We start from the raw sequence: 140,067 nt of genomic DNA on the forward strand, positions 1-140,067 counted from the left end.
AAATATCCCTCCCATCTTCCTCAGTTTTTAGTTTTTCTCCCTCAATGCAAACTTTGTTGCTAGATTGGGGTTTTCTTCCAGGAATATTCTGTGCACGTATACAAGCAAATCCGTGGAGATATTTACTAAACAAACGGCAGCACCTTCCAGACGCTACCAGCCCTTTGCTTTCCTTACCTATCAGTGCAAACAGGCACACCTCAGAATTTCACGGGTGAACGGGCTGCCATTAGCTGGGGTCTGCTGCTGGACATTCAGGCAGTTTCCATCCTCTGTGAGTCCAAGCAACAGTGTGGTAAATATCTGCCTACATACGTCCTCGCTCGTGGGCACAAATGTAGCTGTAGGATCTAGCTCCAGAATTGCTGGACCAGAGGGTGTAGCATTTTATATTTTAAAGTGTACTTCTTGTTTTGAGAAGGCAATGTATTCACATGACTCAAAATCCAAAAGGCAAAAAAAGAAGTGAAAAATCCTACTCCTCAATCCTCTTCCCAAAGGAATGCAGTGTTACCTTCCAAAGAGACTCAAAGAGGGGCGCCTGGGTGGCTCAGTTGGTTAAGCGTCTGACTTCAGCCTGGGTCACGACCTATTGGGCCGTGGGTTCGCGCCCCGCCTCGGGCTCTGTGCTGACAGCTAGGAGTCTGGACCCTGCTTCAGATTCTGTGTCTCCCTCTCTATCTCTGCTCCTCCCCTGCTCACACTCTGTCTCTTAAAAATGAGTAAACGTTAAAAAAAATTTTTTTTAAGAAATAAGAGAAACTCAAAGATGTCAAATACAGCCCCCGCCCCCCGCTTTTTTTACACAATGGGTAGCATGGAGTACACCCCAGTCTGCACCATACTTAGATTTTGGAGACTTTTCCATTATCAGCCCATTACAGAGAGGGTCCTCAAGCCTTTTTCTGAGGGCTGTATGCATTTCCATTGAACGGAGGTACCATCCTGAACCAATAGCCCAGCAATGCCCATTGAATTGTTTCTAGGGTATTGCTAATACAAGTGATACTGCAAAGGATATTGACTTTTACACATGGATAAATTCCTCAGGCACGAGTTTCTGGGTCAGAGGTAGGTGCGCTCATAATTTTGGTAGCTGTTGCCAAAAATTCTCCAACTTCCACTCCTGCCAGCCAGGAGTGACATGCCTGCGTCCCCCACCCCTGCACAAATGACCCCAACACTGATGGTGAAAAGTGCTCCCTTACTGTGTTTTCAATGTGCCTCTGTCTGTGTGCTTTCAAGCCATTTGTATGTCCTCTTCTGTGAGCTGCTTCATCCTATTTCTTGCCCATCTTTTTCTGTAGAGTTGTCCTCTTACTGATATGTCATTATTTCTTCCCATCTTGTTATTGCCTTTTTACTTTTCCATTCCAAAATGGTTTTCCTATGCTATCTTCCTTTAATTTCTTCTATACTTGCTTGATCTACTATTCGTCTGATCTTCGTTTTGTGTATTTCAATCTTGCTCCATCTGGGCTTTATGTTTGGGACGAGGTAGGGATCCAACTCTCTTTTCCCAGATGGTTACCCAGTTGCCTGTATGCCATTCACTGAGCAATTCATCTTTTCCCCACAGAGCTGAAATGTCATTTGTAACACGGACTACATTTCCATATGTATATGAGTGCTTTTCTGGACTCTGTTCTCTACCAGAGAATTTGTCTATTCATTGGCTACTGTGTTTTTTTTGTTTTTTTGTTAAAGTATCGTAACTTTGGGTCGCCTGGTTGGCTCAGTTGGTTAAGCGTCCGACTTCGGCTCAGGTCATGAACTCGTGGTTCATGGGTTCGAGTCCCCTGTTGGGCTCTGTGCTGACAGCTCAGAGCCTGGAGCCTGCTTCAGATTTTGTGTCTCCCTCTCTCTCTGCCCCTCCTCTGCTCATGTGCTGTCTCTCTCTCTCAAAAAAACAAACAAACAAACAAAACCCCAAAAACATTAAAATAACTAAATAAAGTATCATACCTTTGTATTTCCATAATTCACAGTACCATTTTATATTCCCCCTCTTTGTCCCAATTGAACTTTAGAACTAGTTTGTCTTTAAAAAAATCAATGGTGGGGCGCCTGGGTGGCTCAGTCGGTTGAGCGTCCGACTTCGGCTCAGGTCACGATCTCGCGGTCCGTGAGTTCGAGCCCCGCGTCGGGCTCTGGGCTGACGGCTCAGAGCCTGGAGCCTGCTTCCGATTCTGTGTCTCCCTCTCTCTCTGCCCCTCCCCCGTTCATGCTCTGTCTCTCTCTGTCTCAAAAATAAATAAACGTTAAAAAAAATAAAATAAAAAATAAAAATAAAAAAAAAAAATCAATGGTATTGGGGCGCCTGGGTGGCTCCGTCGGTTGAGCATCCAACTTTGGCTCAGGTTCGTGAGTTCAAGCTCATGGTTTGGCTCATGGTTCATGAGTTCGAGCCCTGCATCGGGTTCTGTGCTGAAAGCTCAGCCTGGAGCCTGCTCTGGATTCTGTGTCTCCCTCTCTCTCTGCCCCTCCCATGTTCATGCTCTGTCTCTCTTTGTCTCAAAAATAAATACACATTATTAAAAAAATTGGTGGTATTATTTTTATTTGGATCACACCAAATGTTTACATTACCTAAGAGAACAAAGAACTGATGTTCTTATAATGATGTCAATAATAACATTAATCTTTATATTCAAATAGAGAAGTTGATGCTTCTCCATCAGTTCATGCTTTATGTCTCTGTAATATTTTGTTTAATATTTTTATTTTTAAAGACTTTTAAAAATGTATTTTGAGAACGAGAGAGCACAAGTGGGGAAGAAACAGAGAGAGAGAGAGAGAGAATCCCAAGCAGGCTCCACATTGTCAGCACAGAGAACATTTTTATTTTTTACTAAAAATTTTTTTTCAATGTTTATTTCTGAGAGAGAGAGAGACAGAGAGAACACAAGTGGGGGAGGGGCAGAGAGAGAGGGAGACACAGAATCCAAAGCAGGCTCTAGGCCTTGAGCTGTGAGCACAGAGCCCGACACAGGCTTGAACTCATGAACCGTGAGATCATGACCTAAGCCAAAGTCAGACGCTTAACCAACTGAGCCACTCAGGTGCCCCGGAATATTTTTATTTTTAAGTAATCTCTATACCCAGTGTGGGTCCTGAACCCACAATCCCGAGATCAAGTGTTGCACGTTCCACTGACTGAGCCAGCCAGGGGCCCCATCTCTAATATTTTAAGTTTTATTCATTTTAAAAGTTCTTGTATGTACATTTATTTTATTCTTACAAAGATTCATGAGTATTTTTTTTTGGTTCCTTTTTGTAAATGGGCTCTTTTCCATTCCTTTTTTTTTTTTTTTTTTAAGTTTATTTATTTTGAGAGAGAGCGCAAGCGGTGAAGGATCCCAAGCAGGCTCCACACCTGCCAGCACAGAGCCCAACACGGGGCTTGATCCCATGAACTGTGGATATGACCTGAGCTGAAGTCAGGCACTCAACTGACTGAGCCACCCAGGCACCCCATCCATTCTCTCTCTTTCTTTCTGTGTGTGTGTGTGTGTGTGTGTGTGTGTGTGTGTGATGTGAAGATACAATTTTTAAGCTAAACTCCAGACTTTATTCAGATTTGACCAGCTTCCCCACTCATGTTCCTTGTTCTGATCCTGGGTCCCACATTCCATGTGATTGCTGTGTCTCCTCAGGCTCCTCTGGTCTGTGACAGTTTCTCAGACTTTGTTTTTTATCACCTTGACAATTTCAAGGAGTACTAGTTGGGTATAGTGTAGACTACCCCTCAGTTTGGGTTTGTTTGATGTCTGTCTTGTGGTTAGATTGGGGTTGTGGGTTTTTAGGAAGAAGGCCAGAGAGTTGGCCTTCTCATCACATCGGATCAAGGGCACACACCATTGATAAGACTCTATCACTGTCACATTAGGCTGGATCACTTGGCCAAGGTGGTATTTCCAGCTTTCTCCATTGTGGAGTTACTCTCATCCTCTTTCCCTATTCTGTTCTTTAGAAGCAAAGTCACCAAGTGCAGCCTACACTCTGGAAGGATCGTGGGGGCAGGGAGTAGTACATCATTATTTGAAATTCTTCTGTAGGAAAGAATTTGTTTCTTCTCTTGTATTTATGTATTAATTCAGTCATTTATGTCAGTTTGGATTCGTGGATATTTATTTTCCAATTTGGAATTAATCTAAAAGTACATTATTTATTTTGTTGTTTAAATTGGTCCAATTTGGCCACTGGGAGCTCTTTTGGGTACCCTCTGTTCTTTTGATATGCACCCATCCCTTTGTTTCTTTGCAACTTCCTTACTTTCCAGCATTACGTGATGCTCCAGGCTCATCTCGTATCAGTCCTGTCCCAACCCTAGCATCAGCCACTTCTCCAAGGAGCATGGTTCCTTTCATTGGTGAGTGGCCTTAGAAACCAAGATCTAGGTGCTGGGTGTGCTTATTTCTCCTGGGGTGACACTTCTAGGCCCTGTCAGCAGCGGAGCTAGGAAATATCTGTGCGTACTTACCCGTGTAGACACCCATGTCCCTCCACCGTGTTGTAACTAATAGCTATTTTCATATAAAAATGAAATTGTTTTATATTTACAAGTCTTGTCCCTCCCCAACCTTACTAAAATTGTCTTGCTTTTAGACAAATTAAAATTGTCCGTTTTATCTCCTCTCATCCCACAACAACTTGTGTGAAGTCATGACCGTTGTTATCCCATTACAGAGAGGGAAACTGAGGCTTAGAGAGTTTAAGTAACTTGCACAGATAACACACTCCTGGAAAGAAGCCTCGAACTCAAGAGGCCCGGAAGCCCTGCTCTGTGCTGCCCCCTTGTGTCCTGATGGCCTTCAAGAGGCTGACCGCTACACTCAATGGGTGGCATTATAATGATGACCAAGGACCCACTACACACCAAGCATCTGAGAGACAGGGGTACTCCCTCCCACCCCCCCGCCATCCAGGGCTCCGGAAGTGAGTCACTGTTGGGACAAATGGAATCGTGCTGTCATTAACAAGACAGACCACATTCGTGGTCAGGGGCATGGTCCAGAGCAAATGCCCCTGGGAGCTGGATGCAGTCCAGGGTGCTCGACCCCAGGGAAGGGCTGGTATCAGGCCAGTTGGGAAGAAGCCATGTGGGCACAGGTGGTAGGGAAGGGGGTTGCCCAGCGGGCTGGCACTGGGAGGCTGTGGGCTCAGAATTCTCCATCTGGTGCTTGCCCCTGCCCAGGGCCTCTCAACAGCCTCCCAGCCCACCCAACTTTCTGCAGCTTACCCTTCAGGGCTCAGCTCAGGTGTGGCATGAGGCCCTTCCTGAGCCCCCAACCTCCATAGGGCCAGTGTCTCCCCTCGGTCCTCTCAGCCCCCAGGCCTGAACCAGCACAGTGCTCCTGTTTCTACCTGTCAGTACCTGGCTGCATGTGTGGCTCTTTCACAAGCCACAGAGGGCAGGCAGGAACCAGCTCGGCCACCTCGGGCCCAGCACCAAGTCCTGAAGGAAAAGATGTATGGATGCTTGGTGACTGCTCTCTGGAGCACCACATGGAAGACTGGGAGGAGCCTGGGAGACGTGGTACAGCAGACAGCTCCCTGGCTGCCTCTCCTTCGGGGAAGGAGTGAAGGGACCGATGATGGAAACTTTGACATTCACACCCCAGCCAGAGTTCTCTGGCTTGCTAGTCTTTGGGAAGCCTGGCACCTGGGCTACCCACTCCCGTCATAGCTCAGTGACCACCGATGACAGCTGATCGTCTCCTGAAGGCCCTCTGGTCCCTGGGCCCAGATAAAATTGGGCTGCTCAGAAAGTCTGGTTCAACGGCCCAAACGTCCTTGGTTCCAGTGGCTGTGCTGTCACTTTCCTGCCAGGCAGTCCCAGACAAACCACTGCATCCCATTGCTGGGCCTCAGTGAGCACATGGCTCTGGGGCAGGTGTGGCATATCACAGGCCTGTGCTAAATGGGGACTCCTGCTTAGGGGTGCTGATGCAGGAGTTTCCTAGGGAATGGGTCACCCCTGTGCAGTCTGCAGGGCTTTGTAGGAGCTTTAGGACATGCTCATCATTCCCAAACCATGCACTGAAAAACCACACTGGGACCCAGAAATCCACCCCCACAAAACACACACACACACACACACACAGAGCCCTGTTTGCTGGTCCTGAAGAAGCCTTGCCCAGGAAGGCACTCTGACAGAGAGTGAAGCAATGAAGATTTTCTAGAGGAAGGATACCCAGAACTGGCTCCCAAGAGTGGGCTTGCTCCCAAAGAGCAAGAAGAGAGGGTGCTCCAGTCAGAGGTGTGGGTCCCACCAGGGCTTTAAGGAAGACCATCCTGATGTCAGCCGCACACCCTGCTGAATGCGAAAAGGGAAGTGGGGCTTAGTTTATTAATGCTCAGCCTTGTTCCCCACAAGGAATTGAGGCAGCTCACAAAACCCAGAAGCTTGAAATGTCAGAAAATGAGTGGGATAGTTGGGTGAAGGGAAAGAATCATGGCAGGAAAGGAAGATGAAGCCAGGAGTCCCACTCACTGGGCTTGAAGACCTAGAACACCTGCCAGAGGTAGCCACAAGTCACTCTGAGCTCCCTAGAGGCTGAGGAGAAGAGTGAAAGCAGACCCAGTTTCCCTATCTGACGTGGGAGGATGAAAACACAACCAGTGCTCTGGAGAAACATCTTCTGTTGCCATCACCTGCTTCCTGGAGGATGCACCCTCTCCTCATTTCAGGGCTGAGCTCCTCTCTCCTCCAGTTCCTTCAGGCTGGAGTGGGCTTATTGTCTCTGCTCCTACAATTCCTGAATCCCATGTGTTCTAGAACCTACTCTACTAAGGTAGGATTTTCCCCTTCCCTCTTCCTCTCCTCCCCCCCTCCAGTGCCAGCAAGCAGTAAGACTGGGAATATTTGTTGAAAAGATGGGTAAGTGAAAACTCTTGGCCAGTGCAGAAACACTGATGTCTGTACATTTCACCCAGTGCCTGGGCATCTATCTGGTCAGAGAAGTGGGAGCCCCTCCTCTGCAGGGAGGAGGCAAGCAGAGGCAGAGGATGGGGGGCTGGACCAACCCAAACTTTCCAGGCTGTGTTGGTTAAGGAGCTTCTCACCAGCTCCAGGGAGGTGGGAATTTGGGTTTTGAGTGAAGCTACAGGTGGAGGCTCAGGCAGAAAACTTGGCCTTAGCAGTGACAGAGGTGGTGTTGACCAATTTCTGGATCTTTCAGCCTTGTTGGGACAGGGATTTGGGGCTGAGCTGCTGTGACCCAGTGTGTACTGAGCTCAGCACACTCTGTTCAGCCCCACCTGGATGATGGCCATTTGATACATTGTTTAATGCTGGCCATTTACCCTTGTGTGTAGGACAAAGGCGGGAGGGTTCCCTAGAGGAGACCACAAGGCTGTGGGTCAGGGGCCACCCACTGTCCCCCAACCTTGAAGAGTCCCCTCTCCAGCCTGTTTTCTTCTCTTAAACGGAGATAAGCAGAATAAGGCTGTAGATTCAGTGATCACTAAGCAACAGCTTAGTAAAGGGCCCCCGCATGTAGTAGGTTCTCAAGAAAGATGTTTGCCTGTGATGAATATGGAGCAGAGAGCCAGCGCAGTGCGCTGACTTGCCCAAGGTCACGCAGCTGGGGCCAGATCCGACCCCTGGAGGCCTGACTCCAGCGGGCTGGGTTTGTCTGGAGCCAGCTTGGGGGAGCGGTGCTTGGAGGAGCGGACGCGGACGTGGGCGGGAAGGGACTTCTATTTTGGAGCTGGTGAGAGGAGCGCGGGACGCGGAGGGGGCTGGGTCCCTCCCCGGGCTCCCTGCGCCCCAGTCACCTTCCCGCGACCCTTCCCGGGAGGGGCGTCCCGGGTGGGTAGAGGGGGAGGTAGGAGGGGCGGGCAGACGGTTACCTCATCTCCGCCTCCGGGAGGCTCCGCGCGCCCGCTCGCTCGCGCCGCTGGCTGGGGAGGCGATTCAGGGCGCCGGAGCGACAGAAGGACAGAGGGACGGAGGCTCCGAGAGGCAGCGCTGTCCTCGCGCCCCGCTCCGCTGCAGGACCCGCGCGGCCAGGAGGTCGGACCTCGGTGCTCCGACTGCGGGCGGAGCCCCCAGTCTCGCTGCGGATCGGAGGCGGCGGTGTCTGCGCGGTGCACGGCGGGGTCTGTTCTCTTCCGAGCTCCGGCACCTGCCGGAGCTGCTCGTGCGTCCTCCGTCGGCCTGCTCGACTATCTGTCTGCCCTCCCGCCGCCTGCTCCGTCCTCTGGCCTGGCCTCTCCGGGTCCCGGGTGTTCCAGGGGGCGATGAGGAGCGTGGGGTCGGGGCGCACGGGGCTGGGCACGCGGAGCGCACGGCGCGGCGCTGGCCCATGAGGCTTTCCAGCGCAGGGCGCCGCAGCGCGCGCGGGCCATGGGGGGCAGCCTGCGGGTGGCCGTGCTGGGCGCCCCTGGCGTGGGCAAGACGGCCATCATTCGCCAGTTCCTGTTCGGTGACTACCCGGAGCGCCACCGGCCCACGGACGGGCCACGCCTCTACCGGCCCGCGGTGCTGCTCGACGGCGCGGTCTACGACCTGAGCATCCGGGACGGCGACGGCGCTCCCCCGAGTCAGAACCCCGGGGGTCCAGAGGTAGCGGCTCGAAGGGCGGGCAGGGGCGTGTGACAGCGTGTGGGGGGTGGGGATGTGCTTGGTGCACACGTGCATGTCCGCCTGGACAGCCCGGGAGTGCCCAACTGTGTTCATGGATTGAACGATGAATGTGTCCTGGTGGTTTGTGTGTCTCTCCTTCTTGCCGGCCTGGAGTTGCCCCAGATCAGGCCAGGGGATTTTGAAACACACGTAAGTGCCTGTATATTTGTCTGCCTCCACTGGTGGGTCTGGATCAGTGCATGGCGGAGCATGGTTGTGCCTTCCTGAGGGTGAGCATTGTATGTTTGGGACCTTAAGCAGAGCCTCGGTGGGGGAGAAAGGGGCCAGACACAGGGGTGCACTGTCAGGGGTGGGGGGAGTTGTCATTCTCTGCTCCCTTATTCCTGTGACTTGGTTGGAGCAAAGCCTCATTTCCTTAATTTATGCAAAGTCCAGGACAGACTTTGAATTCTTGGAGCTGGATGCCTGGGAGAGGTGAAGAGGAAAGAGCAAGTGGGATTAAGCAGGGCTTCCTGGGGGGGGGGGGGGGGGGGGGAGAGGGGGGTGACAATTGGGCTGACCCTGGAATGATGAGTGAAGTTTTTTGGGTTTTTTGTTTGTTTGTTTTGTTTTTAAATTATCTTTGAGAGAGGGAGAGGGAGAATCCGAACCAGGCTCTAGGCTCTGAGCTGTCAGCACAGAGCCCGATGTGGGGCTTGAACCCACGAACCATGAGATCATGACCTGAGCCAAAGTGAGAGGCCTAACCAACAGAGCCACCCAGGCGCCCCTAATGAGTGAAGTCTCGATTAAAGGAAGTGGCAGAAGCCTTCCACGTGCAAAGAACAGCATGTGTTTAGGCGGGGAGGCCTGAATGTGCACAGCTGCCCATCATCAGTGATCTCTGAGGGCCTGGGGAACACGGAGCCTGGTGCTTTGGAATTAGTCCTAGAGGCAGTTGTAGTAACCAGGGAGGGAGTGAAGGGGCGTGACCCACGTTGAGCTTCGGAAAGCTGGTAGGAGGATGAGGGGTGGGCTGAGAGGAGGCCGAGAGTGAAGGAGGGCTGGTAGCTGAGGGGCTTCAGGCACGGGTAGGCATTTTTACCCTGGCGACTGTGAGGACAGTGGGGCCTAGAGAGTTCGGGGGAGATGGCGACGGCTGAGGCCTGAGGATGAACTGTGGGTTTAGTGTCAAGTCCCTTCAGAGGGTCTGGGCGTGGGACAGTGAGAATAGGTCTCTGGCAAACTCCGGCCTCCCGCCCCAGGAGTGGCCGGACCCCAAGGACTGGAGCTTGCAGGACACGGACGCCTTCGTGCTGGTCTATGACATCTGCAGCCCGGACAGTTTCGACTACGTGAAGGCGCTGCGGCAGCGCATCTCAGAGACCAGGTAGGGACGCGGCCACAGGTGTCTGTGGGCGGAGGAGGGGAGTTTTTGCCAGTCTTGTTGGGCCTTTGCCAGAGGGTAGTGGGTAGGTTCTTCCCCAGTCCTGGCCGCGTGTCGGGCCTGCCAGCTGTGCGGTCTTTGGGCCACATGGGTCTCGTGTTTCCCGGGGCGGCTCTCCGGCCACAGGAGTGTACATATACCCCCCTGGGGTGGGGGTGGGGCGTTCTCCGGCCGTGGGCTGTCCGTGTCCGGCACCGCAGCCCTCATTCCCATCTGGCCCCCAGGCCGGCGGGCGCACCCGAGGCGCCCATCCTCGTAGTAGGCAACAAGCGGGACCGGCAGCGGCTGCGTTTCGGGCCCCGGCGCGCGCTGGCCGCCCTGGTGCGCAGGGGCTGGCGCTGCGGCTACCTCGAGTGTTCCGCCAAGTACAACTGGCACGTGCTCCGTCTCTTCCGCGAACTGCTGCGTTGCGCTCTGGTACGCGCGCGTCCCGCGCACCCGGCCTTGCGCCTGCAGGGGGCGCTGCACCCGGCGCGCTGCAGCCTCATGTGACCGAATTGGACGACAACGCCGATGGTGGGGGGAGGGTCCCAGTTTGATGAACCGGGTACCTGGATTGGACGCAATTGCCCAACTTCTCTCGGATTGGACTAGGCAAAGTCTCCTCCTTGATTGGATTTGGAAACCTCCCACCCAGTCTCCTGGGCGACAGGACTCTTTGTGCCTCATTGGACCCAACCAGGCCCCAAGCTACATTGGGCAAGATAAATCCTTTCTGGGACCTCATTGGGTTACAATCCCACTGGATGAAAGGGACTTGCTATGAACCTGATTGGAAGTTCTCAGGTAGCTTCTGGGGTTTCAGTGGACAATCTTAAATCACACCTCTCAGGAGGTAATAAAGGGGGAACCAATGCAAGCATACAAGTGTACCTAGCATTTCTTGGGTGGGTAGCATGATCTTAACCTTAGAGGCCAGAGTTGCCAGGCATTGCTCCCTGGCAGTTAATGCCAGAATCCCGACATGGATTAAGGGGCCCCCAAAGGTACCCCAGGAAGCAGACACAAGCGGCTGGAACAAATACTTTACTGTCAGGCTCTGCAGGCCAGAGGACCTCAGGAAGGGTCCTCACTGGCCTCCTCTAAGGCATTCAGTAATATTAGTAATTAAATAGCAACGCTCATCCCCCAACCGGAATGTACAACAGAGGTCCCATTGTGCCATGTGGTCCCAAGGGGTCTGGTCCCATGAGGTCTGGTACCCAAGAGGCAGGGGTGGGGGGGGGGCTCCCTGATGCAGAGGGGTTAAGGCCACAAAGGAAAAGGAAAAAAAGGAATGGGGTCCAGGGGCAGCTGGGCTGGTTCATCACATCCAGGAATCCGGCTCTCCCCTTGGGCTCACTGAGTGCAGGGCATGCCAGGACCCAGGCTCTGTGGATCCAGATGGGCGACGAGGGCCCCGTGGCGTTGGGATGCGTGAAGGTTTTCGGTCTGGCTGTGTGTCCACCCGGCCCCGTGCCCAGGTCCTCGGGAGCTCCAGGCCAGCCAAGGGGCTCCCAGGTGCATCTGGTGGGCCCCCTACACCAGGGCAGGGGCTGCCTTCATCAGAAGAGCTGGACAGGACTGGGCCTCGGGGTCCGGGCAGCCCATTGGCCATCCGACTAGAGTCCCCAGGTTGGCCACACTTGCTACCCAGGACACTGAGGGATGAAGAGGAGGAGCTGGAGGAACAGTAGGCCGAGTCAGAAGCTGGAGGGTCTGGGGGCCGAGCTGGGTCAGAGGCTGGTCCAGGGGGGGTCCCGCCAGCAGCAGCCTCAAGGGCTCGGGCATTGGCCAGGAACTCCTCTTCCAAGCGCCGGAACAGTTGCTGCTCCTGCTTCGGGTCAAGTTGCAGGGGGGTGCGGAAGACACTGGCCGGTGTGGTGCCCAGCTCTGGACTGGGGCTGGAGACCCGCAGAGGCCGGGGGGCTGCAGGGCTGCGAGCCCGGGGAGTCTGGGGGCTGCTCCTGCCTGAGCCCCCGCTGACCCTGCCCCGGGGCACCCATGAGTGCTGCCCATCTCGGTCCCTGCGCACGAGCAGCGTGGTCTGCTCCTCACGGCTCTGGCTCCGGGCCCGTCGGGCAGGGCTGGGGGCCAACAGCTGGGTTCCCCTGCCTCCTGGGGCCCCACGCGGCCTCCCTCGATCCAGCCGGTCTCGGGACTGGCTGCGCGGAGCTGGAGGCCGTCTTGGAGAGGCCGGGGTGCCTGTGGTCAGCCTCCGGCTGGGTCGTTCCCTCCGGGAGCCAGTGCCTGATTCTTCACTGCGGGCACCAAGGGGGCCGCTCTGGGCTGAGGAGGCTGAGGAGTCACTGTCCCCAGAGCAGCGGCGGGAGCGGGGATGGGGGGGCAGCTGGTCCCGGACCCTGGGGCAGGGGAACAAGAGAGAGATGGGGCATCTCAAGAGAGGACTGGCGTGTAGGAAGAGCAGGCAGAGGAAGGAACAAGCAGCTGAGGGGTTGGGGCTGGGGAAGACACCTGGGGTGGGGGTGGGGGCAATCAAGGGCTTCTGTCCTGGGGACTTCCAGAGAGAAGTGAGCCACTGGGCAGCAGCTTCCGGCAGCCACCACCCCCCACCACCCCCCACCCCCACCCCCACCCCCAGGCAGCAGAAAAAGCCAGGCTCTGAGCTCCCCCTCCCCAGGCCTCCAGCTTCCTGGGTAGGCCAGAGGGAAGCGGTAGGACTGGCCGACGCCCAGCCCCCAGGGCCCGCCCCAGCTGTGTTGTTGGGTTGCTTGGGTTGCCATGGAGATAGGAAGCCAGGCCTGCCCCCACCCACGGGAACTTTTCCCAGGGTGAGTCACTCTGGAGCACAGGCTCCTTCGTCATCCAGGCCAGGGCGGATGCCCGCCCCCTCTGGACCCCTCACCCCTTTGTCCTAGTGCCTCTCACCTGAGTGGGGTCTCAGTTCCCTCCTTTGAGCTGCGTAAGCTAATGGGCGTCACCTCTGGCCGGGAGCTCCGCCGCTCAGCCCCAGGGGCTGGGCTGCCAGCACGGGGACTGGGGGTGGGAGACACCCTCTGTGGGGAGAAGGTGCGGGCCCGGGACTGGGGCGGGCGGTGGGCTGCAAGGTGAGAGGACAGGTGGCATTTGAAGGGTGGAGCCACAGAGACAAGCCCTCTGCTGGCCCGCTCCCCCATCCCCCCATCCCTGCCAGGGGCACTGACCCGAGGAGGAGCAGCGGCAAGGGTCATGCTTGTCCAGATAGTGCTCCAGAGTGTCCCAGCCGCCACCCACGCGCACCATCACGTGGCTCCTCAGCACCTGTGGGAGTCCAGCGTGGACAGGTCACGGCCTGTCTGGTGGGCCTGGCAGCCCACTGTGGACTGCCATCTGCCGGGCAGTCCCAAACTCTTACCCGCACGAAGATGAGGAGACTGGAGTCTCCCACGCGGTACTTCCCCTCTGAGACCTTGATCATGGGAAACTGGTCTGGGCAGGTGCAGTAGCCTAAGATCTCCCTCACCTGAGGCCAGAGAGGAGAGGCTGGAGGTCAGGGATCAAGTCCCTCCTCCTGGGCCTGATGTCAGCAGCTCCAGGGTCAGGAGGAAGCAGGTCCTTCCGGGGAAAGGGGACATAGATCGTGTTGCCCCAGACTTGGTTGCAGCCTCTACATTTGACCTTTCACCAGCTCTCCTTCCCCTCTGGCTATCGGAGGTCAGGGTCTGTGGTCAGGCCAGGGCTTGGGACCCCAGTGAGGCACAACCCTGTGGCCCCTGAGCCTGGGGAAGCCCTGGAACCCATCCTCACTCCCTGCCCCCTTCACCTACTTCACAGACATGTAGGCTGAGGCCCACAGGGAGGCCAGGTTCTGGGAGGACGCAGGCCATGGGACACGAGTGCAGGGAACCCACACCACATCAGTGTCAAAGACACGTAGAGTACACCACCCAGCATGCACACACAGGCACACATCTGCCCACATGCCCCACCCCCGCCCCTAAGCCAGGAGCTGCCAGGCTGGCTATGTGGGCGGCCCTGCCCGCCTCCCAGCCCACAGTGGAGCCAGAGGAAATGAGCAGGTGGAGCCTCGGGTGACCCTGTCCCCAAGACAGGGGAGGGGTGACAGCCTCTGCCCACGGATTCCGGCTACCCACTCTGGGACAGGCACATCATAGTCCTGCCCTTCTGATAAGAAGGCAACTCTTGGCCAGGGTGCGGGGGTGTCAGGGATACCTAGGTCCTGGGAAAAGGAGGAGGGAGCTGGGGGCGGGGTCCAGCACCTCCTGTGCTTACAGTAGAGCTAATCCTGTCCTCCTAAGAGGACCTCTGGCTCCTAGCAGCAGTGGCAGCTCTGGGCCTGGCTTCCCAGATAAGCCCCTGGAGAGTGGGTGGGCCTGTAGAGCCCCCCCCCCCCCGGGACCTGCCCTAGGCACTCACTGAGAGCCTACTGTGTGCCAGGCACCTTGCTCAGGGCCAAGCATGACAGGTACCCACTCAACCTCAAGCTCTGTGATGTTGTGGATGCAACTGTCCACTCAAGTGCATACAGAGGGGTTCAAATCATGAGGCCCCCCGGATGAAGGAACTGATCTGGCACACAGGAAGCGCATAAGGTGGGGAGCTCACATTTTATCCCAGGCCCTACTGGGTCTCGTGACCTCAACCAGCACCTCTCTGGGTCTGCTTATCTCCTTGGGGCCAGGTATACACTTGGTGCTCAATATGTGCACCCACTCCATGGGGCAGGCTGTCCCATCGCTGGCGCACGGTGGGGGCACAAGCAGGGCCATGAGCACACACACTCACTGGTGGACTCACCAGCTCGTCCAGGTTGCGCAGGTCGCTGGGAGTCATGCGGGGCCCACGGGCAGGAGCCCCTGCCACGGTGGCAGTTTCGGTGGCATCCTCCTCAGCAGCAGGTGCACTGGGGGCCGGGGGCGCGGCGCGGAGCTCCCGCTCAATCTCCTGCTCAAACTGCACAAGGCGAGGGGCGAGCAGGCCGAGGCGGGCCCCACGCCGCGCCACCTCCAGCAGGCACAGCACCACGCTTTTCTCGTTCTTCCGCAGCACCAGGTCCTCAGTCTCAAACATGAGCACTTCAGGCACACCCAACTCTGTTCGGCACCAGCCGATGAAAGTGGCCACGTTGTCTCGGGCCATGAAAGAGCCGGGCACCACGCTGTGTGCCTGGAAGGCCACGCCGCGGGCCGGGCGGGCAGCGGCCAAAGCGCGGGCGGCCTCAGTGACGGCGTTGGCATGTTGGCACAGGGTGGTGCCTGTGGCCAGCCCCGTCAGGAAGCCCTCGCCACCACTGGGCAGACCCAGGCCATACAAGGCGTTGAGCCACTCAGCCAGGTCCTCTTTCATGGCCTCCACGTAGGCCTCACTTGAGCGGAATGGCCGCACACTCTTGGCTGCCGAGCCCGCGATGCCCGCCACCGGGTCCGCCATGGCCGGGCCGGCCGAGTCACTGTGGGTGGGCAGGGACACAGGAATGCTGTAAGGACTCAGCACAGACTAAGCCCCAGACCATCCGCACTAGCCTGTCATCTCAGACCAAATGCCTGGTTGCGTGTGCTGGCTGTGAGAAAGTTCACTGTACCTCAGTTTCCTCGTCTATGAAATGGGTACAATATTACCTTCCTTGCAAGACCTAATGGGATAATTTGTGTGAAAGATTTAGTATCTATAAATGTTTGCTATTTTGCTCTTTGGGGGTGGGGGCAATGGGGGAATTGGCTGTGTCCTCCCTCCCACAAAGGGACACATTTGTGGGATCCTTATTGCCCTTATTGCAATGCATCCTTGTTGCCCAATACGGTGGGTGAAAAGCGGAGCCCTAGAGAGATGAAGCCCACAGCCCTGCACTCAATGGACAGGCAGGACAGGAATCCGGGTCCCAACCGCAGCAATGGTTAGCTCCATCGCTCAAGGCTGATGCCCCTCCCACCTCCTCTGGGAAGGTGCAGGGTCCTCCCTCAGCTCCCCTTCCGTGAGGACTGTGCCATTATAACAACGACGTAACAGCAGTAATAGTAACAGTAAACTCAATGTCCCTGCCCAGGGCTGAGTGCCAGTGATATTATCTCCATTTTACAGATGAGGAAACTGAGGTGCAGAGAGGGTAAGAGCTCACTCAAGGTCGCAGAGCAGAGGATGGCAAAGCCAGGCCGACCTGAGCCGCGCTGCTGATCCCCAGCGCCGCGGGCTGCCCGGTGGCCGGAGCGAGGCCCCGCCTCCTCCGAGGAGCCTCCCTAGCGCCGCAGGCCGGGTGCGTGCGGGTCGGGACTCAGAATGGCCTCCGACAGCCCCGGCTGTCCTCCGGGCTTCGGCCCAGAGAGGGTGCGGGGCTGCCCAAGGTCACACAGCTCGGGGGAACAGAGGCCGCAGCCTCCAGGTCCCCGGGAGTGTGCGCCAGGCAGGGGGTGCTGGGGGTCCCCGCGCTCACCTGGCTCATCCTGCGGCCTCGGGGAGCATCGCCCCGGCGGGGCCGAGCGGGCCGGGCCGCCGCAGGGAGGCGCCGCCCGAGCCACAGCAATCCGGTCCCGCGGCTGAGGCCTCCGCACCCGCCCGCTGTCTCCGCCCCGCCTCCCTGGAATTCGGCTCCGGCCCGAGGGGGCGGGCGGGGCCGCGCGCTCTTAAAGGGGCAGCGCAGTTCCCGGGTGGACGGAGAGAGGGAGGAGCTGGAGTCTCCTGACTGGGGGGTGGGAGGAGCGGGACCAGGGCCCTACCAGCCCAGACTCGCCATCCCTGCCCAAGCTAGTCCCTAGAGTCCCTTCCAACCCTCCTTGGTGTCTTGGAGAGAGGTTTGGGCTGCCTCCTCCCCAGATAGCGGCCTCCTTGGGCGGGCTGCACGGCCTGTTCCCAAGAGGAGCTCAGGAAGCGATAGGGACCAGGGCTGCAAAGTCACCTCCGTCTGGAGTGAACCTCCCTATGTCAGATAAATGAGGCCTGAGCGACTGGGGTGTGAGCTTCCTACCGGCAGTGGGGGCCTCGTGGAGGGGAAGATGGCCTGTTGTGCCCACCCGGCGTTCCACTCTCACCAAATCCTCATCTTTTATGTGGAGGTTAGGGAAACCTGTTTCCCCGATGAGAACCCTGAGGCTCAGAGGGGTAGGCTGGTGGCTAAAGCCTGTGGGTCTGACACCTTGGCCCCTGCCCTTCCCTGGGAGGCCAGTCCCCTACCACGTCTGGTTGCCCAGGTCAGGCACAGAATTAAGGGGATGGGAGGTTAAGAAGGAGCCTGGGTAGGTTTGGCTTGGGAGGGTTAATTGCTGCTAGTTTCTTTTCAAACTGCAGAGGAGGGACCTGGCTGGGATCTGCGGGAAATCCTGCCCCCCCCCGCCCCCCCCACCCCCCCCGCCCCCCCCCGCTCCCCCCCCCCCCCCCCCCCCCCCGCTGCTGGCTGGGCGGGGACAGCTGGCCTGGCTGGGCTGCAGCCTTGCTGGCCAGGCGGGGCCATCCTTGGGGGAAGTGCCACCAACAATAGCCAAGTCTCAGAGCTTTAATAAAGTGCCTACTGTGTGCCAGGGCTGCTCTGTGCCCTTGACCTGGACTGGTCAGGTCCCCTCTATGAGGGACTCTCTTTTCCCCAGACTAGGTCTCAGGAGAGTAGCTCAGGGTTTGAACATGGCTATTATGGGAATACTCTCATGCAAGGATCAGGGGCATTTGTTGAGTACTTACTGTGTGCCAGACCTTCTGGTGCTAGGCTGCTCACATGCATCATCTCACTGAGTCCTCATGACTGAGTGGGCTCACACCCCAGTGTCCCAGATACCCAGGTGGTTCCAATCAACCCTCTCCTCCAGCACCCCCACCTACAAAGAATGAGGAAGGCGGGTAACTAGTAATAGTAATAGCTAACACTTACTTGGCACCTACTGTGTGATGGGTCTCATCTGGCACTGGGAACTGAGAGCAAAAAGTGGGGAAGGAAACAGCCAGTTCTCAGGGTTCCCAGTGTGGTAGGAAGGGAGCCCCTGGGCTGAAACAGGGATGAGGCACTAGGGAGGACAGAGCACAGGGACCAGGTGAGGGGACTGGGAGTGTGGGGTGGGATGAGCCTGAAGTTTTAAATCAGTGGTCAGGGAAGGAGCTAAGAGAAGGAGCTGTGGGGATGGCTGGAAGGAGAGTGTTTCAGACAGAGGGAATGGCCAGTGTAAAGGTCCTGAGGTGGGCGTGTGATTGGTGTGTTCAAGAAAGAGTTAGGAGGCCTGTGAGGCTAGGGTGAAGGTAGGGATGAAGATAAAGAGATTGGGGGTAGATTGATTGGGGCTTTGTGGGCCATGCCTCTCGGCAAGGACATGGGAGCCATGGAGGGATTTAGAGCAGGGGAGGGGTGTGACCTGACTTAGGTCTTAACAGGTACTCTGTGGTTGCTGTAGTGGGCAGGCAGGAACCCCAGAGGAGACCAGGTGGTGCCAGTGAGGGTGGTGGAGTATGGTGCCTCCTGGCTGTATTTGAGGGGAAAGCTGGTGGGATGTGCTGGTGAGTTGGGTGTGAATGTGAGGACAAAGTCAGGAATAGCTCCTCGGTCTGGGACTGCTGATACCTGGGGAGGAGAGGCTGCTGGAGATGGGGCAGGGGAACTCAGGGATCAGGGTGGAAGATCAAGATATGGAAACTAAGTAATTTGGTCCTCAAAATCATCCTATGTGGTATGATGCTTTTATGTGTTCTCATCTTATAATTTGAGGAAACTGAGGCCCAGAGAGGACAAGGGATGTGTGTGGTCAGTAGGTAGCTGTGTAGGAATTTGATTCCTGCTTATTATCTACCTTGCTGAACTACAGGGATCTGGACATAAGAGAGGTTAGATTGAACCTGGGCCCTGCTCTTGGTCACTGGGTGAGATAGTTAAGCTCTCTGAGCCTCAGTGATACTATCTGTAAAATGGGACAACAGTAGTAGTCAGATCATAGAGTTGTGAAAATGGTATCATTAGTTAGCAGTCAGGGCATATGTCTGCTACTCCTCTGAGGAGGAGGGGATGGGGGCGGGGGCTTGCTTCTCCCTGTCTCCCATACCCTGAGCCCAGAGGCCCACTCCAGACCACAGGCTCCAACAGTCTGATTACAGGACAGGCAGCAAGTGTAGGGCTGACTGGCATGGCCAGACTCCTGGCCCAGGCCATGGAGGACCTTGGCTTTAACCCTCTCTGTTGTGTGGTGGCCTCTCCTGTTCCTTGCAGGACCAAGGGAAGTCACAGGAACTGCTGGAGGGACAGGAGGTTTGGGCTATGGTTTGGGCTATGTCCTGGACCCATTCCCACAGACCCCGGAAGCCACTCTGGGGTATAGATTGCTGTGCCCCCAGTGCAGGCATGGTCTTGCCTGTGGCCAGTGGGCACATGGCCAGATTTCTTGCCTTCACTGCTGGGTGCCAGGGGATAGTGCTCTTGGCCTTGGTTGCAGATGGAGGTCAGATGATGGCCAGGGAGTATTCAAGCAAAACCCTCACTGGCGGGACTCAGCCCTGGTACCAGGCAGCTCAGGGGCTGGTTGGGTCTACTCAAAACTCTGCAGGCTAGATTGAGCCTGTGAGCACAGCCTGGCTGAGTGAGTGACCCTCAGGGGTCCTGAGGCTGCTCTGTCCTGATGTGGATCCAACCATGATTGACTGCTTGCTCCTGTCCCGGCTGTGGGACAAGTGACCCTGAGCTGCCTCCCGTGCCCTCCATGAGAGAAACCAGAAAGCCCCAGAGGGCCTGCTTTCCAACCTTGCCTCCATTATGCTGCTCATTGCCTGCCCTGTGCCCGGCAGCTCTGTCTCAGTGAGCCAGCTCTTGGCCCCGGTGTCTGGGGGCTTGGCTCCGGTCACTGCACTGTCCTTGGCCCCACAGCAGCTGTAGCCCTGGAGCCCGACGTTCCCTCCCGTAGAGCAGGTGAGCCACTGCCTGCAGCCTGTTCACGTGCGGGGCATAGACGGGTCTCCCCACTGACTCCTCAACCTTTGCCCAGGACTGTGGAGTGTGGCCTAGTGGAACCATGAGGCTGCAATGGAAATTTTTGTTCCAAGTGTGACTGACCAAGAGCTCTTGGAGAGTTTGGGGCAGGGTGTGGAACCTGACCAGGACCTTTTTCTGAGACTTCTTCCTCCCATCTCCCCTGCTCCTGGCTACCACTGCCCCTGCTTTCCATCCTCTTCCACTTCCAAGGGCACTGAGCAGCTTTGTACAGCCCTTTGAGACAGGGCTTGGAACTCATGCTGTCTGAGGTCCTCTGGGGCCGGTGCAGTCCAGACGTTTCTTTTGGCTAAGAGAAATCTCGGCCCTTCTGACATGAACACTTCCGCTCCAAGGCCTAGGCACCTGGGACGTCAATACCTCTTACAGGGCTATTTAGTGCTAGTGACAAGCCCCTCTCTAGGCAGGGACACGAGTGATTCCTGGGGCAGCTTCAAGCTCCAGGCAGGAGCTGGTCGCATGTGATGGGCTTCTGTGCAGCAGGTCCCCGTGAGGACTGCTTGTTGTGCCTTAGCTCCGGCTGCAGGCCACGGGGGTGGCTAACCCACATCCGTTGCTGCCGGAGCACCCGGCCTTTCGGACACGAGACGCCTGTGTGTGGGGCTCTGTAGACCGCCGCTGGCAAGTCCCATCTCCTCACCCGGGAGACTCCTACCCCAGACTTCTTAGGAAGTAAACATGGTGAGGTGGTGCTTGGCACGATGCCCAAGGCCGGGCATGTCATGGTTGTTTGGGCCTCAGGGTGTGCACCCTGGCTCTGATGCTTCAGACACCTGCCAAGGCTGAGGCGGGAGCCTCCTGAGCCCCTTGGAGGAGGAGCACTGGTCTGTGTGGCTGGACCGCAGCGAGCAAGCCTGAGCGGGGCCGCTGAGGTCACAGGGGCCTCTGGGGCCAGATGGAGTAGGGCCTTGTGGGTCACGGCAAGTGCAGTGGAAGCCCTTGGAGAGTTTCTAGAATTGCAGGGACTTAAAGTGTCAGGAAGTCACTCTGGCCTCTGTGGGGCAAGGGCTGGAGGGGCCGAGGGAAGCGGGGAGCTCAGTGAGAGGCAACAAACTCGAGGTGGGAGGCCTGGGTGGTTTATACTGCCCTGTACTTGGAAGAGAGCCTGCTGGGCTGGGTCGCGGCTGGGGCTGGGGCAACATGAGACAACTTAAGAGGCAAGGAGGACCGTGAGGTTCCGGATGAGCTGAGGCGGAGGGAGCAGCTGGTTCCCGCCCTGCTGTATAAGCCCGTCAGACACCCAGGAGCTGGCGCCTGGGAGATCAGCCAGGCGGTGAGAAGGCCTTCCTTGGTTGAGGTTGAGAGGTCAGAAGAGGAGGAGGGGCAGCAGCCATCAGAGGACTGACAGAGAAGCATTGACTTGGAACTACTGTGGTCATTGGGGACTTTGAGAACTATGGTATCCGTAGAAACAGACGACTGATTGGAAGTGGGTTCTAGAAAGGGAGAGGAGGTAGGCACTAGGGGAATAGAAAAGTGGCTTGGTATCTAGAGGGGCTGATGAGAGGTTTCCCAAAGATGGGAAAAGCAATGCCTATTCATGAGAAATGACCAGGTAACGTTAAAAGACAAAGCCATAGAGATGTTGAATGTATGCCCAGGTGGGCTGGGAAAGTGCAGAGGACCTGTCCCCGTCTGCCCCCGAGGAGCACAGGCGAGTCCTGTGAGCAGTGAGGGGCGTATGAGGTCCTCAAAGGTTTCCCAAGGTCTTGCTCTCATTGGGCAGGGGATGGAGGGGAAATAATTTATTCCAAATTCTTATGCCTGCCCCTAGCAAAGGTGGCAATCTCTCCTTGATGCTTCAGACACTAGCTGGTTTTTTAAATATTTTTTTAAAGTTTATCCAAAATCAAGTCAGGCACTTAATTGACCAAGCCACCCAGGGGCCAAACACCCCCCCCCCCCTTTTTTTTAGCTCCAAAAAACCAGAGTAAAAAATTCATACATGTTAACTTTTGAAATACGGAATAACATAAATGCTAAGAGAAAAGCTGGCGATGTTATTCTTGGGAGTAAGTAGGAGTTACACAGGACTCGAGCTCACTGAGCATATTATATGCAGGGTACTTCAGAGCTAGGAGTCCTAGTTTTCAACATCCCATTTCCAGAAGGCCTCCCCACACAGAGGTCAATCAGGACTATGTGCGCAGCCCTGTCCTAGCTGGTCTTTTTTTTTTTTTAATGTTTATTTTAGAGCACAAGGAGGAAGGCAGGGGCAGAGAAAGAGGGACAGAATCCAAAGCAGGCTCCACTCTGTCAGCGCAAAGCCCGATGCAAGGCTCAAACCCACAAATTTTGAGATCAGGACCTGAGCCGAAGTTGGACACTCAGCCGACTGAGCCATCCAGGCGCCCCTAGTTGGTCTTTTTTGACTTGGTATGTTAAGGCCTGCATTTCTTTCCAGCGCATCTGGTGATTAACTTATTCGTAGACTGGATTACACACAGTTGCTTACTTGGAAAACCTCATCCCAGGTAGGCACATCAGAGCCTCAATCTCCGAATGCCTGAAATCACCCACACGCAGGAAGGAATCCAGACTTAAATCTGGCCTGGACCTTTCTCTTCATGTAAGTCCAAGAAGAGACAAGGCTGACCAAAAAGACATGGAGGCGAAGGGTCTGGGGCTCTTCTCCCTAACAATTTCAGAAGCACGCCCACAGGAAAAAGGCCTGGCCTCTGATGTTGCACAACCAACCGGGGAGAGCTGAACAGTGGCCTCTATTTACCAAGTTCTCGAACCCCGACCCTGTAACATCAAGGAAGTGTCCCATCATGGAGGAGGAAGTAAAAATAAAATGGTTCCCCTGTTAGCAGTCACTGAAACAGACCTTCATTCTGAAGCATGTGGAGCCTGACTCAGAATGCCACTAAGCCAGGACACAGCCTGGAAGCGGCAGTCACCCGTGTCCGTGTGACCAAAGGGGACACGCCTAGCCATAGCACCGGGCCCTGACACAGCGCTCCTCCCTACAAATCAGACGGACCCGGGCTAGATGTCCCCATCTGCAGATACGGTTCAGGGTCAGAGTGACACCTTGGCTCCGTGCTGGCGGCACCATGACTGACACGGCACCGTTCTTTGTTTTCACGTCCTGACCAGGTTTTCCCTCACAGGACACTTGAAGGAGCAGTTATCTGGCGGGTCGGGGCGCACTCCAAGGAGACAAAGCAGCGACTGTGGAACAGAGGCCGAGAAGGATGACTGTTTATAAACATTTGGAATTTTATTTAAAAAAAAAAAAAAAAACAAAAAACAAAAACATCACAACCATGAACATTGTTACAGTTAGAGGCCCTCTTGGTTCTCCACAATGATACTGAGCATGCTCACAAGGGGTTCCCATTGTTTAGTCTTAGTTAAACAACCATCTTTAAAAGAAGGAAAAAAAACTCGGCACACTACCATTTAACTTGTTTTAATGTTTCTTCACAAATGGTGAAAAATACTAAAGTACAGACAAGGAATAATCATAATGTTGTGGCCAACATTATAAATATGGAATTATAAATTTAAAACATTTTCTGGTTTAAAAAATAAATCTGGTAGTCAATGCAGCTCTGCGGGGTCTCTGCGTCTAGTAGGGCCGGTCTCTGCGTTCCTGACGGTGCTCGCCTCTGCAAGGTGGAAAGGGGTGATGAGTTAAAGGAGGGGGAATGAGAGGGAGCTTCCCACCCCCTCCCACTGGAGCTGGACCCACTCTAGTCGGACAGGAAGGGGCTGTGGCCCCGACGCGCCCGGTAGCCGCAGCTGGTTTTCACCATCACATACTTATCCATTTTCCCGGGGCCTCCACGCCCGCCTCTTCTGCCTCCCATCTGTTCCATCAAAGGCCCAGGGGGCCCACCGGGGCCACCTCGTCTTCCTCCACCAAAGCCACCTCGGTCCATGCCCCGGCCACCACGGAAGCCACCTCTGTCTCCACCACGGCCACCTCTGAACATTCCACCAGGACCACCGCGGTCCATGAGGCCACCTCTTCCTCCTCGCATGCCACCAGGGCCACCTCTGCCACGGTCACCACCTAAAATAAGGAAAAGGACAGATCAGCAGCAAGACAGGATGGAGGCTGCTATGGACATGCCTCAGAGGCTGCTCAGGATCTGCGACCTCCTCCCAGAACAGAAACAAAGCAGATACTTTACTTGATCTGAATATCTGGGCCATACTTTATTTAGGACTCGAGGACCCCACTGCCAAGACTGCACTTACTGCAACCATCAGCTTGGCTGTCAGCAGCAGGACTTTACCAAGTCCACCAAGTTAACAAGAGAGGTTTATAGTACGAAGAAGCTGAGGGGATGCTCCCAAAACCTATACCTACCTGGGGGTGGAAAGGGTGGTGGAAGGAAGCCTTCAGGCTTCGGGGCCTTACACTGGTTGCATTCTGTTCTCCAGGCGAAGTTCTGGTTTCCACACCCCCTGCATAAAATTATATCACAACAGAAATCACCAACTGAACTAAGGAAGTTAAGCAAAGGCACTCACTGTATTTCCACCAGCATAAATATACTGGGGTCTGGGTCAAACACCATTAAGAGGGTCTGTCGGCAGAAACTGGCTTTAGAGCCACCACCTCAGGCAGCAAGGCACCCAAAGGACTGAGGTATGATCCAGAAAATGTCTGCAAAACCACACACACGTGGACCCCAGGAGTCCACTGGAACCATGACTTCCTTCAGAAGGCCCCCCATCCACCCCACCACAGAGCAATCTGGGTCCTCATTACAAAACCACCTAGACAAAAACCATCCAGTGGCCCTCCTCTCCACAGTGGGAATGGGTAAGATGTGACTTCACTAGTGAAGACTGTTAGTTTGTCAAGAGAAGTACATACGGATTGGGGCACTGCCAGTCTCCAGCTCGGTGCTGGACGTTTCCTCCTCCGGATGGGTTCCCCCGGGAACCCCGGGGCCCTCTTGGGGGAAAGCCACCTCTGTCTCCTCCACGGCCTCCCATGCGACCCATGGGGCCCCCAGGACCTCCTGGGCCCCCTGGACCTGCAATAAGAAAAGAGCCAGTCACCTCTCCACAGCACTAGATTTGCTGCAGGGAACACCCTAGCATTAAAGGCATTCGCAGAGAGCACAGCTGTCAACTGTCCCATCATCGGCCCCAGATATGAGGGCCCAGCCCTGTGCCTTCCACGCACATTATTTCAGTTAGCTCCCACAAACTGTACAAGAACAGGCATTTCATGCAGATGAAGAGACCCAAGCAAAATAAATATAAATAAATGGCAGCCCTGGGCTGATAGCCAGGCAGTGGTTCCCAGGCACGCCAGCACCCCCCCACCCATCCGGCCAAGAAACCCGTTCTTCTCTTCCTTTCATTCCTGCAAACTTTTGCTGTTGGCATTTAGTGGTTCAGTATTAATCCTACACACCTTCTTACTATTTCTAACGGGCTTGTTTACATTCTAGAAATCAAGTTTCTCAAAGACAAGTGTGCCATAAAATGCCCAAAGCAACACAGAAGCAGCTCAGGGAAGGTGTCCGGTAAATACCTCCACGGAGCGGTGGCGGCATCCCTCGGCCCTCACGGGGAGGCATACCACCCCGCATGCTGTTCATTGGAGGCTTCTTCCGAGCAAGAGAAACCTTAAGTTTGCTCCCTTGAAAATCTTTCCCTGGAATAAGAGAACAGAATACCAGTTATTCCCAACTCTTCCCTCCTTGGGGGATTAGGCAAGGCTAAAGCACTCCTTGCTCACAATCCACCACCACCACACTCATCCCCTCAACCCCAGCACAGCACACGTGCTCCACCCACACTCTGCCCTAAGATCGTCACTGGCAAGGCCATAAACACCTTCAAAAGCGACCTCATAAACCTCTGTACCCTAAGCCAGGGGAAAACGAAGTGCACTGGCACCTGTGCCCAGAAAAGGGTGAGAAGTAGGGACAAGTGCATGAAAGTGGCGAAGAGAGAAGACCCAGGAGCTGTCCTCTGGCACTTTCAAGTTGTTTTTGTCTGCAGTGAAAACTCCAGAACCAATGCCAAAGGCCAAATGTATATATTGAAATGTATACTGGATTTCTGTGTGGTTGTCTGTACCTCCTGATACCCGTGCTTAGAGAAGCATCTACAACTTTAAGCAAGGTGGATTTGTAGTAATGACGACTCAAAATAAAGAATCTCCTAATCCAGGGCCAGCAACTGGGCCCTCCCATGGCAGAAGGGAGCCAGGCATGTAGCTTCCCAACAGCCATCCAGTGCTCCTCTAGCACAGGCAGAGGGTCTTCTGGCTCCTACGGCTCTCTAGTTCCTCCTTCCCACCATGCCTTCTAGTCACGCAGAGGGAGAACGGATCCTTGTCCCTAAAATTACTTCAGAGAACAATATTCTAACATACATCAGCAAGACCCTTGCTTCACCTGCAGGCTGATACACACATCTACTCTAAGACCTTCAGTGTGCCCCAGGGCAGGTGGAGTTAAGAATGCCAGTGAGCACCCCCTGTTGACTCTAGGGCTCCTACCATCAAACCACTCGACGGCCGCCTTGGCAGTTGGTGGGTCTTCATAGGACACTGTAGCATCGCCTTTGGGCTTTCCTGTTTCCTTGTCCAAGTAGATATGGATCATGGGTTGTCCGGTTCTCTTGTTCATCTAGGCACAAAATAGCACAGTTAGGCTTCTTTTGGGGGAAATAAAGCCCATGCAAAATTTAGATAAGCCCTTGGATCGCCCAAAGCAGTAATTTTTCCACACACATGCACATTTAGTAGGATGTTAGTTTATCTCCTGAGTAGTGCAATTATGGGTGACTGATCTAAATTGCCGTAACATATACACTTAGGTGATTTTTTTCCCCTTAGGTGTAGGGATCATGAAAACCAAAACATGCCTTAAGTTCTGAAGTGTGTCAGTGAATAATATAGGTTCCGTTCCTTCCCTAGTTGTCATTCTGCTGGTGTCCTTGCACCTGCCCGACATTTTGTGTGTCCATACTAACAGGCACCTGGTCAGAGCAGCCACCTCTTATAATGTGACAGTCAGGCTTTGATGCCATCACATAAGCCATGTCTCACTTAAGGAAAAATCATCCTTAAATCAGTACAGGACTGAGTGTGCTAGAAGCATTCTTGATTACGTCTAACACAGCCAATTTTTCCTCCAGAGCTAGAACACATCACTAGCTTTTCAGGTGAACACCAGATGCAACGAGATTGTATTCGGGAGCCACACTGTACAAGAATATGGCTTCATGTGTTTTCCACATTAAATGTGCGTATGATCAAAGTCTAATCTATACATGTTTGTTTACACACCTAGTGATACCTAAGAGTATTGACATAGAAGGCTTTCTTTTTTTTAAAAGAAAGATAACTTTTTTAAGATTATGTACGGATACCTATATTTTTATAAATAACATATACAGATTGAAAAGAAACATGGAAATAGCGGTATGAATGATGGGCTATGTGTGGTTTTTTTAAAAGGGTTATTTATTTTGAGAGAGACAGCACGGGTGTACAAGTGGGGGAGGGGCAAAGAGAGAGGGAGAGAGAATCCCAAGCAAGCTCACACTCAGCATGGAGCCAGCCGACGTGAGGCTCAATCTCATGAAGGCAAGATCACCTGAGCTGACATCAAGAGTCAGATGCTCAAGTGACTGAGCCACCCAGACGCCCCTTGGGCTATGTATTTTTAAAATCTCCTTTATTTTACAAAATCCACAGTATACACTACTTTCTAAACTAGGAAAAAACCCCATGTACCCAAATAAACAACATGCCAAATGCATCACAAGTAGAGAGAAATCTTCATTATGTGTTAAGATCTACCAGAATCAACCCTATTTCTATGCAGTTACAACCACCATAAAATATCATTTGAAAATGACCATTAACTAAAAAAAAATCTAAAAATAAAACTAACAAAGACTTGCAAAAACCTTATTAAGGAGACAGTCTTTATTAAAGACCTAAATAAATGGGCATAGGATATTCATGGAAAAAACTACTCAGTATTATAAAAATGTCAATTCTCCTCAAACTGTCTTACAGGTTCAATAAATACCCAACTGGGGTTTTCAAAGAACTTCCTAAATGGAAATGTACACAGAAGAGCAAGCAGTAAACAGCAAAGCATTCCTGAGGAAAAAGAACAAAACTGAAGAATTTGCTCGATATTTGCAGATCTCAAGACTTGGCATAAAAATAATGAGCTCTGCTATCATTAGCACAGGCGCATACAAATGAACCCAAAGTATACAAGATATGTTATGTGACTGATACAGTCTATACCACCCAGGAAAGGACAGATCTTTCAATAAATGTTGCCAGAACACAAGGTCTTACGAAAAGAAAGACACAAACCAGTAAGGACAAGACTGGTAAGTTCAACTACACAAAGAGCTTCCATTCATCCCAAGAAAAGGAGTTAAAGGCTGGGAGAATACATCTGCAGTATTAGACAAGGATCAGCCTTCAGAGAATATAAAGAACCATATGCAGAACAAATAACAATCCAATGAAAAATGAGCATAAGACTAACAGGCATTTCACAAAAGATAGCATGCAATTAGAACATGATTAGCAACCAGGGCAAGTCAAATTAAAACCACGTTTCCATTTTCTTAAAGTAGATTGGCTTAAACTAAAGATTCGGGAGATTCCCAGTAGCAGTGAGGATGTGGTGAATGTGGTATCAGGAATGCTGGCGGAATCGAAGTTGCTCAGCTGTACTATTATCTTGTGAAGTTAAACATGCACACCTTAAGAACCAGCAATTCTATGCCTGGGTACAGTCGATCCTCATTATTCATGGATTCAATATTTGCAGATTTGCCTACTTGCTAAAATTTAGAACTCCAAACCCGATACTTGTAGCACTTTTGTGGTTACCTGTACACATGCACAGAGGGACAAAAATTTATGCTGCCTGATGCACGTGTTCCAGCTGAGCTCCAGAGACACACTGCCTCCTCATTCCAGCTCTCTCTAGATAAGACCAGGGGATGGAGACTGTAGGGGACAGGGCAGTGTAGTGCAAGAAGTTCTGGCCCTGGGGCCTGTTAGATGAATTTGAATGTCAACTCAGGCAAGTCATTTTAACACTTCAGAACCTCACTTTCTCTTTGTAAGAGTAAACAGAATCTCAGGGTGAATTGTTTTTAGAATTTATGATTATAATCTATGTGAGATGTGTGTATACAGCTGTGTACATACTTTCCCTAGGAGCAGTGGTTCAGCATTCATTAATTCAGCATTTTGTAGTGACTTTACAGAACTTAACTACTGCAAGTAAGTGCACTGTGCCCCAGTAGTGTACAAGAATGTTCACTGCATCATGGGCTGTAGACTAAAAACTTAGAAATAACCCAACTGTCTATCCGAGAATATATGAATAACTTGTGAAGTATTTACAAACGAACAAGACTCCCCCCCAAAGTTTTTTAAATCTTAGATTAGTATTTTTTTTTAAGTTTATTTATTTTGAGAGAGAGAGAGAGAGAAAGGGAGGGAGGAAGGGAGGGAGAGGGAGAGGGGGAGGGAGAGGGAGAGAGGAAGAGAGGGAGAGAGGGAGGGAGGGAGGGAGGGAGGGAGGGAGGGAGAGAGAGAGAGAGAGAGAGAGAGAGAGAGAGAGAATGAGAATATGAATCCCAAGCAGGCTCCACCCCCAGCAGAGCCTGATGTGGGGCTTGATCCCATGAACTCGGAGATTGTGACGTGAGCTGAAATCAAGCATCTGATGCTTAACTGACTGAGCAAACCACATGCCCCTTCCCAAACTTTGGGATTTCTGACCTGGGGACCCCCAGTCCCTTCTCAAAACCCTAGTGTCTCTTAGTTTTGCCCATGTAAGGAATAATCCAACCACCACTGCAATAGCTCAGATCAAAACTTTCTGGTCACACCAGTTTTGTTGAGCTCCTCGGACCTTCTGCCTTGCTACTCCCTCCATTTTTCTGAAAAGCCTTCCCAACTCTGAACTATACAGCTCTATTCGTTTTACCCCAGCCCTCCTTGCTGTATTTACTTTTCCTCCATAACATCATCTAACATACTGTATTTCTTTTTACTATGTTCCCCACTATACATGAACTCCAAGGGTTTCTATCTGCCCATTCCTGCTGTATTCCCAGAATACCGCTGCCTTACAGTACCATCTAATAAACATTCTCCAATACTAAGCATACGTCTACGAAAAAAAAGGGAGAGGTAAGATTTGGGATGGGAGTGCTGACAAGGGATAAAAGTGGAAAAGAAACATGCCACATACACTTAAAGCTCTACTACTTATACCGGGAAGAAGAAATATAAATGTTCGCTATTTTAAAACTGTTATGTTATATTCTGTATTTCACAAACAGTAGTGTCCATGTAAGTATTCTTACAAGTAACTGACAATAATAAACAAAGGACTGAGTTGTTGCGGCGCCTGGGTGGTTCAGTCAGTTAAGCGTCCGACTTCGGCTCAGGTCACCATCTCTCAGTTCAAGGGTTTGAGCCTGCTTCGGATTCTGGGTCTCCCTCCCTCCCTCTCTCTGCCCCTCCTCTGCTCACACTCTCTCTCTCTCAAAAATAAGTAAATATTAAAAACAAATTAAAGAAAGGACTGAGTTGTTAAGTATACCCAAACCATGTTTAGCATTTCTTTTCCACATAAAGTTTTTTTTGTTTGTATTTTAAGGAGCAAACTACAACACACTAAGAAAAGCCAGGCAACTTCAGAAGCAGTCAGATCTTCAGAAACATTCAACATCAACTATGTCTCTATGAAGTAAATGCCTAGTGACTGGAAGATCTGTCAGCTCACATGGTTATGCTTCCACTCACCTTAACAACTCCACACTGCTTAAAGAAGTCTGCCAGATCATCCAGAGTCACATTGTCATTTAAGCCTTGCACATAAATTGCACTGTTGTCAGAGTCTTCATCTGGATCTACAGGTGGGCCTTCCAGAAAAAAGACAGAAGGGAGTTATTGTCCTGTATCTACATGGACTAATTAAGCCACTAGTTACTACTACTCACTGGTAATTATCACAAAGCTAAGAGAACTACCAGCCACACTAACAAGAATGCCTTGGAACTTGTGGTTTCCTTTGTCTAAGGCTATTATGAGCAGACGCTCATGAGAAAGGGAGCCCAAACTGCTCCCGACAGCAAAAATACCACACCGATCCGTCAGGCTGCTGAGCTCCAGCACACACTTAACTTCTGTGCTGTTTGTTTATAAAGCAAGAAACAAAATTCAAGAGTTCAAAATTACCTAGATCAAGATCTGGTCCTTCGTCCATGGGTCCTGCCAACCAGGAAAGATCACATAAGATACTATTAGTGCACGTCTTGCAAGCTACAAACCTTACAAACACACATAGCTATCTACTGTACCACCATTTGATGGGGCTTCATTAAATTCAAAAAGACCCGCACTGCTAAAATGGAGCAGTGCCCCTTTAAACATTTGTGAAAGATTTGCTAGGGTTTTGCTTTTTCTTTGCTGGTTTGCTTTTAAACCATTAACCAAATACACTCTCAATGCTTATGTGCCAAATTAGTGTTAAATTTAAGTCAAAAATTTTCCTCCAAACAAACCAAATTTAAAAAATGGATTCTCCCCCATATTACAGAAGCAGTTGCTCAATACTTCAAGTTACCCTTTGTTTTGTAACCATAGGTTAACCTTATTACCCCTAAGACAATGCCGGCAGTACCCATTAGTCTCTTTGTATAGATCATTTTTAAACCGCTTATGAAACTAATAAAAAATTATAGTTTTCTAAAAACTGACTGTATTTTTTTTTTTAAACACTATCCATGGTAATACTCAAAAACTTACCACCAGGCTTATTGAAGCCACCTCGCTCTCCAGCGCTGCTGGGGGGATAAACGAAGAAATGAAGGCCTTTCCCTTTAAAAGCCAGTACCGCTCTGAGCCTTGGGGGGGCTCGTGGGGAAGAAGGGCACTGGCTAAACACATCTCCAAACAATGCATCTCTCTCATCTCGTCACTATGCCTTTCTTCAGGGCAGCTTGCTCAAATTTTCTTTATATACAACCTTGCTTGTCTGATTGTACACACCAGTGTGGTTGGTTCCTTTCATTTCGGGGGCTGGTATTAATAGTGCAATACTTGGCAAATTAGGGGAAGAAAACAGATCCCAACACCCACCCCATCGGCTGAAAAACAGGGAGAGCTTGGTCGGAGAGTGGAGCAGCAAAGCTGGGGCAACTGCTTTCCATGTTCATAAAGGTGCACCCTCAACCTCTCCTAGGGGAGAGCCCAGGGAGGCTTCCTAACAAGTCACAGTATAATCAAGCAGGAGACAACCACATTAAACGCCTACAACACACATCAGAGGACGCATCCAGCCAATCTTCAGCATAAAGCCATACATTTCAGGGCACTAATGGGTTTAACAATTGCTGTGAAAGGAGAATTTACAACAAATACCAAGGCTCAACAGACTGGGGGTGCAACTTTATAGACATATCAGTTGAGAACAGAGATGACAGCAGTATAATATTACTGCCTCACATACTGTAAACAGGGGGAGGGAATATGCTGGGCCTTTTGTTTTTTCTTTAAAATTAAATAAAGGCAGCTCCCCAGTGGGAGGCCTTGAGCTTTTCCTAACCAGTATTGCACCTTTAATACCTGAATATACAATTTCAAGCTGTTGCATGCAGCTTTCTTTCCTTTTTAAAAGTACACACCATAAAATGTTCTCTCTCTTTAAACACAAAAGTTTACACTTTAATGTTACACAATTCTAGAGTATTATACCTCCTCTGGTTCATTACCAAATAACAAGTATGCAGTTACCAAAGTTACAGAAGGATTCCATTTATACAATGAATACATTTTGTTAAAAATATTCTATGTATATTTTTCCTCTCCATATGGACACCGTGTCTAGTCCCACTTTTCATTATGCTGCCGGCTGAGTACTGAGTACGGGTACTTTTTAAGTATTGAAGTGTATACAAGGCTCTCACTTTGTAACCTGTAGCATATAAATGCGACAAAGCATGTTAAAAAGTTTCCACGTTTAACAGCCAATGAAAATATCAAAATACTGAGGCAATGAAAAAGGGCATGTTAACAACATTGAGTGCCTTACCTGCTGAAGACACTGAAAACCATCACCACACCACAGTAAAAAAGAGGGGAGGGGAGAATGCCCCTGTCCTGTCCCCAAGGAATCCAACTGACTGCTTCACAGTCAGTTGAAAAACCTGTGGGAAAGCCACGATTTTTTCTATGGCTCCAGGAGAGACTTCTCATCCAGAAAGAGGGGATCCCTCTATTAGCAAAGTCTAGCAAAATTAGTAGAATTATTACTTCTGGAGTATTAAAATGAGCGAACTTGAAATTGGTTTTGCAATTGAAAAATTCTAAGAATTCTAGGTGATTGGAGACGTGATGATAGTAATTTCAAGTGTCTACATCTATTTTAAAACATCCATATAAAGAAGTGAAACCTTTATAATGGAATGATTTTCTCCAAATCAGACTGATTTTACTTTTTACCAAATTGTTATAAATTTTTGTATTTTGTCAAGTAACGGTTTCTTCCAATAAAGATTTCACCAAAGACTTTAAGTTATGCAGAATATGCAAAGTGGTATTTTCAATCAGTATCTTTCAACAGTAAACAGATTTGCTAATATAAAAATTAGAGATCAACTTTTATTCTAATTTTGAAGTCCACTTCTATATATATATATAAAAATCCTATCCAATTTTTCCTTGAACCAACAGTGGCACCGATTCCAATATACATAATATGTAACATTCTGCATAACTTTTTTTTTTACTAATTTATATAGGGACAGAACACACACAGAACTAAACCTTCTGGATTATGTTAACCACCAACATTATACCTCACCTTCATCAAAGTACAGACACCAGGAAGGGGAGAAGGGACGGGAGAAGGGAGGGGAGGGGCAGGCACAGGTAGCAGGGTTATATTATTGATCTAAACAAAGTTTTCTAAACCAGATTGTGCCATTAATCAAAATGGTCAAACCGATTTAGACTTCTTGAGATCTCCAATGGGGAGTGATCCTGTAATTATATACATTACTCTGCAAAAAGCTATTGGACTTTTCTGTGTACCAGGTGCACCTCAGGGTTACAGGACCAATATCTTCATCATTATGTTCAACAGTTGCGAGTACAAACAGAAGTTGGGGACAAACACTGGAAAACAGCTGCTCTCCTTTTCTGCAGTATATATATATATATATATACCAGGTGTTTCAAGACAACCATTCAGAGGCCATTAGTTAAAAACCTAGGGGTGTTAGAAGGTTGTGTGTGTTCCATCCCGAGTCTATTACCCACAGAGGCTTTTGACCTCTGGAAACCATGAAGGGAACTGAAAGCTCTAGTTTCAAAACCATTCTTTATTCTCCCCAACCCAACTAAGTAGATTGGCAGGGAAAAAAGCAAACTGCCACTTAATCTATGCCACAAAGATGACATTTCCATGTTTTAGAAGATGGCCTGGGCTCAACAGATTGTCCATGGAAATGTAGAAATAAATTTCTTATGTCTTTCAGTCCCTTCTTTCCATTGAAAATCCTATGGATGAAACAAAATTAAGTAAAAGGATAAAAGGTTTGCTCTTACCCCATTCCACCGCGTCCTCCTCCCCGCCCACCTCTGCTCATGCCTCCACGATCAAATCCCCCTCTTCCCCTGCCCCGGTTATCAGGGCCACTCATGCTCCGGTTCTCTCCTGGTCCGGAAAATCCTCCAGACTCCTGCCCATAAACACCCATGCTACTGGGGTGGTCCTGTCGGAATGAACCTGAGGAAAGAGTCACATCTGTAAGCCATGGACCAGCATTTGAACCACTGCCTGTTGTACTTTCTCCTGGAATCACAGAATTCTCAATTGCAAGGCACTAACCAAGGCACTATCTTCTTCACACCTGACAAGGCACCTCTATCAGTAGGCTCTTATAAGTTTAACCAAAACTGCTAATTCATCAAGTGAAATAACCTTACATAGTTACCCTAGAATAAACCACCCAAACAAACAAAAGCCCCCTGGCCAACAGTTTGTAAGGTTTTGTATCCTAAGATATCTCCAAAAGCTGCTGCTTTAAACTACTCTCAAAAACAAAAACAGAGCTAGGTTTCTTAGGGCTTTAGAATAATCCCCATCAAGCAGCACTACTCATTTCATAGCCATAATGAAACATGCCCATGGATAGAGTTTAGTTAAAAAAACACTTAAAACAAAACAAAACAAAACAACAACAACAAAACACCCCAAAACCTCCAAACAAAAATCCCCCAACAATCCGGGTAAAAATTAAATTGTGAAACAGCAGTTTTGAATTTTTGGTTACTTCTCCACGTCAAACTAAGTGTTCTGTGAGAAGGACTTTTTTTTTCTTTACAGATGTAAACAAAAACCAAAAACAAAACCTAGCATTTTTTAGACTATCAAAATTGCAGTAGTCTTCAACAGCTACCTGCTCATGTCCTTCTAATGAGTTGTGGTGGGCAGGCCACAGGAATGCCAGCTTCACTCACTATGTGTAACCTCCTCAAAGAGAGCAAAGCTGGCAGTCTTAACATGTGTGCTCTGGTCAGTTACAAACTCTCTTTTCTCTCTCTTTTGCAAGGCATACTAACAACAACTAAACTGGAGAAAAGCACTCATGTCTTTAGTGGGACATCCAAGTGGTTAGCCAGGATGCTACGTCCTAAAGATGCATCCTGGAGTCTGAAAGTAAACAACTGTAAAGAGCATTTCCCCACGTTCAGCAACTCCAAACATAATCATTCTTATTTGGTTTTCTCTCTTAGCAACTCACTCTGCTGCCCGTAGCTGCTGCTCTGTTGGCTATATTGACTTGGAGCCTGGCTGTAGGATCCAGTTTGGGGGGGATAACTAGTGGGCGGCTGCTGCCCATAGCTGCTTTGTTGACCATAGCTACTCTGCTGTCCATAGCTGCTCGGCTGCCCATAGGTGTTCTGCTGAGAGTAACTGCTCTGATCATAACTAGTCGGCTGTGTAGAGGAATAGCTGAAAGAAAAAAAAAAGCTTTTTAGAGAGGCTTGTTATTTCTTCAAGCCCCCTTTAATCAAGAGACATTCAAAACATGTGACATAGAAACACTCAAAAATGCACTTACTTTCTACATATCAACAGTTTGAATTCAAAATAAGCAAATATTTTTGTATTCGGAACAATAAAGCTTTCAATGCGTAAGGGGAAAATACCGAAAACCTATCTAGTATACAACATACGACCCTAAGAGTCTCCTCTTCTACTTTGCATCCCATTAAAACCAGAGTTATTTTTAATTAAATTCAAGGCCAATTTGTGAGTTTAGGTGCTTCCTGGATTAAGGGAAGAATACATAGGGCACGCTGACCCAGTGAAAAAGCCACCAAGGAAAAGGAGGTAGTTAAGTATGGCAGCTCTAAGCCTGGCTCCAACAATTCCCTTCAGTCATGACTGATTTTTCAGAAGGTACAAGACTGCTCGGTGTGTGTGTGTGGTCACACAAATATGGCAATTTTCTCTTGACAATTTGTCCCAAGTTTCAAACTATTTTTCTATGTACGGTATATAGTTTTAAACTTTTAGACATGTCTGATCGATCATCTATGAAATCTGGGCATTAATGGAGGAAAGATGGAGAAGGAAACTTCAGAATTAAGACACTATACAAGAAGCATCAGAAGTTCTTCATCTGCTGACATGGCAACCACATGTCAGGGAAACTAAACCAAGATACCTTCTTGCATAGAAATAAACCTTGAAAAGAACTATTAAACTTCAGATGAACTATGATAATGAAGAAAACAAAACAACCCCATCATATTAGAAGTACAGTTAAACTAAGCCTCTACCACCACACCCAACAGCATGGCTATACAGACCCAACAGCCTCTCTTCACTAGGTGCACCTATTCAATGGGCCACATTAACTACTCGCAGCAGAATAGGCGCACTGGGCTCTGTGAAGAACTCTGCTGTAAGCCTGCCCATTGCTGCTCCAAGTTGTGCACTTACCGGGTCAGCTGTATCTGCTTCTAAACCTGTTCACATCTGCTGTGCTCTACTGTGTAAACCAATGAAATTGAGTACAAAACAGGGAACTGCCACCTCTAGCAGAACTAAGTCAACATTTCAGGACACAATTGAGACAATTCATTTGAAAATTTGCTTCTAATTAAACCGTGAGCGAGAAAACTTGCAGTTCTTTCCTCTACTATTAAAAGAAACCCAAACTAGACATTATAGCTGCTGGTGTGGTTAACCGAAGACAAAAAATGTTGAATAAGCCTGAAGACAAAAGTAAAGGCCCTGGCCCGATCATTAAAAGACTTGTGCATGAACGGACCTCTGAATTAAGTCAAATATGAAATGATTACATTTTTATGTCCTGCACTTTATCCATCCAAACTGCATTGGAGAAGGTGGCTCCCATGGTTGGGTTTACCTGTTTTCATATACCTGTTTTTCATGCATCTGAATTAGCTAAGAGAGCAAAATTAAAAGGAAGAACGTGGAGTGGTAACAATGTTTTCATCTGTATTCAAGAGAAAAGAGTTACTGGCTGCCAGGTACTACTACAGGGACCTAAGACTGATTAATGTAACACTGCATGGCCAGGCTTAAACACTGAGAGAGTCAGATAACCCATTTCACCTAAGGAAGAAGCACGTCAACAGCCTGACAAAAACGATTTTGTTATTCTACTAGCTCACTGGCCAGGAGGATACTGACCTGGTAGGAGGATAAGATGGTGGTGCCGTGACTGGCTGCATGGGGTAGCTCCCAGGTACCTGGGGATAACTGTAGTTACTCTGTCCATATCCTAGGCTGGGCTGGTTGTAACCCCCTGTGCTAGATTGAGGTTGACTAGTCTCAGCGGGTTTGTTACCATCCTGCGGTCTAAAAGGAGAAATAAAAAAGTAAGACTTTTTCCCTCAACCATAAAACTCCCGGGAATAAGAACTCTACAACCTCGGAGCAATGTGCAATGGTAGGACTGAGCTCGGAAGTAAATACAATTGTGAAGTGACCTACATCAAAACCCAGTGTTGGTCCAACTGTATTTGCTGGAAGAGGACATGAAAAAAGAGGGAGAATTCATCACACCCACCGAAGAGATACCAACATGTTCCACTTGTTCCACATTAACAGCTATGAAAGGCAGTTACAAGATTTTCTGCTGCCAATTTAAGTGATCTGGGAGGGGAGGTGGTTTGTTAGGTAAGAAAATGGCTTTCTCTCTAAAAGGATGTTGCAGACAGACAAGAAACTTTTAACAGTAACGCAGAAGTTTTAGTACTGTTTAGTAACTGTGGGTTACTTTATGTTTCTCACTTGTTAGGACCAAACCTGAAAACACATTTTCCTAACTCCGACTGCCACTAATAACTCTAACTTTGCTTGAAAATCTCCATAATGGAAATACCAGAGTAGGGGAGGGACATGCCTCTCACCAATGCTCGGATGAACTGGGAAATATTCTTAAGTGATAAAAACCAATCCCAATCCCGAAGGAAAACAAACAAAAAAATCCAGGGTTTTCTATTACCTCTCAGTCCTAACTGTGCAACAAGACAGTAGCAAAGTGAGCTTGAGTTATTTTAAGCAAACCCCCAAGAATCGGTAGGCAGACCAGACAGGATGTGGAAGTACTGCTTTCTCCAGAGCTGAAATAGGTCACAAGCCCCCTCTTTCCAGTGGAAAAGAGGAGTAGCTGTCACTGGTCACGAGACAGTTTTAAAGTGGTAAGGATTGAAACTCGAGGGAAAAAAAGGAACCAAAAAGAGTAATTTATAAAAACCAATTAATAGATCTGCCCCCCACCCCCACCCCACGGCTTGGATATACTGTCGCAACGGATCATCTAACGGGCCTTTTAACATTTGATAACACTCTGCAATGCCTAGGTCAACTGAAATGGAGCCCTATAGGAATCAGTGAGTTTCACCTAACTACTGCACAGGCCGTCTAGCAGATGGAGACTACCAAGTAGCTCTGATTACTCACTGTGCACATTAGAAGTAATTTCATGAGTGTTTGCCAGAGCTAATTTCTTACCTCTACAGTAGGCAAAAAGTCTAGGTTACAAGTTGATCTTGTTTATTCCCTAAAGTCTTCTTTCAAATCAGAATTCAATGTTCCTTCAAGACTGTATGCAGATGCCACCTATGTGCATTGCCTAAAGCAAAGACCTGAAATCTTCTGTTAAGTAATAATATTGTTTACCTGCTAATTAGTCATGGAGTATGAAATGTGTTTGCCCAAATATTCACCCCATAACAGGATATCCAGTTAAGAATGTATACTTGCCTGTGGTATTTAGATAACCAAACTACATAATACAGAAAAAATCATGTCAATTCCGTCAGCTAAGACACCACTGTAAGACTTCCCACCTCCCCTTTACTGTGAACTGCCATGTTTTTCCCAAAGAGAAAGGTGTTACCCATTTACAAGGCCAATAAAACCAAAGATAAAAGCACCAATAGTACAACTCTATCAGCTTTGTTGTGAGGGAAAACACACACCCGATTTTTTTCTGGGTTTGGTAATAGCCTCCTATCCTAAAAGATCACTCTTCTGAAACTAGACCATCTGGCCAGTGACATTCCTCATCTTGGCCCCTGGATGGCACCACTTCTCTACTAAATGGAGAACAATGTATTTGTGGTGTGTCCTAGCACATTAGCGTGATGACTGTAAGCACACAGTCAACACTTAAAAGTATGTTAAGAGTAACCATCAAAAAGGAATGAAATCCTGGACACTCTTAAGTGTGCATAGTTGCTCTCTTTCCCGAAAATAGGTTGATGCCCTGCAGAATCAGAACTAGGTGAGCATGGCCTTACCTTGCAGGTGCGGTGGCTGCTGGCTGCTGCCCATAGGCTGGGTAAGCAGGCTGAGTGCCATATGCAGACTGGGCTGCATAGGAGGCCTGGGTGGTAGTGACCGTAGCAGTGGTGGTATCATAAGCACCAGAGCCGTACCCCTGGACAGGCTGGCTGTATGCCTGGGGGGCAGTTGGAGTAGTATAACCTAGAACAAAGGACAGCTATATCAGATTCCTGGCTCTTCAGAGATCTGCCTATACACTCATTAACAGAACATTTTGTAAACAAACCACCTACTTTCAACCACAACAGTTAGCCCCTTAAATATTTCCCGTTCAGCGACAAACCAGTATTTAAAGCCTAAGTTCTCTGAAAGTCGCCCACTTTTCAGCAAAGCACTCTCCTTTGCTCTACAACCACACCTAACAGAAAGGAGGAAATAGGGTATGTTACAGAAAACAAGGTTCCTGCTGCAGCACCCCCCCCCCCCGAATGAATAGGAGAAAAGTCGGCTTTTGCTACATCTACTCTGGTTTTGCTAGCAGGCCTTCTTAACAATTTTATTGACTAACTAGTTAAGTACCCCAAAAAACTCTCAAGCAAGAATAAAACATCCCAGAAAGGGAAAAGCCAATAGACACATTGCTAAAATAGCTAAAAGTAATGATCCAGGTACTAGTTTCAGCAAGTAAAACCTGTAATTTGGAATTACTTTACTTTCAATCCCAATTACTCCAAAACGGACAGTTCGGGTTTAAGGAAACTGAATCACAGAGAACACGTGTTTAATCTTCAGTGGGAGATATTAAGAACAAATGAACACTCCAACAATTGCTACTTGTTTCAGGTAACAACTAATAAGATGTTTGTTACCAGCACCAAGTTTTGAAATGGCACTCAAGTAATAAGACACTACAAATTATATTACTTAAGTATAACCAACGAAGGTTATCCTATTTGACCTTTCTGATAAATGATTTTAACTAAACTTAATACTCCCCAAATAAACCTTTAAAAGATACATATTTTTCACATAATAAAACCATCTGAGATTCTAGGCTTGTCATCAAACTACCCATACATCCCTTCCTTTCTTCACCCACCACAAGCAAAAAGGTCTTTTTCCCATTTGGCAATATTGGAAGTAGACCCTAGAGTTAGCATCACAAAGACCTGCTCTCACTGGGAGAAGGCAGACCAAGGTAGGCTCTCTCCCTAGTTTGTGTCTCTACCAGACCAGGCAGGATGCAAACCCTTTCATCTGCAACTTGGGCTTGCAGTGTGACAAAAGGCCCCCAAATCTGCAGCTTCTAACTTGAATCCTCCTCCTGTGAGACGTCTTATAAACTTCCCTGGTGCTGGGCTCTTCTCTGACTCCTCATGGTCAATGAGCACAAGTAAGCCACGCAACAAAAAGTTGGGTCTAGTTCTCAGCATTTATATCCACCAAAATATAGTCTATATCTCAACTAAAGTAAAAAAAAAGTTTCAGCACTTAAAAACAAATCTTGAATTAAGACTGCTCATTTTAGTTAGGGTTTAGGGCCTTAACCTTTAGTAAAGTGTCCTCACTATACACACAACTTATTAGCCAATACCAACTTCCCTCTGTACAATCTAAAGTTATCACCTCTTGTTGGACAGACTGTAATACTTTCTTCTCCATCCCAAACATTTTAGGTAAATTCTAAAGTTAATTATACACAAAGACAGTTATTTCCTTCTCAAAACTGCTGGGCTGAAATGTATATGAAAGCATAATGCACAAAACAGAAAGCCCCAAGCAAAGGAAGTTTTTTGAGCTGGCATGTCGTTCGTCTGCTTATTTAATTTAAAAGTTCTCTGCAGAGTCCTAATGTCAAACATATAAAGCACTCATTTATTTAAATTTAACTGGAATCTAATTCCACCTACCCTATTACTCCTACACAGATTTTTTCCCCCTACAGATGACAGGGCCATCTATAAGATTCACAAGGGCAAGTAAAAACAACAAACTATGACTGATCAGGCCAACAACTGATGTCATAAAACTACGCAGTAACTGTAAGAGCCTTGTAGTGCTAAAGATTAAGGTAATAGACACTGGGTTAATTAATAATCTTTAAAATAATCTGTAGTACCCACACAAACAGCCAGGCAAATGAGCAAAAATTAACAGAGCAAAATGATTTAATGACAATAAAAACAACTGACAGCAAAAAGACAACACATCTCCTCTGTGCTGATGACTTTAAGGAAAAAGGAAACATTACACAAATCAACCAAAATTTTTATTCGATTTGAATGGTAAAAATTGAAGTTTCGGATTTTTATTCTAAGTAATGAGACGAGATTTATATGGCCACTTTCTCTTAAAGTTTAATACAGAAAAACTCTATTGAGAGAGAAGGGTCTTTTCAGACATTCCTTCCAGTAACTATCTGATGACTTTTATGTGTAAACACAGCACGATGTAAGGACAAAAGTGTGTCTGAACCCATTCACTGCCTGTGAAGGGTCCTAACTTAGTTTGGTTTGGCCTCAGTTTTGCCCATCAGGTTTAATTTTGATGTCTACACTTCAAAGATCAATGGGAGCACTAAGGGAGGTATAAATGGTTCTCCATAAACTATAAAATCCATATAAACAGTCCTTATTAAGTGCAATCTCTTGCTCATTAAAGCCACTGGTTTCTGTATCAGAATGTCCTATGTTTTTGTACTCATGATAGAACTTGTCCATTTAATGACAATGAGAACACAGGACTCTAAAGAACCTAGAAGACTCCTGCATTTCCTATAAATGACTTTATCATGCCCCTATAAAATAATCTAGACTCCAAAGGCTAGATCTAAGCTGTATTATTTATTTTCAAATGATACTTGCTTTTAAAATCAAGTGAAGGTAGTCAAAAGCTTCTGTTTACAAAATAAATAAATCCCAAGGATGTAATGTACAGCACCTTGACTATAGTTAATAAACTGTCTTGTATATTTTAAAGTTGGTAAGACACTGTATCTTAAATGTTCTCAACGCAAAAAAAAAAAAATTTGTTAACCATGTGTACCAACAGATGTTAACTAGAATTACTGTGGCAATCATTTCACGACATATACAAATATGGAATCATTATGTTGTATACCTGAAACTAATATTGTATGCTCATTATGATCAATAAAAAACTCTAGTAGCTTGATATGTAAAGTTCACCTCACGATTTCAAAATTGAATCTCACAATTCAAATTGCATGGTTCTAATTCCAGCTTTTCTTCCAGTACTAACACCAACAGGAAGTGCAAACATTTCTCATGCTATATGAGATATGCATTAATTACACGGATTAGGGAATTCTTCCCATCAAATCCAGGACATTGTCACTCAATGACATAAATTACATATATAGGTTTCCCCCTACTAAAGACTCTTGATTAATAGAACAGGGAACTAAAAATAGTTGGAAAATTAGAGTTTTTATATCTTTAAGACTACTGTATATTCAATATTCTCTTATAATAATAAAGACGGGAGTGGGTGGGTGAGGAGAAGGTAGGGATTCTAAAATGTTATGCAGAAGCACTAAACATAAAATTCTTATAAATTTTTCACATATTCCACTCAATCCTAGTATTAGGGTATACTTTGTTCTAATTCTCAGAGTAGTTTATTTTTTTAGCTCCTTGGAATGCTGGTACGACATACTATGAATTAAAATAATTAACATTTAAAACAGAAAATAAAATGTGTCTGGACTGGAAACCAACCAAGAGACAAACATTACATGCAGGGTGGCAGTCTGTTCCTCTAAATAAATCTACTCATGCAATCTATTCTTCAGGGAATAGGAGGAAGTCAGCTGGGGAATAGTTATCTGAAATACCTTTGGGAAAGTAAACTATTATTAGGGCCTGACAGAAAATAATGTAAAATAAAGCATAACCTTTCCCAAAATCACAAAAAGAAAAGGACATGGATCTGTGAATGGCACCTGAAGCAATTTCCCATTAGCACCTTGTTGTGTGTGATGTTAGAAAGTTTGAGGGTTAAACAGATGGAAACACCTAAAGGGTCAACATTACAGGGTTAGACAAGATGGAAAGCATTTCCCATGCAAGAATGAGCAGGATAGTCAAACCTGTACTGGTCCCTTCTACTGTGGAAAGCACAAAACAAAAAGTAGAGGGTACACTATCAGATGAAGCAAACAGATGTGAAAATCAGTTTGATTTTAAGCAGCTCATTTTAAGAAGGCTCATTCTTACCCAGTATTACCATTAGCACAATCTTTTATATATTCTCCATTTTGTTATGAAATTATTCAATACACTGTATGAAATAATTAATAGAAAATTATCCCACCCACATTCTATTACAGATCCTTTAGGAGAACTAAGGAAAGAAAAAAGAGACCAAAAAAAGTGCTCCTCCTAAAAATAAAGGATCCCCAGATGCCAAAGTATGGACCAGAATATACAGCATAAATAACAAGATTCTTAGCAAACTCCCAGTGGCTGTGACCCAAAAGTCTCTCCAAGGCAGGCCTTACCAGCAGGAGGCTGTCCATAAGAAGTTGCATAGGCAGTCTGCCCATAGGTCGCAGTGGTCTGAGCCTGGGTATAGCTGACATCAGTGGGCTGTCCATAGGTTCCATAACTTTGCTGCCCATATGCCTGCTCAAAGAAAACGCATGCAGGAAGTTCATACGTAAACCTTGTATTGTAGCAATAAAATAGATCGACTTATTTCTGAGTTTCCAAATTGGGAGACCAAAGCCAAAAATATTGCTTTCTAGTAAAAAGACTGGAAAAAACAGACAAGTGATTACATTATCACAAATGCTTGTTTTCCCTTATCTAATTCACTCATATTTTCGTAAACTTAACTACAAAAAAGTTCCTGAGATAATTAGGCGAAATCTCAGTTAACATACAAGAGATTAACAAGAGACTCTCAAGGGATGGGCAATAAGGGAACAGGTGCATAATTGCCAACACTTAGTGTAGCAGTTTTAGCAGCTGGAAACAAATGTTAGGCAGGCAAAATGAGCCAAAGGAAAGAAAAGGAAAATGGGATTAAAATCTGTTGATTTGATAACCAGATTTTCAGCCTGACATACAGATTTAAAAACTATTACATCACTTCAAAAACAAAAAAACAAAAACCAAACCAGAACACCAAGTGTCTCCTTAAGGTTAACATATCAAGGGCAGTCTTTTGAACCTGGACTTTAGTTAATACTTAAAACCTGGCAAGGAATGAGGTATTCTTCCAGGTTATTAGCAAGATTACATTTGAGATTTGAATGACCAATTATGTAAGATCTGCCAGACACTTCACAATCTGTCTTTCCTAGGATGTTTCCATGGAAGAATTATTAGCATCCGTTTAATGTATGGATCATTTCAGAATCTGAAGTGATCTTAAGAATTCTAGGATGATAGTTTTCTAACACCTGTTGGCCTAGGCTTTTTCTTTTTTTTAACTTTATACTCACTTGAGTTTTTATTTATCATTAAAAAAATTTTTTTAAATATTTATTTTTGAGAGAGAGAGAGAGAGAGACCGTGCTCAAGTGGGGGAGGGGCAGAGAGAGGGGAAACACAGAATCTGAAGCAGACTCCAGGCTTTGAACTGTCAGCACAGAGCCCAACGTGGGGCTCAAACCAACAAACCGTGAGATCATGACCTGAGCTGAAGTCGGACGCTTAACCGAGTGAGCCCCCCAGGTGCCCCCACTTGGGTTTTTTTTTTTAATTTTTATTTATTTTTGAGAGAAAGAGAATACAAGTGGTGGGGGGGGAAGGGGGGGGGGTAGAGAGAAAGGGAGACACAGAATCTAAAGCGGGCTCCAAGCTGTCAGTGCAGAGCTTGAGTTGGGGCTCAAACTCACAAACCATGAGATCATGACCTGAGGCAAAGTCAGGCACTTAAATGACCAACTGAGCCATCCAGGTACCCTGGCCTAGGCTTTTAAACACAAGCTCCTGTACTGGAAAGGGCTCAGAGGCTCTGTAGCTAAGCAGCCATACTTAGCAGAGCTGATCCTGCCATTTACTGTGTGAACACTGGCAAATGACATATCTATGCACTGCAATTTTTTTTATTGGCAGAATTGCTGTATAATAAAGTTAAATAAATTTAAACAGAATATAGTATGTAGATAGACCTAGCACAAAACAAGGCACTTAACTTGAGAAATGATACCAGAAAGGTATGGGGAGCTAGCAATTCCCAGTTTGAGAATGGTGTCATTTTACTCCCACTGTGAAAGTTTAAAACACCTGGGTATTTTTATGATTACAAGCACATTATACTTTCCTATTACTGAATTTTTAAAAAATATCTGTATCTGTTATTGTTTTAATGGCTGACAGAAACATTTTGCTTGGGGATGCAATCACATACAATTATCTTAAAAATTACCTGGGTGGTCTGTGCATATCCTTGAGTGGGCTGGGCGGTGTAAGCACTATAGCTGTAAGAAAAATTAAATTCAAGAACTGAATACAGAACATTCAGATTCCATCACAAAATTCTCTATAACTCTAGGAGACTTGGTACTCTAAAAACATTATAATCAATCACACCCAAAGTCCTGTTATAAAAGACTGACTTACCCCTGCTGGGCTGCAGCTTGGCTGTAGGTACTGTAATCTAGAGGAAACAAGGAGAGAAAATAGTGTCAAGTCAGCAGAGGCAAGGAAAAAGAAAAAAAGGGGTGAAGGAATTCAGGTGGCAGAGATAAATTCTTTAAATTGTTGAGAGGAAGTACAGGCCAATACAGGTTCCAATAAGTACCTCTTTCCTCTCAACATCAAACCAAAAAATAAGTCTAAGCCAGTTAAATTCAAAGTCTGAATACAGTGCCAGCTAATGAGGTCAAGATCAGCTGATTTGGCAGAGCTACTTTGAAGGTTCCCATGACCACAAACCCCCCTTAACTGCAGGCTGTCATTTCAAATACATGGATCATCATCCTAAGACTAACAAAAAAAAAACCAAGATGAACCAACAGGATCAGAAGTTTTACCTTCATATAAAAATGAAGCATGCCACAATATCACAATGTTTAACATCAGACTGGTTACATCAGTCACTAATCTCCTCAAAAACTAGTTTTTCTATCACTCCCTCACTTTAGCAAGTTAGACCAACCAAAATTCCCTAGCAGGACTGTGACATGGAATGGCGAAAAGGAGAGCCATCTCAATCCAGTGTTTTAAAGGCCTTCCTAAGTATATCAGGGTTACAAGTGTACAGTTAAGTCAGAAGCTAGACACGACATAAATCCCAGCAGTTAAAAGTTTCAGAATCTGAAATGTGGCAGAGAAGAAAGCACAGGAGTAATTTGGTTTTAGGTAATATCTTTTAAAAACTCAAAATGATTTCAATTCTAAAGAAAACAAACGAACCCACAACTTTTCTTCCTTTCTCTTTCTACATAATCCTTCCCATAATTTTCCTTTTCATATGAAATTTACAACATGCACAGAAAGGAACTCTGGTTCACTGAGGTGTCTACAAGTAGTGAAAATAGAAAATAAAATGATTAAGAAGTTTTCACAGCACTACTGAACTTGACATATATTTTTAAAGTTAATTATTTTTGAAAATTCTGCCCAATGCTTTACTTTCCACAAGAAATACTTATCTTCTTCTATGCCAGAAGACAGTACTGCCGTTAGTGCTAAACAAAAGGGTCCTTTATTTTCCAATCAGAAAGTAGCCCCTCATTTGAAAGCAACAGTGGACATCTATCTCAGCTCTTCACGGATGAGTTTCTATCTACCCCCACTCCATCCAAAGCCTGCCTTACAGTCCACCTGACCCCAAAGCATTTTGCTGAATCTCTCTTTAAGTAGAGTCACCTTTCTACCTCTCTACCTGTAACCACTTTCCTTCCTCTGTACAGCCTTAACACAGAATCCCAAATAATCAACATGATCAAATCAAATGCCCAAAGGCTTTGTATAATGAACAAATTGATTTGTTCAAGACAATCTTAAGGCATTTTCAAAAGCACAAGTCATGCTTCCTATGTAGTGCATAAAAAATAAATGCAAATCACTTCTTCCATGTGGTATTCACAAAACAAACGAAGCATCAAAATTGAAATATTTCAGTCTACGTTTTGTTGAGGTGTCTTGTATGAGAAATTATTCTAAATTGCTGACATATAAGTTCAACTTTGCAAGAGGACTTTTACACAAGAACAGTTATGTAAAAAACAGAAAACTGTCAAAGCTGATATGCAACAACGAATGATCCCAGATCAGCGTGAAACCAGCCCATTTAGTCCCACACGGGTGGGCTAAGGGAGGTAGCAAATTTGTTTCCTGAGAACTTATTTTATTTACCTACAGCACACAAACATTTTATGGACTCAAAAATGTTAGTTACACAATGGTCAGATTTTTTTTAGCAGTCAGTTATACTTTGTTTTTAACCCTCACATGCGCAGCTGAAGACTCCACTAAAAATACAGGACAAGTTGAGGAGAAGGGGGCCTCCGGAGTGCTGGCAATGTTCTATTTCTTGGTCTGAATGGTGGTTACCTGGGAGTTTGCACTGTAATTCTTTGTTAAAGTGGACATCGACTTCACTTTTCTACCTATAACATACATGAGGGAAAAAACCCACATCTTACTTTACCCGAAGTAGTGACTTTCAGATACTTTAGGGTACTCACTATGCAAACAGTAGAGATTTAGAGCTTCAGACTACATAATGAGTTAAAGTCAATAGGGAGTAATTTGTGGGAACCAAATATTCTTCTATAAGGTCAAGAAATTCAGGGCTCAAAAAGCACTGAAAAGATCTAGCCTCACTCCTTCATTTTGAACGTAAGGAAACCAAAGTCCACGATTTAAGATCCTCCAGCTAGCCTAATACTGTGTGTCTAACATAAAACGCAATTGTAATTCTAATACAGTACATGGAGGTTCCCAAAAAACATTTTCAGCAAAGTAGACCAAGAAACTGGCATGTCCAGCCTCGCAAAAATTTGACCATACACATTTTGACTGCCCATGCTTAAAGAGGGAAGGGAGAATAGCACTCTCCCCTCACAAAATTCAAACACCGCCAAGGAAGAGGAAGGTGGAAAGGGCTCTGCAGAAACCACTTTCCACCAGGATGTGCCTTGGGCTGTGGTATTTCAGAGTCCTCTCATCTATGGGCACTCTGAACCCATAGCCAGCATTTACCTGCCTGTTTACTGATCACACAGCAGGGGAAGACTTAAAATTGTCCTTAAGCTGCTGGATTCTGGACCCCTTTCAAATTAAATCTCGGAAGGAACCAGAGCTTTTCCGGTCTTCCCTCGACTTCCACCACTGCTTCTAAGGCCTGGTGTTAGATGGCTTAAGAATACCCCCCAGAGGCAAAAATGCCCCGCCCTACCAAAAACCGCAGGTTAGTGCACAAACAGGCTGCAAACTGCCGGTGATGTTTAGGCTACAAGGTTAAACAACTCACGCATCAAAGACCACCCTAGATTTTCACATTCGAGCTCCCCACCCCCACCCCGGGCTTTCTTTCAAAGTCCAGCCTGCGTCTCCCTTCCCTCTCTCGTATCAGTCCAAGAGATAAACAAGCCCGCCAGCTTAACCTAGTCGAATAAACGTGCGAGGCAACTGCTTAAGAATAATTCAAATGCCGACTTGGGCCTTTTGTTTCTCCTAGGTCAAAGAGGCCAGAATTTCCTTTCGGTAGGGATTTCTGGCCTCGCGATCCAGGCTGGTCTTATTATACAACGGATCTCCCCTCGGCATTTGCTGAAAAATGGCCCCAAGCCACTGAATTGCTTTTTGACGAGAAAAGATAGTGGGATTAATAACAGTAAGAACGAAGCGGGGGGGGGGGTGCTCTGGAGGGGGAAGCACATTCCGCCCAAAGCCCAGTCGGGCAGAAGTTCGGTTTGGGGCTAGAACCCGCCGAGAGGGCAGCTCGGCCACACCGGACGCCCCTGCCGACCAGGCCATGACGGGGCGCCCGCTCATAGGTCGGCACCCCTCGGCTCACAAACCCGCGATGCCTTTTTTGTTTGTTTATTTGCTTTTCCCCCCGGGCTCCTCGGCGAAGCAGAGTCGCCCTCAAGCTTGGGCCGCCTCCCTAAAAATGGGGGTGGGGTGAGGAATCACAGAAGCGGCAGTGCTGCGACTTCTTGAGCAGCCGTCGAGACCTCCCCCCCGCCCGCGCTCCGGTTTAAGGGCGCCGGACTCGAGGCCTTGCCGAGCCCTACCCCCATCCCCACGCGGGGGCCCGGAGGCCTAAGGCCCCGCCCACGTGGCGAGCAGCCCGGAGCGCGGGACCCGACGGCCGCCATACAATGGAGCCCACGGCAGGCCCCGCGCGCCCCCGCCGCCGCATGCACCCCGCGCGCCGGGGGCGCCGGAAGATTCCAGAACCGGCCTTCCCTGTGGGGGGAGGGGAGGAGAACTCGGGCCCTCGAGCTCGTCGGGCCCCGGAAGGTACCTCACACCCTTCTCCGCAACTCTATTTAGTCGTCTCGGCCACTCCCTGAGACAAGCGGCCTCACATTTGGGTGTCCCGACCGTCGCCGGCGCGACCGTGGTTTCACCACACTCACCCGTGGACGCCATTTTCTCTCCTTCCTTCTCGTTCTCTCAACGTCCGTCTCCCTCTCGCTTTCCCTCTAGGCGCCGCACTGCGCAGGCGCGAAACCCGCAACCTCGGGCGCTACCATCGGGCCAGGCCGCAGGGGTGAGGGAAGGAGGGATGAACCACAGCCTTCTCGTCCTTCTCGCCTGCAGCTCTTGTCCTAATGTTCTCTCAAAGGCGCTGGGCGTGACATGCGGGCCAAACTAGCGCCGAAGGGTCCGAAGCGGAGGGTGAGCGGGTCTTGGTATCAACCCGGAGTGATTCTCCGTGCAAAGCTAAGCTGTTCGGAATGGTTACGTCCGCTGGCTCTAGGGACCGTCTCTGAAGAGTCTGCCTTGGAGGGACACGGAGGCCGGCGGGAGGGCTGGGGGAAGGGACCCGGGCCTAGAACAACTGCTGACTAATCGGCGGACGGCGGGGGACGGGAGGGCGGGGGAAGAGGTGGCGAGCCAGCCCGGCCGGGGTCACGCGCCCGAGCGCAAGCAGAATGGGCTCGGGGCTCTCAGACCTCTCCGGGAAGCTAGAGTCCCGACTCCCAGCCGGGGCCCCACCTGGCATTCCGGGGGCGGGGGAGGGGGGGAACGCGCTCTGCAGTGAGTACCCCGGACACGTGGCCTGGGCCGGAGGGGGGAGGGGGCCGAGGCGGGTGGGCTAGATGGGACGCCCCCCGAACGTAGCGCGCCAGATCCTAAGAGCCCCCCCCCCCCCAGTAACGGTCAACGTTGAGAGTGCCCTTTTAGTACCCCCCCCATCCAATACCCTTGTTTTTACAGAAGGGGAAACTGAGGCCCAAGGAATTTGTGTGCTTTTCCTAAGTCACAAAGCTGAGTCCGACCCACGCTCTGGGACTCCCACTTTATCGCTCGGAAGAATCTTCCCGGTTCTTGTCTTCTCATTGTGTCCTCCAGTCTTCCTAGTAAGGTAGGCAGGGTCTGATGGTGCACAGCCCCATTTTATCGATGAAGAGACTGAGGCCCAGAGGGTTCCAGTCCCAGTTCTGTTTGTCCGTGTGCAAGTCTTTCACCCTTGTAAGGTGCCCATGGGTACAATGGTTGTGAAGGTGCAGAAGGAGGGAGGCTTGCAGTGGTTGTCTTGGCTCTGGGCAAGGCTGGCACCTGTCTGCCTTTCTGGACTCAGTCTAGTCTCCTCAAAAGTGCTCAGGCCCAAGGAAGCGCAGGGCTCACCCAAATCTTTCAGCCGGACCTGGAACCAAGCCAGTGTCTCTCTTTCAGTGAACACATATGGGAAACTTGGGGATGAGTAAGAGGAGGGCACTCCCACCTGCTCCCTGTCCAGACCATCTGCTCAGGAAAAAAGACAGGCCAAGCTGTACTCACTAGATAGGATAAGATCTATGACCCATGACATGGCGGGCCAGGGCAAGAGACAGGGACATTTGAACTGGGCTTCAAGGGGTGTATAGGAGTTTGCCTATTGGAGAGCTGAAGGGAGGGACATTGCAGGCAGAGGAACTTTCTACATTCTTCCTGCAGGAAACTGGCAGGTGGGTTTTGATGCTGAGGTTGCCCTTGGGAAAGGAGCAGATGAAGCAGTCTTCTTGTCTCTGGGCTTTTGCTTTCTGCCTCATGAGATCAGCTCACTGGGAGTCTTGACACAGGCCTGGCTGGGGTGAGAAGGTTTCAGCAAGGCCTGTGCCTTGTGGGCTGGGAGTTGGCTTTTTTGAGGGCCAGACTGAACCAGCCAGGCTGGAGCAGCTGCTTCCATGTTGAGGAGCCACCCCCCCCCCCCCGCTCCTGCCCCCCACCTCACTGGTGGCTAGTTATCTCTGCCTCCTCCCACTATTAGCTGGGATGGCTACAGTTTATTGAGCAGGAGCTGTGGGCTGGGCCCTGCCTTAGTCCATTTCTTTTTCTTACTGTATGAGGAAAGGATTTTTCTTAACCCCCATTTTACAGATGAGGAAGGAGAGGCTCAGAGGATGGAAAACTTGTCCAGGGATGCACAGCAGGAAGGAGTGGAGGGGACACTGGAACCTTCCTGCAGGAAGGGGGGCTAGGGCCAGAAGGGCTGTACTCATAGCTGAAGAAAGGGAATGTCTCTGTCTCTCTGCACTTAGGGTGTGGGACTCTTGCCCCTCCTCCAGCCCTTCTGCCTTAGCCCCTTCCGAATCTGCCTGCCGATTGGTTGGCCTCACCCCGTGTCAAGGGCAGCTGAGCCCCTCTAGAGCTCTAAGGCTGGGCACAGTGGAGGGGAGAAGGGAGAAAGGTGGCTGGTCTGCAACCCGAGGGAAGAGGGAGGCAGAGGAAAGCTGGAGATGACCCTTAGTTTGTCCTGGGGTGCTGCACCCCTTTTTTTGGGAGTCCAGAGCCCCAGATCAACTCACAGCCCTTTTGGTCTGGCTCCTCACCATCCTCACACAGGCAGAGGGGATGGCAGGATGGCTAAGCACATGGTTAGGGTCCGAGCTCCTCTATGGTTGAGTTGCTGGACCTGCCTCTCCAGCTTCAGTTTCTACTTCTGTAAAATGGAGCCATTGGGAGGGTAGTTGAAAGGAAGTTGGGTAAAAATTGCAGTAATAACTATTGTTATTGTTTTCCTTTACTCCTAGCACACAGCCCCAAGACCACTCTTGACGCCTTCAGCCGTGCTATGCATGCCAGAGGTCCCCCTGGCCCACTGTCCCCGGCGCTGCCTCTTGCCTCCTCTGTCCTGATGCTGCTGCTGAGCTGCCTGTGGCTGGTGGGGGCTGGCCCCAGCCTTGCCCTGGCCCCAGAGCTGCTGCTGGACCCTTGGCAGGGTGAGAGCCAGCCCCATGGACCTTGGAAGAGGCAGGAGACTTAGGTAGGGCCTAAGACCAGTTCATAGGAGCGGCATGCATCATACACTGGTCAAGCAGAGAGAGGACCCAGTGCCCAGGGGGAGGTTGGCCTTGGACAGGAGCATGCCCAGCTCATCCACAGCCAAGAAGGGAGGGCGGAGCACCTAGGCAGAGGGGCCAGCAGAGCTGTGGTAGCCTGTGAGTAGGTATTCTTTTCAGATGGCTTCCTTTTTTGGTGGTTTTCTCTTAAAATAAGAACTAAGGCTTTCAGCTTAGTACAGGAATGTTCAGGAGGTCCTGGGAGTTTGAGGAGTGACCCCAGCTGAGTGTTTCCCAGCAGACGTTAAGTGACTCATCCATAGTTGGGTTGCTCTTGAGAAGACTGAGTGGTGTCTCCAGCATGTTCGGTTAACACAGTAGGGGAGCAGCCGCAGCATTTAGAAGCCCTTGGTCCCTTTCATGAGTAATTACAGTGCTGGCAGTGGGCAGACTTTGGCTCCTGGGGAGAGGAGGCTGGCTTAGTGGGTATTCTGTAGAGGGTAACTACCACCCTGGGACAGCCTTGGGGGTTAGGGCCACTAACCTGGCACATAAGATCCTTTTCTCTCCCAGCACACCGTCTGCTGACCCACGTCCTGGGCCACACGGCCCTACCTGGCCTCCTCCTGAGCCTGCTGCTCCTGCCCACACTGGGCTGGTGGCAGGAGTGCCACCTGGGCACGCTGCGGTTCCTGCATGCCTCTGCCCTGCTCGCCCTGGCTGCTGGGCTAATGGGTGTGCTGCTGGCAGGCCTCGGGGTGCCCAGCGCAGCTGGTGGCTGTGGCTACATGCCTGTCCACCTGGCCATGCTGGCGGGGCAGGGTTACCACCCTAGACAGCCCCAGGGGGTACTGCCACCGTGGCTGCTGCCGTGGCTGCTGCTTGCTGTGACACCAGTGCTCAGCTCTGAGCCACCCTTCCTGCAGCTATTGTGCGGCCTCCTTGCTGGCCTCGCCTGTATCCTTTGCCTGGGTCCAGGGCCCACGTGGACATGTGGGTTCTGTGGCTGGGCCCCCAGAGGGGGAGGGAAGCGGCACAAGGAGGTCAGGTCCTTGCAGGTCAGCTGTGCAAACACATTCTGGGAGCATCTGTGAGTCTTCCTCTGGCCAGACTGGGCGGGGGTGGGGCTGAGGGCTAATGGCCAGGTAGAGGCACCAACTATAATATAAAGGGGAGCCCTCCCCTACGGAGGTGGCATCTGAGCTGAGATGTGCAGGATGAAGGGTTCAGGACAAGTGAAAAAGAGCAGGCCAGGCAGAGGGTGCAGGAAGTGCAAGGCCAGGGTGAGAGTGAGCCCCGGGGCTCAGCGCTGAAAGGTGGAACACGTGTGGCTGGCAGTGCAGGTGCATTGAACACAGGCTTTTGCTCCAAAGATGCTCCGTGCCTATTGGGGAAGCCGTGCCTTTGGAGAGAACAGTGGGCACAGGCTTACCCGCTGTGGCTTTTTAGGACTGGGGACACCAGTTGCCCAGGCCTGGCTGTATCCTGCAGTGGGGAGTACGTTGCCCTGGCTGAGGGCAATGAGGGGGGTGTCACTGGGCACAAGGGTGGGCCTTGAGTCAGACCGGAGAGTTCTGGGAACAGAGCAGGCAGGGGATGCCGGAGACGAGGGGATAGAGCTTTTGTGGGGAGATACACCTGCCTCCCCCTCTTACTGGCTGAGTAGCTTCGGGCAGGTTCCTTTTCCTAGAGCTGCTGACTAGGATGACAACACACCCCTTGCTGGGCCATAGTGAGGAGATGGATGTGAGGGAATGCCTGTCACCACTTGGCCCAGGGCCTGGCATGCAGTGTGGGCTCACCCCTGCTGGTTTTGGTTTTCCTTGACCGGCCGCCCTGCCCTGGGCAGACAGATGCAGCCGGGGCCTTCCGGTGGCTGGAGCTCTCTGAGCGGCGGCTGCAAGCACTGCAGGAGGGCATCTTGTGCAGGGCCCTGGCAGAGTGCTGGCCGGTCAGACTCCTTCCTACCCCAGGCAGCCTGGCCGAGCTGCCGGTCACCCATCCTGCCGGAGTCAGGTGAGAGTGATGCCAAAGACGGCGGCCCCGCCGGTGTAATCCGCGGCAGTGCTGGCAGTCAGGCCCTCTTCTGCTTCTGCTTCTCCAGGCCTCCCGCCCCCGGACCTCTTTACACAGCCTCCCCTAGCCTCTGGTCCCGCAGCGAAGGCTCAGCCCACCTCCCGCCAGGCCTAGGGCCTGTGCAGCTGACCTGGGAGGGCTCCTCTGAGGTGGGCCTGGCCTGGACCGGGCCCGTCTTCCCCCCAGGGACCCCGCTGTGGGCAGCCCTGGATGAGCAGATGCTGCAGGAGGGGATCCAGGCCTCACTCCTTGAGGGGCCAGCCCAGTGTCCTGAGAGCCCACTACGGCTGCCTAAGTCCTCTGTCTCCTCTCTGCGGTAAGGCGGTTGGGTGGGGGTGGGGTCCCCTGGTGCAGGGGCTGGAGGTGGCCCTGACATTCCCTCCCTGTCCCCCCATCCCACAGGTTGCAGCAGCTGGAGCGCATGGGCTTCCCCACAGAGCAGGCAGTGGTGGCACTGGCAGCCACGGGCCGAGTGGAGGGTGCCGTGTCCCTGCTGGTTGAGGGGGAGGTGGGCACTGAGGCCTTAGTGACTCAGGGGAGGGGCAGACCCGCCCACCCTGAGGGTCCTGGTCCCCCCTAGCACATGCAGGCCCTTGGGTGACGAGGGGCTTGGCCTGTGGTTGGGGAGTCGGAGCCCCAGCCCTGTCTGCTGAGAGTCACAGTGTGGTGCAGGAGAGGCACCTCTGGCACCCCACCCTGGCACCGTTCAGAATAAAAACAGTGCACTTTTTAACCTAGACCTCCTCGGGGGCAGCAGTTGTGTCTGACTCTTCTGTGTTGGCAGCAAGGGGGATGAATGAATGAATGAGCGGGGAGGGACTGACCGATTTCAGGCGAACAGCTCCTTGATGTGCAGAGACCAAGGCTGAACTGCAGCCTCTTTCCTGGGGAAGCTACACCCTCCACCTCGGGGCATAGAAGACCCTCTGCTGAGGAGCCATCTTGTTTCCCAGCTGATTTCTACCCAGCCTTGGGTCTCAGCCTACACGGAGACCTTCCTTCAGGAAACCTCCCCCGATCCCCCAGGAATATCATCCCTTCGCTGCCTGCACCCTGACAGTGTCCCTGCTGGACAGGGGCCAGTTCAGTCAGTCTCCTGAGGCTCTGGAGCTGGTGGCTGTGCCCTGCTGGGCTCCCTGCACAGGAAGCAATGTGGGGGTGCCATGAGGGAGAAGCTTCCTCAGCTTGGAAGAGGCAGCTCCTCCCTTTTGGCCCTCCTCAGTCCTTGACCCCTTCCCAGGAAGGGGAGGGGCAGACTGAGCCAGAGGGTGGAGGGTGGGGCCTGGGTGTGAGGCTGATGGGCTATGGGGAGAGGTAAGGCCAGGGGCGCCTGGGAAGCTGGACTTTGAGGGGTGGTGCAGGGAACTGTGTGTCCTGGAGCAGCCTACAGACTAGTCGCCTGAGGGGGCTGTACCCCACGCTGGGGCCAGAGTAAAGGGGCTGTAGAGACCGGCCCTGCCGTTGGCCACAGGCAAGGGGCCAGAAACAGACTGGACAGCCTGAAGGTCATGCCGTCCTTTTATGGGTGAGGAAACAGTCTTTGGGGGGGATGCTGCGGGTCACCCAATCTGGAAGCTGCCCCAAGGTCTGGCAGTTTCTTGCTCCTTGGGCTTCTCAGAAGCTGCAGCCATTGCCGAACACCTGGCCAGGGGATGGGGATGGTGTGAGCCTCTGCTCTGCTCACCTACCCCTGTGTGCCCCCCTGCCCAGCAGCACCTTGACGGCCCTCACAGTCCTGCTTTGCATGTGGGCAGGGAAGGCCACCAAGAAGAGAGAAGAGGCTCCTGGCCCTGCCCAGCTGCACCCCATCTAAGCACACACCGAGACCAGGCCAGTGGGACATCAGGTTGGGTGCCTTTATTGGCTGGAGACCTCTTCCTCCAGGGTGCCCCTCCCTCTCCATGCCTCCGCCCCCACTGGGACATGGGAGGGGCTGGGGGCTCAGGAGGCAGGACCTATGCAATGTCCTGCCTGTTGAGCTCAGGGTGGGGACCCAGCACCAGAAATCAAGGAGCGGAGGGCTGCGGTGGGCTCCCCGAGGTTTGGCTGGGGAGGAGGAAGAGGCAAGCCTGCCTTTCCCCACCAGCCCGTGTGTGCTAAGGGCCCAGAAGAACCCTAGCTCCAGCCACCCATCAGTGCCCACAGGCCTGGATGCCCGGGCAGCCCGTGAGAAAACCGAAGGCTTGAACCTGCCACCTCTTCCCTGCAGGGTTGCACCATCCTATTTCACAGAGGGAAATGGAAGCCGAAGGCCCTGAGCAAGGTCTCACCTCTTGCCTGGGCTGCCCCTCCCTCTCAGGCCACAGTCCCTTCTCAGCTTCATAGTAGGCAGACTTGCACGGGGTGTCAGGACCAAGACTTGCCTATCCCAAAGGCCTAGGTGGCAGAAGGGACCCTGAGGACATTAATAAATATGCATGGGCGGTCCCTGGAGGCAGTTGGCCAAGTCCAGGCTAGGAAGGGAAGCCAGGCCAGGTCTGCCCCTAGGGCCGCCCCTGCTCTCAGCCTCTCTCGTTGCGGCTCCTGGGGGCCACGATCCGGTAGTTGGCCGTGTGTCCTCCCCTCTTGCCCCGCAGGAGGCTGGGGGTGCCTGTGCCGGCAGGGCCTGCCCCCGACCCCTCTGGTTCTGCCGGAGGGAAGGAGAGAGTCAGGGTTAGTGAGGTCTGTATGAGGTGCCCATCTCCCTTCGGCCCTCTGGGGGCTGGGGTGCTGGGCACTCTGCCCTGGCATCTGGGAGGCAGAGCTGTGAGAAAGGGTAGTTTGCAAGCTGATTAGTGTCTCCCCTTACCCCCTGGAGTTAGTAGCTCCCAGCCCAATGAGAGCACTCAAGGGTCTCTGATTTTCTCTGTGAAGGGGGGATAAATGAACCTGCCATGTTTCTGAAACGTTTAGCACGTAGTGAATGAATGATCCATACACGTATAGTTCTTTTCCACACTTTGGAATATAGGTGAATCATCCTCATTTTGTAGTTGGGTAAACTAAGGTCAGGGAACAGACTCAGGCCACCTGTGATGGGGAAGAGTTTAGGAAGGCCAGGCTCTGCCACTGACCTACTGTGCAGCTTTGGGCAAGTCTAACCTCTGTCAGAGGCTCAGTTGTCTCATCTCTAAAACCCGGGGGGATAGTTCCAGATAACACTGAGGTCCTGACCAGCTTCAATAATATTGAAATCAGTTCTAATTTGACTATGGTGAAATATGCCCCAACTGGAAATAAGGTATCCCCCAAGAGTGAAACAATAATTGGCATTTTTGCCACCTGGAAAACTCATCCTTCAAAACCCAGAGGAAGGCCTATCTTCTCCAGGAAGCCTTCTGCCACTAACTTTAGTCCCTCTCTAAGTTAAACAAACAGGTCAGGTAGGTCAGGTTGGGCTATTTTCCCAGGGGAAGAGGAACATCCAAGGAGCAGAGCCCTAGGCTGGGGGACTTGGCTGAGCCTCCAAAGTCCTGGTCAAAGGGATGGACACTTGGTCTCTGGTGAGCACCAGCGTCCCATTGGGCCACTGCCAGGGGAATGGGCTATACCTTCATAATAATAACCGTCTAGCACCCTGACTCTGTGTGCCCCAGCCTCCCATGCACCTCTGGGCCGAAATTTGGGGCCTCTGGGACAGACTGATTTGTGTGTGCTCACAGTCAAGGGAGATTTGATGCCCTAAATCAGGGAGCATAGGAGGAGAGTAGCACAGAGCCCAGCCTCTAATATCAGCTAGGGCCAAGTCCTAAACCAAGTATAGAACCTCTGAGCCTCATCTGGAACATGGGGATAATACTGTGTCCCACCCTTGTGGTAAGTGTTTAAGGTACCCAGGAGTGGTTTTCATAATAAATGTTGGATTATTATGGTCACTAAATGTGTTTTTGACCCAGGTCTCCTGCAGGCCTGGTTACTGTTTGAGTTGCTCATGAGATGCTATTTTGACACAATCAAGTTCAGGGTCCTTGGTTTCCCCTGGCCCCACTCAGTGCCTGGCAGAACAGAGGTGTCAGTGAACTTTTGTTGATGGAGCAAAAAGAGCCAGAGCTTTAAAGGACAGACCTACGGTGGACCCCTGGCCTTACCACTACTATCGCTATGACCCTGCAGAAATCATGTGAGCTCTCTGAACCTCTGTTTCTTCATCTGTGAAATGGGCGTGGCATTGCCCACTTGGCAAGCTTGTATTAGGGACTGGATATAAATCCCCCAGCCTGGGGGGCTGGATGTGTGACAGCTGTTACTATCTCATTATTATTGATTATAGCCTAAACATGAGTCCTATCTGGGTCTTTAGTTAGCACCTGCTGTGTACGATGGATGAGGGGAAAGTTCCTTCTTCAATGCTCCCCTCCTCCCTCACCCCCTCTTCAGGCCCATCACCCAAGCTTGCTTATGGGGTCACTCCCCCAGGCTTGTGGCCACAGAGAGTGGGCGTGGGCTTTCTAAGGTGACCAGAACTCCCTCCCTGGGCTGCTGGATACAGTGGACTAAAGTGCAGGTATGGCTCCAAGACTAGTATGTCCCTTCTGGTTCCTGTCCCTATCCTCCTGAGAGAGGAGGTGCAGAGACACCTGAAAAAGGTGCTGAGAGCCTGGGATTTGGTCCTTGGTCCCAAATCTGTGAGAGGGGAGGAGGTGTGGGAGATGGTCACTGATGTTTCTAAAAGAGAAGCCATGTGGCAAGGTGAGAGGAGCTTGGGAAGCAGACCACACGCCCCTTGCAGCCTCCAGGTCTTTGTCCATGCAGGACTCTGTCAAGGCTGCCCTTTCTACCTTCTCGTAGGGATTTTCCATTACTCAGTGCAAGTGTCCCCATTCCAGGAAGGCTTCTCTAACCCATAGCCAGAAGTGACTGCCACTCACTCACATCCTTTGGTGCCCCTGTACCCCTTGGCCCTCATCTCTGTAGACACTGAGAATCCCCCATCACTTGATGGGCGCAGAGCGTCCGCCCAGACCTGGCACTCAGTAGATGTGCCCTACAGTTTTGCTGAATGAGGGAGGCTTGACTGTATCCTTAGCCCTCCTTCCTGCTTGGAGCCTCTGTTTCCTCATCTATAAAACAGATGCGAACTTGGACATGATGTCTGAGGCCCATGTGCACTGATGTACTAGGACCAGGCTGTGATATGGGGTGGCTGGAGGTGGGAGAAGGATGGCTTATGGGGGCCTCTTAGTGGTTAGGTGAAGACCAGAGCTCAGCCCCGAGGGTGGCCAATCCCTGCCTCTCTTGAGGGCCACCCACAAGCTCCGTTTCACGGGGAGGGCCCTCCTTAGCCCCACCATGACAAGCCAGGCGCAGGGAGGGGTGCTGCCCACTTGGTGTCTAACCTCCTTCCTTGCCTTCTACCTCCCTTCAAGAGCCTTCTCAAACTGGGCCCTGCCAGATTCTCTAGCTTCACCTATTGCTCTTTAGCAACCTCACAGAACCAGCCTCTTGGCTTTTGCTCATGCTGTTCCTGTGCCCATTTACTTGCCCCAATCCTTGCCCTTCAGGTCCCCACTTAGATGACACTTCCTCCAGGAAGCCCTCCCTGAGATGCCCTTCCCCACTCCCCAGCCTGGGTCAGGGGCACTTCTGTGCTGTCACAGTACTCACTCCACCGTGGTATTCCTTGCCCTGGGTCTAGCAGCCCGTACCAGGGCAACCCCCGTGTCCTTGCACCCTGTACTCCATGAGAGCAGGACTATGTCTGTCTTATCTGGGAGCCTGTGCCAGCAGGGTGTCGGGCACCATCTGCTGGCTGGCTGGAAGGACTAAAGGAGGAGTGTCTGCTGGCCTGGATCCAGCAGTGGGAGGTAACTTCTATGTCCCTAGGCCCTTCCTGGAAGGGACTGCCCCTACCTGCCCGCCCTGCCGTTACCTGGCCAGATGATGGCTTCCAGCAGGGTGACTCGTCTGGCCAGGAGCTCCAGCTGAGCCTGCTGCTGCAGGAAGCTCTGTAAGCTAGGAGCCTGATGGGAGATCAAGAAAAGCAGACGGTGCAAGTCGGGCCTCCAAGGGCTGGGCCGGGGAGCTGAGGGTGGGGTGTAGGGGCCAGGCCCCTGCCAGCTTCGAAGCAGGAGCCTGGGTGTGAGTCTCTATCGAGACCTCGGTCTCCCCTTCTAACTGGGGACGGGGCTTGCCTGGCTCCTCAAGTGACCAGATGGGTGGAGAAATTGGTGGGTGAGAGCCTGGGGTGACGATCTGGCTCCCTCCAGCCCCCAAAGGGACCTGCAGGACACGTTAGGAGGACCAGAGGAGGAACTGTAAGGGAGATACTTGGGGCCAGGAGGCCTGCCCTATGAGAGCCTCTGGGGGCTCCTGGGGGAGGGGAGATCAGAACTGGTGGGTGGTATATTACCTGGAGTACCCCGGGGACTGAGCCTGGCTTCGTCACCCGCAGTCCCCTGCACTTCTGGAGTCTAGTTCCATGACCTATTGTCCTGTGGGCTTGGGGACTGGCTCTCTTACCCATGACTTCTCTAGAGCTGAATGAAGCCTGGTTGGAGTCTGGATTTCTTACCCATAACCCTCCTGTGGGCCTGGGCTCTGACTTTATTACCCATGATCCCCTGCTCTTCTGCCATCTGGCTCTGTTACCCACAATCCCTTTCTGGTCTGGAGTTTGGCTCCACTGCCCCTAATTTCTTTGAAACTCAAAATCTGTCATCTCTGCTTCCCCTGCAGGCCTGGAAACCGCATTACTCACAATGCCCGGAGGCCCAGTCTGACCACAGAGGTGGGGGCCCAGGTTTCTAGGGCTCCCTTTCACCTGTGTAGGAGGAACCAGCCATTGAGGGATGGGTGGCCTTATTCTCTCACGTCCTCACCTGCCTGGGGCAGGCACCTTCTCCAGCCTCATGACTGGGTCCAGGCAGCTCCACCCCTGGAGGGCCTGGGGAAGGCTGGTGGGTGGGGGCTGGGCTGTCTGTCCGTCTGTCTGTCTCTACTCACCATAGAGCCCAATCATTGTTTCCAAGATTAAAACCCTCTCAGCTAAAATCTTCAAAGCCTCGCGTAGTTGGTGCAACCCCTCCCCCTGCGGAGGAAAGAGACAGATGCAGCCGTGAAGGGGGCAAGGGAGGAGGTCCTGCAAAGCTCATTGGTGGCCCATGCCCCACCCTGGACATGCACCTGTGGCCCCGCACCACCTGCCACAACCCAGGGTCCGCGGACAGCCAGGATAAGGCCGGGAGAGGATGGGGCAGGGAGGGGCAAGACAGGTGGAAGCGGCCCCCTCAGTAAGTCCTGATGGGTCCCAGCTGGCTGCTCTCTGCCCACACCCCTGCACATCTGCTGCACTGGGGGCAGGGCAGTGCCAGGCCACAGGGGCCTCACTGCTGTCCCAGAACCTGCCTCAGGGCCTGCCCTGGAGGTTGTCATGGGGCACCCCCAAATCTCTGTTGCCTGACACCTGCATGATTCCTGCCACATCCCTGGGCCACCTGCACTCTTGTTTACTTAATATTCTTTAAACTGACTCACTTTTTGCCTACATTAACATACTACATTAACCTCACTCTAATGAATTCCATCAATTCCACTCAGGCTCCCACTGATCTTCTTTCCATTAACATCAAAATGAATATAGGCAAGTAAAATTAGAAAATGTTTGAGTGGCATCACTTTTGGGAACTTGTGCTTAACGTGTTGGAGAAGCTAAGGCTCAGGCCCAGGTGTCCACTCCTCAGCCCTTCTCACTTTGGGCTCAATCCCTCCCCAGGCTCTGACTGTTCTAAGTCCGCATTCTGCATGTCCTGGAATCAGGCCCCCAGCCCCACCCTCCCTTCGAAGTAGCATCCCTAGGTCTGTAGCCCCCAGGCCCAGGGATGTGGCAGCGGGCCCCCAAAGCCCCTACCCCAGGGCTCCCTACCCCAAGATATTGTCGGCTGCTAGGGCAGGCTCAAGCCAGCCCTCACGTTCACTTCCAGTTTGTCTGTCTGTCCTTTCCTTCCCCAGCATGAGGTCCACGATCTGGCTGAAACTCCACACTCCCTCACTCCTTCCTCTTTCCTAATCCAGACTAAAGCTATTTCCGGAACGTCGATATCTTAATTCCAAAGGAGCACCCCAGGACAGCAAATAGAACTATTCCAGCCCTCACATATCTGGGAGTCTCTCTCAGTGTCCTTTACTTGGTTCAGATTAAGTGAAGGGATGGGGTAGTATATGCATATTGCCACGATTGAAATCCAACATCTAACAACCGAGAGACCTCCCAACGTGTCTGTGAGCCTGCTGTGGCCTTGCTGGGGCTGTCTGTTATAACCCAGCTGTCCTGTCCACATCACAAGGATTTGGAAACTCTCAGGCCACTGACTGGACATTGCAGCCTAACGGTCAGAGTCACTGTGGGCCGCACACCAAAGTAATCCCTTTCAAGTATTACAAGAGCAGGATCTAAAAATGGATGACCTTCAAAAATTATGTTAAGCCACTCCCAGCATGGACAGTGGGACAAGCTGACCTCATGAACCTCCTGATAAGATGTAATAAAGGGTACTGCAGCCCCCACCAATGCTCCTGCCAAGAGCATTTAACTGCATCTCATCGCAAGGAAACAATCAGGCAAATCTAGATAGATGGTGGGACACTCACAAAAAGACAAAGTCAAGAGAAAGAAGAAAAGGACAGGGACTGTTCTAGATGAAAAGACACTAGAGTTGTAACAACCAAATGCAATGCATGAATCTTGATGAGCTTAGATTAAAAAAAAAAGCAAAAAAAAAAAAGGCATTTTGGGGACAACTGGTAAAATTTGTATGTAGGTTAAATGATACATCACTTTACAGCATCATTCCACTGAATCAATTTCAGCTTTCTTAGGTGTGATGGTGGTATTGGAGCTTTTTGGGAGAATGTCCACACTCTTTTGAGATACACACTGATGTGTTAGGGAAAATACAGATGAGGTTTGCAATTTACTTTCAAATAGATTTTTTAAAGTCTGTAAATATAAGTAAAGAGAGAAAGAGCAAACGTGGCAAAATACTAATAGTTGGTCTGGCTAGTGGAAGGCAGGAGGATATTCATTCTGGATTTTCCTGAACATTTGAAAATCTTCTAAATGAAAATTGGAGGAAAACACTAAAGCAACATTCCTGCTATTTGGATCCCTTCCAAGATGAGAGGCCTGTTGTTTGTACTGATAACACCCCAGTCGCCTCCAAACCCAGACTGAGCGTCCAGGGTCTGCCGGACACCCCGTACTCAGCTTTACGACAGATACCTCCCATTTGGCATGGGCAGGGGGCTTCTTCTTCTTGTTCTTTTCTGTGAAAGCTGCCTTAACTTTTTGCTCTCCATCACAGCCAAACCAGCACCAAGTCTCTGTTAGTCCATTGACATCCATCCATCCATCCTCACTGTCCTCCTTCCAGTTCCAGCTCCCAGGGTCTCTTGCCAGGATGGCCACAACAGACTCCTGCCTGCCGTCTCTCTTTCTGCTTCTCCCATCCATTCTCCGCAGGGCAGTCAGAGGAACGGTTTGCAAACAGAAATCTGACTGTGTCTCTTTCCTGCTGTTCAATACTTCAGTGACTCCCCACTGTCCACAGAACGAAGTTCAAATTCCTCAACATGGCCTAAGTCCTGCAAGGCTATTTGACCTCCGTCTCACCCCTTGACTGTCACACTGTACCATGCAAAGTATTTGCAGCTCCTTGGCTACCCCAGGCTCACTCCAGCCCCAAGGCCTTAGGTCATGATGTTCCCACTCCTCTACCTGAATACCCTTTGCTTGATTAATGCACCTTTCGGGCCTCAGCTCCCATCTCCTCCTTCAGGAGGCTAAATCCTTCCCCATCACAGTTGAGCTCCCTCTATCCTGTTGCTGCTGGTTACTGGTCTGTATCCCCCTCCCCCCCCTTCCCAAATCACATCTATGTCCACAGAACCCAGCCTGGGGCCTGGCACCCACCAAGGAAGGGCTGGTTTCCAGGTCCTGGAAGATGAAAATCCTGGGTTTCATTTCCAGCTCTGCCAACAATTTGCTCTGTGGAGTTAGGCCTCAGTTTTTCTTGTCTGAATAAGGGGTATGAGCTTTGGCTAGATGGGATGGCTCAGCCTACTCTGGGGCAGTGCCTGCACTTTATGCTCATGACCACTGGGTGTCACTGCCGAGCCGCAATCGGACTGTTGGCTCAGGTCTACCTGGGGGTGGTAGGTGGAGAGTGGCCCCTCAGGGCCCTTCCCCACACTGGGCCTCATCCCCACCTACCCCCCCACAGAGCTGGTCCCCAAGTCCCCAAAGCCTCATGCTGACCCCAGCCCAGCAGGTCCCCCTCAGGCAGGCAGCAAGCAGGGGCAGAAGTACAGGTGGGAGTCAGGGAGGAAGGAGGATGGGCAGGGGCCCTGCTACCTTTTGGGCAGCCCCTCCTACAGGTGGTCCTGAGTTCAAGGCCTGGTTTGGGATAGTTCAGGCATCCATTCTCCTCCCAGAATCTCCATGTATGGATAAAGCTGCATAACCTAATTCAGCTTCACTTCACCTCTCCTACCTCTCCTGGGCTGAGTAGAAAACATGTTCCTAGAGTGGAGGTGGCCAGTGACGGGCCCAGGGGAGGCAGAGGGCTGGGCTTATATGGGTCTACCTGACCCCCGGCCTGGCTCATGCACCTATTGGTAGTATGCTTAAGAGACTCTAGAGCCACTGGGGGATGAAGGGGGGTATGGGGAGTGGAGTGACAAGCAAGGGGCTGGGGGAGGTTTGCCGGAGAGGTAGCAGGGCCCCAGAAGTCATGGGAAGACATGGGGAAGGGCTCGTGCGGGGTGAGGGGCTCCCACGGCTGTATCCATCACTGACCCCACAATCAGGAGCAGAGAGGGCAAGGCAGGCGCTGGGTGCATCCCATGTCTTCGTTAACTAGTGCCTGCTGGAAAGTAGGGCACCCCAGCCAGACTGCATCCAGACGGGGTTGGGGGAAAGGGAGGCATGATACCAGTCTCCTAAAGAGCTTCCCAGTTTTCTCTCCTGTAGGGGTGTCTGCCTCCACCCTGTCCATTTTCCAAATGTCTATGTCACAATGGTTTCCAGGTTCTTGCATTGTGGGCTTTTGGTCCTCTCCCCATGTATCTTGGGTGGGTCAATTTCTAGGCCTGGGAATTCATTCACTGCAACCATCACCAATGATTGTAAAGGTCTCTAGGACCCCACCTGTGGTTTCCAAGTCTCCTTTCTCATACATGCTATGTCTCCTGTGTATGTGACAGTTTCTAGGCCTTCCTTCTCAATCTTCCTGGGCTTCCTTTGTGCAGAGTGATTTTTAGATCACCCCATCTCATTTTCCATGTTTCTCCCATGCATGATAGTCCTGTCATTGCACTCCCCCGTCCTTGCACTCCCCCTGAGTCTCCTATGTATGTGATGGTGTCTAGGACCTCGTGTTAATTACAGGTCTTTTGAGAATAGTGAAGTCTAGGTCCCCTGACCTCATTTACCATGTACCATGTATACATAATGGCTTCTAGGCCTCCCTTCCTGTGCTCCATGGATTTCCTATGTATACGGTGGTATCTAGGTCCCCTGTCCCTTTTACCATAGGGCCTTCACCATTCCTATGCCTCCCTTCCTATGCTTCACAGATTTCTCAAGGCCCCCATCCCATTCTTTTGTGTGGATATTGTCTTCACACCTCCCTTTCTTCTGCAGACAAAGGAGCAGAAGCCAAAGCCCTTGCTGGGAAGGGACTATGAGGCAGAGGATGCAGTCTGGACTGGGTCAGCCCAAACCACCCAGGCGGAACAGGCAGGGTCACCCTGGCTTAGAAAGGCCACAGAGGGAAGGCGGAGACAGGGACAAAGACAGAGACAGAGAGCATGGGGTCTGCTGATAAGGCTGGCCCTGTCCGGTTGGGAAGGACAGGATTGGGAGGGGGCTAGAGCTGAGATCTGTCAAGCCTCCTTCCTAGGAGACCAGGTTACAGTGGGGATTTGGATGAGGTGTCCCCACTGCTAATGATCTCCTGAGAGCCCAGGGCAGGAAGGGCAGTGGGAGGTCAGTGCTCGGCTGGAGCTTACCCAGTGGCTCTTCTCACCAGGGTCTCCTTTGGGGCCAGGTTCTCCCTGCAAGGAGAGATAGAGGTAGAAGCAATGAGAGAGGGAAGGAGGGAGGGAGAGTGGGAAAAGGAAGGAGGGGAGGAGAGGGGGAAAGAGGGAAGGAGAGACTGGAAGAAGCTAGAAGGCTGAGAGAGACAGAGAGTGGCTTGTATGGGACTAACACTAGATTAAATGCAAAAAAAAAAAAAAAAAACCCAAAAAACAATGACTTGAAGACAATGGAACGTGGTAAAGAGCAGCCAGAAACTGGAGGCTATTTGACTTTTGAAAGAAGGGAACTACGCTGGGTAAAAAATAAATACTTATGGAGTTTCCTCTGAGGGCACACTGCAGCCCCCTCAGCCTGGCAAATAGCTCAAGCAGAAAGCTTTATCATCTTACTGGGCTGAAGAATCACAGGCTGGAGTTGAGATGGCCACAGGAGAGGGAAATTGAAAGGAAATACTGGAAAGCAGGGAGCTACAGTAGGGGAGTGAAATCTACATAAATACCCCCCTTTAATGCTCAGATGGTCCATGAACTACCCATCGTAAAGTCACAAGCTGAGTCCAACCCACACGCTGGACCAAATATCAACACTCTTCAGAGGAAGATAATAGATCCCAGATTCTCTTTACTCTGTTATCTATATTGTCCAGTATGCAATAATAATTACTAGATATGTGAAGAAACAGGAAAATGTGACCCAATATCAAGAGAAAAATAAGTCAGTAGAAACAGATCCATAGCCAACCCAGATTTTGGGTTTAGTAGACACAAAGTTTCAAATATCTGTGATATTGGGGCACCTGGGTGGCTCAGTCGGTTAAGCAACCAACTTCAGCTCAGGTCATGATCTCGTGGTTCACGAGTTTGAGCCCCACGTCGGGCTCTGTGCTGACAGCTCAGAGCCCGGAGCCTGCTTCAGATTCTGTGTCTGCCTCTTTCTCTGCTCCTCCCCTGCTTGTGCTCAGTCTCTCTCTCTCTCTCAAAAATAAATAAAAGCATTAAAATTTTTTTAAATATCTGTGATATTTGTCATCAGGGAAATCCAGGGACACCTGGGTGGCTCAGTCGGGTAAGCATCTGACTCTTGATCTTGGCTCAGGTCATGATCTCATGGTTCATGGGATGGAGCCCCACATCAGGCTCTGTGCTGACAAGCATGAAACTTGCTTGGGATTTTCTCTTTCTCTCTCTCTCCCTCTCTCTCTCTCTTTCTCTCTCTCCTCTCTCTCTGCCCCTCCCACCACTTGCACTCTCTCTCTCAAAATAAATAAATGAACATTAAAAAAATTTTAAAAATGGGGGCACCTGGGTGGCTTAGTCGCTTGAGCATCTGACTTCAGCTCTGGTCATAATCTTGTGGTTTGTGGGTTTGAGCCCCCCTGTTGGGCTCTGTGCTGACAGTTCAGAGCCTGAAGCCTGTGTCACATTCTGGGTCTCTCTTCCTGACCCACCCCTGCTTGTGCTCTTACTCTCTCAAAAATAAATAAACATTAAAAAAAAAACAGGCATCTTCTCAAAAAAATAAATAAAAAATAAAATATCTCTGATATTTATCATCAGGGAAATCCAAATAAAAACTACAATGATATCCACCTCATGCCTATCAGAATGGCTAAAATCAGCAACACAAGAAACAACAGGTGTTGGTGAGGATGCAGAGAAAGGGGAACCTCCTCACACTATTGGTGGGAATGCAAACTGGGGCAGCCACTGTGGAAAACAGTATGGAGCTTCCTCAGAAACTTAAAAATAGAACTACCCTATGATCCAGCAATTGCACTACTGAGTATTTACCCAAAGAATACAAAAATGCTAATTCAAAGGGATATATATATACTCTGATATTTACAGCAGCATTATCTACAATAGCCAAATTATGGAAATAGCCCGAGTGTCCACTGATTGATGAGTGGATAAAGAAGGTGTGGTATATGCATACAATGGAATATTATTCAGCCATAAAAAGAATGAAATCTTGCCATTTGCAATGACATGAATGGAGCTAGAGACTATAATGCTAAGTCAGAGAAAGATAAATGTCTTATGATTTCACTCATATGTAGAATTTAGGAAACAAAACAAATGAGCAAAAGGGAAAAAAAAAAGAGAGCGAAAGAGAGGCGGAGGGGGCAAAGTAAGAAACAGACTCAATTATAGGGAACAGACTGATGGTTGCCAGAGGGGAGTGGAGGGATGGGTGAAATAGGTGATGGGGATTAAGGAGGGCACTTGTCTGGATGAGCACCAGGTGTTGTTTTTTAAGTGTTGAATCACACCTGAAACTAATACTACACTGGATGCTAATTAACTGGAATTTAAATACAAACAAAGTATCTGCAATAAACATGTTAAAGAATGTAGTGGAATTGATATAATGGTGGTGAGACAGGGAATTTCAGGAGATCTGTGAATACTGTGAAAAAGCATCAGATGGAAATCCTGGAGATGAAAAGGACAATACCTGAAAGAAAAAATTCAGTAGCTGAGATTAACGGAAGATTGGCCATAACAGAAGAAAGAATTAGTTAACCTGAAGACAGGTCAAGACAATAACTCAAACTGAAGCACAAAGAGAAAAAAGATTTTTAGAAAAGTTAACAGAGACTCAATGACTCATGAGAGAGTATTAAGTATAATTAGGATCACAAAAGGAGAGAAGAGAGTACAGAACAGAAAAAATGTGGAGAAATATTAACCAATTTTTCCCTAAATTTGACTTAAAAAAAAACAATGAAACAAAACAGATTTTTTGTGTCTGGTATGGCACATGAGGAATTCAGAAGTCACCATTTTTTCCTAATAACAAATAAAACACTGAACAAAATAAAAAATCAACAACTCTTCTTAGAACCATCAAAGATGTGAGGTCACAGGACAAAGCACTGCCCCCCAAATTGTGGAGAGAGAGAGAGAGAGAGAGAGAGAGAGAGAGAGAGAGAGAGAGAGAGAAAGGGAGGTGGATTATAATTTACTGAACATAAGCCTCCTTGGGAACCAGCGCCAGGGTAGGAAAACCCAAATGTATTGACAAATTGCCAAAGGCTCAGTGTGGACAACTCTGAGAGTTAACCATTCCAGGGGGACCCAGATTTTGGAGAATATTCACATCTTTGCTAGTTTTACTCAAGAGCTCTGTCAGGTCCTTATACTGAATGCTGTAGAAAAATCTCCTCTTGTTTTCAGCAGCAGGAAGGGGGAAAGGTGCCATCTTGAAACACACCAGAGCATTCTGCTCTCAGCAAGGCCTGCCCTCAGGAGAAACTATTTTATCAGAGTTTAACCTGCTGGGGTCTTATCAGAGCCTACCTGATCTGGAGGGGGAGGGAAATACCCAACTATAGCTAGCTTTAGCCTTCCACATGGGGGAAGAGAAATATCCCACCTCTAGCCACCTTGTCCCACCTGAGGGGAAACAAAACAAACAAAACAAAATTAAGAGGCACTGGTGAAGTTAACAATGTAGGGAGATAGGCTTACCCAAAGACTGAGACCTAACCATGAGACTACAGAATGCTTCCTCACACTGCACACCTTACCACTACATTACTCTTTATTGGAGTAAAGAGGCCTTTCACCCACTACCTCATGTTTACCTTCTAACCAAAAATTACAAGGCATACTAAAAGGCAAAAAACACAGTTTTAAAAGAGTGAGTAAATATTAGAACTAGAGTCAGATATAGCATGGATGTTGGAATTATCAGACCAGGAATTAGCAAATAAAACACTATGATTAATATTCTAAATTAAATTTCCATTAATTCTAATGTAGAAAATTGACAACACGGATAATGTGAGCAGAGAGATGAAAATTCTAAAAATCAAAAAGAAATGCTAGATTTCAGTCGAAGGTCCTCTTCATAAAGTCTGTTAGCTACGGGTAATCACATTTTTCCCAGGCCTCTTAAGAAATACTTAAATCCACAGGGCACCTATGTGGCTCAGTCATTTGAGTGTTTGACTCTTGATTTCGGCTCAGGTCATGATCCCAGAGTTGTGGGATCGAGCCCTGCGTCAGGCTCGGCACTGAATTTGGAAACTGCTTAAGATCCTCTCTCTCTCTCTCTCTCTCTCTCTCTCTCTCTTTCTCTTTCCCTTTGCCCCTCCCTGGCTTGCACACACACACATGCACATGCTTTGTCTCTCTCCAAGATAAAAAAAAAGATTGTCTTCCTCTCTTCTTCTGCCCCTCTTCCCTGCTCATGCACACTCTCTCTCTAAAAGAAAAAGAAAAAAAAAAAAAAGAAAAGAAAAAAAGAAATACTTCAGGCCTAACAAAGGCCTTTCTTTCTAGTATCAGGAGCCATGCTCCAGAAATACAAATTCAACAGAATTTCATCCCAGACTGTCCCCTCCCTAAAGTTCTACCTACAGCAAGAAAAATAACAAAACACTACCTGTAGTCATAAGTCCTTCAGTCTCCTGGCCAAGATTTCACATTTCCTTTATTTATTTATTTTTTAAGTTTATTTATTTATTTTGAGAGAGGGAGAGAGAGCACGTGGGAGGGGAGGGGAGAGACAGAGAGAGAGAGAGAGAGAGAGAGAGAGAGAGAGAGAAAGAGAGAGAGAGAATCCCAAGCAGGTTCTGCACTGTCAACACGGAGCCTGATACAGGGCTCAAACTCATGAACTGTGAGATCATGATTTGAACTGAAACCAAGACTTGGATGCTTAACTGACTGAGCCACCCAGGCGCCCTTCACATTCCCTTTAAAGATACCTTTCCTGGGTGCCTGGGGCGCTCAGTCGGTTGAGCATCTGACTTTGGCTCAGGTCATGATCTCGTGGTTCATGGGTTTCCCTGTGTTGGGCTCTGTGCTGACAGCTCAGATCCTGGAGTCTGCTTTGAATTATGTGCCTCCCTCTCTCTCTCTGCCCTTCCTTTGCTCATGTTCTGTGTCTCTCTCTCTCTCAAAAATAAATGTCAAAAATTTAAAAAAAGTTTTTAAATAATAATTAAAAATATAAAAACAAAGATACCTTTCAAGGAGAAAGACTCAAAAGGGGCACACGGGGGGCTTCAAAGGTACTGATAAGGTTCTATTTCTTTTTTTTTTTTTTAATTTTTTTAACGTTTATTTATTTTTGAGACAGAGAGAGACAGAGCATGAACGGGGGAGGGGCAGAGAGAGAGGGAGACACAGAATCTGAAACAGGCCCCAGGCTCTGAGCTGTCAGCACAGAGCCCAACGTGGGGCTCGAACTCACAGACTGTGAGATCATGACCCGAGCTGAAGCTGGACGCTCAACTGACTGAGCCACCCAGGCGCCCCAATAAGGTTCTATTTCTTGAGCTTGGTGTTGGGCACATGAATATATGACTTAATATAAATATTTAGATTTTTCAGGTTAAAAACATGCATATATGTTTAAGAAAATACTAGAGATTGGAAACTTGTAACAGAAATGAAGAATGCCTTTGATGGGCTCAGTAGTGGACTGGACATGGTGGAGGAAAGAATCTCTAAACTTGAAATTATGACAATTAGAAACTTCCCAAACTGAAAAGCAGTAAGAAAAGAGACTGAAAAAAAGAATAGAATATCCAAGAATGATAGGATGATCACAAAAAAAGTATAACATACATGTAATGAGAAGATGGGAAGGGAAAGAGAAAGGAACAGAAGCAGTATTTAAAGCAATAATGATTGAGAATTTTCTCAAAGGCACAGATCAGGAAATTCAGAGAACATGAAGCAGGATAAATGTCCGCCCCCCCACCCCCACCCCAAAATACTACACCCTGGGCATATCATCTTTAAACTTCAGAAAATCAAAGATAAAAAAGTATCTTGAAAGGGGCACTTTGGTTGGCTCAGTCGGTACAGCATGCGACTCTTGATCTTGGGGGTTGTGAGTTTGAACACCACACTGATTGTAGAGATTCTTTTTTTAAAAAGTTTAAGAAAGTGTATTTTTATACCTAATAAATGTTTATTTATTTATTTTGAGAGAGATAGAGAGAGGAGGAGCAGGGGAGGAGCAGAGACAGCAAGGGAAAGATAGGGGAGGAGCAGAGAGAGCAAGGGAAAGATAGGGAATCCCAGGCAGGTCCCATGCTCAGTGCAGAGCCTGATGTGGGGCGCGATCTCACAACCATGAGATCATGACCTAAGCTGATTATCAAGAGTCACATGTTTAACTGACTAAGCCACCCAGGTGCCCCCCACCTCCTGCCAAAAAAAGTATTTTGAAAGAAGTCAGAGGAAAAATGTCACCTTATCTAGAGGAGCAAAGATAAGAATTCCATCCAACTTCTCAGAAACCATTCAAGCAAGAAGAGAGCATAGTGAAATATTTTAAGTGTTAAAAGAATAAAACCACTAACCTAGAATTCTGTACCCTGTGAAATTATCCTTCAAAAGTGAAGGAGAAAGACTTTCTCAGAAAAACAAAAACTGAGGGAATTTGTTGCCAGTAGATCTGCCTTGTAAGAAATGTTAAAAGAGATTCTTCAAAGAGAAAGAAGTGACAAGTCAGAAACTCAGGATCTATATAAGGAAAGGAAGGGCATCAGAGAAGGAATAAATGAAGGTAAAAACCCAATGAAACTTTTATCTCTCTTATTCTTAACTGACCTAACAGAAAACACTTTGTTCAACATAATAATACCAACAATATATTTGATCATATATGCTTATGCATGTGAGTCTATGTATATCTGTATGTATGTATAGATAGATAGATTTACATATGATTATATATGAGTGAAATGAATGACAGCAATGATACAAGGAACAGGAGGGAAGAATTGGAATATTTTATTATAAGGTATTTGCACTAACCATGAAGCAGTAATGTGTTATTTGCAAGTAGAGTTGGATTAGTTGTAAATGTATATTACAGACTCTGGGGAAACCACTACAAGAAGTAAAAAAAAAAAAAAAAAAAGGGAAGTGCAATCAATGTACTAAGAAAGGAGAGAAAATGGAATCATGTGAAATGATGACTTAAAACCATAAAATGCAGAAAAACTGTAGAAGACAAAAATAGGAACAAAGAATAAGGGCAACAAATAGAAGACAGTAAAAAATACGGTGAAAATTAACCTAAAAACCACTTTAAATGCCAATGGTTTAAATATCCCAGTTAAAAGACAGGATTGTCAGAGTGGATAAAAAAAACAAGACCCAACTGTAAGTTGTCCAGAAGAAGCCCACTTTAAATATAAAGACACACAAAAAGCCAAGGGATAGAAAAAGATAGACCATTCTAGCACTAACCAAATGAAAATGAGAGTTAACTATATTAATTTGAGACAGAACAGACTTCAGAGCAAGGAAAACTTTCATGGATAAAGAGGGGCAATACATAATGATGATAAAGTGATCAATGAAGGCACAACAATCCTTAACGTGTAGGTGCCTAACAACAGAGCATCAAAATATACGAGGTGAAGGGGTGCCTGGGTAGCTCAGTTAGTTAAGTGTCCAACTCTTGATTTCAGCCTAGGTTATGATCTCATGGTTTGTGAGATCGAGCCCCGAATTGACCTCTGTGCTGACAGCATGGAGCCTGCTTGGGATTCTCTCTCCCTCTCTCTCTGCCCCTCCCAACTTGTGTTCTCTCTTCAAAATAAATAAATAAACACTTAAAAAATTATTTAAAAAATTTAAAAATACACGAGGCCAAAACTGATAGAATTGCAAGGAGAAATAGATGAATCCACTATTAGAGTTGGAAACTCTAACATCCTTGGCTAGGAACAGACAAATGTAGTCAGGCAGAAAATCAGAAAGAGCATAGTTGACGGGCGCCTGGGTGGCTCAGTCAGTTTCAGAGTCCTGTTTCAGGTCAGGTCATGATGTCATGATCTCACAGTTCATGGGTTCGAACCCACAGAGCGTTGGGCTCTGTGCTCACAGCTCAGAGCCTGAAGCCTGCTTTGGATTCTGTGCCTCTCTCTCCCTCTGTCCCTCCCCCACTCATGCTCTATCTCTATCTCTCAAAAAAAATGAATAAACATTAAAAAAATTAAAAAAAAAAGAAAGAACATAGTTGAAATCAACAATACCATCAATCAACTGGATATAATTGACATCTATAGACCATTTCATCCAACAACAGATTACACATTCTTCTCAAGCTCACGTGGAACATTTGGGGCCATAAAATATATCTCAACAAATTTCAAAGAATAGAAATCATACCATGCATGTTCTTAAGTCACAATGGAATTAAACTAGAAATTAATAATAGAAAGATAACTGGAAACTCCCCAAATACTTGGAAATTAACCAACAGATTTCTAAATAACACATGGGTCAAATAAGAAATCTCAAGAGATATTTAAAAATATTTTGAACTACATAAAAATAAAATTGCAACTTACCAAAATTTATGGGATGTATTGAAAACAATGCTTAGGTGGAAATGTATTGCACTGAATGCATATATTAGAAAAGAAGAAAGATCTGGGACACCAGGGTGGCTCAGTTGGTTAAGCCTTTGACTCTTGATTTCAGCTCAGGTCACGATCTTGCGTTTGTGGTATCAAGCCCTGCATTGGGCTCCATGCTAACATCATGGAAACTGCTTGGGATTCTCTCTCTCCCTCTCTCTCTGCCCCTCCCCTGCTCATGACCTCCCTCCCTCTCTCTCTCTCTTTAAAAAAAAAAAAAACAAGCTTAAAAAAAAATCTAAAATCAATAAACTAAACTTTGACTTTAGAAAAGTAGAAAAAAGGAGAGTAAATTAAATCCAAAGTAAGCAACATAAAAGAAATAATAAAAATTAGAGCAGAAATCAATGAAATTGAAAACAGAAAATCAATAGAGAAAATCAACAAAGCCAAATGCTGGTTCTTTGAAAATATCAATAAAACTGACAATCCCCTAGCCAGGATAGTTAAAAGAGAAAAAAGAAAGACACAAATGACTAACACCAGAAATGAAATGGGGTACATCACTACAGATCCCCTGGACATTAAACGGATAAAATGAAATATTATCAACAACTTTATGCCAACAAATTTGATAATTTAGACGAACTAGACCAATTCCTTGAAAAGCACAATCTGCCAAAAGAAGAAGAAACACACAATCTGAGTAGGCCTAGATCTGTTTTTTTTTGTTTTTGGTTTTTTTTTTTTTTTTCAACGTTTTTTTATTTATTTTTGGGACAGAGAGAGACAGAGCATGAACGGGGGAGGGGCAGAGAGAGAGGGAGACACAGAATCGGAAACAGGCTCCAGGCTCCGAGCCATCAGCCCAGAGCCTGATGCGGGGCTCGAACTCACGGACCGCGAGATCGTGACCTGGCTGAAGTCGGACGCTTAACCGACTGCGTCACCCAGGCGCCCCTGTTTTTTTTTTTAATTACACATTTTTTTAATGTTTATTTATTTTTGAGAGAGAGAGAGAGGGAGACAGAGGGCAAGCAGGGGAGGGGCAGAGAGAGAGGGAGACAGAGAATCTAAGTGGCTCTAGGCTCTGAGCCATCAGCACAGAGCCGGACGTGGGGCTTGAACCCACGAACTGTGAGATCATGACCTGAGCCAAAGTCAGACGCTTAACCGACTGAGCCACTCAGGTGCCCCTGAAATTAAAAACACATTATCATTTACATTAGCGCTCCCCAGAATGAAATACTTAGGTATAAATCTAACAAAATATATACAAGATCTATATGAAGAGAATCACCAAACTCTGATGAAAGATAGCAAAGAACTAAATAAATATGTATGGATGGGTAGACTCAATATCTTCGAGATGTCATTCATCCCAACTCTATCTATAGATTTAATGGAATTCCAATAAAAATTCTAGCAAGTTATTTTGTGGATATTGATCAGCTGACTCTAAAGTTTATATGGAGAAGAAAAAGAGTCAGAATAGCCAACTCAATATTGAAGGAGAAGAACAAAGTCCGAGGACTAACACTACCCAACTTCAAGACTTACTATAAAGCTACAGTAATCAAGACATTGTACAATTTGCTAAAGAATAGACAAACAGATAAATGGAATAGAACAGAGAGCCCAGATATATAAATATAGTTAACTGATCTTCAACAAAGAAATGAAGACAATGCAGTGGAGCAAAGATAATCTTTTTCAAAAATGATGCTGGAACAACTGGACACTTAACATGTAAAAAAAAAAAAAGTAATAATCTAGGGATGCCTGGGTGGCTCAGTCCGTTAAGTGCTTGACTCGTGATTTCAGCTCAGGTCATGGTTGAACTCTCATGGTTTGTGAGTTCAAGTCCCGCATCAGGCTCCACACTGTCAGTGTGTCAGCTTGGGATTCTCTCTCCCTCCCTCTCTCTCTGCCCCTCCCATGCATGCATGCTCTCTCTCTCTCATAATAAAATTTAAAAAATTTTTTTTATTTTTATTTTTTTTATTTTTCAATATATGAAATTTATTGTCAAATTGGTTTCCAAAATTTTAAAAAAATTTAAAAATTTTTAAAAAATTAAAAAAAATTAATCTAGACACAGGCCTCATACCCTTCACAGAAATTAACTCAAAATGGATCACAGATCTAAGTGCAAAAAGCAAAACCATAGAATTTCTAGAAGATAATGTAGGAGAAAACTTAGATGACTTTGGGTTTCATGATGACTTTTTGAAACAATACCAAAAGCACAATCCATGAAAGAAATCACTGATAAGCTGGAATTCATTGAAATTAAAAACTTCTGCTCTGCAAAAGATAATGTCAAGAGAATAAGAGAAGTTACACACTGGGAGAAAATATTTGCAAAAGACACACCTGATAAAGGACTATTATCCAAAATACACAAAGAATTCTTAAAGCTCAACAATAAGAAAACTAATTTAACAAGTTTTTGCACAGAGGTGCCTGGCTGGCTCAGTGAATTGAGCATTGGACTCTTGATTTTGGCTCAGGTCATGATGCAGGGTCATGGGATGGAGCCATGCATCATTGGGCGCCCTCTCCCTCTCTCTCCCACTTGCTTGCTCACTTTCTTTCAAAAAAAAAAAAAAAAAAAGAAAAGAAAAGGGAAGGAAAAAAAAAGGCAATCTATGGAACGGGGGAAAATATTTGCAAACCACCTATCCAACAAGAGTTGATATCCAAAATATATAAGGAATTTATACAACTCAAGTGGAAAAAACCCAACCCAACAAATAACTCAATTAAAAACAGGCAAGGACCTGAACAGACATCTTCCCAAAGAAGATATACAAATGGCAAATAGGTATGTAAGAAGATGTTCAAGATTACTAATTATTAGGGACATGCAAATCATAACCACAATTTTAGATATTACCTCACACCTGTTAGGATGTCTATTATCAAAGAGAGAGAGAGAGAAAAAGATAAAAAAATGGTGTGGATGTGAAAAAAAAAGGGAACCCTTGTGCATTGTTGGTGGGAATGTAAATTAATACAGCCATTATGGAAAACAGAATGGAGGTTCCTCAAGAAATTAAGAATAGAATTGCCATACAATCCAGCAGTCCCACTTCCGGGTATTTATCCAAAGAAAACAAAAATCACTATCTTGAAGAAATATCTGCATTCTCATATTCACTGCAGCATCATTCACAAAAGCCAAGATATGGATGAATGGATAAGCACAATGTGGTATGTATGTATATGTGTGTGTGTATATATAATGGAACATTATTCATCCCTAAAAAAGATGGAATCTTAATGATAAGAAGGATATGTGGATTTTAAGAAAAAAAAAGTTGAACTCAGAGAAACAGAGTAGAATGGTGGATCCCAGGGCCTGGGGCAGGGGATGGGAAATGGGGAAGGTTGATAAAAGAATATCAGTTTTCAGTTATAGCATGGCCGAATTCTTTGGATCTAATATTTAGTATGGTGACTAGAGTTAATAATACTACATTGTATAACTGCAATTTGTTAAGAGAGATCTTCAGTGTTCTCGCCACACATACACACACACAAAAGGTGTGTTTCTTATTTAAAAAGCTTTTTTTAAAAAGTTTATTTATTTTGAGAGAGAGAGAGAAAGAGAAAGAGAATCAGTAGGGGAGGGGCAGAGAGAGAGGGGGACAGAGGATCCGAAGTGGGCTCCGCACTGGCAGCAAAGGGCCTGACACAGGGCTTGAACTCACGATCCATGAGATCATGACCTGACCGATGTTGGACGTTTAACCAATTGAGCCACCCAGATGCCCCTTACAAAAAAGTTTCTTACAAAACCAAACATACTATATGATCCAGTGATTGCACTCAATGTCATTTACCCAAATGAACTGGAAACTTACGTCCACACAAAAACCTGCATGTGGATGTTTATTCATAATTGCCCAAACTCGGAAAGGTGTCTTTCAGTAGGTGAATGGATAAATAAACTGTGGTATATACAGTGGAAAATTATTTACAGCTGAAAAGAAATGAGTTATCAAACCATGAAAAGATATGGAGGAAACTACACTTGATCTTAGCCAAAAGGCCGAGAAGCGATATATGGAGGAAACTTAAGTGCATATTAGTGAGGAAAAAGGGACGAATGGGCAGAGCACCAAGGATTTTTAGGTCAGTGAACTATTCTATATGATACTACAATGGTAGATACATAACAGTATACATCCATCGATACTGTAGAATGTACAACACCATGAGGGAGCCTTAATGTAAACTGTGGACTCAGGATGATAATAATGTGTCAGTGTGGGTTCGATTGTACCAAATGTCCCACTGTATTCGAAATGTTGATAGTGGGGGGAGGCTGTGTATATGTGAGGACAGGGAGTATATAAGAATTCTCTGTACTTTCTGCTCAATTTTGCTGTGAACCCCCCAAATGCTCTAAGAAATAATTTCATTAATTAAACAACAACAAAAAAACTAACAAAAATAAAAATCCTTACAGATCTAGGAATCTTAGCAAACCCAAAGCAGGATAAACATAAAATCATCCCAACCACATCATTATCAACCTGTTGAAAACCGAGGGTAAAGAGAAAATCTTATTTTAATTTTTAAAAAATTTTTATTAAAATTTTTTTTAACGTTTATTCATTTTTGAGAGACAGAGAGGGACAAACCATGAGTGGGGGAGGGGCAGAGACAGACAGGGAGACACAGACTCCAAAGCAGGCTCCAGGCTCCGAGCTGTTAGCACAGAGCCCGACGCTGGGCTTGAACTCACGAACCGTGAGATCATGACCTGAGCTGAAGTCGGACGCTCAACCGACTGAGCCACCCAGGCACCCCTAAAGAGAAAATCTTAAAAGCCAGAGCAAAAAGATACGTACAAGGAAAACAACAAGAACCACAGCCAATTTCTCATGAGAAATGCTCATTTTCTCAGCCAGAAGACCATGGAACAACATCTTTAAAGTGCTAAAAGGAAGGAAAACTGCCAAGCTATCATTTTATATCCAATTTAAAATATCTTTCAAAAATCAAGGTAAAATAAAGACAGTTTTGGACAGAAGCGGTGAGGATTTGTTGCCAGCAGACTCATACAAGCAGAGGTAAAGGGTATTCTTTCTTTAGGCTGAAGACAAACGATACCAGATGGAATCTGGAGCTACAGGAAATCATTAGAAATGATAAATATATCAATAGATGTAAAAGACAATTTTTCTTTGTTTTCTTAACTTCTTTCAAAGTCAACTGTTTAAAGCAATAACAACAATGTATTGTGGGGTTTATAACAAATGCAGAAGTGAAATATATGGCAGTCATAGCACAAGGTCAGAAGGAGGCAAATTATACAGTTGTAACATTCCTATTCAGACGTGGAGTGGTATAATATTCATTCAAGTTAATTGCGGTAAGTCAAGGATGTATTTTTTATCCTTAAAACAACTGTGAAAAAATAACACAAAGTCTTTGGTAGACATAAAATGGAGTAAACCGTACTCAATCCAAAAGAAAGCAGAATAAACGGGGAAAAAATAAAGAAGAGATGGAGTAAATAGAACACAAATAGCAAGCTTGTTGACGTAAATGGTACCGTATTAATAAATGTAAATGAACTCCATAGTCAAGGCAGTTAAGAAAAAAGAGAGACCTAACTATATGCCGTTTACTGGAGGTATACTTTAAATAGAAAAAGTTGAAAGCAAAAGTATTGAAAAAGATATACCATTCAAACACTAAGTGTAAGAAAGCTGGTGTGTTTTAGTATCAAAGTAGAATGCAGAGGATACCCTTGTTGGCTCAGTCTGAAGAGCATGAGGCTCCTGATCTTGGGGTTGTGAGTCTGAGCCCTACTTTGAGTGCAGAGATTACTTAAATAAATAAGAAACTTTATTGGGGCACCTAGGTGGCTCAGTCAGTTAAGCATCCAACTTGATTTTGGCTCAGGTCATGATCTCAGGGTTATGAGATTAAGCCCTCTGTTGGGCTCTGCACTAAGCCAGGAGCCTGCTTAAGACTTTTTTTTTTCTCTCTTTCTCTCTCTCCCTCCCTCTACCTCTCCCCCCAATGTGTACATGCGCTCTCTCTCTACAAAAAAATCAATAAAAAAACTTTATTTAAAAAAAGGTAGAATTGGGGTGACTGTGTGGCTGTCAGTTAAATGTCTGACTTTGGCTCAGGTCATGATCTCATGGTTTGTGAGTTTGAGCCCCGCATCGGGCTCTGTGCTGACAGCTCAGAATCTGGATTCTGTGTTCCCCTTTCTCTCTGCTCCTCCCCTGTTCACACTCTGTCTCTCTCTCTTCTTCAAAAATAAATAAACAGTCGAAAGAAACTTTTTTAATTAAAAAAAGTAGAATGTAGAACAAGGAGTATCCCCAGAGAGAAAAATATTCATTTCATAGACATTAAAATCCTGAACATGTATGCCCCTAATAACAAAACTTCAAAGCACACAAAGCAAAAGTTGACCAAACTAAAGGGAGAAACAGACAAATCAACAATCATAGTTGGAAAGATGGAGAGTGAAAGAAATATAGAGTGTCAGAAACACAGAGGAAAGAAAGAGATAGAGAAACAGATACAGGGACACAGAGCCCGAGTGAAGGAGAGGTATATGGCCTGATACTAAGAGGCTGACAGGACCCAGAGACAAGGAAAGAGAGGGATGGATCATGCCCCGGAGAGGAAGGGGGTCAGGAGCTCTGGTCTCAGTGTGTGGAGCCAGAGCAGGGGTCTGAGCCTGTGGGATCCTGGAGGGGGTGCTGCAGGGTGGGCAGCATCACTCACCCGCTGCCCCGTGGAGCCTTGGGGGCCAGGTTCTCCACGCAGTCCCTGTGTGGGAGGGAGGAGAGGTATAGAGTCAGCTATTGGAGTGGGTGTGACCCAGGGATCCCAGGATTCCCCAGAATCCTCCACCAGGGGCTGCCTCAGTACTCACTCTCTCTCCCTTCTCTCCTGGGTGGCCGGAGATTCCTTTGGGTCCAGTGGGGCCTGGGGGTCCCTGAGCAACAAGACAGGGCCTCAGCTTTGTACTGAGGCAGGGTGGGGTGGGCAAGGACTTGGGGGGCACAGGGGTCGAGGAGGGAGTCCCAGTTTGGCCTGGACCTCTGAGTTCTTTACCACACTCCCAGTGCCTGGCATACAGCTGGCAGTTTATACATCTCAGGGTTTAGAGTTATGGCCCTGGAGTCAGAGAGTCCCTACCCCTGATCTGCAAGTTGCCATGTGCTGGTGGCAGCCCTTTAAAAAAAAAAAAAAAAAAAAAAAAAAGAACCTCTATCATTCTTGGCTGTATGTGCTGCTCTTCCTTACATGGACTGAATGACTGAATAAAAAGATTTACTGAAAGTAGTTTGCATATTAAGTGCTCAATAAATGCTCAAATGAATGAACAAATGAATGGTAGACGGGTGAATGGATGAATATGTGGACTGATAGTGGGTGGGTGGATGGATGGACAGATGAGTGGGACCACTTGGAGAATTACTCACCATGTGTCCAGGACTCCCAGGAATGCCCATGGGACCAGGAAGTCCAGGGGGACCTGGAGTAAGACACGACATCCTCAGGACTCAAACAGAGTACAATACCAGTAAGTCTACTATCCACTCCCTCCTGATGGCCACAGCCCTAGCCACTCTGCCATCATCTGACCCCACCCCTTACATTGGGCCTGGACTCAACTTACCCACTGGCCCTGGGGGGCCTGGGAGTCCGACTGGTCCCTGGGGCCAGTGGCTGCTGGTCTCAGTGAAGGTGTTGGACAGTAATGGGTCCCCTGGGGGAGGAAAGATGGTGAGTGAGCAGGACTGGGCTGGGATAGGGCAGTCAGTCTTTACCTGCCATACCTCTGCCAAGCCAGCTTTGACTACCCTGTGGGACAACCTATAGTGTGGGCGGGGCCATTGGACACCTGCTCCAAGGGTGGGGAGTGTGAAGAGTACTGGTCATATGGGACCAGGAAGCAGGGAGGCCTGGGTTCTAACCTTACCGCACTCTGGCTAGTGACATTCAGCAAGACCCTCCACCTTGCTGAGCCTATACTGCCACACGTCAAATGGGAATAGTAATAACAGCTACCATTTATTGACTATCTACTTTGTGCCGGGCTTCTGTGCATGGGGGTCATGGAGCTCTGGGAGAACTGTGCAGTCACTCTCCCCATTGTACAGATGAGAAAACTGAGGCTTGGAGAGGGAGGAGTGGTGAGATGGAATGAATGGCGCCCAGTCATACACCAAATATACGGCACAGGTATGATTGAACCTGGCACTCCTAGCTCCCGACCACTGGCGGCACACACGTAGGTCAGCCTGGGGAGGAGGTCAAGGATACACGTCTGGGTCCAGATGGGTGGAGGAGGCTCTCTGAGCACAGGGTCAGGGAGCACAGAACTCATTTCCTGCCATCAGGCCTGGGCCTCTCCAGCGCTCTGAGGGCTGGATCACCGCCAGCTCCAAGGCTTGGCAGGAGAGCCGGATGCTGGTAATTCTAAGCACAGGCTCCGGAGGACGCCTGGGTTTGAAGCTGGTCTCTCATGTTCTGGCTATGTAATTGCTCCTCTCTGGCCCTCAGTCTTCCTCATCAGAGAACAGAAGAGGACAATGGCACTATTGGAGGACTGGGTGACACATAGCTGACCAAGGGCAAGCCTAGTATACAGAAGGTACCTGGTAGATGGCAGTGATAATGGGATGATCATTATGCCAGCCCTGCCCCCACTCCCACCATTATCTGTCATGACCCCAAGGGACTTACCATATTGGGGGTTCCAGGCATGGGGTGGTCCAACAGGGGCTGGGGGGCCAGGGGGCCCAGGGGGGCCAGGAGGCCCTGGTGGACCTGGAGGTCCCCTCTCTCCAGGAGTGCCCACAGCTCCAGCCTGGCCAGGGCTTCCTGGGGGGCCCTGAGGACCTACAATGGAACCAGGGAGTTGTTCGGTGTATAAGAGGCAGGGAGGTCCAGGGTGGCTGCAAGGGGGTGGAACAAGGCAGCCTGGGGGAGTGGTTACACGATGGCTGCGGAGGCCACAGGCCCAGGCCGGTCCTGGCCCTGACCTCCCTGGCCATCTATTAAGGGGATGAACACAGCTCTCTTCAGGGGCTTTAGGACAATGGACACTTGGTATACAGCAGGTTCTTAGGAAATGTTGATTTCCAGAATGTTCTCTTCTCTCCCTTCCAGACTTTTGAATGAGTTGTTCCCTCCATCAGTCCTCCCTTTGCTCTGCCTGGTGTCCCCTCCAAGTCATCCTTTAGGCCTCAGCTATGATGTCACTCCCCAGGAAGCCCTTCCCATGCCCCACCCCATCCAGGCTGGGTCTAGGCTTCCTTCCTTGGGGTTTCCATACCTACAACTTCCCCCAGAACAACCTTGGTCACATGGTGGGGGACACTGCTATTTCTCCTCTGCCTGCCTCTCCTCCTCCCAGCTGGTCTGGAAGCATCAGAAGGGTATGGACAGGTCTGACCCCACCAAGTACCCAGCTCAGAGCCTGCTGTGGTAGGTGCCCAGGAAGCATGGGTCCAGAGAATGCAAAAGAGGGTTTTGGGGAGCCCAGGTGTGAGTGGAGGGGTGATGAGCTGAGAGACACGTGGGTGGAAGGGACCCAGGCTACCTCTGGCCAAGTAAAGGTTCACCTGACAGGGCTGACCTGGGAAGCTGGGAGTAGGGGCAGTGCTGTGGGCACTCACCTGGTGGGCCTCTCATCCCCGTTGGGCCCCGGCTGCCAGTATCTCCCTTGGGGCCAGTGGGCCCAGGAAGCCCCTGGCCACCAACTCGATCTGGGGGAGAAAGTTCATCAGCTTGGCAGCTCCAACTTTGCTCTTGCCCTGACACTGGCCCTCGTCCCCCAGTCAGCACCTACCCTCTCGAGGGAGCAGCGGGGCCCTCACGTTCTCTCTGGCTCCTGGTAGCCCTGGGGCAGGGGGTAGACAGGGGTCAGTGTCATCCAGGGTCCCTGCCTCCAGCTCCAGTGTGTACGACAGGGGCTACTGGGGTGCTGCGCCCCATCCCCTCAGGCCCAGAAAGGGGTCAAGCTGGGAGTCAGCAGCAGGGCGGGGACTGGGTCTCACTCCCCTGACTCATTCCCAACACACTGCCCGTACTGACCCACTCACCTTGGAGGCTTCCATCTCCAGGGCTACCCCGGGCAGCTGGGGAGCCCCAGAGTGGGACAGGGTCCCCGGGTGCCGCTGGGGTCGGGAGCACTGCCCGCTCAGTGACAGTTAGCACCGCCACCTGTGGAGGAAGAAAAAGACAGGTAGGTACCAGGGTCTCAACAGGGGCAGGTCAGCCGAAGGGCCCCCGTGTTGGGGGCAGGAGGCCCATGCAGCCAGCACAGCCCAGCTTGGAGTGGAGACCCACCTCCCAGAGGCTCAGAACTTCATCAGAAGTGACTGTGGTTTTCAAACTACACAATTCGTCACCGTAAAAAAAGCCATCATACACCGTCACTGCCACCCAAGTGGAGTTCTGTGTCACCATGTTTGCTGGGCCACAGGGTCTTTCCTATGCTGAGCTGCATAAATAACATGAAACTCCTCTTGGTCTATTCAAGTACTACAGGCTGGGAGGGTTTTTACTAAATTTTGAGGGAAGTTTGGGAAGGTCTGACATGAAATAGAGGCCCCGAGGTGTATACAAAACCACTTTGGGACCCAGTGTGGGGAGCCTCTGAAAGTCAGTGGTGTCCGCTGAGCCGCTGACCTGGGATTAAAGAGGGGCCAGAATGCCCACTGACCAGGGGGCAGGGGTCGTGTGGTCCTGTCCAGAGAAAAGCTGAAACTCCCGGACAGACCCAGAACTAAGAACCACACCCCAGACCTGAGACTGAGCCCCTCATGCCGGCTCCTCCTGGGAGGAAGCCTGGAGAGCAGTGTGGGGTTCCTGGAGCTCCCACACTTCCTAGCGGGGGTTCTAGCACATGCTGTTCAGAAACTTCCTTTTCCCCCTTGATACCTCAGGGGCATCTTTTCATGTTACAAAACGGAGGTGTTGTGAACGGCTGTCTGGTATTATGCTAATTATGCAACCACTCCCTCTGCCATCTGGTTTTCAATTTTCCCTATTAATTATTATTTTTAAAATTTTTATTTATTTTTTTGAGAGAGTGCAAGTCGGGGAGGGGCAGAGAGAAAGGGAGACACAGAATCTGAAGCAGGCTCCAGGTTCTGAGCTGTCCGCACAAAGCCCACTGCGGGGGCTCGAATTCACAAACTATGAGATCATGACCGGAGCCGAAGTCGGATGCTTAACCAACTGAGCCACCCAGGCGCCCCTTCCCTATTAATCATTAACATTTTGGTAACCACCTTTGCATCTATCTACTCTCCTTAAGATAAATTCCCAAAGGAGAGAATGATGGAGGAAAGGATATGCAGACAAAACATGTATGTCTTTACGTGTGCTTAGAAAATCGGGGGGGGGGGGGCTCCTGGATGGCTCAGTTGGTTAAGCGTCTGACTCTTGATTTCTGCTCAGGTCATGATCTCATGGTCCGTGGGACTGAGCCCTGCTGACAGTGCAGAGCCTGCTTAGGATTCTCTCTCTCTGCCCCCTCATGCTTGTGCGCGCTCTCTCTCTTTCTCTCTCAAAATAAATAAGTAAACTTAAAAAAAAGAAAAGAAAATCTGGAAGAAAAGATGCTTAAATATTGACCGTTGTTCTCTCTCGGGGCATAGGTGACTGCTGCAGATGGTTTTCTGGTAGGTTTTTCACAGTTCTGAGCTATTCATGTTTCTAAACTTAGAATATCTTGCTTTTTAATTGCTGAAACCTTTGTTCTTGAGATAATTTGGGATGTGCAGATGTTTTGCTTTGGAAACTGGGAAGATAGTATTATGGTGGTGGAGGGGAATAAAAGGCAAAGGCGACAGGGCAAATAAGAGACTCAGCCACGGGCTCTGGGGGCGTGGTGTCTACAAATATCTGGCTGGCATGGAGATGGGGGTGCACAGGGAGCTTCGTAGGCCTCCCGGAGGAAGAGCAGGCCAGGCGATCTGACTGAGCAGGCTTCCTGGGGAAGGGCACAGAGGGGAAGCCAGCTTGTTCTGGAGGATGGTGGGTGCCTGGTAGGGAGGTCACATGCTCTTGGGTGTTGAAGCTCAGCTCAGAGATGCAATGGGAATCATGAGTGGATGGGGCATAGGGGTGCAGGGAGGGGGTGGGGAGGCCAGGGGAGGGGCAGCTGCTCACCCACCTTGGCTTCCAGCACCTTCAGCCGCTCGGTCAGCTCTGATACTTTGCTGCAGTTGAGGCAACCTGTAGGGAGGGACGAGGCTGGGGCTGGGGCCAGGCGCCACAGGTTCCCCATGGAGCCCCTCAACGCCTGGGGGCAGGATGGAGGCAATGGGACGCCTGATGACCCCAAACCATGAGATAGCCCAGTGTAGGAGAAGGGGCTACAGCCTGTTCAAGGTAGGCCATGTCCTGAGGGTTTCCTTTGGCTCCAGATCCTCCAGAGCAGAATCAGGGACCCACCTCCTGCAACCTTTACATCCAAGATGACTCCTTCCCTGGAAGCCAGGGCAGGAAATCCTGTTGCTTCCCCTTGGGCAGGGCTAGCCTGGGCTTGCCAGCTTTGGGGACTGACACATCACAATCTGGACTGAGCTGGCTCAGAGGCGCTACCCTCTGATTCTGCCTCCGCAACCACCGTCCAGCTCCTCGGGCCTCCCCAGGGATACCCCTAAGTTATCGGTAGCAGCTCTGGCTCATTCCAGAACCTGCCAGCTGCGGTGCACGGAGACTAATGCTTTAAGGGCTCATCTCTCCAGTCCACGCCAGGATCCCATGTGTTACGACGAGTGTCACCCCAGTTCACATCTGAGGACACTGAGTTCAGAGCAAGGGTGCAGTGAGTTCTTGACAAGCACAAAGTCTGGGGTCGAGTCCCAGAGCTGCCCCTTCCTGGTTATGGGGCCTTGGGAAGGGCGCGTCTCCTCTCTGACCCTCAGCTTCCTCCTCTTTAGAGGGGACAATGATGCCTTCCTGGGGCTGTGAGATTGAAATGGGTTGACAATGGAAAGCACCTGGCGCAGTGCCTCACTCATTGCAGATGCGGAGAAAAGCATAGTTTAAATAAAAAGAGGACTGGCGGCTTGGGCCCACATCTGCAAGAGTCTGGGGATCACACACACACACACAAAAGAGTTTGGGGGTCATGGGTCTTGGGGTGCTGGGCCCAGGTCAGACTCCTTCTAGGCCCTTTCTCTCCACCCCCCACTTTTCTTTCCAGGCTGGGGTGGGCAAGGGTGGGTGCTCTCCCTGACCCTCCATTGCTGGACTCAGCTGGCTTTAGGATCATCACCACATTGCCTGTGCCCCCGCCCAGCCTCTCCTAAACCAGGGGGACCCCAAGCAGCTGCCCCAGGACCCACCTGCGAAGGCTGTGGGCCTAAGTGCCATCCGTCGCATGGTGTTGCCTGACCAGCCAGGCTCCAAGAAGCCAGCGGAACCTGAAACTGAGGGATGATACTGATGAGAGCCCCGCTGGCCTGCACTATTCCCCATGTGCCACTGTGGCCCCGGCCAGGATCCCTACCCCTCCTGGTGAAGAGGGAGACAGAGGCCCAGAGAGGTGGGACAGTTTTCCTGGGTCACACAGCAAGAGCTGGGCTGAACTGGAACAAGACTGCCAACTTGATGGGACTGGGGAGCGGGCTGGCAGCGGGTAGGGGCCAATGACCCCAGCAAGCTGCATGGGTTAAGAGCTTAGAGGTAACAGATGCAAGGTTGGGTCCCAGCCCTGCTACTTGCTGACCTGTATGACTTGTCCTCTCTGGACCCGCCTATATTCCCATCTGTAAAGTGGAGTCATAAGGCTACTACGCCCCCCAGGCTGGTGTGATCCTGAGGAAGGCAATGTATACAAAGGGCCCCCTGGGCACACATAGGCACACAGCAAGCAGCTGGGACATGGCTGTCCCCCTTCTCCCTGCCCCAATTGGTAAGAAGACACTGAAGTGGAACCCGCCCTGGTTTTAAATGAAAACCAGAGGGAGGCTGGCTGCCTGGGGAGGGCAAGGGGGGCTGTGCTCTACTCTGCCACCACCCCTATGAAGAGTGGCCACCCTGGCTGGTCTGGCTCTGGGGGCCTGGTTTTCCCCACAGCCAGAGGGATGGGCTGGCTGAGCCAGGGGCAGGGGTACAGCTGGAGGGGCTCTGGAGCCAGCAGTAGCAACTGCCCTTCTCTGCACCCCTCCCCCGGCCGCCCCCCAGGCCTGCCTTTTAAGGCCACAGAGTGCCATCTGGTGGGGGGGGGCGGGGAGAAAAGACCCAAATAAGGCACAGACCTGGCAGCTCTGAGCCAGGCTGCGGGTTGGTGCAGGGAGTGCGGCGCCGGGAACTCAAACCAGACGGGTGTCTCTGGCCAGCCCCCAGCAGGGAGGCGGCCAGACCCTGCTCCACTATGGGGCCTCTGCTTAGACTGGCCTTGCATCTCCCGCTCACCCTCCCTGGGGACCTGGGACTTGCCCCATCGCAGGGAATAAATCCGGCCCAGGACAGAGGAAGGTGGGGTGGCAGCCCAGGACCGGGGGCAGGGATCAGGGCAAGGTGGGGGGAATGCCATGTGAGCCAAGGCCAATGCTAAGTGTTCTACACACCCCAGCTCAATCTCACATGGTAGGTTGTAACAGCTAACACTTAACAGCTAGCACTTACTCTGGGCCTGGCACATTCTAGTAAGCACTTCACATACAGATTTTTAACTCATTATCCTCACGGAACCCTATAAATGGGTAGCTAGTACCACCTCCACTTTACAGATGGGAAACTGAGGCACAGAGCTCCTCTGTCTCCTGTGCTCAGATGAATGGACGAGTGAATATGAGTATCTCTCTGGGGGGAAACCAAGACGGCTGGAGCCTGGACTTGAACTCAGGTTAGCCTAACTCCAGGGCTCGACCTCTGGGACACCTGGCACCTCAAGTCAGCCCACTGGGTGGAGGCAGGGAGGCCTGGCACCTGTAGGAATGCTGGCTCTGGAGGAGAATGGGCTCGCCAAGCCTTCCTCGTCCTCTTTGCTCCCAGGTGAAGATGTAAAAGGCCATTTTATTACTCTTTTCAGGAAGTCAACCAAAGGAAGCTGCTGTCTCTCCAACCTCATGGAAGTTTGGGTTTTCTCTGGGAAGAAGTCTGGCAGAGCATCTGCCTGGCCCGGCCTCCTCACTTACCCTGCTGTTTTCCCCTTTTTTCATGGCATTCCCACCCTCTAACATGTACTGTGTCAGTTCCCCAGTTCACGGCCAGTCACCCACCCCACTGGCTGGAACATGAGCCCCACCAGGGCAGGGACCTAGTCTGTCCCATGAATGGCCTGGAAAAGTGCCTGTTGCATAGTAGGGCCTCAGTGGCCTCAACAGACCTTCTGTTAACAAATGCATGAATCACCGGCCCAAAATGAACGTAAAACAAACAAAACAAAAGGCAAAATAATGTGGACGGCAGACACAATGGTCTTGAAAATGAGCATAAATGTTCTAACGTCACACGAGGGCTTCCCTGAGTTGCTAATCTATGCACTTGTGGTTGGAAATTCTTTTTCAACCAATTTGCTTTCGTACATTTCACTGGACGCCAGAGAGAACTAGAAAAACTAACGAAAACATGGTCTGACCATCAGCATAGATGTAACTGGTTCAAAGTGATGGCAAGTGAAAATTTTAAAAGAAAGAAAGATGGAAGCAAGGAAGGAAGGAAAGAAGGAAGATAGTTAAATAACAAAACTGCTAAAAAAAAAAAAACCCAGAAAATATTGGTTTGGTTTCAGGATTCACAAAAACAATCCCTAAAACCTCAAATGCTGGTAAGTGGACAGAACTACTTTAAGGGGCAAATCAGGTTGTAAAATGGCCCTTTAGCACAGCAAATCCCAGTAGGGAAAAAGCCCAGGGTTGGGACAAGGTCCCCTGTCATCCAAAAATATCATATCCTTCCCACTGGTGTTGGGCCAGGACCTCTGGAGCAGACCCCAGTGGGCTGAAAGTCCCCCAGACCCCAGCCTGGTGGTCTGTCCTAAAGTTCCACCCCTCAGCCCTAACCTTGCCCTCTCAGGGGCTCCAGGCTGGGTTCCAGGACCACAAACCCCAGCTTCACTTTGGGAAACCTGACTGTGGGCTACTTCCCACCACCTGGGAGGTCTCTACCAGTACCACACACACTGCCTCCCTACCCCCTTCCCCACAGCTGCCAGTCCTATATCACCTCCTCCAGGAAGCCTTCCCAGACAGACCAGGGTACCCACCAAAGCTCCCCCCATGACACTCTCATCACTCCCTGCCTTGATCTGCACAAGGACAGCATCAGGTACAGTTTCAAGCCCTGTGTCCCCATAAGCAGCTCCCCTTCCCCCTGCCCACCACTAGGGCTAAGCTAAGAAGCCCATTCTCATTGGGTCTTCATGAGAACATGAGGCCCAGAAAGGAGAGGCTGCCTGTCCACACAGAGAGGTAGGGATGTGGGGATTCAAACGCCACCCTACAGTGGGAATGTGGGTGTGAGAAGTTGCGAGTGTCCCTGGGCTTCATCTCTGGCTTTCTCTTTCAGGACAGGGGCCAGCAGAGGGGCTTCCTCATTCATGAGCCACCCACAGGTCTGCTGGGTCCAGTGACCACAGCCACAGAGATGCAGTCTCCCCAGCCTCAGTCCAGGTGTCGTCCTGGGAATTTACTTTGCAAATGTAAATATTTGCTGCTGTTGGCCTGAACCAAAGATGGGGTCAGGGATGGGGCCAGGAGCTCCAAGAACCCTCCAGCTGGCTTCTGGGAAGCCTCAGTCTGTGTCCAGCCTGGCCCTCTCTTCAGGGTAAAAGGAGGTTCCCATTCATTTCCCATGTACCCACTGTATCTCAGGCACTGGAGAGACACGAGTAGTGATGGGAAGGCGGGGGCCACCATAGCCAGGTGGCAGCTCCAGGAGGGTCACAGGCAGAGGGGACAGCTGCTGCCCAGGCTGTGGGGTGGGAGAGAAGGCCAGTGTAGGCCAAGGGTAAGATGGAGTGAGGGCAAGGCTGGAGCACATCACTGGGGTGGCCAGGAGGGTGGAGAGGGGAACCACCCAGCTAGGGGTGAAGGACGGACAGGCAGGGAGTCAGGAGATAGGGGCTGCTGGACCTTCCAGACAGGAGTGGAGTAGACAGGTGGCAGACTCGGGCAGCACTGAGCCCACAGGATCCTGAATCTTCAGAGTAAAGCACAAACTTGGCACTGTAACTGGCATCTAGTTAGGGCTGGAAAGACAGGTGCAGGAAGGGCCTGACCCTGGATGGTGGAGAAGCCCAGGGCCCAGGCGACACCTGGGGCAGAACCTCTGGTCTGTTCTTAAGCTTTTTTGCTGTGTGACCTGGGGCAAACTTCTTCCCTCTCTGGTACCCCATCATAGAAGGGCTGTGGGAGTCCACAGATGGGGAAGGGACATGTGTGCTAAGGACAGTGGAACAGTGAGGGGCAAACAGAGGTCACCTAGCTGCAGGGGATCTCATGGGAGAGGAGGGTGAGGGAGCTTCTCGATTTTTCTATCAGGGAGCAATTGGGGCTGAGATTGGCTTCCACCAGTCTCATGGTGCCCCAACTGTCTGAATACTCCCCTACTGGAAATCCTCAGCTGATGCTGCTGGAGAGGAAAAATCCTGGCCCCAGGTCATACTGATGGACTTTGAATCGGGATGTGACCTTGAACAAGGCATTTCCCTCTCCCAGCCTCAATTTCCACACCTGGACCTTCTGCATCATGGCATGATAGGTAGCATGACACCAGTGGGTGTGAGTCATGGTACCCGGCATGGAAGACAGCGGATGCTTTCCTTCCCCTCATCATTATAATTATGGGAGGGTCTGAGCCAGGGGGAAGCTGCAGACCCCAGGTCAGAGCCCTAGCTCTGAGAATCCCAGCTATAAAGCTTATTTGCTGTGTGACCCTGGATGAGATCTACACCCTCTCTGAGCCTCACTTACATCGCCTGAACAATGGGGCTGATGGGTGAACAATCTGTCCGCAAGGACTCCCTCCTCCCAGAGGCAGAATAACACGGAGGCCACAGCAGCCCTGCCCTCAGCAGAGCCCACCAGGGGCTCAGGACCAGCAGACACAGTGCATCCGGCCTTGGCCCTTCCTCAACGTTTTCCAGTGGGAGTGGGCAGCCAGGTGAGACTCAGCCAGGCTCCCTTCCTCCGTCTAGTCCCACCTCCCAAGGCCGAGAGGCATTAGTAGAGGCTTGATCAGACAGGTCCCGTGCTGAGTGACTCCAGGTCCAGGTGAATACCCTTCTGAGCCTCAGTTACCCCATCTGTAAAACGGGGCCTATTCCAGTCTTTTCCTCATAGGTTGTCATGAACATCAGGGAACATCCTCACTCATCATCACAGAGTGAACATTGCCATTCTGAAGATGAGAAAGCCAGGGCTAAGAGCTACGAGTGAACGAAGAACCTGCAGGCTCGAGGCCTGTTTGCTGAGGAGCTGACTGAGAAACTAATCTCAGAGGTGGGAGGCAGGACAGTCCCAGAGAGCCATCGCAGAATCCCCAGCACAGGGGCCAAGGGGGAGAGGAAGATATAAATTTATGAATATCCACTGTGTTTGAGGCATGAGTCTCAGACGCTCATAATAAAGTACAAGGTGGGCACTTTTCAATCCCACGTGACTTCCAGATAGAGACAAGATTCAGAGAGGTAGGGTGACCTGCCCCAGATCACACAGCAGAGCACAGCTGATCTAGATCTGAATTCTGGAATGATGGGTGCTCCCTCTCCTCCTTCATGTCACCCCACACTGCTCTGGTGACACTGCTCTGTGGCCCCAGGGCCATGTCACAGGGCTGGGCAGACTATGAGGGCAGTTACCAGCCGGGGAAACTGCTGGGGGGGTGGGGCTCAGCCTCAACCAAGCTGTCAGAGGAAGGGCACGGCCTGGGTTGGGCTTGCAATGTCCTCATGCTTCCCCACCCTCATTCCCAGGACCCCAGAAGAGCAGTGTTCCAGAACATCCAGGCCTGGGCATCTCTTTAGTCTGCTCTGCCTGTGTGTGGGAGAGGCCCTTCCTGTCTCTGGTTATCACATAGTGCCCACCACAGGCTGCCGTGCCACTGCAGGGTCTTTACGGCTTCATTTCATCCTTGAAACATCCCTGGGAAGCAGACTCTAGTACCCTGCCCATTTCACAAGTGAGAACACAGAAGTTTAGTGTGGGAGAGCCCAGGCTCTGCAAGAGCACACAGCAGCTTGGTGCTCTTTAGAGAAGGTATTCCTCCCTGTGAATGGGCACGAGATACGGGCCACCTGCACTGCAGTCCCCACCCTGCCCCCTCTGCCCGGTGCCCTTGCACAATGACTTGCACAATGTATGGGGAGTCCCTGGCCCAAGGCCACACAGCTGGTGTGTGGCAGATCTGGCCTGGCCCATGAAGCCCTGGAGACGTCCATCCCAGGCTGGGACCTGGAGGCCCTGAAACAGGAGATGGCAGATGTCAGGGTTGGCCTAGCCCAGCCCCCGTCTTGCACGCCAACCTTGCCATTGGCAGAGACCTTAGCCTTGATCCTGGTTTCTGGACACACAGCCTCCAGCTGTGGGACTCAAGGGCATGGGAGCTGCCCCCACCTGTCTTCCGCCCTCACTGGCTCCATGATGGCCCCACAGACCTGGGAAGGTCTGCCCTTGGGAGGGAAGCCACTGACAGAGTGGCCTTTGTCTGGGCAGGCCCTGCCTGGCTCAGGCCCGCTAGGCCCACGTGGCCCCCACACTCTGGGGACTTACTTCCCCCCGACCAGCTACTCTGTGTCCTCTTTGGCAGCAGCCCCTCCTTGTTGGCTCTCCTTCTGCCCCCTGGGCCCCTCTTCCTCCCACCAGGGAGGGGAGGGTCCCACTCCTGGTTCCCCTTGATGTCTGCCCTCCCACACCGGCACCGGCAGCTGCCTCTCTGTACAGGACCCCTGCTGGGCATCAGGCAGCTCCTCCACTCCCTCTGGCCACCCCTACCGGAACTGGAGACTCCCCAACCCCACAGGGAAATCTGCCAGGCCCCTCCCTGCCCCACTCTGTCGTGAGCTCTACCCCCCACCCTGTGTGATTCTGGGCATGTGACTCCACCTCTCTGGGCCTCTGTTGCCCATCCTATGAAGCAGGACTCTTGTGGGGTCCCAGGGAGGCGGAGCATGTAAATCTTTCAAGAAGCACCTATGAATGGTGACTTCTGTTAGCATCACGCTCTCTTGATTCAGAGGCCATGTCTCACACGTTTGTGTTTCTGGAATCAGAGTATGTCTTGTGACTGATGCTCACATTAACGTGCTGCTCTGGGGTCCCTGAATGCCTCTTTCCACTAATGTGCCTACAGGCGTGCTTCTTGGGCTGGTTCTGACAGCTTCTCTTGCTGAGTTCAGATAGGTAGTGAGGGTGGGAGCCACCCAGACTGCTTAGCAGAGAGGCAGGTGCCCTTGAGAGAGGGCTCTCCAGGTAACCATGTGTCCAGGGTGCAGGGAGGCCTGGGCTGTGTCCTCTGTACCACTGGTGGGTGCTGGGCCCTGAGCCACCCGTGTTGCACGCAGATAAGGGGGGTGGGGTGAAAGGGCTCCCTCTGCCTGCGACACACTCCACATGTGGTGGCCCATCTCTAAGGCCCTGGGAGAGGCCAGGCAGACCAGGCTTCAAATCCTGACCGCCACTCAGGAGCTGTATACCCATCACTTTCCTGAGCCTCAGTTTCTTCACCCACAAGATGGATACAACCATCCCAACCGGGCCGATTCACAGACTTAAGGGGTGCTTCGTTTCCGTGTGCTGTTACCATATCCAGTGGAAATGTCCACACGGGTTCTCCCCAAGTTTGGAGGAAAGGCTTGGGATGGTGTGCCTCAAGACATGAGCTATGCAGCATGTATGACATTCTTTCAGGGGTCCTGAGAGTTAGGCGGTCAACATCCATGGGACAGCAGGCCTTGACTGTGTGCATACCAGCCAAGCCTCACTAGTGGGCCCGGGTGTGCCCAGTGCTGGCCACTGTAGCATCTACCGACTTAGCAAGGGTTGACTACTCCCACCCACGCGCCCGAGGGAAGGCACCTGGCCTGTACCTCGGGGTAGTCCTACCTTCCTCGCAGTTCACCCCTGAGTGCCCGGGGCAGCACCTCCACTCACGCGTGGTCACTGTCTTGTACATCACCTTGTATGTGGGTCTCACCACGGTTCTGTAGCTGAAAGAGTGTCCAGGGGGCCGAACTCAGACAGAGTTTTCTGCCACCTTTCCCACCGACCTGGATGTCCGTGGGGACAAGCTCCAGGGTCCTCTGCTACCTCTGAGCCCCTCTGGAGCCTCTCTCCTCCTCTATACAGGGATTCAGCCCTTCTAATCCCTTGTAACTCCCCAGGTGGGGGGATCTAGATATTAAGTGGACAGGAAGTCCCTGCAAGCTGGGTTGGCCTGTCCTGCCAAGCAGTGAAGCCTCACCAAGTGAATGCATGTGGGTAAATGGTGGAATCCTTCCCCCAGGAGGCCCTCCAAGTGCCCCAGGAGCCTAAGGGGAGGTGCTGAGGATGGGGAGGGGGCCAATATTCCCTTTGCTCTTCCCACCCTCGGGGCCCCTGCATTTCCCTGCACTTTCGATGCAGTGTCGCAACCAGGCCTTTGCTCCTGCTGGCCTCCACTTAGAATGCCACCAGCCCCTGTTCCACCATGGTCTCACTTACCTGTTCCCTGGGCAGCTCATGGGCCAGGGGCAATTCTGCAGCACTCGCTGAAGGTAGGTGCCATTTTGCACGTGGCATGAGATGGTACGGGTCACCACGTAGGAGCACCAGTTCCTGAAACAGACCCACAGTGAGGAAGCTCAGGCGCCATGCGCAGCTTCTGCCCAGGACCCCGGGGAGGATGAGTGAGGAGGTCTGGGTTCTCTCCAGGAGCCCTGAGTCTCTAGGGAGAGAGACCCCCGAGCTCTGAGTCCTTTGGGCCCCAGTCAGGAGTCTCTGGGCTACTGTGGCTGAGGAGTGACTCCCATAGCTCTGGAGGGGCAGCTGTGCTGGGGGCTCTCGGAAGGTCGTGGGGACTGAGCTGCGGGGGACAAGACGGGAGCAAGGCATCCTTGCCTGCGCTCTCCTTTCTCGATATTACTTCTCTCCAACCCTTACCCATCCGGGTCACCAGGGCCTCCTACCTCCCACCCGGACAACAGCAGCAGCCCCCGTCTTGCCTCTCAGTCACTCCCTAGGGAGAGTGTCATAAAATGGAAACCTGGCCATGTTCTTCCCGTGCTCATCCTCATTCGGAGCCCTCCAGATCTCCTGTGCTCACATCTGCTGTGAACCCTCACCTCCAGGCCTTCACACACACTCACGCTGGGCCCACTGCCTGGGCCCACTGCCACACGCTGGGCCCACCCTGCCCCCACTTCTCCACTTGGCACCTCCAACCTTCAAAGCCCTACTGTGCTGTCACCTCTCCCCGAGTCCTTTCCCACCTCCACCCCTACCTGAACAGAACTGATGGTTCCCTGCCAGGGATCCCCTGCAGCACTTTGTATACCTGTCTCACTGAGTTAGGCTGAGGATTCATGTCTGCCCTCTCCCTCCCCTGGCATGACAGAAGAGAGGCCCTGTCTCACTTATCCTTGTGTCCCCTCTGTGTGATAGCCAGACATCCCAAGCATGGGGGACTGGATTCTTCAAATGCCCATTAATAATCATATTGCTTTGCGGGGCGCCTGGGTAGCTCAGTCATTTCAGCAGCTGACTCTTGATTTCAGCTCAGGTCATGATCCCAAGGTTGTGGGATCGAGCCCTACATTGGGCTCCACACTCAGCAGGGAGGATTCTCTCTGTCTCTCCCTCTGTCCCTCTCTCCCCTGCTCGTGTGTTCTCTCTCTAAAAAAACAAAAAACAAAACAAAAAACATATTGCATTGCATTTATTGAGCACCCACTGTATGCTAAGGGTATTTACATTATCTTCCTAGTAAGTCAGGAAGGCACCTCCCTACATTTTACAAAGGTGTAAACTGAGGCTTGGGGAGGGGAGGACAACTGCTCACGTACCAGAGCTGGTGTATGGTAGAGTCAGATTTGCACCCAGGAATGTGGATGGCCCAGCCTGGCCCCTGACTTCATCCCAGAGATCTCAACTCCTGTCTCCTCCCCATCTCCTGAGCCACGATCCATGGTTCTGTGAAGGCCCTAGCCTGGGAACCTGCTGACCCCAGGCTCAAGACCACAAAGGAAAGTCTGGTGGGGTGACAGGCTCTGGCTGAAAAGGGTCACCTGAAACAGTCCCTCCTTTCCCAATCCCGGCAAAAAATGCAGGGCCTGTGACCCTGTGCAGGGCTGAGGGCTGCTGAGCCGCTGGAATGTCTCAGCCATCACAGAGATGTCTGCCACCACCGACATCCAGTCTCCCAGCTGCCGTCCCACCCCCGACCCTGGTCACCCATCAGAGAATGTCCTTGGCTGGGACCTGCCGGCTATCTCACTGTGGGACGCTGGGGAAGTCCCTTCACTCTTTTGTCACCCTGGGATAAGTCCAGGAGGAAGAAACAGCCTTAGCCAAAGGCAAAGTGGGGAGAGGGATGGCTCTGTTTAGACCAATGACCTGGCAGAGGCTCAACATAGCCCTTGGCCAGACACCACATGGAAGAGGTGACAGGGGCTTGTGGCAGCACTGCTGGGAACCACGCGACACTGGGAACAGCCTAAACAGCTACAGGACCACTGGACGTGGAAAACCAGATGCGAGATAGATCCCAAGTTCTCCACGTGTAGACCACCATGTCTGGCTAATTGAGAAACGCAAGTGCAGACCAATGGATAGAGAAGGATTGGATTTCTATTAAAATAAGAAAGCTCAGGGTGGGGGTGGGGGGCCCTGGGTGGCTCCGTCAGTTAAGTGGTTAAGTGTCTGACTTTGGCTCAGGTCATGATCTCACAGTGTGTCAGGCTCTGTGCTGACATCTCAGCCTGTGGGTTCTGTGTCTCCCTCTCTCTCTGCTCCTCCCCTGCTCACCCTCTGTCTCTCTCTCTCAAAAATAAATAAACATTACATGGAAAAAAAAAAAAGCTCAGGGGTGCCTGGGTGGCTCAGTTGGTTAACTGTCCAACTCTTGACTTCTGCTCAGGTCATGATCTCACTGTTTATGGGTTCGAGCCCCATATTGGGCTCTGTGCTGACAGTGGGGGAGCCTGCTTGGGATTCTCTCTCTGCCTTTCTCTCTGCCTCTCCCGGGCTCAAGCTCATGCTCTCTTTCAACATAGATAAACTTAAAGAAATTTAAAAAAGAGAAAGCTCAAAGACTATTTATATGTATATGCACATATATAGCTATGTGTGCAAAGTTAGGAAAAATCACACGCTCACATCAAATTGCCACCCATGGGGGCAGGGAGGAGCTTTCCATCTGCTCTGTCTCCTGCACTAACAGCAGCCTTCAATAATCATGCATGCTGCACACCAGGAGCTTGGGTCCAAAGCCTTTCACATACCAACTATGAGTGCCACTTTACAGATGGGAAGACTGAGGCTCTCAGGTCTGGGATGAGCCCCAGGCACCCAAGATGAACAACACAGTAAAGGTTGGGATTCAGGTCCATCTGACCCTAGAGTTGGCACTCTTAACCTCAGGCTGGAAATTTTCTCCCAATGAGCAGGTGGGTGATTTTAGAAGTTAAAAAAAATATATACCTCTTCAAAAAGGCCCCACTCTTTAGATCCTCTGGGTCCCTAGAGCTGTTTGAGTTTTGTTTGGTGGGGGGTGGGGGGATAAGCCCCTTTGAGAAAGTGATGTCAGTTGTGGTTCCTATCCAGAAAAATGCATAAAACTTGGGGTGCAAGTTTTGGAAGGCACTTCCTGAGGGGTGCTGGGGGTTCCCTACAGCCTGTGTGATGTTCCTCAGGCTGGTCCTAGGGCTCTGGGAGTGAAGGAAGGAGGGAGGGAGGGAGGGAGCAACCCGGGCAGAGGACAGTCAGAAGCTCCAGATACTGGAGGGGCTCCTGCGCCAGGAATGAAGACTCCGTCCCGGTGTATGGATGTATACACACACGCAAAGGCATGCACATCCATCAATGCAGTGAGCACACACACAAACACACACACACACACGGACACACACGTACGTATTTATGAGTGCCTATAACTCCTGGACACACGTGTACCCATGTGCACACACACAGACCCACATAAGCGCACACACACACACACACACACACACACACACACTCAAGCACACAATCAGACCTAGGCAAATCCAACAGGACACACAGCCACAGAATGACCATCCTGTCAGCCAAATGGCCCTGTGCACACACGCCTCCCTCCATGCCCAGGCCCTGGACCGGGCTGGGGGAGGTGGGCCTGTGACTGCCCACAATTGCTTGACCTGCCCCTTTTTCTTTATACCAGGGGGCAGCGAAAGAAAACAATTTTCTTCTTCCTTAATTAAAATTGCCCCCATGTGGGTCCCTGGTTTATTTCCCACGAGCTGGAGTTTGCTTGAATCCCCTGCTTAAAAGATGTGGAGCTGATGGCTGACTAAACAGGAGGGGATACTTAGGCCATGTGGGGTTCAAGGTCAGCCCCTGGCCACTCCCCTGGGATGGGGCGGGGAGTCACCAATAACCACGTCCCCCCCCCCCCAGCCTTGACGATGCCAGCCCCACTGCTCCCAGGATAAACCCAAGTTCCTCTGAAGAGTCCTGGCCTGGCCCCTCTGTCTACTTTCCAGGGGCAGCAGGACCTCCTTCTAAAGCACAGACCTAATGTTGCCACTGCCTGCTGTGAGTCCACAGCCACCAAGGCTCCCCATCGCCCTGTGAGCCCTGCCAGCCCTGTCCTTGCATTCGAATTCCCTCTGCCTGGAAAGCACCCACTCCCCCCTGCTCCAGAAAACTCCTATTTGTCCTTTAGGTCTCAGTCCTAAGATCCCAGGAGAGGTGGGGCACCTCCAGGGGTCACCTTCAGCCACTCAAGGCAGCCTTGAGCTTTTCCCTTCCTTGCAGATGCTGAGGGAAGGCACTGGCAGGGGCCACACTAGAATGGGGCTCAGCCTGAGGGTGCCCAGGGAGGTTTGCTGAATGACTGAATGAGCAAGAACAGGCAATGGCCATGGGCAGAGGAGCCAGGACCCAGGTTCCCAGAGATAGGCGCTGTACTTGGAAGACTGCCTACATCCCACTGTCCCTGGGGGTTTTCTTTTCTTTTCTTTTTTTTTTTTAATTTTTTTAACGTTTTATTTATTTTTGAGACAGGGAGAGACAGAGCATGAACAGGGGAGGGTCAGAGAGAGGGAGACACAGAATCTGAAACAGGATCCAGGCACAGAGCCCGACGCGGGGCTCGAACTCACGGACTGCGAGATCATGACCGGAGCCGAAGTCAGCCACTTAACCGACTGAGCCACCCAGGCACCTCTGGGCGGGGGGGGTTCTTTTCTGAGATGCGGGTCAGTGATAAGTTGCCCAAGAACCCAGTGAGGCTGAGCCTGTGGGATGGGGCGAGGGCAGGAGCTGGGAGGGGGCAGCCCTTCTCTTCCGGGCTTGCCACTGCTGCCCACTCAGCACTTCCTGGGCCCCCAGAGGCTGCTGGAGGAGAGAAAACAGGCCAGACCAGCTCGGTGTGGCACCAGCTACCCCTACCAGGGTCCCCCCACTTGCCCTCCACCCCCTGCCATGTGGGCCCAGGGGACTTTGTCTCTGCAGGGCCCAGGGCTGCGATCCGGAACAGTGATAGGGCTAATTGCAGGAGGCAGCCAAGCGGGCCAGGGGCCAAGGGCCGTTATGAAAAGGAGAGGAAAGAAAGGAGATGTACACGGTGGGGGCAGGGTGATCAGAGCCAGAGCCCTGCTCTGGAGGCGAAGTTCCAGTCCTGGCCCTGCTGCTTCCTAACTCAGTGACCTTGGACCCTGACCCTCTCTGCACCTCACTTTGTCCATCCGCAAATGGGGACAGCAGAATCTCCTCTCACGCAAACTGTAAAGCACGGTGCTAATAGCTATTGTTCTCGAACTGTGACACTGGCTCCACACCCCACTGCTGTGGTAGAGTGGCTTCGCTGAGAGACACCAGCACAGTACCTTCCACAGGTCCTTCCTTTGACTTTGGGATAGGAATTGCCAGGCTCTGCATTTTATTTTTTATTTTATTTTATGTTATTTTATTTTATTTTATTTTATTTTATTTTATTTTATTTTATTTTATTTTATTTTGTTTTGTTTTGTTTTGTTTTTGAGAGAGAGCATGTGCATGTGAGCAGGGGAGAGGGGCAGAGGGAGAGAGAGAGAGAAAGAGAATCCTAAGCAGGCTCCACGCTGAGCATGGAGCTCCTGGTTGAGCTCAATCTCAGGACTCTGAGATCATGACCTGAGCCAAAATCCAGAGTCGGACGCTTCACCGACCAAGCCACCCAGGCGCCTCAGGCTCTTCATTTTAAAGAGGGGGACACTGAGGTTCTGAGAGAAGTCACCTGGCCAGGTCACCCATGTGGGCAGAGAGCTGGGATTTGAACTCCCCAGGGAGGGGCTGGGGAGGAAAATTCTCCACTCCTCTTGATTCTAGGATTTGCCCAAGGAAGCCCATCTTGCAGAGGGAAGTGGCCTAGGCCAGGCCGCGGTGATGGCTTCTACTCTAGAGCCATAGTGCTGAGATGGGTTGTTAAAGGAAATAAGGATTCAGGTGGGAAGGGATCTCCTGGGGGCCAGGAAGCAGCCCCAGCAGAGATTGGGGGGGGGGGTAGACAGGGGCAGGGGTGAGCCAAGGCAGCTCTGCACAGCCCCCGGGCACCCTGGTTCCGGGGGTCTCAAAGTCTTGCCACATTCCTGGGGCTGGGGCCGCCCCTTGGATGCCTTCCCGGGGCCTCCCCCTCCCCAAGCACAAAGCCTCTTTTCTGCCTCTGATCCTTTGGCTGCCAAGGGGCGCCTGGGGTGCTGGGCTGGGGGTGGAGGGAGCGCTGATGGGGTGTGACGTCCCCATGCTGTCTCCAACAATGCTGAGACGTGGCCACAAGGGGAGGTCCTGGCAGCCGAGGACCACAGATTCCTCGAGTTAGGGGTCCCTTCCTCCACCTAATGTCAGTGATAGGAGGAACCACTGTTCATTCTTCTTATGGGGGACCATCCACCCTCAGAACAGGCAGGGGACAAGGGGAGGAAAGAGGGAAACATTGAGGAAACAGAGACCCGGAGCTATGAAGTGACCTGCCTGAGGTCACACACTGAGTGAGTGCCAGAGCCAGGGCCAGAGCCCCCACCTCCTAACCATAAGCTGCACACCTTTCTCAGACCCACAGCTGACCACTGCTACAACGCAAAGGACACTGGATTGGGAAACTGGCTGGCCTGGATCCAGGTGCCACTTTTCCTCTTTGGGCCCCAGTCTTATCTGTAAAATGGGAGCAACAGCACCCCCCACAGGGCTTTTGTGATGCTCAGGCCACTGGGAGCCTTCTGAGAACAGATGGGGTGACAGTCCCCAGTGACAACAGATACCTGCCCAGAGCCACTATCCTGCTCCCACGCAGGAAGCTGTGAGGAGGTGAGAAGCCCAGGCTGGAAGGCCCTGCCCTGGACTGGCCGGAGGGCAGTCTGGACCTTCAGTCCCCTCAACCATCATCCTGAGCCTGACACTGGGAATTCGAGTTTAGGGTCTTGGTCACCTTAGCACCTAGGATCCTGGGGGTTCACATTCATGCCCTGGGTAGGTGTTATCCTCCCTTAGAGCCTCAGCTTCCTCCTCTATGGAATGGGAACCATCAAAATGGATGCCTTCCATGGCAGTTGGGAAGATTCTGGAGGTGGTAGATGCGGGTAAAATGCCCAGCCCAAGTCAGCTGTGTTCAGCATGTAATAGGTGGTGGCGGCTGTGATATCTGCCACCTGCCTGTCCCTGTCTCAGATAACTGCTATTCTGGCCTATGATGCCTTGACCACCTCTGCCCTCCAGCCCCAGCCATGTCACCTGCTCTTGCTAGCCCAGCAGGGGCATGCTGGCCCCTGACCACTGAGAAAGGGAATCTCTGAAAAGAATTAAAGAATTGAGGCCCTAGGGGGTGGGGGCCGGGGAAGGCCTTTGAATGGGATGAAAAGGCCTGAAGAGGCCTGGCTACTCTGTATTGTCTGCCTCAGACAAGGGCTGGCCCTCGGGAGAGAGGACCCCAGCAGGGGTGGGGGCTGCAGCCGGGACAGGGGCCAGGACAGGTTCAAACACTTATCAAAGCCAGAAAGACAGATTCAAATCCCAGCACTTCTACTAATGGCCCAAGAGCCTAGAACATTATGTTAATTCTCTGGGACCTCAGTTTGCTCATCTGCTAAATGGGGATAGTGCTTCCTACCTCATTCAAATCCCTCATTTGAAGGATTAATGACCACACGGCAAATAAAGGGGCTCAACTCCCCACTGGGGAGATGCTCCACAAACACCAACAGAGAGAATGGTCCCAGCTCCAGAAAAGCAGCAGGAACACAGAATACTCTCTCCCATCTCTGTTCAAAATGCCAGGTCCCTGGGGGTGACCACTGACCCACGGACTGTGAAATTCCACCCCTGTCTTCTCCCTCGGAGGGAAATAAATAGCCAGGGTACTAAAAAAAGCCAAGAGCAGAGGGGAAAGGGTGGAGGTTCCCGAAGGGGGGTCAGCTAGGGGATGTGCTGGGCTTTTCCTGTGTGCAGGGAGGGGGTCCCTTGAGCTAGGGCCACGGAAGTCCTGAGAGGCGGGCTTCTCCCTGGCTGTTCCCCTTCCCCCTCCTTTGGGGCTCTGGAGGTGAAGCGGTGGTGGAGGGGTGGAGGAGGCTGTAGGGGAACGCCGGCTCAGGACACTTGCAGTAGGAGACCCCCGTACTGCCGGGAGCTTGGGCCAGATAGCTGGGCTGCCCAGGTCCCTTACTCCCATCCCGGCCGGCACTGAGGTGGGGGACCAGGTCCCCTCCCCAATCCCTGGCTTGCACGGAGGTTGGGGGAGGGAAGGGGGGGTGCCTGGAGTCCTGGCCCCAGGGCTGGCAGGGCACAGAGGTGGTGGGAGGCAGCCCTTACCTGCGTCCGGAGAACTGGGCTCCCCCGACGTTCCACGCGGCGCTGCCTCCCGGGAGCAGGAGCCCGAGGCAGAGCAGCGCCCAGGCCCGCGGGCCGCCCATGCTGCGCCCGGCGCCCTCCGCGCGCGGCCCCTCGCCGTCGCCGCCCCCAGCCTGCCGTCCCCGCCCGCCCGCGCCGCCAGCCTCCCCGGACGCGCGGCTCCCGGTTCCCAGCTCAGCGACCGGAGGGCGGGCGGGAGGCGGGCGCGGGGCGGGGGCGCGCGTTCCCGGCCTCGCCCGGCCCCTCGGCGCGGCCCCCCGCCCCCTGCGCAGCCGTTGCCAACCCGGAAGGAGCCCCGGGGGGTCGGGCGCCCCCGCCGGGAGGCCCGCCAGGTGCCCACCTGAGCCTGGCGCCTTTCGCCGCGTGGCCCTTTTGGGACCAGGCTGCCAGTTCGGAGGTGCACTCTCACGTGCTGCAGACCCGGGACCTGTGGCCGGGGCCACCATCTCAGACGCAGCCCGGACCCAACCAGAGCCGCCACGCCTGGACTAGCGATGCCAGGGCCCTCATCCCTTCCCAACATTTGTGAGAGATCTAGTTCCCAAGGCACGCGGGATCCATCCATCCATGCAACAAAGGCTTCCTGAGCAGTGAGCACCACTGTGTGCAGGGCACCTGGCCTCCACTTCACATCCTGTCTCTGTTTATTCCTCCAACCACTCTGGGCAAGGTGGGCATGATTATTCCTATTATACAGAGAAGAAACCTGAGGCCCAGGTCCTTGTAGCCGCTCCTGCAAGGAGAAGACCTGAGCTGGTCATAAGATCAGTGTCTTCTTTTGCTGTCATCTTACAGATCAAGAAACTGAGGCACAGAGAGGGGCTGTCTGTCAGTGGTTGGAAGAGCCAGGATTTGAACCCATATCTTCTGACTTCAGAGGGGTCAGCTCCCCCCCCCCTTTTTTTTAATGTTTATTCGTTTATTTTGAGAGAGAGGACGTGCAAGCAGGGAGAGGCAGAGAGAGAGAGAATCCCAAGCAGGCTCCACACTTGTTTGCACAGGGAGCGTGATACAGGGCCCAATCCCAGGTACCGTGAGATCATGACCTGAGCCAAAATCCTAAGTCCGATGCTTGATGGGCTGAGCCACCCAAGGAAGGGATTACCTCTTAAGCACAATTAGGGAAGAGAGCAGACAGCATATTGGTCTGGACCTCAGTTTTCTCATCTGTAACAAGGTAAGGATTGGCTTAGAGTATCTGAAGTACGTGGATAAACTTCTGGGGAGAGAGCTGTGAATCCCTCAAAGGTGTATGCAAGTGTGTGTTTGTGTGTGTGTGCACGATGGATGAATGTGTATGTGTATGATGATGCTTGTGATGCATGTGTGTGATATGTGTGTGTGCAGGTGTGATGGGTGTGTGTGTTTATGAGGAGGAACCACAGCTGTCATCAGAGGGGACCCCTCCAGAACCTCAGGACAGCCTCAACTCCCTCTTCTGCCTGGATTGACATGCGGCAGGCAGTCCTGGGCTGGGGAGCCCCCTGCCCAGCTTGGCAGTGCACCAGGGGCCTGCTTCTCAGGATCCTGCTGTGGCTTGTCCAGACCCAAACCCAGGATCTCTGCTAGAAACATTCCAGCAGGAAGGATCTGCCAGCCCCTAACTCTGATTCCCAGGGACTGTCTCTCCTGGACTCACCAGGGCTGGGCCAGCACCGGGTCCTGGGCCTAAGTCAGGATGGGGGAGGGTATGCCAATACCTGCGAGGGGGCAAGTAGTGAGAGCCAGGTTCAAACCTTGCCTCTGCTGCCTTTGCCCAAGTTAGCTTGGGCAAGTCCTGCCCCTCTCCAGCCTCAGTTTCTCTGTGTAAGGACATCTGCACATTCACTATGTGGGTGTGACCATGAGATGTCTGGCCCTGCCCTGGCATCCACCGTCCCTTGCTTCATATGGTCCCCCAAGCATGCACCACTTCCTCCAAAGACATCGTCATAGTGCCAACTTTGCCCCCTTGGGGAGCTGCCTCCCTCCCTTCCATGTGCCATTTTGGGCCACCTACTTTATGCCATCTGTCTGACCTCCCAAAATGCAGCTTTGCACCTCTGTGGTTAGCCCTTGTTTTGACACAACTAGATCAGTGACTTCATCCCCTGGATGACTGGTCACTTCCAAGGGGCCATCTCATGAAAGGATCCCAGACCCATCAAATCCTGGTTAAACGGCTGGGATAAAAAACCGTCTCCCCAAAGGGCACTTCATTTTATCTATCTATCTATCTATCTATCTATCTATCTATCTATCAGGCTGAGAGAGAGAGAGAGAGAGAGAGAGAGAGAGAGAGAGAGTGAGCTGGGGGCAGGGGCAGAAGGGGAGAGAGAGAAAATCTTAAACAGCATGGAGCCTGATGAGGGACTCGATCCCATGATCTTGGGATCATGACCTGAGCCGAAATCAGGAGTCGGACACTCAACCGACTCAGCCACCCAGGCACCCCCACAAAGGGCACTTTGAAGGGCATGCATCTCTTGAGGAAGGAGAAGTGCCAGGCAGTGGCTTCTGTCCTGCAGAGTGCCTGGAAGGGGCTGCAAGATGTCCTAGACCCCCTCTGGGGCCACAGAAAAGAGGAGGCACTGCCAGGTCCATGTGCAACGTGTCCGAGATGCTCCTGTGATTACTGGCACACACATTCCTTTGTCAATGCCACCAAACTTGTGGGAGCTTCAGGCTACTGCGGAATTTTTCCAGCCAGCAAACCCTGTCAAAAAAGGGACCTCTCAGCCAGGGACACTCTCAGTAATAGGTGTTATCGACATTTGGACATCAGAAGGGGTCCTTGTCCTTGCGGAGACTGGGATCTCCTGGGATCTCCTATAACTACAGCCACACCTTGTGGTAGTGCAGCCTGCTGGTTACTGCATGGTCTCAGTTTCCCAAAAACCTAGGTGTCAATTCCGGAGCAAGCGCTGGGAGCTGTGTGACCTAGGACAAGTCACCTCCCCTCTCTGAGTCTCATCTCCTTGCCCGAAAGAACAAGCCGTAGGACCTTTTAAAGATCCCTCTGGCTCAGGAGTGTGCTTCTGGGGAAGTGTGAAAGCTCTGAGTCTCCGTGTGGTGGTCCTGGCGCACAGCCTGAAGCCCCCTTTTAAGCACACACTTTCCTGGTAAATGTCATCCTGTTTTCTGGTCCTCTTTCCTCCCTAAGCAGGAAGGGCAGGAAATGCTGCGGGGACCTGGGTCTTGGTCATCTGAGGTTTCAGTGTTTGCTGAGGCAGAGAGGAGAGGGGCCGCTGGCTCCAGCTCTCAGGGAGTGGGGGCTGTCCCTGTGGGCGGGGCCTCCTCCCTCGGGGCCTGGTCCTATCTACTGCCAAGACCCGAGACCGCAACGGCCAGTAAGACAGCAGCTTCCGTTCCCCAGAGCTGACCCTGTGCCAGGTGCTGTGCTAAGCATTTTGCTTGCATTGTCTCCTGCCCTCCTCTCCGTCCCCAGGGAGGCCGCTTTATCATCCCCCCAGGTGTGGGGCTCGCCCGAGGCCCGGCTGGTGAGTGATGGGTGCCGACCTACCCACCAGGCCACACTGGCGCCCTTTGGCCGAGCCCCGCAGTGGGACTGCTTTAGGGAAAAAGAGAACTTGGCTCAGATTTAGGCTCCCGTCTGGGAGCCGATGAGGTGAGAGAAAACACATGGGCACACGCACGTGTGTGTCGGCCACACAGGCACACGGACTCAGACACACATGTCCACACACACACACACACACACACATCCTCCTGGAGCAGGCCGTGGGGTCTGGGGAAACAACCCTTCTGCTGTGGATTCACTGACATGTCCACCAGGCCTAGTCCAAACAGGAAATAGTGTTCTCATAGCAAACAAACCTGGGTCACAGCCTCCCTTCCTTATGAACTCCCACTGGAGCCTGTGCTAAGGGCCTTTCCCCTGCCTATGTCCCACAGGACAGCCTCCCTGGCTCAGGGGTGCTGTCATTATCGGCCTTGTTTGCATACTAGCTTGTGTGAGCCCAGGAGCCCCACCTCATCTGTCCATATCACCCCGATTCTATTGGTGAGGAAGCAGCTCAAGTGGGCTGGGGGCCCAGGGGTTCCCACAGAACCATGGCAGCAGCCCCCAGGGCCCCAGGCCTAATGGCCCAGGCAGTGCCTGGATGTTATAAAAGGGAGGGGGCTGCGTAAATGTCAGTGGCCTTCAAAGCTTCTGCCCAGACAAAGGGCAGGCCGGAGGACTAGGCCTTCCCCAAGCGTTTCCAGGTTGGGGAACAATGCCCGCTTTCTGTGCCTTTGATCTGGAGGCCTGGCCCTGTTGCCCCTCAGTCCCAGAGCAGGGGACACCCTGCTGGGCCAGGGCGGGGGTGCTGGGGGCCTCCCGAGAGCCTGCAGCTGCCTGGACAAATTATTTATGCTCCATGGAGCTGCCTTCTACCCAGCTCATTCCTTCCTCACAGAGCTGGGTCTGAGTCTGGAAGAGAAAGGTAGGAAGGAAGCTGTCAGAAAATCATAAATTAGGGCTGCAAGAGGGACTTCTGCCCTCCTCAGGAATCCTTGGGAGGAGAGGCCTGCACCTTAGGGAGTAGGAGGAAGACAACAGAGTGATAAGACAGGGCACAAACTAGCATGGCAGGCAGGACAAGGTACTTGGATTTGGAGTCAGGAGTCCTGGATGTTCTGTGTGATCTACAGCGGGTCCCTTCTCTGTGGGCCTCAGTTTCCCATCTGGAAAGTGGGGGTGATGACAAGACTTGGGGGCTTTCCTGTGACTGTGCTTTGTGAACAATGAAGGGATAGACAAATAAGAGGCCTTCTGCTTAACAACTTTTTGTTCCACCTCCCATCCTCTGTTACCTTCCCCCAAATCCCCTCCTTTCTGCCTTCCACCTCTGTCCCATCTGCCTTCTGTGGGGTCCTTTATTCTGCTTCTCTTTTTACACCTGTCCTCCTGCAAAAATGGGTTAATGGGGTCTCCTTAGGCAGCGTCCGCCTAGCTGGGGGTCAGAGAGAGGAACTGTTGGCTCATTTGCACTAGCATGTCAATGACTAATATGTTGAATGTTAAATGTTGGAGGGCGGTTAACAGAGATTCTTCCTCATTTAAGCCCTGAATCACTGGTAGTGGAACCTCGAGGCTGATAAGGGGGATATTTGGTGACCAATGGTCTAGGAACAAAGGTCTGCCAAGTGAGAGGGCCTTCTGTGTGCTAAGGTGTCTATCTCCCAGCTCCAGTGAAATGAAGCCCACCCTCTGCTGGATGCATTTGGGGTGCTCGCCATAAGTCCCTGTGGTTATATGGATCTGGCAGGCAAGAAGGGCAAGCAAGAGGAGTGACTCAGAGCAGAGACCCTGGGCCCCTGCCAGTCCCAGGTGGTGCCTGCTGGCCATGAGCACGTGACACCCTTAAGATGAATCGTTTCTACCTCTGAGGAAGTGATTCTGAGGGGGAAGAGAAGAACAAGAGGAAGGGGAAAGAGCCAGAGAGAGGTACTCAGAGAGAGAAAGAGGGCCAGCAAGCCAAGACAGAGGAAGACAAATAAACTAGAGAGATGGAGAAAGTAAATGGATGGAGAGACAGAAGAAGAGACAGGGAGAAGGGTCCTTTGGGCAGAGGACCTCAGGTCCTTCCGGAGCCGGGCAGAGCGGGCAGGACCAGGGTGCCAGCCCAGCACCACTCCTGAGCCTCGTCCCTTTCTCTGCACCCTACAGGCTCTGGCCTCCCTCAGAACCGCACCCCTATGCCTCAAGCGTGGGGAGCCAATCTCCCACCCATGCCTGGCACTGGCTGACCTGGGCTGGTATAAATTGTGTAACAGAGTCTCTGAGCCTAAAAGGATTGGATCCCTAGCTTCCTGCTTGGCCTGGAGAGTCTTAAGTGGATGGACAGCCATATGGGGGAATGTGTGTTCCTTGAGCACCTGGACTCCAGGCTCTTCTCGCCCTGCCCTCTGGTCTGGCCCTGTGGCACTGAGCCTGGATCCCATCTCCATCTGCCCACCCTTTGGCTTTGTCCCCTCTAGCCTCCCCCCTTCACAGGATATGGCCTCAGTCTCCTTGGTGGCCTTACGTCCTCTCTGACCCTCCCAGTTCTTCGGGATCTTTCCAAAGGCAAATGAAGCCAATTCACCCTGTGAGGAATACGTTAGCCTCTCTGTGGCCCTCAGGTCGAGAACTGAATATGGTCCAGCCTGCTCATCTTCCCTCTGCCCCTGACCCTGGGACATCAAATGTGTCTCAGTTCTCCTGACCACTCTGTGCTCTGCAGCTGGCCATATAGCTTTCCTATCCTGTCCCCTCTGCCTGCCAATGCTCACTCATCTTTCAGTCTAGCTCAGCTATCACCCCCTTTGCCTCTTGGAAGATGTCCTAGAAAGATACCCCCCAAGACTGGGTCATGTGTCCACTGGGCTTCCCCACTCACAGCATTCTGTATTGGAGCCACCTGTTGATTTGTCTGGTTCTCTTGGTAGATCGTAAATAGGCATAGATGCTGGGACTGTTCTGTAATTTTTTCTAAGAATTCTAGGAAAGATACATACCCCAGGCATCATCAAAGATACATTTGGGTACTTTAAAATTTCTGCATAGAAAAAAGTAACGTGGTTAGCTATGGGAAAATGTGCAAAGTATCAGTCAGATAAAAAGGTTGATTCCCTCCATATATAAAGAGCCCTTACAAATCAATGACACCAATGGCCCAATAGAGAAATGAACAAAAGGTATGAACAGACAACGTGGAATGAAAAGGCATTCACCTTCACTCAAAAGAGAAGCAATGCAAATGAAAACTACAATAAGATAGCACCCTCCAAAACGAATGCTAAGGATTTAAACCATTTTTGATAAAATGGGTTGGCAAGGGTGTGGGAAAAATGTCACTTCACATACGCCCGCTTTGAGGTGCCGTTTGTAATACGTAATGAAAGGTAAAACGTATACTCCTTTGACCTAGCAATTCCACACCGAGCAAGTCTCTTACACATACGTTTGCAAAGAACACAAGGAAATCAGCTGCAGCACCATTTGTGGAAGTAAGAGACTAGAAACAACCTAAGTGCCCATTACAGGAGACGGGTAAATTAAGGTGCACGCATCAGTGGAATGCTACGTTGCCGTTAAAAAGAATGAGGGGGTTGGGGCACCTAGAGCTCAGTTGACTGAGCGTCCAACTCTTGATTTTAGCTCAGGTCATGATCTCACAGTTCGTGAGTTTGAGTCCCGTGTTGGGCTCTGTGCCGACAGTTCAGAGCCTGCTTGGGGTTCTCTTCCTCTCTCTCTGCCTCTGTCTCTCTCTCTCTCTCTCTCAAAAATAAACATTTTTTAAAAAGGAGATAAACAAACTATGGTATACTCTTACAGTGGAATATGAGCCATTGATATGACACCTGCTACTGCATGGATGAACCTTGAAAACATTACACCGAATGAAAGAAGCCAGACACCAGGGGCCACATATTGTATTCATATGAAATGTCCAGAGCAGACAAATCCACAGAGACAGAAAGCAGATTAATGTTTGCCAGGAGCTGGGGATGGGGGATGGGGAGGGACCGCTCATGGGTACGGGGTTTCTTTTTAAGGTGATGAAAATGTTCTAAAATTAGATAATAATGGTTGCACAGCCCTGAATACACTAAAAGCCACTGAATCGTGCACGTTCAAAGATGAATTTTGTGGAACGTGAAATGAGGCAGATTATGGAACAATTTCCAAGATTGGATGTTAAGTGAAAAAAGTAAGTACCTCTGTGTATAAAGGCTGCCGCCATTTGGGGGGAAATTGCAGGGATATATACCCATACGTGCATCGTGCACTCACTGTCTCTAGAAGGATTCACAAGAAATTGGTAACCAGGCAATTGGTAATTGCCTTTGGGAAGGTGAACCGCTAGACTGAGGGTGTTTGTTTTCATTGTGAATCCTTTTACGTAGTTTGAAAAAAATGAATACCCAAAAGTACACACGCACAGTCACTTTTTGCCCTAAGAATTAACTATGTGTGTGTATGCACGTATAAGATGGCAGTTCTTATGCCTCCAGCTCTGGTGGCCATTGCCTGCAGCTTGGGAGGGCCCCTGGGTGCTGGGGTGAGGTAGCAACACAGATTTCCGCCACTGGGCAGGCAGAGATCGGCTAGTACCAAGGCCGCATCAGGAACCGTACCTCTGAACCTGCTCTCCCCGGGAGGACCCCAAGCTCCTGGCCTGAGCAGGCCTGGCCCAGGGCTTCCTGGGCTCATGACACACCTGCACGGAGGCTGTTCAGGGAGGTGATAGAGAAGTGGGAAGGGCCTGTCCCAGGAATTGAGCTGACAGACAGCCTCCATGTCTGCAGGCTGGAGCCACCAGAAGCTGAAATTGGGTGTCATCCCCTGATCCCATGGAGGGAGGAAGAGTAAGAGAGGAGGAGGGAAGATGGAAACAGAGAAGAGAAGGGTGGGAGACAGAGAGGTGAAGGATAAGAGAGGCCGTGTGAGAGATGGAGAGAGACTGAACTCTAATGTCAGCAAGGCAGAACTTGAGCCTGGCGTGGAGAGAAGGCAGGTCAGAGTAGTCATACAGGCAGAGACAGAGATAGATACTAAGAGAACAGAGTCCGAAGGAGGACACGGTGGTGGAGAGGGGTGTGGGGGCAGGGAGAAGGGGGCCAGCGTTGACCTGCTTCCTACTGGGTCAGCCCCAGGCCTGTGTGACTGCAGACTGCGTGCGTTATCACAGCTGCCCACGCGGAGGTATTTTGCCCAAGAAAGGGAGGCCAGGGAGGTCGATACACTGCACGCAGGCAATGGCAGAGTGGGACCCAACGTCTGGCTGCAGAACCCTGGAGCCAGTGGTCAGGACTGGCCTGTGGTCAGGATTGTCCAGGTCCAGAATTGGCCCTGGGACCCTTCCCCGTGGACATCTCCCTGCCGGAAGGGGCCCATTGGCCCCTCTGGGGCTGCTTGTGCCCTGTCCCAGTGGGATGCTCCCGCGAGCACAGCTGACCTGCTTTGGACTCCTCCACCAACAAGAGCAGCCTGTTTTCAGAAAGGGGCCCAGCACGTGGCTAATGTTGTGGGGCCTATAGCCCCCGTTGACCAGGAGGATGTTTCAATCCTGCCTCTGTCTTCCTCACTGTGTGACCTTGGCCAAGTTGCTTCCCCTTCCTGAGCCTCAGTGTTCTTGCTTGGAAAATGGGGATAGCAGCAGGTGTCTCAGGGTAGACTGCTATGAGGAGCCTTTAAATGAGCTCCTTGCCCGGTGACCGGCACGTCTGCCCAGGAAAAAGTACCCGTGTTGAATCTGAAGCATGTGACATGTAGTTTATGAAATAAGACATCTGGGCAGCCTGGGGACCTGAGGCCTGGGACAGACAGAAGGGTCAGCCTTTGGCAAAGAGAATGTTGGGGAAGAATCTAGGGTTACCTAAAGGCTCTTTACCACTAATTGTTGCTTGAAATGCTTCTACTGGCCAATCTGTTGGGCTAAAGCAAGGAAAAGTCATATTGAAATTCAAAGCTCTTGTCTAGGAGAGCTCTTGTATTTATGCAAGACTAGGCTGAATAGTTCATGTGCCATCATTTTGTCTGGCTTTGCTGGCTCAGAACAGGTCCTGTGTACTCTGCCTGCAATTAGAAAGCTTTGCCAGTAGGTGGCGTCTTGGGTTTGTACCCACACTGATCCACTCCTAGAAGCTGCCTTTTGAGAAGAGTAGACGGGGCTACAGAGACTGTCCTGAGATTGGTGGGAAAGAGTGCTGTTATCATTTAGCAATGTCTGTCCTGCGTGAAGGTGGGGAAGTAGCCGGTTCCCTTCCAGGCAACCTGCCACCTCTAGACTGTGCTGTTGAGTAGACAAGCGTGTTTTTCTATTTAATGGTACTTTTTAGAATAAGTGGGAGTCTTTTTAAAACACTTGAGCATAAATATTAGAAACATTCATCACTGTTTCAGAAGGGATGCTTATAAAAATTATTATTATAGGGGCGTCCGGGTGGCTTAGCATCTTGAACATCCGACTCTTGATTTTGGCTCATATCGTGATCTCAGGGTCGTAGGATTGAGCCCTGTGTCAGGCTCCACACTCAGCAAGGAGTGTGGAGCCTGCTTAAGATTCTCTCTCTCTCTCTCTCTCTCTCGCTCTTTCTCTCTCTCTTTCCCTCTGCCCCTCTCCCCCACTTGTGTTCTCTCTCAAAATATTCTCAAAAATAAAAAATTAAAAAATAAATTATTATTATAATAAGAACATACAGTTTGGGAATGGATACTTACACAGGAAGGTATTTACAAAGACAAATATGTAGGCATAGCCTTTCTTACTGGTCGTGAATGGTTAAGAATCTCCAATTTTTCCCCCCACAGTAGTTTTAAAGGGGGAAAGCTTTAATGCCTTTTCTTACCTGCTTTTTCCTCCATGCTCATAAGCAGCTCTGTCTTGGAGCTGAGATCTTCACAGCTTCCCGCAGGTCTGCGGCTGTCTGCTTGCTCAGCCTCTGTCTCAGTGAGCCAGTTCTTGGAAGAAACTGTAAAGGAGCAAGAAAGCCTTTTTGGCCGCACCCTTCTTAAGAATGGCTGAGTTTTATAAAATCATTCTTTTTCATCAGTAAGCCCTCAAAGGCTTCTTAGAATCTTTTTTAGTGGTAAAACATTATAATCACAATATTGTATCATTAACATTTCTTAAAAGAAAATAAATCACTTGTAAGCCATCCACCTTGATATAATGATTCCCCAGGTTTTTGCTTGGCTGTTACCTCCTTTGTTTTCTTAGTGCCCCCCTTTTTTTTTCCAAAGAGAAGTTTTAGCCCCTTGAAAATCTGTCTCTAGACACCTGAAAATTCTCCATTCTCTTAGCTGTTTGTCCTTTGAAGTCAAATCTGGTTTCTTTTCTAATCTGCACTGAATGGCGCTTTATTGATAGTCACAGGAGGAGTCAGGGGGTGCCAGATGTAGGCTGTCTTTTCCATGGATGGAAAGTAGTCAGTTTCCACATACACGGCCTCCTGTCCACCCACCATATAAGTAAACAGTAGCAAAGGGTTGTGTGCAGGGCCGGACACAAGATATCTTTGTTTGGGGGGATTATGGACTGTGTCTATATTTTCTTCTAATTTGTCATTTGGGTGATCTCCAATGTATCGCATTTGTAATTTAAATTTTTTTAAACATTTATTTTTTGAGACAGAGAGAGGCAGAGCACGAACGGGGGAGGGTCAGAGAGAGAGGGAGACACAGAATCTGAAACACGCTCCAGGCTCCGAGCTGTCAGCACAGAGCCCGACGCGGGGTTTGAACTCACGGACTGTGAGACCATGACCTGAGCCGAAGCTGGATGCTTAACCGACTGAGCCACCCAGGCACCCCACATTTGTAATCTAAAATAGAAGTTATCTGGGGTGCCTGGGTGGCTCAGGTGGTTGAGCGTCCAATATTGACTCAGGTCATGATCTCTCGGTTTGTGATTTTGAGCCCCACATCAGGCTTGCTGCTGGCAGTGCAGAACCCACTTTAGATCTCTCCCCCTCACCCCGTCCCTCCCTTGCTTGCACTCTCACTCTTGAAAATAAACCAAACATAAAAAAAAAATTTAAATAAAAGCTATTTTTAATTTAAAAAACATTTCCAGGGGCGCCTGGCTAGCTCAGTCAGTACAGCAAGCAGCTCATGATCTCAGGGTTTGTAAGTTCGAGCCCCATGTTGGTCACAGAGCCAAATGAAAAAAAAAAAACAAAACAAAAAAAGAAAAAACCCACATTCACCACTCCTAGGTGTATACTCAAGAAAAATGAAAGCATACAACCACACAAAAACTTGCACACAGCCTTGTTCATAATCAAAAAGTGGAAACAACCCAATGCCCATCGCTGATGAATGGATAAACGGTGGTGATGTGTCCATACAATGGAATATTATTCAGACGATAAAAAGGAATGAATACTGACACAGGCTTACAATACCTCAAAAACATTATGCGAAGTCAAAGAAGCCAGTTACAAAAGGCAATATATTGTACCATTCCATTGCTATGCAATGTCCAGAGGACCAGAGGAGGGAAATCTATAGAGACAGAAAGCAGGTTAGCGGCTGCCAAGGGCTGGGGAAGGAGAGCAATTGGAGGGAAATGGGGAGTGACTGCTAATACGCACAGGATTTCTTTGGGAGACGATAAAAATGTTCTAAATTTGATTGCAGTGATGGTTGAACAACTCTGAATATACTAAAAACCACTGGCTTGTACACTTTAAATAGGTGAATTGTATGATACGTGAAGTATATCACAATACAGCTGTTATATATAAAACACACACTCAAACATAACTTCAGATTTTATAAATTAAGAAAATTTTTTAATGTTTATTTATTTTTGAGAGAGAGAGACATGGAAGCTGCAAAGCAGGTTCCTCCTGGCTCTGAGCTGTCAGCACAGAGCCCGATGCGGGGCTTGAGCCCATGGATCAAGAAATCACAACCTGAGCTGAAGTCGAAGGCTTAACCAACTGAGCCAGCCAGGCGCCCCTATAAATTGTTTTTAATGTTTATTTTTGAGAGAGAGGGAGAGAGTGCAAACGGAGGAGGGGCAGAGAGAGAGAGGGTGACAGAGGATCTGAAGCGGGCTCCACACTGCCAGCAGAGAGCCCGATGTGGGGCTCGAACTCGCGAACCATGAGATCATGACCTGAGCCGAAGTTGGGTGTTCAACCGGTGGAGAAATCCAGGCGCCCCAGAACTTAAGATTTTAACAGTGAGAGAAAAGTGTTCCTCAAGACTCTGAGGAAGGAAGATGGGCAGGGGTGGGAGGTAGAGGGAATGGTCCAGCCATGCCTGACACTCAGGCCCCCAGAAACACCTTAGGACACTGCCCTGGGGTGGGCGGTGACCATCCGGGGTGAGTAAGATGGATGTGGGCAACCTTCGCCTTCCCTGGCCGAGCTCCCCCTCCAGGGAGCGAATCAGGTGAACCCACGCTATACCCCACTGTCGTAGCTCATGACGGCGACAGCCCAGGGACTGTGGGAGCTCAGAGGAGGCCGTGACCCAGCCAGGGTTGGCGAGGGAGGGGCGTCTACACTGAGACGAGACGTGGTAGATGAGCAAGTCATCGGGTGGAGCCCGGGGAGGAGTCCCAGGTGCTGGGAAAGTGGTGGAAGCGAGGCCTGAAGGCCAGAGCAGGCTTAGACACCCTGTGGGAACCAAAGGCAGGGCAGTGCAGTGGGAACAGGGTTGGGGGAGGGCAGCAGAGAGAGCCCACGCCTGAGAGGCCAGCAGGGCCGAGCCCGGGATCTGGGCCGCTTGCCGAGGCCCTTCGAGCCTCTGTGAGATTTAAGTAGGGAAGGATGCGAGGCTGCTCCCTGATTTTGCAAGATCCCTCCGGCTGCAAGGGCTGCAGGCCGGGAGATGGGGGCTGTTGCTCAGCAGTCCAGCTCGGACGATGGTGTCCAGTGCGGTACACGAGCGTTGAATGGTGCCCCCAAAATGTATTGTCCAGATCCTAGAACCTGTGAATGTGTCCTTTTTGGGAGATGAAAGGTCTTTGCAGTTACGATGAAATTAAGGATTTTGAGATCAGCTCATCCTAGGTCACCTGGGTGGGCCCGAAACCCAATAACAAATGTTCTAGTGCGAAACACCCAGAGGAGAGAGAGGCAGAGAAGACGAGAAGGCCTCAGGAAGACAGGGGGACACAGCCACCGGGCAATGAATGCCTGGAGCCACCAGAAGCTGCAAGAGGCCCGAAGGGGGTTCCTCCCCCACCTCCGTTCCCCCCCTCCCCTCCCCCGAGCCCAGAGTCTTCGGAGGGAGTGAGGCCCTGCCGACATCTCGACTTCAGACTTCTGGCCTCCAGAACTGTGAGAACACATTTCTGATGTCTTAAGTCTTACCCAGTTTGAGGTAATTTGTTACGGCAGCCTCTGGACGCTAATACGTATAGGAGGTCACAGCAGGGATGGAGAAAAGTCACCGGAGTCTCGAGAGATTTTTAGGAGGTCGAAACGACCTCTTTTCACATAGCTCCTCTCCCGAATCCCCAGGCATAGCTTTTTACTCCAACGAGGCAATAATTTGAGCCTCACTTCTCCAGCTGAGAGTCGTGTTGCTCACCTGTAAAATCAGATAGGTGGCAACAGCCACCCAGCTGCTCAGGCCTGGGGACCGTGTAGACCGTAGCGCCCGGCCCACCACAAGCATTCAGTTCACGATGGCGAAGGTTCTGAAGTCCTGAAACCACAGAGAGGAGGCGAGATAGCATTTTGCTTGGCCAGTTTCTCTGGCCCGCAGAACCTTCCCCTCTGGCCTCCTGGGTGCTGAGTGGAGTAATGGCATCAGGGGACAGAGTTATGGGTTGAACTGCATCCCCCTCAAAGATGTTGGAAGCTGTGGATGTGACCTTATGTAGAGATCGTCTTTGCAGAAGACCAAGTTAAGATGAGGTCACTAGGGTGGCCCTAATCCAACATGACTGTGTCCTTATCAAAGGGGAAATTTGGACACAGACAGGCATGCATGCGTGGCTGGAAGATGATGTGGAGACCCAGGGAGGCCATCTACAAGCCAGGGAACGCCTGAGGCCTCCTGAAGCCAGGAGAGAGCAGTGGAACTGATTCTCCCTCACGGCCCTCAGAAGGAGCCAACCGGGCAGCACGTCAATTCAGTCTTCCGGCCTCCTGAGCTACGAGACAAAGAATTACGTTGTTTAAACACCCAATTTGTGGCACTTTGTCATGGCAGCTCCGGAGAACTAATGCCAGTGGAATAAGATGAGTCTCGTTGTCTGGGGAAACTGGGCCCTCCAGGGGCTGTGGGAATACAGGGGGCTAGTGCCATCCCCCGGCCCCCCAACGGTCACCGACGAGGCCTGTGGTCAGGCTCGTCTGCCTCTCTGCTCCCCACCACCCCAGCAGGAGGGCACCAGACGCTTCCAGGACAGAAGTCTGGGATGCATTTGGAAACCCTGGTGAAGGGGTTTCAAGTTCGCCCCATCCCGGTCAGCGGGGGATCTGCCATCTGGATCCTGTTTGCTGTCCCCTGGCAGGGGAATCTGAGCAGAACTGTGGAACGTGGTCAGGAAGGGGGTGGCTCCCTTTGTGGCCAGGGCCCCGGGTGGGGAGACGGCAGGCCTTGTAGGCAGGCCCTGGGCCGAACCCTGGCCCTGCCACCCAGGCCCCGGGTGACCTCAGGCCACTCACGGCACCGCCCTGGCCTCGGTTTTCTCGCTTATAAAATAAGGACAATAGTAGACTTTACCTCCAGATGTTGCCGCCAGGATTCAATGGGATAATTCGAATAGCGAGATGCTTCACGAAGGGAAACTTCAGATTTTTTTTTTATTCTTTAAAAAAAATGTGGTAAATATACATAATAGAATATTTACCATTTTAACCATTTGTAAGTGCTTCGGTGGCATTAAGGACGTTTCCACCGTGGTGCGGCCACCACCACCATCTGTGTCTGGAACTCTTCGTCTTGCAAGAATTGAAACTGTGTCCCCATTAAACCCGAACTCCCCATTCTCCCCCTCCCCCCACCACCCCCAGCCCCTGGCACCCATCCTTCTTTCTGCCTATGAATTTGACCTTTCGAGGTATCTCACATAAGTGAAATCATATAGGATACCGCAAACACACAATCCTTTTGTGGCTGATTTCACTTAGAATGTCCGCAAGTTTCATCCACGTCGTAACATGTGTCAGAATTTCCTTTAGTGTTTTTTTTTTCAAATTTTTTTATGTTGATTCATTTCTTTTGAGAGAGAGAGAAGCACAAGCAGGGAAGGAGCAGAGAGAAGGAGAGACAGAATCCCAAGCAGGCTCCTCACCATCAGTGCAGAGTCTGATGTGGGGCTTGAACCCATGAACCACGACATCGTGACCCGAGCTGAGTTCAAGAGTTGGATGTTTAAATGACTGAGCCATCCAGGCGCCCCATTTTGTGTGTGTGTGTGTGGTTTTTTTAATGAGGAAAAATAATATTAGTGCTTCGTGCTGTGGCAGGCTCCTGGTCACCTCGGGTGAAGGCGCTGAGAAGTCGTTTGTGTGACTGAGCGACAAGCAGGTGCCCTGGTCCTGGAGGAAGCAAGCCCTGGGACAGTGTCTGCTCTCAGGGCAGACTGCCTTGTCTACCTCTTGTTTGGGGAGGCAGAAGGGGGTGTTTTCTTAGGGATGCTGGAGCTCCTGAGCCGTTTCCTTTTGAGTTTCTAAAGTTTCTAAAAGGAGATCCTAGGGGTGCCTGGGTGGCCCAGTTGGTTGAGTATCCAACTCTTGATTTCGGCTCACGTCGTGATCCCAGGGTCGTGGGGTCAAGCTCTGCATCATGCTCCATGCTGAGTGTGGAGCCTGCTTGGGATTCTCTCTCTCTTTCCTTCTGCCCCTCTGCCCCGCTCACATACTCTCTCTCTCTAGAAAAAAAAAACTTTTTTGGGGCACCTGGGTGGCTCTGTCGGTTGGGCGTCTGACTTCGGCTCAGGTCATGATCTTGCAGTCTGTGAGTTCGAGCCCCGTGTCAGGCTCTGTGCTAACAAATAGCTCAGAGCCTGGAGCCTGCTTTGGATTCTGTATCTCTCTCTCTCTCTCTCTCTCCCTCTCTCCCTCTCCCTCCCTCCCTCCCCTGCTCATGCTCTGCCTCTCTCTGTCTCAAAAATAAATAAAAACAGGGGCGCCTGGGTGGCTCAGTCGGTTAAGCGGCCGATTTCGACTCAGGTCATGATCTCACGGTCCGTGAGTTGGAGCCCCGCATCGGGTTCTGTGCTGACAGCTCAGAGCCTGGAGCCTGTTTCAGATTTTGTGTCTCCCTCCCCTGTTCATGCTCTGTGTCTCACTGTCTCAAAAATAAATAAAACGTTAAAAGAATCTTTTTTAAATAAATAAATAAATAAATAAATACAAACATTTAACAAAAAAAAAGAAAAAAAAAACTTTAAAAGAAGGTCCCAGGCCTCTGGGAACCCACACTGGGCTGGAGCAGGAGTGGGGTGCTGGTTCCTAGCCTGCCCAGGGGTGGGGTGAAGAAATGGCTGTGTGCACCAAGGTTATGTGTATAAATTTACGTCAACTGAAAAGGGGAGTGGCAAATACTGAGAGGACCCAGTCTAACTTGGGGTGTCTCAGCCAGCATCTGATGGGGATCCTGGAAATCTCCCCTCCAAGCTGCCTCTGAGCTTATGTTCTGTCATACGTGCAGCCAGGCTGGACCCTGCCAGAGAGGACCTCGAAATTCCCCGACAGGATGGAGCCCCTGGCCCCTGGGTCACCCTCAGCCTCACACATGACTAGCTGCTTCCACTGCTCCTTCCGGCCCCCCGGCTCCCATTGCTCAGCAGAGCCTTCCTCCCAGCACACAAGTGGCCCTGGGCACCACTCTGAGATGGAATGGTCCTTGGATGGTTGATGTACTCAAAAGGCCTTGGGGTCATCCTTCTGCATAGTGATCTTTAGCGTCCAGGGAGAAGGGATGTGATGGACGATGGGGCCAAGCCTGGGGTCTGGAAGTCAAATAGACTTGAGGCCCTTGCAGGCCTGAGCAGGGCATCTCACTCCCCTTCACCAGCCACAGTCTCCTCACTGATAGACTGGAGATAATAATAAGTGTGGCCACCTGATAGGGCGGGAGAGGATTCAGTGGGGTGATGTACAGGCTGTGCCCAGCGCACTGTGAGTAAAAGGCCCTGTGACCATTAGGAGGGAGGACAGCTGTCCAGACTGAATGTGCACTGGGACACCCCCTGGAATGTTTTTCTTTCTTTCTTTCCTTTTTTTTTTTTTTTTTTTGGATGTGTCAGTTCACTTTCTGGCCACTGGCCTCTTCTAGAAGTTGCACACAGATAAAAGGTCCCAGTTAATGAGGATTCTGGTTAAAGTTTTAAAATTCACAGCAAGCCCACTCTGCATAATAATGTATCAGCAACACAACAATCCTTTAATCTAGGAGGAATTAATTGCTGGGCCCAGAAATTCAGGGCACGCTGACAGAATCCTTAATTTCTTGAGCTGATGGTTTTCAAAAAGCGACTGATTTTAGACTGGCTTCTCTCTACGCGTAAGTGAAACCCCCACAGTTCCGACAAAGGGCGAGATTGTCCTGATGTCTTACTCAGTAAGAATCATGTATGTGGGGTCTGAATTAATGTCAGCTCTGAAATTCGCCTGCTGGGTGGAACGTGGCGGACTGGATCCCTGGGAGATTCAATGCCGGCTCTGTGGCTCGAGCATACCGGGCACTGTGCAGGGAATGTCCTCACTCGCCCCACACAAGTTTGCTGAGCGCCACTCAGAGCCCAAGCTCAGGTTTGGTGTTGGCCATGCAGGAGCAGGCACGACCAGCCGAGAGGACAGGCCGTAGAGAAACCGATAGTCAGATAACTGTGATTGCATATCGTGATAGGAAATGATGGCAGGGAATGAGGCAAGGCACGTGCAAGAGAGTAACAAGGACCCAATTTAGATGGCAGGGCTTGGGAGTGGGGGTGCAGGTCAAAGAAAATCTTTGTAAGTCGACAGGATGAGGGGAATTAACTGGTGGAGAGTAGGGGATGAGGGGAATTAACTGGTGGAGAGTAAAGAGACTGGCGCCACTGGGTGAGGAGATACCCTGTGCAAAGGCCCTGAGGTAGGAATATGCTGTTATGGGAGCTAGGAGCTATTTTCAAGAGGTCTGAGGCACCTGGGACAAGAAAAGCAAAATCATGATCCTCACCATCATCGTCATAGATGAAAGTGAAGTATCATAAATGCTTCACATAGGCTCATGTGCTCTGGGTGTTGTGCTATTCAGGGGAATCTGATCTCCATTTTGGCCTCAGAAAGGATCATTTTTGGTGAATAACGAGAGGCAGGAGACAGTTGAGGGCACAGACTCTGGGTCAGATGACCTGACTACTTCCCGATGCCCCTTTTAAGATGGAAGAGAGGGCCAGGCACCTGGGTGGCTCAGTTAAGTGTCTGACTCTTGGTTTTGGCTCAGGTCACGATCTCATGGTTTGTGGGTTCGAGCCCTGCTTTGTGCTGACAGTGCAGAGCCTGCTTGGGATTCTCTCTCTCTCCCTGTTTCTGCCCTTCCCCGCTTGTGCTCTCTCTCTCTCTCTCTCTCAAAATAAATAAACATTCTTAAGGGAAAAAAAAGGAAGAGAAGGCCTCAACCCTCAGCACAAAAGCCCCTTTATTTAAAAAATTACATTATATTATGTCATATATCATATGACATTATTGTTTTTTAATTTTTCAAAAATGTTTATCTTCAAGAGAGAGACCGTGAGTGGGGGAGGGACACAGAGAGAGGGAGTCACAGAACCCGAAGCAGGCTCCAGGCTCTGAGCTACCAGCACGAGCCCAACGTGGGGCCCGAACCCACAAACCGTGAGATCATGACCTGAGCCAAAGTCGGATGTCTAACCAACTGAGCCACCCAGGTGCCCCCATAAGACATTATTTTAAGCAGTTTTAATGAGGGTAAAATTGACTACAATCAACGTACACACTTAGAGGGTACAATTTGATCAGGTTTGACATATGTCTATATCTGGAAAACCCTCTTCGCAATCAAGATAACGAACCTATCCACCCATGGCCCCCAAAGCTTCCTTGTGCTTTTCCTTGTGTGCTGTATTCCCTTCCTCCAGCCCCTTCCCCAATCCCCAGGCAACCACTGATCAGCTTTCTGTCACTATAGATTATTTTGTATTTTCTAGGATTTTATATACATGGAATCATAGTCTTTGTATGTTTGTTTTTTTTTTTTTTTGGTCTGGCATCTTTCACTCTACATAGTTATTACGGTGTTCTCCATTGTGACGTGTACCGATAGTTCATTCCCTCTTATTGCTAAAGTGGTTCACAGCTTGTTTATCCTCAGCCTGTTGATGACATAGATGGTGGCTTCCACTTTTGGGCTCTCATGAATAAAGCTGCCGTGAACGTTTGCATACAACTTTGTGTGGACATATATTTTCATTTCTCTTGGGCAGAGAGACCCAGGAGTAGAATTGCTGGGTCATGGGCAAGGAAGATGACTTTTAAAGAAGCTGCCGAGGGGCGCCTGGGTGGCTCAGTTGGTTAAGCGTCCGACTTCAGCTCAGGTCACGATCTCGCGGTTCGTGAGTTCGAGCCCCGCGTCGGCCTCTGGGCTGATGGCTCAGAGCCTGGAGCCTGCTTCCGATTCTGTGTCTCCCTCTCTCTCTCTCGCCCTCCCCTGTTCGTGCTGTGTCTCTCTCTGTCTCAAAAATAAATAAATGTTAAAAAAAAAAAATTTAAAGAAGCTGCCGAACTGTTTTCCAGAGTGGTTATAAAACAGTGCATGAGAGCTACGTTTGCTCCTCAGTGTCACCAACAGCTAGTATTGTCAGTCATTAATTTTAGCCATTGTAGGGGCGTCTGGATGGCTCAGTCAGTACAGCACGTGACTCTTGATGTCGTAGTTGTGGGTTCGAACCCCATGTTGGGTGTAGAGGTTACTTAAAAAAAAATTTAGCCATTCTAAAATATGTGCAAGGAACCTCACTGTAGTTTTAATTTGCATTTTTCTAATAACCGATGATATGGAGATCATTAAAAAAATTTTTTTTTTTTAGAGAGACAAGAGCACGTGCATGAGAGGGGAAGGGGGCAGAGGTAGAGAGAGAGAATCTTAAGCAGGTTCCATGCTCAGCTTGGAGACCAAGGCAGGACTCAATACTACCACCCTGGGATCATGACCTGAGCCAAAATCAAGAGTTGGATGCTTGGGGCACCTGGGTGGCTCAGTCAGTTAAGCGTCCAACTTCAGCTCAGGTCGTGATCTCAAGGTTTGTGAGTTCAAGCCCTGCATCGGGCTCTCTGCTGTCAGCACAGAGCCTGCTTCAGATCCTATGTCCCCACCCTCTCTGCCCCTCCCCCACTCTCTCTCTCTCTCTCTCTCTCTCTCTAAAATAAATAAACCTTGAAAAAATCTTAAAAAAAAAATAAAAACAATAGAAATTTATTGTGTAACAGTTCTAGAGGTTAGAAGTCTGAAATCAAGGTGTTGGCAGAGCTATGTTTCTTCTGGAAAGTCTATAGGAAAATCCATTCCTCATGTATTCTAGCTACTGGTGGCTGCTCAGCATTCTTTGGCTTGTGGTCACATCACAACTGTGCCTCTGAGTTCACACCACCTTCCCCTTATGTGTCTTTCCTCTGTGTGTCTCTTATAAAAAATACTTGTCGGGGTGCCTGGGTGCCTCAGTCGGTTAGGCGGCTGACTTTGGCTCAGGTCATGATCTCATGGTTTGTGGGTTCGAGCCTCATATCAGGCTCTGTACTGACAGCTCGGAGCCTGGAGCCTGCTTCGGATTTTGTCTCCCTCTCTCTTTGCCCCCCCCCCCCCACTCACATTCTGTGTCTCTCTCTATCTCAAAAAAATAAACATTAAAAAAAAATTTAAGGGGCGCCTGGGTGGCTCAGTCGGTTAAGCGTCTGACTTCGGCTCAGGTCACGATCTCGCGGTCCGTGAGTTCGAGCCCCACGTCGGGCTCTGGGCTGATGGCTCAGAGCCTGGATCCTGCTTCCGATTCTGTGTCTCCCTCTCTCTCTGCCCCTCCCCTGTTCATGCTCTGTCTCTCTCTGTCTCAAAAATAAATAAAAAACATTAAAAAAAATTTAATAAAAAAAAATTTAAAAAAATACTTGTCACCCAGACAATCCAGGATAATCTCCTTTCACTTCTCCTTCACTTCTCCTTCACTTAATTACATCTGCAAAGACCATTTTTTTTCCAAATAAGGTAACATTCATAGGTTCCAGGAATTAAGATGTGGACATATTTTTGGAGAGGGGATACCATTCAGCACACTATAATTGTTGAAAATATTACTCTTTCTCTACAAAAACACCTTTGCAACTTTTAAAAAGTCAATTGACCATATGCATATATGGGTCTTTTTCTGGACTTTTGTTCTCTTCCATTAAGCTACTTGTCTATTTTTATACTAATGCCACATCGTTTTAATTGCTGTAAATTTAAAACAAGTCTTTTTTTTTAATGTTTATTTATTTTTGAGAGAGAGAGACAGAGTGTGAGCAGGGGAGGGGCAGAGAGAGAAAGACACAGAATCTGAAGAGGCTCTAGGCTCTGAGCTGTTAGCACAGAGCCTGATGCGGAGTTCGAACTCACAATCTGTGAGATCATGACCTGAGCTGAAGTTGGACGCTTAACCAGCTGAGCCACCCAGGAGCCCCTAAAACAAGTCTTGAAAGCAGGTATTTAAGTCCTCCAACTTTTTTTTTAAAGTTGTTTTGACCATTCTAAGTCCTTTGCATTTCCATATAAATTTTAGAATCAGTTTTTCCATTTCTAAAACAAAAACAACAACAAAACCAGACTGCTGGGATTTTGACTACGGTTTATGTTGAAATCTATAGATTGTTTTAGGGAAAGTTGACAATATTGAGTCTTTCAATCCATGGACATTGTATACCTCTCCACTTATTTAGACTTTTAAATTTTCTCTCAACAATATTCTGTGCAATGTTTAATACTTTGTATTGTGTTTATCCCTAAATATTTCATATTTTTATGCTATTGTAAATAGTGTTTAAAATTTTTTTAATTTCCAATTTTTTGTTGCTAGTAATAGTATTAATTTTTGTATGTTGATTTTGTATCTTGCATCTTTATAATACTCACTAGTTCCAGTAGCTTTTTTGTAAATTCCATCAGATTTCCAACAGAGATGTACATGTTATTTGCAAATACAGGAAGTTTTTCTTCTTTCTCTCAAATACGGATGCCTTTTATTTCTTTTTCTTGCCTGATTATATCGGCTAGAACCTCCAGCACAATGCTGAATAGAAGGTAGGAGTAGATAGGCCTGTCTTGTTCATGATCTTAGGGGGAAACATTCAGTTTTTCCCCATCAAAGATGATGTTAGCTCTGTATTTTTTGTTGGTTTTTGTTTTGGTTTTGGTAGTTGTCTTTTATTAGGTAAGAAAGTTCCCTTCTATTCCTGGTTTGCTTAAAATTTTTTTTAAATCAGGAATGAGTGTTTTTCTGCATTTATTAAAATGATTCTATAGTTTTTATTTTTAAGTCTGTTAGGATGGTAAATTACACTGATTGATTTTCCAATGTTAAAGTGACTTTGCATTCTTCAGGAAAATTCCACTTGGTTGTGATGTATTACTCTTTTTATAGATATTATATTCAGAGATGGCTTCTGGAATAGTGGTGTGAGGAGCTCTGTGGTCCCTCTCCCCAGAGAAACAACTATAACTGGTAAAATTTATTTGAAAAAAAAAACCAACCATTTAAAGCCTCTGAAAATGTCCCTAAGGGCATACAGCAAAGAAACATTTATTCAAGAAAATCTACTAAATCTCAGAACACAAGAGTCTGTAGCATTTGAGCCATGGCCTATTCCCTCCCTCCCCTATCCACAACAGTTCATAAAGAATCAGCAAACTTTTGGATAGACTGGTAGAGATTATGCAATTTTAAGGACACAGAGAGCAAAGAATGCAGAAAAATAAACAGAGATTAGAGAAATGTGAAACACCATTAAGCATACCAACACACGCATAATGGAAGCCCCAGAGGAGAGGAGAGCGGGAAAGGAGAAGAAAAACTTTTTGAAGAGATAATGGCTGAAAACTTCCCCCAATTTTTTTTATGTTATGTTATGTTTCCTTTTTTTTTTTTAATGTTTATTTATTTTTGAGAGAGAGAGAGAGAGAGAGAGGAGGGGTGGGGGCAGAGAGAGAAGGAGACACAGAATCTGAAGGAGGCTCCAGGCTCTGAGCTGTCAGCATAGAGCCCGACGTGGGGCTTGAACTCACAGAGTGCGAGATCATGACCTGAGCCGAAGTCAGGTGCTCAACTGACTGAGCCACCCAGGCGCCCCAAAACTTCCCTAAATTTGATGAAAACCTAAAATGTACATATCCAAAAAGATTAATGGACTCCAAGTAGGAAAAATATGAACAGATCCACACCCAAATACATCAGAGTAAAAGTGTTCAAAGACAGAGAAATTCTTGAAAGCAGAAAGAGAAACGAGTCATCACCTACAAGAGAACCTCAATAAGATTAGCAGCTGACTTCTCATCAGAAACAATGCTAGAAGGCAAAGTGATGAAGGGAAAAAATAAGTCAACCAAGAATCATATCTTCAACAAAAACTATCTTTCAAAACTGAAGGAAGAATAAAGACATTCCCAGAAAAACAAGAACTGAGAGAATTTGCTATATATTAGTGGATTCAGTTTGCCAAAATTGTGTTAAGAGTTTTTGTTTCTATATTCATGAGTGATATTGGACTATAGTTTCTCTATTCTTATAATACTCTTGTCCAGTTTGGTGTCAGGGATATAATGGCCTCATAGAATGAGTTGGGAAATATGGCTTCCTTTTCAATTTTCTGAGAGTTTGTATGGAATTGGTATTATTTCTTCCTTAAACATTTGGTAGAGTTCCAGGCCCAGAAGCTATCTAGACCTAAAGTTTTGTTTGTGGGAAGATGTTTAACTATAAATTCCAACTCTTTAAAATATAGAAAGGTATTCTGGTTATTCTTGGTACTTGAATGAGCTTTGGTAAATCATGTCTTCCAAGGAATTTGTCCATTTCATCTAAATTGCCAATTTAATTGGCATGAAGTTGTTCAAAATATTCCCTTTTTGTCTTTTAAATATCTATAGAATCCATAGAGATGTCACTTCTGTAGTGCGTCTTCTTTCTTTTTTTTTACTGGTCAATCTGGCTAGAGGTTAACCAATTTTATTGTTATTCTTCATGAACCAGATCTGGTTCAGTGATTTTTCTCTATTGTTTTTCTGTTTTCCATTTATTTGATTTCCACGTTGATTTTTATGCATTTTTTTCTACTTACTTTGGGTCTCACTAATCATCTCCTCCTCCTCCTTGTCCTCCTCCTCCTTCTTCTCTTTCTCTTCCTTCTCCATCTCCTTCTTCTTGCTCTTCCTCTTCGTTCCCCCCTCCTCCTCCCCCTCCTCCTCCTCCTTCTCCTCCTTCTCCTCCTTTTCCCCCTAGTTTCTTAAGGTGGAAGCTCACTTCAGTTCTTTTAAATTCACTGAGGCTTGTTTCATGGCCCAGAATATGTCTATCTTAGTAAATGTTCCATGCACACTTAGAGAGATATGCATTCTGCTTTTGTTAGGTAGGGAGTTATGTAAATGCCAATTAGGTTGAATGTGGAGAAACCCTGAGTCATTCCAGGCAATGAAGGGAAGGTCAGGGATTGTTACAGAAGTTGCAGGAGTATTTCCCAGCCATGGAGAAGGCTAAGTCTGGGCAGGGATGGTCTGTCCAGGGCCTTGGGCAAACATGTGGCTATGGCAAGGAGAGGTCCAGGAGGGAGGTACAGGTTCAATGTCATCTTGGCCCTGGCCCTGTCTATATTGTGGCCCCCATGGCTGCTCCCTGAGTGCCCCCCTCATAGGTTCTCTCTACTGGGCTGGGCTGGTGCTCCACTTTCAATTTCCCACCCTCCTGAGGGTCCCAGGTCTTGACATGGTGACCAGGCTGCTACAGAACCTCTGGCCACACAGACAGTCACACTGGATTCTGTGCCTGCTTAGGTGGAGTACAGGCACCGTATATTTGTGTCCTGGTTTCTCCATTTCCAGAAGGGTGTCTGTCACAGGGTCACAGAGATACAGCCAAGGGGATGCAGCCATGGGACACAACCCTGAGGAGGCCACATTAGAGACACACCCACAGGGTTGGGTGGATTCTTGCAGCCAGTCTCATGTCCTCCCTTTTGGACTTAGCAAAATATTCTCTGGGGTCCCGGGTGTCCCCAGAGGGTTCTCCTTGGATAACTGAAGGCATTTCTCCTCAAATTGGATGTATCTGTCACATGCATGTCTGTTTCTAAAGCTTCTGCTACCTGGACCTCTGAGATTTCTGCAGACCCCTATGCCCACTCTTTCTCCTTCATCCCTCACTACCTACTCTCTGGGAGGGGCCTCCTCTTCTGGCCTGTTCCTCTCCACACTTGCCAGACCACTCCTTCTCATCCCCTAGTTCATCCAGTCCACCCTGAAGCCCCGCCTTGAGTCTCTCTTGCTGGCTTAAGGAGTCCAGGGTGTGGGGTAGTGCGGTATCTCAGGAGGGCTGGCCCCTGCCACTGGCATTGCACACCACACTCCATGCAAGGACCCAAAGTGGGTCTGCTCATGACCCCTGAAGTCTCTGTGTGGACTCATCCATGTCCCCAGCCAGTACCATAGTGCCTCTAATGTGTACCCAGCATTGGCACAGGCCTGGGGATCAAGGGACCTTGCTCTCCTGGAGAGCTAAGCCAGCAACATCTCCATCCAGGGGCTTAGCCTGGGGACCTTGGTAGCATAGATTGGATGCTGGTATCAGTCAAGGCCAGACTCAAAAGGGCTAACTGCACAGGATTTAATGCAAGGCTCTTACCAAAGTGCTGCAGGGACCCACAGGGCAGATGTCATAGGTGTGTGACCTGCATGGTCACACAGGACCCCAAGCTCAGAAGGGCCCTGCTTAATGCTCTGGTTTAATGCTCTGCTGTCACTGTTTTGAAACTCTCCATGGTTTTTGAATAAGGGCCCCTTATTTTCATTTCATACTTAGCCCTGCAGATTATGTAGCTGTTCCTGGGGCTCCAACTGGGATAGATACATGCCCAGGGGTGGCCTTACTGGGGACTGAGGGAGGGATGGCCTTAGTGTGGCAAAGAGGACATGGAGGTTTGTTCAGGGCTAAGGGAAAAGTGTGTCTGAGGGCCAGAGGAGAAAGAGTATGGACTGTACAAGGACTGATGCTGGGCATAAGTTAGGGATGCTGGAGACCCTATCCTTGTAGCTGTTGAGAAGGTGAAGTGAGTCGGTGTATTCAGGACATTTAAACTCCTATTAAACTGGAGTTTGATAGGTGCCATGTAAGTGTTGACAATCATTATCATCATCATCATATTATTATTATTATCATCAACATCATCATCATCATCATCATTGAGGTTGGAGTGGTCAGTTGAGGCCAGTTCATGAAAGCCGTGGAAGCCCTGTTGTCCTGGGAGCACTGCAGAACCAGGGAAGGTTTTAGGTAGGAAAGAGCTGGTAAGCCCTATGTTCAGGAAGGAACCCCTGTGGGACGGTGGAGAATGGGTGGGAGGAGAAAGACCATTGAGGATGCTGTTATGGTCACTCAGCAAGGGTTGATTATGGCACGACCTCAGTGGTGGCAGAGGGATAAAGGGTAATAGATGGGATTGAGAGACTGGTCAGGACAAGGCCCATATTCCTGAGCCAACAGGAGTCCAAGGTCTGGACAGACAAGTGTCCTATCTGTTGAATGCAGGACCAGCTGCCTGGAGAGGTATGAGCTTCTCCCCCTAGGAGGGTACAAGCGGGGGTAGAGGGCCATTTGCCCAGATGCTTCAGAGGTGTCTGCAGTTGATCTCCAGCTCTGATGGGCAGACTTTCCGGATTGTGACTTTAAGTCACTTGGCCTTGGCATTTACATCTGGAACCAGAGGTAACTTAGGTAGGCCTGGTCTATAGATGGGGTGGTCCCAATGTGCTGAGGATCCAAAGGCTCTCTCACATGCACTTATGGGCTCACCCACCAAATGCACTCTCCACCTGGCATCGCCCACCATCCTTGTCTTCTGCTGGGAGCTCATACTGCCCAAAGACCTGTGGTTGTAGTTCTCAGAGCTGGTGTCTGACTGGGAGCTCCAGGAATGCTCTAATCCTGTTTCCAGGGAGGTCCCCCACTTGTTAAATGCACAAAGACATTGACAAAAAGGAAATCAATATGCAACTTGGTTCTGGGACACTCTCAGAAAAGCCTGCACTGCACTTTGACATCACTGGGTGACAAGCTCTTCTTTGGAATTAAACAACTGTGACCACTGATCCTGAGGAAGCCACACAAGGCTCTATGTGGCCTTCCAGATGATAAAACATATTGCAACCAGGGCTGAATTCCTGTGGGAACTCCTTCCTTCCGCCCCAGAATTTGCAGCTTGCTGTGTGCTGTTTTGATGAGAGAGGAAAGGGGGAGTCACCTCCAGGGGGTCCCATATGAGCTAAGAAAGTTGTGACCTGCCTCAAGCAAGTCAGACAGTTGTGCTGAGCCCACCGTTTCTATCTGAGGAGGGGTAATGAAGATGTCCTCTCTGTCCTTTGAAGTTACCACCAGTTGTGCCCACAGAACGAGGGCATGCTGAGTTTCATCACTGCAGAGTCCTGCATTGCCTGGGCAAAGAAATCCTACCACTGGCAAAAGGCAGAAAGCAGAAACGAGTCATATCTACAAGCTGCTTAGCACAGTTGGGGCAGAAGAGGAAAGAACAGTAAAAACCCTTTGATCTTGGTCTCTTGATTTCTGGAAAGTTCCATCTTACTGTGACTCAAAAAGTCAAGAGAGGCTGTGCATCTATAACTTTGGCAGGTTCTACAATACACGTTATCATTAATTAAGCTAATGATCAATTCCATACTGTGGACCTCTGGAAAACCGGGCAGAGTCCAAGGCTCAGGCTCCAGGTCTAGGGCGGCCTTTCCCATGCCTGCACCCAATGCTTAATGGAAGGGGTGAGTGAGTGCAGCAGATGTGATAGGAGGAGCAGGGACACCCAGAAGGCCAGTTCCACTTGGGGTACATGACCACAGGCTTCATGACAGTAAAGTGTGGTTTTAGGTTCATGGCAAACTAAGAGGAAGATGCAGAGATTTCCCATATACCCCCTGCCCCACACATGCATAGCCTTCCCCATCAACAATCCTGCACCAGAGTGGGACATTTGTTACAGCTGATGAACCTATATTGACACATCATTATTGCCCAAAGTCCATAGTTTACATTAGGGCTCACTCTTGGTGTTGTACATTCTGTGGGTTTGGGCAAATGTAGAATGACATATATCCATCATCATAGTATCATACAGAGTATTTTATTGTTCTGTCTGCTCTGCCTATTCATTCCTCTCTCCCCCGAGGCCCCTGGCAACCACTGAACTTTTTGCTGTCTCCATAGTTTTGCCTTTTCCAGAATGTTGGAATTGTACAGTATGTAGCCTTTTCAGATTGGTTTCTTTCACTTATTAATGTGCATTTTAGTTACCTCCACATCTTTTCATGACTTGATAGCTAATTAGTTTTTAGTGCTGAATAATATTCCATTGTCTGGATGTATCACAGTTTATTTATCTATTCATCTACTGAAGGATCTTGGTTGTGTCCAAATTTTGACAATTATGAATAAAGCTTCTGTAATTATCTGTGTTCAGAGGTTTGTGTGGATATATACCAACTCCTTTTGGTAAATACCAACAAGAATGATTGCTATATCGTACAGTAAGAGTATGTTTAATTTTGTAAGAAATCACCAAACTGTCTTTCAAAGTGGTTGTACCATTTTGTATTCCCACTGCAATGAAAGAGAGTTCCTATTGCTCCATATCCTCACCAGAATTTGGTGTTGTCAGTGTTCCAGGTTTGGGTCATTCTAATAGGTATGTAGTGGTATCTCATGGTTGTTTTTTTTTTTTTTTTATAAAATTTTTTTTAACGTTTATTTATTTTTGAGACACAGACAGAGCATGAACAAGGGAGGGGCAGAGAGAGAGGGAGACACAGAATTGGAAGCAGGCCTCAGTCTCTGAGCCATCAGCCCAGAGCCCGACGCGGGGCTCGAACTCACAGACCACGAGATCATGACCTGAGCTGAAGTCGGAGGCTTAACCGACTGAGCCACCCAGGAGCCCCTCTCATGGTTGTTTTAATTTGCATTTCTCTGAAGACATATGATATGGAGCATCTGTTCAAATGCTTATTTGCAATTTGCATATCTTTGGTGAGGTGTGTGCTAAGATCTTTGGGCCATTAAAAAATCAGATTGTTTGTTTTCATATTTTAGATAACAGTCCTTTATCAAATATGTCTTTTGCAAATATTTTTCCTAGTCTGTAGCTTGTCTTCTCATCCTCTTGACATTATCTTTGCAGAGCAGAAATTCTTTTAATGTTTACTTATTTATTTTGAGAGAGAGAGAGAAAGAGAGAAAGAGAAAGAGAGAGAGAGAAAGAGAGAAAGAGAGAGAGAGAGAGAATGGGGGAGGGGCAGAGAGAGAAAGAGAATCCCAAGTAGGCTCTGTGCTGGCAGCACAGAACCCAATGCAGGGCTTAATCTCACCAACTGTGAGATCATGACCTGAGCCAAAATCAAGAGTTGGACACTTAACCTTCTGAGCCACTCAGGAGCTCCACAGAGCAAAAGTTTTTAATTTTTTAAAAGATTTTATTTTTATTTTTAAGTTTATTTTTATTTATTTTGAGAGAGAGATAGAGAGCAAGTGGGGGAGGGGGAGAGAGAGAGGGAGACAGAATCCCAAGCAGGCTCTATTCTGATAGCACAGAGCCCAATGCAGGACTCAAACCACGAACTGTGAGATCATGTCCTGAGCCAAAGTCAAGAGTCAGAAGCTTAACTGATGGGGCCCCCCAGGGACCCCTGAAGATTTTAAGTAATCTCTACATCCAACATGGGACTCAAATTCACAACCCTGAGATCAAGAGTTACTTGTTCCACCAACTGAGCCAGTCAGGTGCCCCAGAAGTTCTTAATTTTAATGAAGTCCAGCTTATCGGTGATTTCTTTCATTGTGTCTTTGTTGTTGCTGTATCTAAAACAATCATCACCATACACAAGGTTATATAGATTTTCTCCTAAGTTATCTTCTAGTAGCTTTATAGTTTTTCACTTTATATTTAGATCTGTGATTCATTTTGAGTTAATTTTTGTGAAGGATGTAAGACCTGTGTCTAGATTTTTTAATGTGGATGTCCAGTTGTTCCAGCACCATTTGTTGAAAAGATCATCTTTGCTCCATTGTATTGCATTTGCTCCTCTGTCAAAAATCAGTTTACTATATTTATGGGGGTCTATTTCTGGGCCCTCTAGTCTGTTCCATTGATCTACTTGTCTATTCTTTCACCAATACCACACTGTATTGATTACTGTAGTTTTATAGTAAATCTTGAAATTGGATAGTGTTAGTTCTCCATTCTTCTTTCTTCAATATTGTATTGGTGATTCTGGGTCTTTTGCCACTCTATAAACTTAAGAGTCAGTTTGTCCAGTTCACAGAATTTTTTTAAATGTTTATTAATTTGGGGGAGAGAGAGAGAGAGACAGAGCATGCGTGAGGAAGGGGCAGAGAGAGAGGGAGACCCAGAATCTGAAGCAGGCTCTAGGCTCTGAGCTGTGCTGACAGCCCGATGCGAGGCTTGAACTCATGAATTGTGAGATCATGACCTGGGCTGAAGTCGGACGCCCAACTGACTGAGCCACCCAAGTGCCCCAAATGGTATTTTTTTAAAAATTTCAAATTCCACTTGTTCATTTCTGGTATATAGAAAAGTGATTAACTTTTGTATATTAATCTTATATCCTGCAACCTTGCTATAATCACTTATTATTTCTGGGAGGTTTTTGTTTTTTTGGTCAAGTTTAAAAAATTTTTTACATAGATGATCATGTCATCAGTAAACAAAGAGAGTCTTATTTCTTCCCTCCCGCTCTGTATACCTTTTACTTTCTTTCTTGTTCCATTGCATTAGGAGAAACCATGTCTGTTTTTAATGCCATATCCCTTATCCCTTGAACCCAGCACCATGCCAGGCATAAAATACGTGCTCAATAAATATTTATGGGAAAAAAATGGGGGTGGCTGGGTGGCCCAGTCGGTTAAGTGTCCAATTTCAGCTCAGGTCATGATCTCACGGTTCATGAGTTCAAGCCCCACATCAGGCTCTCTGCTGTCAACACAGAGCCTGATTCAATCCTCTGTCTCTTTCTCTCTCTGCTGCTCCTCCCTCTCTCAAAAATAAATAAATATTAAAAAAAAAAGAAAAAAATGAATCATGTGTTCGCTCAGGGGCAGAAAGCCTAAAAGGAGAGTGTGTGGTGTGTGTTCATGTATGTGACATGTTCATGCATGTGACACACACATGCACTGTGTGGTATGCACGTGCGTATGACAGTGTGTGCACAGGCTTATGCATGTGTGGTTGTATGCATGCATGTGGTATGTATCTATGCGGAGAGACAGAGAGAGGTACGTGCGAGAAGTATCTTCTAAAAATGACTGACCACCAATAAACTCAACTCAGTCACTATTCTGGAATCAGATTCATTTGGAGTAGCAGCCCCTCCTCTTGGAGAGAAATGAGGAGGGACTGGAGAGAGGCAGCTACTTTTTGTCCTCCCAGACCAAAGCTCCTCATGTCCTGTGAGACAGTTCAAGAGAAGATGCCTCTTTCCCTCAGGACTCCGCAGAGGAGAGAAACACATCCCGCCGCTTGGAGTCCACTGCCCAATGGGGTTTTTTGAACATTTTTGTCAGGCCTTGCTTACATCACTGCTGCTCACCACAGAGTTCAGACATATCCAAGGGACAGCTGGATTCAAATCCTGACTCTGCTATGTATTGTTGTTTGATATTAAATAAACTTTCTTTCTTTGAGTAGGGGAAAATATTATGACCAACTCTATTGTGATGATTAAATGAGATAATGCAAGTAACACGCCATGGTACCCAGCACGACCCTCACCTCCTGGTATCTGTGCCCTCGTGTAGTTGCCTCCCACACTGAATAGAGCTGACCTCTGTACCAATAGGATATTGTGGAGTGTAATTTCTGAGGCTATATCACAAAAGACACGGAAACTTCCATCTTCCTCTCTCTTCTACTGCCCCAGGGGGAGCCAGCTACCATGTGTTGAGGATGCTTAAGCGGCCCCATAGAGAGCTTCAAGTGGTGAGGAACTGAGGCCTCCTGTCAGCAGTCAGCACCCACCTGCCAGATACATGAGTGAGCCATGTTGGACACGGATCATTCAGGCCCAGTCAAGCCTTCAGATGAGTGCCTCCCTGGTTGACATCCAGATTATGACCTCATGGGAGACCCTGTGAACAGATAAGCTGTTCCTGAATCTTGACCCAGAAAAACTGTAGGTCATATACCGTCATTGTTTTAAGCTGTTAAATTCTGGGATGATTTGTTATGAAGCAGGGGATAACCAATATGTATATAGCACAGTGCCTGGCACAGTATGTGCTGAACAAATGATAGCAAGGTCTTATTACTACTCACTCCTCTTATATGTAACTAGGTTGAGCTCACTGTGCCAGCTTCCTACTTCCCTTAGGCCGTGGCCTCTTCTAGCTAATGCAATGGGGGGCTGATCCCATCAGCTTGCCAGCTGTGCCTGAATCCCTCCTTGACTTGAAGAGGATCCCCACTACCACCATCCATAGCCATTTCCATTTTAGGCCAATTAATCTATTTCCTGCTTTTGTAATGTCTCCAGCATCAGGACTATTTTTTAAAAATGCACAGGCCTCTTTGGATGTCTGTATATGAAAGCAGAGACTACTGATTTTAGGGGCACCCTCACTTCGATTTGATGCCCTCGTTTTCCCGCCTGGGCTCCTGGACTTCACCTACTCATCTGTCATCCTCAACGTCACACCTCTTTCAGAGCTCATCATTCTCTGTTTTTGAAAAATCTCTTACCAGTAAGCACCTGTTTCCTCCCAATCTGATTCCCTGAGCAAGTGGAATCTGAAGCCAGTCCCTTCTACATGTTTATACCTGGGCACATTAAGGAGCAAGATACTCTGGGGTTGACCACCCCTACTCATCTTACCTCAGATCCAGCTCCTTGTTGCCTCACTGTCCCACCAGGCTGGAAAGCAGCCTGTGTCAGCAGCACCCCATGTCCTGGAGACAGAGTCATCTGGAACCAGTGCTGCTATCTCTGGACATAGGGCTGGCTATATAACTTGTGGTGCCCCATATAAAATGAAAACGTGGGGCTCCTTCTTTGAAAATTATTAAGGATTTCAAGACGGCACCACAATGAGATATCACCTCACACCTGTCAGGATGGCTAAAACCAAACCACAAGAAACAGCAAGTGTTGGTGAGGATGTGGAGAGAAGGGAACCCTTGTGCACTGTTGGTGGGAATGCCAACTGGTGCAGCCACTGTGAAAAACAGTATGGAGGTTCCTCAAAAAATTAAAAATAGAACTACCACATGATCCAGGATTTCCACTACTGGCTATTTACCCAAAGAATATGAAAACACTAATTTGAAAAGATATATGCACACCTATGTTTATTGCAGCATTATTTACAACAGCCAAATTATGGGAGTAGCCCAAGTGTCTATCAATAGATAAATGGCTAAAGAAGATGTGGCATACATATACAATGGAATATTATTCAGCCATAAAAAAGAACAAAATCTTGCCATTTGCAATAACATGGACAGATCTAGAGGGTATAATGCTAAGTGCAATAAGTCAGCCAGAGAGAGAGAAATACCATATTTCACTCATATGTAGAATTTAAGAAACAACACAAACAAATGAAATAAAAAAAAGAGACAAACCAAAAAAACAAACTCTTTTAACTATAGAGAAGAAACTGATGGTGACCAGAGTGGAGGTGGGAGTGGGGGATGGGTGAACTAGGTAAAGGGGATTAAGAGTACACTCACCCTGACTGAGTAATGTATAGAATTTTTGAATAACTATATTGTATACCTGAAACTAA

General features: G+C 49.4%; 5 protein-coding genes and 1 pseudogene across 16 annotated transcripts; 2 read left to right on the forward strand and 4 right to left on the reverse strand.

The window, feature by feature from the left end:
* Positions 1–7,665: 7,665 nt before the first annotated feature.
* Positions 7,666–10,939, forward strand: RASL10A (RAS like family 10 member A). The gene is made up of 4 exons (XM_042962661.1): positions 7,666–7,718; positions 7,878–8,572; positions 9,838–9,962; positions 10,244–10,939. Exons 2-4 carry the CDS (start codon positions 8,354–8,356, stop codon positions 10,509–10,511), a joined length of 612 nt encoding a protein of 203 aa, XP_042818595.1. The 5' UTR covers positions 7,666–7,718; positions 7,878–8,353; the 3' UTR covers positions 10,512–10,939.
* A 91-nt stretch (positions 10,940–11,030) lies between these two features.
* Positions 11,031–16,711, reverse strand: GAS2L1 (growth arrest specific 2 like 1). Its single transcript, XM_042962660.1, has 6 exons — positions 16,387–16,711; positions 14,757–15,408; positions 13,354–13,461; positions 13,163–13,259; positions 12,888–13,059; positions 11,031–12,361 (listed from the first exon to the last, which is right to left on the reverse strand). The coding sequence occupies exons 2-6, from the start codon at positions 15,387–15,389 to the stop codon at positions 11,326–11,328; spliced, it is 2,046 nt and encodes a 681-aa protein (XP_042818594.1). The 5' UTR covers positions 15,390–15,408; positions 16,387–16,711; the 3' UTR covers positions 11,031–11,325.
* A 6,596-nt stretch (positions 16,712–23,307) lies between these two features.
* EWSR1 (EWS RNA binding protein 1) lies at positions 23,308–50,395 on the reverse strand. 3 transcript variants are annotated; one of them, XM_007082512.3, is made up of 17 exons: positions 50,293–50,395; positions 46,319–46,355; positions 46,125–46,176; positions 44,248–44,371; positions 39,740–39,926; positions 37,623–37,790; positions 35,698–35,909; positions 34,499–34,679; positions 31,697–31,731; positions 31,127–31,159; positions 30,692–30,810; positions 26,387–26,516; positions 25,412–25,534; positions 24,743–24,905; positions 24,230–24,327; positions 23,677–23,929; positions 23,308–23,522 (listed from the first exon to the last, which is right to left on the reverse strand). In XM_007082512.3, exons 1-17 carry the CDS (start codon positions 50,303–50,305, stop codon positions 23,483–23,485), a joined length of 1,968 nt encoding a protein of 655 aa, XP_007082574.1. In that variant the 5' UTR covers positions 50,306–50,395; the 3' UTR covers positions 23,308–23,482. The 3 variants fall into 3 exon arrangements, with proteins under 3 accessions (XP_007082574.1, XP_007082573.1, XP_007082575.1); XM_007082511.3 differs by having other exon boundaries at positions 31,697–31,734; XM_007082513.2 differs by lacking the exons at positions 23,308–23,522; positions 23,677–23,929; positions 24,230–24,327; ... (4 more) ...; positions 31,127–31,159; positions 31,697–31,731 and adding an exon at positions 31,741–32,864.
* Positions 49,725–55,957, forward strand: RHBDD3 (rhomboid domain containing 3). Of its 4 annotated transcripts, none has more exons than XM_042961529.1 (8): positions 49,725–50,173; positions 50,363–50,426; positions 51,098–51,245; positions 52,894–53,082; positions 53,716–54,099; positions 54,996–55,158; positions 55,247–55,534; positions 55,621–55,957. In XM_042961529.1, exons 4-8 carry the CDS (start codon positions 52,935–52,937, stop codon positions 55,796–55,798), a joined length of 1,161 nt encoding a protein of 386 aa, XP_042817463.1. In that variant the 5' UTR covers positions 49,725–50,173; positions 50,363–50,426; positions 51,098–51,245; positions 52,894–52,934; the 3' UTR covers positions 55,799–55,957. The 4 variants fall into 4 exon arrangements, with proteins under 4 accessions (XP_042817463.1, XP_007099283.3, XP_042817462.1 ...); XM_007099221.3 differs by lacking the exon at positions 50,363–50,426 and adding an exon at positions 50,502–50,554; XM_042961528.1 differs by lacking the exons at positions 49,725–50,173; positions 50,363–50,426 and adding an exon at positions 50,466–50,554.
* A 683-nt stretch (positions 55,958–56,640) lies between these two features.
* On the reverse strand, positions 56,641–105,804 carry EMID1 (EMI domain containing 1). Of its 7 annotated transcripts, none has more exons than XR_006210052.1 (16): positions 105,548–105,682; positions 97,232–97,345; positions 96,635–96,738; positions 88,931–89,014; positions 87,751–87,812; positions 85,670–85,790; positions 85,417–85,467; positions 85,244–85,333; positions 84,309–84,464; positions 83,239–83,328; positions 83,042–83,094; positions 82,489–82,551; positions 82,338–82,382; positions 67,204–67,248; positions 57,489–57,844; positions 56,641–56,859 (listed from the first exon to the last, which is right to left on the reverse strand). XR_006210052.1 is itself a non-coding variant. In XM_042962653.1 (16 exons), exons 1-16 carry the CDS (start codon positions 105,646–105,648, stop codon positions 57,720–57,722), a joined length of 1,395 nt encoding a protein of 464 aa, XP_042818587.1. In that variant the 5' UTR covers positions 105,649–105,682; the 3' UTR covers positions 57,623–57,719. The 7 variants fall into 7 exon arrangements, 6 of the variants coding, with proteins under 6 accessions (XP_042818591.1, XP_042818588.1, XP_042818587.1 ...); XM_042962653.1 differs by lacking the exon at positions 56,641–56,859 and adding an exon at positions 61,067–61,157 and having other exon boundaries at positions 57,623–57,844; XM_007082598.3 differs by lacking the exon at positions 56,641–56,859 and adding an exon at positions 62,140–62,224 and having other exon boundaries at positions 57,623–57,844.
* On the reverse strand, positions 79,474–79,641 carry LOC122232867 (annotated as a pseudogene).
* Positions 105,805–140,067: the final 34,263 nt, after the last annotated feature.

Source organism: Panthera tigris, chromosome D3 (genome assembly GCF_018350195.1).
Source record: "Panthera tigris isolate Pti1 chromosome D3, P.tigris_Pti1_mat1.1, whole genome shotgun sequence".
NCBI classification, from domain to species: Eukaryota; Metazoa; Chordata; class Mammalia; order Carnivora; family Felidae; genus Panthera; species Panthera tigris.

Bases quoted from the DNA above. Each gene is read 5' to 3' on its own strand.
- RASL10A (XM_042962661.1), top strand. From the start codon at position 8,354: ATGGGGGGCAGCCTGCGGGTGGCCGTGCTGGGCGCCCCTGGCGTGGGC. The intron at 8,573-9,837 runs GTAGCGGCTCGA...CTCCCGCCCCAG, and splicing joins AGAACCCCGGGGGTCCAGAG to GAGTGGCCGGACCCCAAGGA. The intron at 9,963-10,243 runs GTAGGGACGCGG...TCTGGCCCCCAG, and splicing joins CAGCGCATCTCAGAGACCAG to GCCGGCGGGCGCACCCGAGG.
- GAS2L1 (XM_042962660.1), bottom strand. From the start codon at position 15,389: ATGGCGGACCCGGTGGCGGGCATCGCGGGCTCGGCAGCCAAGAGTGTG. The intron at 13,462-14,756 runs GTGAGTCCACCA...CTCTGGCCTCAG, and splicing joins TGCGCAACCTGGACGAGCTG to GTGAGGGAGATCTTAGGCTA. The intron at 13,260-13,353 runs GTAAGAGTTTGG...GGACTCCCACAG, and splicing joins GTCTCCTCATCTTCGTGCGG to GTGCTGAGGAGCCACGTGAT.
- EWSR1 (XM_007082511.3), bottom strand. The intron at 34,680-35,697 runs GTGAGTTGCTAA...CTCTTTCCTCAG, and splicing joins CAGCAGCTACGGGCAGCAGA to GTTCATTCCGACAGGACCAC. The intron at 23,523-23,676 runs GTATGTGATGGT...TCCACCTTGCAG, and splicing joins GGCCCCGGGAAAATGGATAA to AGGCGAGCACCGTCAGGAAC.
- RHBDD3 (XM_042961529.1), top strand. From the start codon at position 52,935: ATGCATGCCAGAGGTCCCCCTGGCCCACTGTCCCCGGCGCTGCCTCTT. The intron at 54,100-54,995 runs GTATCCTTTGCC...CTGGGCAGACAG, and splicing joins CCTCCTTGCTGGCCTCGCCT to ATGCAGCCGGGGCCTTCCGG. The intron at 55,535-55,620 runs GTAAGGCGGTTG...CCCATCCCACAG, and splicing joins TCCTCTGTCTCCTCTCTGCG to GTTGCAGCAGCTGGAGCGCA.
- EMID1 (XM_042962657.1), bottom strand. From the start codon at position 105,648: ATGGGCGGCCCGCGGGCCTGGGCGCTGCTCTGCCTCGGGCTCCTGCTC. The intron at 89,015-96,634 runs GTAGGACTACCC...ATCATCCCTCAG, and splicing joins AGGGGTGAACTGCGAGGAAG to TTTCAGGTTCCGCTGGCTTC. The intron at 82,552-83,041 runs GTGAGTAATTCT...CTTGTTGCTCAG, and splicing joins CTGGGAGTCCTGGACACATG to GGACCCCCAGGCCCCACTGG.